Genomic DNA, 135,346 nt, shown 5'->3' with positions numbered 1-135,346 from the left:
CAAAATAACCAAAACTTACTACTTATCTTGCAGAGTCACAACAATATCACTACTACAGCTCCTCACACCCCGCTTCCTGTAAGGACTCCATCCCATTCTCTCAGTTCCTTCGCCTCCGTCGCATCTGTTCTGATGATGCCACTTTCAAAAACAGTTCCTCTGACATGTCTTCCTTCTTCCTTAACCGAGGTTTTCCACCCACGGTGGTTGACAGGGCCCTCAACCGTGTCCGGCCCATCTCCCGCACATCCGCCCTCACACCTTCTCCTCCCTCCCAGAAACATGATAGGGTCCCCCTTGTCCTCACTTATCATCCCACCAGCCTCCGCACTCAAAGGATCATCCTCCGCCATTTCCGCCAACTCCAGCATGATGCCACCACCAAACACATCTTCCCTTCACCGCCCCTGGTGGCATTCCACAGGGATCGTTCCCACTGGGACACCCTGGTCCACTCCTCCATCACCCCCTTCACCTCAACCCCCTCCCACTGCACCTTCCCATGCCCACGCAGAAGATGCAACACCTGCCCCTTTACTTCCCCTCTCCTCACCGTCCAAGGGCCCAAACACTCCTTTCAAGTGAAGCAGCATTTCACTTGCACTTCCCTCAATTTAGTCTACTGCATTCGTTGCTCCCAATGCGGTCTCCTCTACATTGGAGAGACCAAACGCAGACTGGGTGACCGCTTTGCAGAACACCTTCGGTCTGTCTGCAAACATTACCCAGACCTCCCTGTCGCTTGCCATTTCAACACTCCACCATGCTCTCATGCCCACATGTCCGTCCTTGGTCTGCTGCATTGTTCCAGTGAAGCTCAACGCAAACTGGAGGAACAGCACCTCATCTTCCGACTAGGTACTTTACAGCCTTCCGGACTGAATATTGAGTTCAACAATTTTAGATCATGAACTCTCTCCTCCATCCCCACCCCCTTTCCGATCCCCCCCTTTTTTTCCAATAATTTATATAGATTTTTCTTTTCCCACCTATTTCCATTATTTTTAAATGTATTTCCATCCATTGTTTTATCTCTACCTTTTAGCCTATTTCGATTCCTTCACCCCACCCACCCCCACTAGGGCTATCCGTACCTTGCTTGTCCTGCTTTCTACCCTTAATTAGCACATTCCTTAGATAATATCACCACCTTCAACACCTCTTTGTCCTTTTGTCTGTGACACCTTTTGGTTATCTCCACCTACCACTGGCCCTCTATCCAGCTCTACTTGTCCCACCCCCCCCTTAAACCAGTTTATATTTCACCTCTCTTCTATTTTTACTTAGTTCTGTTGAAGGGTCATTCGGACTCGAAACGTTAACTGTGTTCCTCTCCACAGATACTGCCGGACTTGCTGATTTTTACCAAATATTTTTGTTTTTGTTTTGGATTTCCAGCATTCGCCGTTCTTTGCTTTTAACATCAATACTCTGTTGACCGACTCACAGACTTGAGTCTCACTCAACTGAGACTCCCGGGCTCAGTCTTCCCACAGGCTGTCCTAGAAGTAAGGGACAAAAGGGGTCCCCTGAAGGGATGCGGAACAAACAGTCAAAATAAGGGAAAATCTCTTAAAATCCGGACACTTGGTCACCCTGCCCTGTATTGGGCTTGGACTGGTTCCTCTGGGGGTTTTATTTTGCCTTTCCCGGTGTTTACATGCTCCTGTTAAAATGTCTCATCCTGATGCTGCGACCAACATGAAGTATGGGTCAGATTGATGGACCTGCTGGGCCTTGTTCTGTCCATCAACCTTCTATCTTGGTGACTCCTGCATATTCCTGCGAGTAACCTGGGAGAATATGCAGAGAGGCATTTAAAAAAAAAATACTTCTTTTCATTTTGCTTCAATACAATTCTTTTTATAAAAGTGTTGGAGGCGGGGAAAAGGCTATTTGCCCAATGGGGAGTTTGGAAGCAATGTTCTTGAGAAGTTGCGCAACGACTCAGCGTCCCCCCAGTGCAAGCTTCACACAAATCGACCTCTTTAAATTACTGAGCCTGCGAAGAACAAATTTAAAGGGGCCGTGCACTTAAAGAAATCGCCTGCCCTCTCGTTGGAGGTGGGAGGTCATGTGATGGGACTGGTATTCCCGCCAGCAGCGGGCGGGGGGGCAGTCATCACGCGGGGAGCCCGAGGAAGGGCCCTCGTTCAAAGGCACTCAGTGCCTGATGGAGATACCTGACATCGGGAAGTGCAGTGCCAGCTGACACCTCCCCCTCTGCCCTTCCTCCTGAGCTGCCAGCCTCTGATTGGCAGGCAGCGCTGGCAGGGGTGGGATTTCTGCCACCAGGTCCTAAATCCTGGGGAAGGCCCATCGCTGGCCAGTGAAGTGCCTGATAAGCAATTAATTCCAGTGGGTCTTGCTCAACAGAGGCGATGCGGTCACCCGGGACTCCCGCCGGTTCTTCAGCCAGCAGGTGGGACCCCCATCGCCAACATCAAATCCCACCTGAAAAAAGGCTAAGACTGGAACTGAGCATGGGCTAATCAGATTTTTATTTTCACTCAAATTTCCCAAAAACAGTGGGGTCTGGTGCACTACAATCAGCTTTAATCAAGTGCACATACTATAATCTTACATTTATCTCTGTGGATACAAATGCAGAAGAGGGTGAAACATGTGTCATTGATCTTCTCAGTGTAAACAGCTGCATAACTCATGAATGACAAAATGCCTAATGGTCCATCTCATACTGAGAAAAAGCATCTTATCACATGACATGAACCCATTTATAATAGCTCCTGCACGATTCCTGCTGAGAAAAAATAATTATTTTTGTTCAGACACGATCAGATGACGCTGATCTCTCCAGAGAATAAAACATCTACGACACATTTCTTTTTTAAAAAAAGAACTTGCATTTAAAGTGTTGTCATCATCAGGAAAACGTTAGATGTGAGAGTTATGATGTGTCCTCAGCCCAACGAACTTCAGCCACTTCATCAATGACCTTCCTTCCATCATAAGGTCAGAAGTGGGGATGTTCGCTGATGATTGCACAATGTTCAGCATCATTCGTGACTCCTCAGATACTGAAGCAGTCCATGTCCAAATGCAACAAGACCTGGACAATATCCAGTCTTGGGCTGACAAGTGGTGTCATGAAGCTATTAAGGTATATAATATTTTGGAAAATATTTTTCTTTTTAAATAGAGGCTTAGTTTGCAGGTGTGAGTTAATTAGATTAAAGTCAGCTTGTCTAGGTGCTTTGATTATGTATTAGTTTGTGATGTAAACAGAGGGGTAGAATGTATTTGCATTTTTTGAATAGAGCATTCAAGAAATGGGGTGAAAACTTGATGCCTTTCTAGCAGCTACCAAGCAATACGTTTATATTATTAATAAAATTTGGTACAATGAATAGGGTTTCATTGTTAAAAGGATAAGTTCAAAGAGATTGATGAGATAATGAGGATTTGAATTCAATCAGTGGTGGTAGGTATAACTTCAGTAGTTTTTGGGTTTGACAGAGGCAATGTGAGATCAAAAGGCAGCTGTAAGCCTCCACCTGGCTCCACAGTGAAAAGAACCTCGTTCTGAATTTGTAAGGTGAAAATGCTTTGCCTGGTGTCTGGTTAAGTCTATGGGTTGCTGTTGCCTGAATGGAGATTAGTTCGGGAATTTGTTAAAAGTTAAGATAGCAGTAATTTGTAGCCATGTGTACATATATTTTAACCTGTGGTACATTAATAAAATGTTTAATTTAGTTGAATGTAAAACCTCGAGAGCTGATAGTCTAATTCCTGAATTTAGAGTCGCATCTCAAACATAACAATTAAAATTATAGGTTATGACAGTTGTTTGAAGTTTCCCTCTGGGATTTTTAAATAACTCAGCTTTACCAACTGCACCAGTCATAACAATTGGGGGCTGTGCTGGGATAAATTATATTTCTATTTCCTTGTTTGGTTAGGAGTTGGTGGATCTTAAATCTTACAGGTACAAGAGGCTCTTTGAATTCAGGAGTTGGTGAGATATATTAGAGGTGGTGAGACTGCGAGATGGCTTTGATAATTGCTAAGACCTGTCTGGGAGTAGAAGAGATAACTCTAATTGATCCCGTTTTTTCAAATATTTATTTTTTAATTTATATATATATTTTTCCCACTTATTTTTATTTTTATTATTATTTTTAAAATTTATTTCCACTCATTGTTTTATCCCCAACTTTTAAGCCTATTTCGATCTTGTTTCCCACACCGTCCCCTCCCCCCGTCCCCACCCCCTCTAGGGCCATCTGTCACTTGCTCATTCTGCTTTCTACTCTTAATGTCACCACCAGCACCTCCTTTAGCCAGTATCACCACCATCAACACCCCTTTGACCTTTTGTTTATGACATCTTTTGCAATCTCTCCTTTGCCTCCACCTATCACTGGCCCTCTATCCAGCTTCACCTGTCCCACCCCCACTTAAACAGTATATAGTTCACCACATTTTTACTTCCCTTTAGTTCTGAAGGAGAGTCATACGGACTCGAAATGTTAACCCTGTCTTTCTCTCCACAGATGCTGTCAGACCTGCTGAGTTTTTCCAGCAATTTTTGTTTTTGTTTCAGATTTCCAGCATCCGCAGTATTTTGCTCTAATTGGGGTTGGAGGGAATAGCCAACCCAAGTTAACAGAGTTGGTGGATAAGTTACAGTTGGGGTTACCTGCAGGAGCTAGGAAATCTGATATAATTAAAAGTATAGCACGGTATCTAGGGACTTCCCAGGTCCCCTGTATCTACAGCTGGAAGTGAAACCTGACACTAGTGAGTCACAGCTGGAGATAGTGAGACTTCAGTTACAAATGAAAAAGCTTGAATTAGAAGCAAAGGACAGAGAAATGGCTTTTAAAAGGGAATTGGAAATTGCGAAGATGGAGAAGGAGGAAAAAGAGAGAGAGAAAGAGGATTCCAACTGAAAATATTGGCAGTTAGAAAAGAGACTTTAGTAGGTGAGGAAGGGTTTATCTCTAGAGTAGAACACAGTGCGGATATATTTAAATTTGTACAAGTTCTTCTAAAGTTTGAGGAAAAAGATATTGAAGCATTCTTTATTTCATTTGAGAAGCTAGCTAAACAGATGAAAAGACCACAGGAAAACTGGACATTATTATTATAGTCTAAGTTGTTAGCTAGGGCACTTGAGGTATATGCTTCACTTTCAGAAGAAATGTCAGTGAATTATGATGTGGTGAAAAAAGCTATTTTGATTGCATATGAGTTGGTTCCTGAAGCGTAGAGGCAGAAATTTAGGAATATGAGCAAACAGCCTGGACAAACTTATATTGAGTTTGAAAGAGGAAAACAAAATAATTTTGACTGGTGGATACGGGCATTAAAAATAGAGACAACCTATGCAGCTCTTAGGGAAGTCATTCTTTTGGAAGAATTTAAAGATTTAATCCTTTCAGTAGTGAGAACTCATGTGGAGGAACAGAGGGTTGATTCTGTAAGACAAGCAGCAGAGATAGCTGATGATTATGAGTTAGTTCATAGAGCTAAACCTTTTTTCCATCACCCCTTCCAATTGGAAAAGGATAAAAAGTGGGAAGATGAAAGGTAGGTAGGTAGTCAGGGAAGAGGAGCAGCTGGAATTTCCCAGGAAGTTTTTTCTCAGAATAAAAAGGAAGGTGCTGAATGTGGAAGTGACATTCGAAAATTGAGGTGTTTTCATTGTAATAAAGTGGGGCACACAAAGTCAGTGTGTTGGAGACTGCAGGGAAAATCTGTAGGAATTTTAGGGGTACAGAAAAGCTCTGGAAGTAAAAGTACTGTGGGTTCTGAGGTTCAGGCACAGGAGAAACCAATGGTTTGTGCACAGGTGAAACAGGGAGAACCGGTGAAAGGTAAAGAAGTGGGATTGTGTTCACAGTTTACTCAAGAGAATCTGGGGAACAGGTTGCAGAAATATTTAAAGATTTTGCATGTGAAGGGAAAGTCTTTCCACGTATACGGGGTGGAGTAGGTAAAGATGCTAACATTTTAAGAGACACAGGGGCTAGTCAATCCTTAATGTTGTGGGATAGTGATATTTGTTGTTCAAAGGGAGTGTTGCAGGAGAAGGTAATAATAAATGGGGTTCATGGAGATGCTAAATTTATTCTGCTGTGGAAGGTAGATTCAAAGAGCAGATGGAAGACAGGTGAAGTTATAGTTGGAGTGATGGAAAAGCTGCCCATTGCAGATGTTCAATCTATTCTGGGTAACGATATAGCTGGATCACAAATGTGGGTGATGCCTATGGCAGTTGAGCAGCCTGTAGAAGTGTTTTCAACAGAAGTGCTAAAGAAGGAACATCCTGGATTGTTTCCTGATTGTGTTATAATGAGATCAAAAGCCATAGGGAAGAACAAAATAAACAAGATAAGCAGGCAGTTCAAAGGCAAGAAGAAGGTGTCAAAATCCAATTAGCTGGCACTGTATTTGGTAACATTGTTCAGGAGGAAGGAATGCAGGATAGTTCAACTCAAAAAGGTTAGTGGAGTTACAGAACAATGATTTGCAATTAACACAGTTATATCAGAAAGCTTATTCAGAAACTGAAGCAAAATGTATTCCGGTATGTTATTATCTTTGAGGGAATATATCAATGAGAAAGTGGCGGTCGGATCATGTCTCAGCAAATGAAAGCTGGAGGGAGGTGCATCAGATTGTTACCCCATAGAAATCAGATTCTGAGGATTGCTCACGGAATTCCAATGGGGGACATTTAGGAATTAGGAAAACAAAGGAAAAGATACAGAGGTATTTTTATTTTTTTGGCAGGATTGCATAGGGATGTAGTCAAATTCTGTAGAACCTGTTATATATGTCAAGTAACAGGAAAACCGCAAGTAGTGATTAAACTGGTGCCTTTAATTCCAATGTCAGCATTTGAAGAACCTTTTACCAGGGTCATGATTGATTGTGTAAGACCTCTCCCTAAGACTAAAAGTGGAAATAGGTATTTATTAACAATAATGAATGTGACTACTAGGTTTCCTGAAGCGATACCTTTAAGAAATATTACAACCAAGAAGATTGTGGAGGAGTTAATTAAATTTTTCACAAGATATGGCTTACCTAAAGAAATACAATAAGATCAGGGGTCAAATTTCATGGTCACAGCTGTTCAAGGAAGTAATGAACAGTTTGGGGATAAAACAGTTTAAGTCAACAACTTATCATCGGAGTTACAAGGAGCTTTGGAAAGATGGCATCAAACTTTAAAAACTATGATACGAGCATACTGTCATGATTAGGCACAGTATTGGGATACGGGAATTACATTTTTGTTATTTGCTATTAGAGACACTCCTAATGCATTGACTGGTTTTAGATCTTCTGAACTAGTTTATGGTCATGACGTAAGGGGACCACTGAAATTGATTCATGAGAAATTGGTGGTTCAAACTTCAGAAACTGTTCTCCTGGATTACATATCAAATTTCAGGGAAACATTGAACAGACAATATGAGTTGGCTAGGGAACATTTAAAGATATCACAGCAAGCGATAAAAGTGAAAGCAGATAAGAAGGCTAAAAGTTGCAGTTTTGTTTCTGGAGAGAAAGTATTAGTTTTGTTACCAGTACTAGGGGATTCCTTAAGTGCAAGATTTAGTGGGCCTTCCAGGATTGAAAAGAAATTGAGTGAAATAAATTATTTAATAAATACTCCAGATAGAAGAAAGAAGCAGAGGTGTGTCATGTAAATATGTTTAAAAAGTACTTTGACAGGGAAGAGGAACAAAAAGAGGTATTAGTGGTAGTGGATGATGAGAAAGAGGTAGAAGCGCAGGATTCTGAAATTGATTTTCCTCTAATCAAATTGGATAATGAGGGGGGCTTGAAAATTTAAATGAAATATTGAGTTACCTTCCAAGCGAAGTCAAAGTGATTTGGAAAAGCTATTCAGTCACACAAACCTATTTGTGGAAATAGGTTGGGAAAGACACATTTAGCTTTACATGTTGTATGTATCGGAATATCATCTTCAATAAGGCAGCAACCTTATAGATTAAATCCGGCAAAGTTATCACAAGTACAAAAGGAAATTGATTTCATGCTTCAAAATGATATCATTGAGTCTAGTTGCCGTAACTGGAGTTTGCCTATTGTACTGGTATCGAAACTGGATGGAATACAAAGAGTGTGTGTGGACTATCGAAAGGTGAATGCGGTCACAAAAGCGGATTCATATCCCAAACCACGGTTGGAGGATTGCATTGAGAAAGTGTGACAATCGAAATTTATCACAAAGATTGACTTGCTAAAAGGATATTGGCAGGTACCATTGTCGGAGAGAGCAAAGGAGATATCAGCTTTCATAATGCCAAGTGAACTATATCAGTTTAAAGTCATGCCATGTGGTATGAAAAATGCACTTGTGACATTTCAAAGACTGATAAACAAAGTATTGGGGGTTTAAGCAATTCTGCGGTTTATATTGATAATTTAATTGTTTTCAGTCAGATGTGGGAGGAGCATTTACAGCATCTGGAAGAATTATTTACTCAACTACAAGAACCTAATTTGGTGATGAACTTGGCTAAAAGTGAAATTGCAAAAGCGCAAGTTACATACAGAGGCCATATCATTGGACATGGTAAGGTGGTTCTAAGAGATGTGAAAGCCAAGGCTATCGTAAATTTTCCAGTGGCGACAACAAAACGAGGATTTTTGAGATTCCTGGCCATGGGTTGGTTTTACTGGAAATTTGTAGCAAATTTTAGCCAAGTGGTTGCTCCACTGGCTGAGCTATTAAAAAAGAACAAGAAGTTTCAATGGACACTGGAGTTTCAGAAGTCATTCAATATTTTGAAAACTGTATTAACTATGACACCAGTGTTGGCAGTACTCAATTATGCCAAGCAATTCAAGTTGGCTGTTGACGCAAGCGATATAGGCATTGGGGCCATACTGTTACAAGAAGATGACACTGGAATTGAAAAACTAATAGGGTATTTTTCAGGGAAGCTGAATGTACAACAGAGAAAATATTCAACAATCGAAAAAGAGACTTTGGTCTCAGTATTGCAGCATTTTGAAATTTATGTCACAAACAATTCATCAGAAACAATTGTTTATACAGACTAAAACCCTTTGACGTTTTTGGACAAATTTTGAGACAAAAGTGCAAGGCTTTTCAGATGGAGTCTATTATTACAACCATTTAATCTACGTATTATAGATATTGCTGGAAGAGAAAATCTGCTCGCAGATGCATTATCGAGAGTTTGAAGCTTAAAGGAAAATGGGACATTAAAAAACCTGGACACTGAACTGGAGTAATTTCTATTGATACCAAGGAATTGTGTATATGTACATTGGTATGTTAATGCATGCATCTGGTAATGTAATGGTGTAATGAGTGTAGGAGATAGTGTGAGATAGGTTATTAAAATGAAGCCACCTTTTAGAATCATGACCGTTCATTTTCTGATAAGGAGGGGGATGTCATGAAGCTATTAATGTACATAATATTTTGGAAAATATTTTTCTTTTAAAATAGAGGTTTAGTCTGCGGGTATGTCTTAATTAGATTAAAATCAGCTTGTCTGGGTGCTTTGATATGTACCAGTTTGAGATGTAAACAGAGGGGTAGAGTGTATTTGCATTTTTTTGAATAGAGCATTCAAGAAGTGTGGTGTAAAATTGACACTTTTCTAACATCTACCAAGCAATATGTTTATATTACTAATAAAATTTGGTACAATGAATGGGGTTTCATTGTTAGAAGGTAAAATTCAAAGAGACTGGTGAGACAATGAGAATTTGAATTCAATCAGTGGTGGTAGGTATAACGTCAGTAGTTTTCGGGTGTGCAGGGCAGAGGCAATGTAAGATCAAAAGGCAGCTGCAAGACTCCAGCTGACTCCACAGTGAAAAGAACCTCATTCTGAATTTGTAAGGTGAAAATGCTTTGCCTGGTGTTTGGTTAAGTCTATGGGTTGCTGTTGCCTTCATGGAGATTAGTTTGGGAATTTGTTAAAAGTTATGAAAGTAGTAATTTGTAACCATGTGTGTGTATTTAAATCTGTGGTAAATTAATAAAATGTTTCAATTAGTTTAATGTAAAACCTTAAAAACTGGTGAAACAAAAACAGAATTACCTGGAAAAACTCAGCAGGTCCGGCAGCATAGGCGGAGAAGAAATCAGTTAACGTTTCGAGCCTTCATGGCCCTTCGGCAGAACTGAAGCATAGTTAGGAGAAGGGAGAAATATAAACTGGTTTAAGGTGGGGGGGGGGTAGGAGAGAGAGAGACGTTGAGGGTGTGGTGATTGTGGAGATGTGCAGATAATCAAAAGATGTCACAGACAAAAGGGTCAAAGAGGTGTTGAAGGTGGTGATATTTGTCTAAGAAAAGTGCTAATTAAGAATGGAAGACAGGATATTCAAATTACAGCTCTAGTGGGGGTGGGGTGGAAAGACTAACAAGGTTTTAGTTAAAAACTGGTGGTCTGATTCCTGAATTTAGAGTCGCATCTCAAACATAACACTTAAAATTATAGGTTTTGACAGTTGTTTGAAGTTTCCCTCTGGGATTTTTAAATAACTCCGCTTTACCAACTACATCAGTCATAACAAGTAGCAAGTATCGTTCTTGCCATACAAGTGCCAGGCAATGACCATCTCCAAGAAGAGAGAATCTAACCATTGCTCCTTGACATTGAATGGCATTACCATCACTGAATCCCCCACTATCAACATCCTGGGGGTTACCATTGACCAGAAACTGAACTGGACTTGCCATATAAACACTGTGTCTACAAGAGCAGGTCAGAGGCTAGGAATCCTGCAGCGAGTAACTCACTCCCTGACTCCCAAAGCCTGTCCACCATTTACAAAGCAGTAAAGTCAGGAGTGTGATGGAATATTCTCCACTTGCCTGGATGAGTGCTGTTCCCACAATGCCCAAGAAGCTGGACACCAACCAGGATAAAGCAGACCATTTGATTGGCACCCCTTCCACAAATATTTACTCCCTTCGCCACCGATGCACAGTAGCAGCAGTGTGTACCATCTTCAAGGTGCACTCCAGGAATTCACCAAAGCTCCTTAGACAGCACCTTCCAAACCCACAACCACTACCACCTAGAAGGACAAGGGCAGCAGACATTTGGGAACACCACCACCACCTGGAAGTTCCCTTCCAAGCCACTCACCAATTGGAAATGTATCGCCGTTCCTTCACTGTCGCTGTGTCAAAATCCTGGAGCTCCCTCCCTAACAGCACTGTAGGTGTACCTACACCACAGGGACTGCAGCGGTTCAAGAAGGCAGCTCACCACCACCTTCTCAAGGGAACTTAGGGATGAGCAATAAACGCTGGCCCAGCCAAGTACGCCCACATCCCGTAAATTAATTTTAAGAAGTGCAAGAGAGCCAACAGCTTGCAAAACCATTGATGCACTTAGAACAAGTAACGAGGGCACTCAGTAGAGCACATACCTCCACTCTGCTGTGTTCTATTATGACCTACCTCCAGGTGAGGTTCCCTAAAGCTGTTGATCCAGGCAAGATCACTCAATGTGTCACCGCCCTGGCTGGAACAGCCCCAAATTGTTATGCCCCAGATGAGGAGGGACGAATTGGCTCCCTGTCTTTATCCAGACACCCATCTCCTTCTGTTGATCACAACAAGATTTAATCTAAAAAGGATCCCTTTCACAGATACGTTTTTCCCAGACCCAATCGTTCTGGTTATCAAGGAGCCAATTTGATCAGGTGTTCTTGAGTTAATGGAAAAAGTACGTTTATTCACTATCAAAGGTAAGAAAAGATAAAACATATCCAGCCATACAGGTTAAAAGTAAGAATCTAGCTTGAAGTAAGTGAATATAAAGGTATATAGAATAGCCTTTGACTCATGGGGAGCAGGTGATTGAGCATTGTGGCCATTGCAATTCGAGATTCCAGTCGAATTGACTCCAGTAGACAAATAGTCAGATTGCAAGTTCCAGTAGAGTTGAATTTGTGAGAGAGGGAGAGAGATCAGGTTACCTGCAAAATGGCGGTTTGCAGGAACACTGTGTGTGTGGCTGTTACTTCCAGTCAAACTTCCAGCACTTGCTCTCTCTCAGAACACCCACCAACAGACAGACTTCGAGGCAGCTTTTACGGTCACTTTTAACCCCTGCTTTGTCTATTCCAAGTGAGAAGCGAATTCACAAACCTGTTCTGGGCATTGCTCACAGGATTTCTTGATAAGATGATGCTTATCTCCCATTATGTCCCATTGTCTCTACCGGAGGGACCAGTTAGCTTCTGTATGTCTTTACAATGCTTTGTCTGGCAACAGGGTTGGGTTCCATTACCTCTTACAGAGTCACCCTGCAGCATTCCAGCCAGTGGCTTGAGTGCATTTTTAAAACTCAGCTCTTATTTTAAAAGTCCATTATTTCCATATGCAATTTGATGGTTTCTCCTTCATTATCATGACAGTTAACTCAAAGCGATTATAATTATGGAGCTCTTCATTGAGGCTTTTCCCTGTCTGGTTGATGCTCTGTAACTACAAAGCTGAAAAAGTAAAGTTTTTTATTAAGAGCCTTCATCTCACAGAAGCGGCTTCAGGCCAATCCACATCCAACAACCTGCTTTGAAGACTCTGTTCACATTTTGATAGCCGTCACAAATTCCACCAGAGCTGCCAATACAATCCACAAATTTCTAAAACAATCCACAGCATTCTTAAAATAAAAGGTCAATTTGCCATATCTCCTAATGTTAATAACGGATCATTAAAATAATTCCAGGATCCGGATCCACATCTTCACCAAAAACTAATCAATTTCTCGTTGAGCCATATCCTATTTGTAAACTGAGTTTCATTGAAATCTGCCCATTAGCTATTGGGATGACCAAAAAGTTTAAAGACAAACAGACTTGGGATAAAATATTACCTCCGCCCACATTCAGTGGCATAGGTAATCAACGGATGATTCAGCGTAGAAGTAGGTCATTCAACTCATTGTGCCTGTGCCAGCTCTATATTAAGACCATAAGACCATAAGACATAGGAGCAGAATTAGGCCATTCGGCCCATCGAGTCTGCTCCGTCATTCAATGAGATCATGGTTGATCTGATAATCCTCAACTCCATTTTCCTGCCTTCTCCCCGTAACTTTTGATTCCCTTATTGATTAAAAATCTGTCCATCTCAGCCTTGAATATACTTAACGACCCAGCCTCTACAGCTCTCTATGGTAAAGAATTCCACAGACTGACTACCCTCTGAGAGAGGAAATGCCTCCTCATCTCTGTCTTAAATGGGTGCCCCCTTACTCTGAGATTATGCCCTCTGGTCCTAGACTCTCCCACAAGGGGAAACAACCTCTCAGCATCTACCCTGTCAAGTCTATATGTTTCTTATATGTTTCAATAAGGTTGCCTCTCATTCTTTAAACTCCAATGAGCACAGGCCCAACCTACTCAACCTTTCCTCATAAGAAAATCCCTCCATACCTGTGGTCAACCTAGTGAACCTTCTCTGGACTGCCTCCAATGCCAGTAAATCTTTCCTTAGATAAGGGGACCAAAACTGTTCACAGTATTTAATCCCACTTCCCTGCTTTTTCTATGTAGTCCTGCCTTTTCCCCATGGCCTCAATCTTTTATTCCCCTTCAACTGCATATTTTTAGTGTTCCCATTGAATCTGTTTCCACTGCCCTTTCAGGCAGAGCATTTCATATCATAACAACTTGCTGGTATCATGAAGAGATATTAATGTCTATAATGTTATTGAAAATTATTTTTAAATTGGAATTGAAGTAGGGTCTATGTCTATGTGTGTGTCTTAATTGGATTAAAGCCAGCTAGTCTGGGTCTTTGATGTATAGTAATTTTGAAATTTGAAGTTTCTCATTAACTTTTGACTAGTTAATGAGAAAATGGAGGCCGGAATTGTTAATTGGCTAAAGGTAAGGAAGTTAAAAGGTAAAGTGCAATTTGCATTTGTTGAATAATCCATTCAAAGGAATGGGTAAAATCTCGCACCGAACTGGGAGATGCCAAGCAATGTGTTTATATTACTAATAAAATTGGTGGAATGAAAGCATCATTGTTAAGAGAGGTAAAATTAAACAACCTAGTGATAGAATGGAACATTTACATTCAAAGGGGGAGCTAGGTATAAACAGAAAGGAGTTTGTGCGTTTAGGTCAGAGGCATTTAAGATCTAACCAGCCTGTAAGCCTACAACTGTGTCTGCGAAGGAAACAAATTGAAAGGAACCTCATTTTGAATTCATAAGGTCAAATGTGCTTTTTGCCTGGTGTCTGTTTAAAGCCTCTGGGTTATTGTTGCCTTGGTGAAGATTTACCTGGGAGTGATTAAATTTGGGGATTCATTTAAAAGTTATTATGGTAGTAATTTGTAAACATGTGTATGTGTTTAATTTGTTGTTAAATTAATTAATGTTTAATTTAGTTTGATATAAAAAAAACCTTTTGCGGCTTGGTGGTTTTATTCCTGAATTCAGAGCTGCATCTCAAATATACCAATTGAAAATATTGAAGGGAAAGTCTTTCCATGTGTACAGGGTGGAGTAGGTAAAGATGTTAAACTTTTAAGAGACACAGGGGCTAGTCAATCCTTAATTTTGTGGGATAGTGATATTTGTTGTTCAAAGGCAGTATTGCAGGAATAGGTGATAATAAGTGGGGTTCATGGAGATGCTAAACCTACCCCCTTGTTCAAGACAAATTTAAAGAGTAAATGGAAGATGGGTGAAGTTATTGTTGGAGTTGTGGAAAAATTGCCCATTGCAGGGGTTCAATTTATTCTGGGTAATGGTATAGCTGGATCACAAATGTGGGTGATGCCTATGGTAGTTGAGCAGCCTGTAGAAGTGTCTTCAATGGAGGTGTTACAGAGAGAGCATCCTGGATTATTTCCAGATAGTATGATTACGAGATCACAGGCAAACAGGTTGAAACAAGAATAACAAGAAGGACAGGCAGTTTAAAGGCAAGAAGAAGACATTGAAATCCAATTAGCTGGCTCTGTGTTTGATAACATTGTTAAGGAGGAAAGACTACAGGACAATTCAGTTAAGTGTTTAACTCAAGGAGTTACAGAAAAATAATTTGCAATTAAAACAGCTATATCAGAAAGCTTACTCAGAAACAGAGGCAAAATGTATTCCAGAATGTTTTTACCTTAAGGCTGATACTTTAATGACAAAATGGAGGCCGGATCATGTTTCAGCAAATGAAAGCTACAGGGAGGTGCATCAGATTGTTATCCCAGTGAGGAACTGAGATGCTGAAGATTGCACCTGAAATTCCAATGGGGGGACATTTAGGAATTAGGGAAACACAGGAAAAGATACAGAGGTATTTTTTTGGCCAAGATTGCATAGGGATGTAGCCAAATTCTGTAGAACATGTCACACATGCCAGGTAACGAGGAAACCACAAGCAGCAATTAAGCCGGTGCCTTTAATCCCAATACTAGCATTGGAAGAACCTTTCACTAGGGTCATGATTGATTTTGTAGGACCCCTCCCCAAGATTAAAAGTGGAAATCAGTACTTACTGACAATAATGGATGTGCCTACCAGGCTTCTGAAGTGATATCTTTAAGAAATATTACAACTAAGAAGATTGTGGAGGAGTTAATTAAATTTTTTTTACAAGATATGGCTTACCTCAGGAAATACAATCAGATCAGGGGTCAAATTTTATGTCACAGTTGTTTAAGGAAGTAATGAACAGTTTGGGGATAAAACCGTTTAAGTCAACAGCTTATTATCCGGAATCACAAGGAGCTTTGGAAAGGTGGCATCAAACTTTAAAAACTATGATGAGAGCGTACAGTCAAGATTATCCACAGGATTGGGATAGGGGAATTCCATTCTTGTTATTTGCTATTAGAGACATTCCTAATGCATCAATTGGTTTTAGTCCCTTTGAAATAGTTTATGGTCATGAGGTAAGGGGACCACTGAAATTGATTCAAACGAAATTAATGGTTCAAAATTCAGCAATTGTTCTCCTGGATTACGTATCAAATTTCAGGGAAAGATTGAACAGAGCGTGTGAGTTGGCTAGGGAACGTTTAAAGATATCACAGCAAGAAATAAAAACTAAAGCCGGCAAGAAAGTGACAGTTCACAGTTTTGTTTCTGGAGAGAAAGTGCTAGTTCTGTAACCAGTACTATGTGATTCATTAGCTGCAAGGTTTAGTGGGCCTTATAAGATTGAGAAGAAATTGAGTGAAGTAAATTTTTTAAATAAATACTCAGATAGAAGAAAGAAGCAGAGGTGTGTCATGTAAATATGTTTAAAAAGTACTTTGACAGGGAAGAGGACCAAAAGGAGGTATTAGTGGGGGTAGATAATGAGAAAGAGGTAGAAATGCAGTGCTCTGAAATTGATTTTCCTCTAATCAAATTGGATATTGAGGGGGTGCTTGAAAATTTAAATTTAAATGAAATATTGAGTTACCTTCCAGACAAGTGTCAAAGTGATTTGGAAAAGCTATTGCAGTCACACAAACCTATTCGTGGGAATAAGTTGGGAAAGACAGATTTAGATGTACATGATGTGCCTGTACAGGTTTCATCTTCAATAAGGCAACATCCTGATAGGTTAAATCCAGCAAAGCTGTCACAAGTACAGAAATAAATTGATTTCATGCTACAAAATGATATCATTGTATCCAGTTGCAGTAACTGGAGTTTGCCTGTTGTACTGGTACTGAAACAAAATGGAACACAAAGACTGTGTGTGGTTGCTCCACTGACTGAGCTATTAAAAAAGAACAAGAAGTTTCAATGGATGCTGGGGTGTCAGAAGGCATTTGTTAGTTTGAAAACTTTATTAACTACGACACCAGTTTTGGCAGGACCCAATTATGCCAAGCACTTTAAGTTGGCCATTGACGCAAGTGATATAGGCATTGGGGCTGTACTATTACAAGAGATGACACTGGAATTGAAAAACCAATAGGGTATTTTTCACAGAAGCTGAATGTACAACAGAGAAGATATTCAACGATTGAAAAGGAGACATTGGGCTGAATCTTACCTACGTTGGGTGGGCTGGGCGGGAGCAGGCGTGGAGCCCATTACTCTCAGCATAATACGCGTTCCATAGCGCTCAGTGCTACCTGTGCGGGTGGGGAGAGGAGGGAGAGTCGGGGCCTGTGCATGCGTGCGAACGAGCGCAGCAATCTCCCTGTGGCACGGAGCTACCTCAGGGAGATTAAGTACATAATGAAACTTTTTAGGAAATAAAGTGAAAAATTATTTAGACATATCCCCTCATGAGCTGGGACATGTTTGTCAATGTAGCAAAATTTATTTACTTATTTTATCAAACCTTCAGGAAACCTCATCCCGCCCGTGGACGCCCAATGTCACCGCGCGTCATTTTACTCCTCGGTGTGTCGGGCCCGCCCACACACGCCACCAGCAATATTCTGCCCATTGGGTTTGGTGTTAGCGTTGCAGCATTTTGAAATTTACGTTGCAAACAATTCAAAACAATTGTTTATACAGACCATAACCCTTTGAAGATTTTGGACAAATTTTGAGATAAAAGTGCAAGACTTTTCAGGTGGAGTCTATTATTACAAACATTTAATCTACGGGTTATACATGTTGCTGGTAGAGAGAATCTGTTCCCAGATGCATGATCAAGAGTTTGAACCTTAAAGGGAAAATTGGGCCTTTTGAAAAACCTGGACATTGTATTTCTATTGATACCAAGGGCTTGTGTATATATATAATGTTAATGCATGTTAATGTAATAGTGTAATAAGTATAGGATAATGTGAGATGGATTATTAAAATATGAAGCTGTCCTTTAAAATTATGTTGGTTCATTTCTCGATAGGGAGGGGTGTCATGAAGAGACATTAATATCTATAATGTTATTGGAAATTATTTTAAAATTGGAATTGTAGTAGGGTCTGTTTCTATGGGCAGGATTTTACGCTTCGGCGAGTGGGGGTGGGGCCCGCTCACCAATGGGTAAAATGATGCGTGGTGATGTCAGGGGGAACTCCCGATGTCACCGCGCCCCATTTAAATCTTCAGGAAGGCGGGAGCGCAGGCAAATCAGCTGTACGCCCGCCAACCTGTCAATGGCCAAATGAGGCCTTTGACAGAGGCAATTAAATAATTAAAGGACCTGCCCGTCCAACCTTAAGGCTGGCGGGCAGGCCAGGAGCCCCGGCGGGGAATAGAAAAAACATGAAACCTCATCCACGGGCGGGATGATGTTTCATGGAGCTTTTAAAAAATGTTAATAAAGTTTTTGTGAAAATTATGGACATGTCACATGAGGGGACATGTTAGGGAAATTTTATTTTTCTATTTTTAGGTTTTTGACATTTACAGTTGATCTCCCTGAGGCAGCACTTAGCCTCAGGGAGATGAGTGTGCTCTTTCGTATGCATGCGCGATAGGGCGCACTCTCGATTTTGGGATTCCCACCCAGCCCTCACAGGGAGCGCATTGCGCTTCTGTGCGGACGTCACGTTGGGCGGGCCTTAATTGGCCCACCCATGTAAAATGGCGCCGCACCCCTGATCGGGGGCGCTGATCGGAAGCACGTCTGTGCGCACCCGCCCATCAACTTCCCCCCCGACGGTGGGAAAATTCAGCCCTATGTATATGTCTATATATGTGTCTTAATTGGGTTAAAGCCAGCTACTTATCATGGTAATAAATTGTGGACATGTGTATGTGTTTAATTTGTTGTTAAGTTATGTTATGATTCCAGCTGAGGTTACCCCTGGACACGCCTGATCCCAGCTTGATAAACCCTAACTTTTATTGTCTTTTTAAACACATGGAGAGTAGGTACTGAACAGAAGCATAGTAGTCAGCTGATGAACTTTTAACAAAAGAATAAAACATTTATCCAACAAGAAAAGATGAACTACAGGCAGGACTTTCCCCTCGTCGGCGGGGGGATGTCGAAGTGTGGGCCTGATTGGGGGCGCGCCGCCATTTTACATGGGCGGGCCAATTAAGGCCCTCCCAGCGTGACATCCGCACAGAAGCTTTATGCACTCTCTGTGCAGGCGAGGGGGGGAAATCCCTCAGCTGAGAGCACGCTCCTTCGCGCATGCGCACGAGAGAGCACATTCATCTCTCTGAGGCTAAGTGCAGCCTCAGGGAGATCGGCTCTACAATAAAAAATATTAAAAATAGAAAAAAAAAATCCCTGACATGTCCCCTCACTGTCACATGAGTTGGGACATGTCCATAACTTTTTAAAAAACATTAATTAAATTTTTAAAAACCTACATGAAATCTCATCCCGCCCGTGGATGAGGTTTCATGCTTTTTCTAATGCCAGCCAGGGCTCAAGGCCTGCCCGCCAAGCTTAAGGTTGGACTGGCAGGTCCATTAATTACTTCAATAACTCTGTCATTGGCCTCAATTGGCCATTGACAGGTCGGCGGGTGTACAGCTGATTTTACTGAGCCCCCGCCCACCTGAAAATTTAAATGGGGCGCGGTGATGTCGAGAGTTCCGTCCAACGCCACCGCACATCATTTTACACGTCGGCAAGCGGGCCCCGCCCCCCGCTCACCGATGGGAAAATCCTGCTCTATATTACAATATTTCTTCACTCCCAACTGTACCTTTACAGATATATACAGATTTGTAAGGATAACACAAGTTACAAAAGCTATCTTATACTCTAATGTTCACAGTAAGTACACAGTCCATGTAAACCTATAGAAACTTGAGGTCAGACACACCACACTCTGAAATCAAGTGACAGATGCCACCTCAAACAGATGCTATGGATCTCTCCTCAACTCCCCCCCACCACCCCCCCGCCAGACGCTTATCACACCGTGAGCCAATCAGTCTCACTGGATTCCGTCCTTCGCACGAGGGATTCCTTCTCCCAAACTGATGTTTTCACTCAGATGCCTTCCACGAGGGTTCATCTCCAGGGTTTCGAACTCTCCTTCTGATGTTCCTCTTTCCTGGGTCACCACATGCACTCAATCTGTCTTCCATCCATTCTCTCTCTCACCAAATCAACCTTAACAGTACACCACTGCTTCACATGCCCATAGCAACAAATTACAGACCTTCAGTTGTCTCTTTGAATCTTCTTGCTTCTTGCAAGCTGTTCTCACTTTAAATCAGAAGCTTGGAGCCTTTCTCTCTGCCCCTCACTTTAAAGCTAAAACTCATTCCTAACACCCCACAAATACAACTATAACTTACTTAGGCTATCTTTATTTCCTAACAATTAATAAATGTTTTATTTTAAAAAAAACCTCTTGAGGCTTGGTGGTCTTCTTCCTGAATTCAGAGCTGCATCTCAAACATGCCAAATGAAAATATAGGTTATGACAGTTGTTCAAGTTTCCCTCTGGGATTTAAACAACTCAGCCTTTACTGACTGCTGTGTCATAACACTGGGTAATGTAATTTCTCCGCATCTTCCTCTCTTGCTCTTTTGTCAGTTTCTTTGAATCTGTGGCTTCTGGTTACTGACCCTCCTACCAGTGGAAATGGATTCTCCTTATATTCCTTATCAAAACAGTAATGATTTAAAACACCGATGTAAAACCTGTAATTAACAGGAGTTTGGATGCGGTTTTGTGTAGTGTCAAGGAGTTAAAATGGAAACTGTTCTTTGACTAAGTGCCAAATGATAGACCAGAGATACTCCATGGGCTGAATTTTCCCCCTGTTGGGGGGGGAAGTTAAATGGCGGACGTGCACAGGCACGCTTCCAATCGGCGCCCCCTATTGGGGGCGCAGCGCCATTTTATTGGTGAGCTTCTGCGCTGCGTCTGGTAGATGGTACACACTGCTGCCACCGTGTGCTGGTGATAGAAGGATTGAATGTTTAAGATGGTGGATGGGGTGCCAATCAAGTGGGCTGCTTTGTCCTGCATGGTGTTGAGCTTCTTGAGTGTTGTTGGAGCTGCACTCATCCAGGCAAGCAGGGAGTATTCCATCACACTCCTGACTTGTGCCTTGTAGATGGTGGACAGGCTTTGGGGAGTCAGGAGGTGAGTTACTCGTTGCAGGATTCCTGGCCTCTCTCTGACCTGCTCTTGTAGCCACAGTATTTATATGGATAGTCTAGTTCAGTTTCTGGTCAATGGTGACCCCCACCCCCCAGGATATTGATGGTGGGGGATTCAGCATGGTAATGACATTGAATGTCAAGTGGTGTTAGTTAGATTCTCTCTTGTTGGAGGTTGTCTTTACCTGGCACATGTGTGGCAAGAATGCTACTTGCCACTTACCAGCCCAAGCCTGAATGTTGTCCAAGTCTTACTGCAGCTGATAAAGGATCCCCTTTGCTGCAGATCAGTCGTCTAAGTAAATCTTTCATTTCTATCGTGTTTTTCATGGCCTCACATCTCAGTGTACATTACAGTAAATGAAGCATTTTTTGAAGTGTAGCCAATGTTGTAATGTGGGAAATGCAGCCACCAATTTGCACACAGCAAACTCCAGCAAACAGCATTGTAACAGTGATGGGACAACCTATTCTTGTGATGTAGGTTGAGGGTAAATATTAGCCAGGGCATGGGGGAGAACTTCCCTACTCTTCTTCAAAATAGTGCCCTGCGATCTTCTACAACCACCTGAGAGGGCAGACGTCTCACCCGAAAGACAGCACCTCTGACAGTGCAGCACTCCCTCAGCAATGGCATAGGGAACCAGGCTGGATATTGTGCTCAAGTCTTCGATCATTTGTACTCACAATATTTGATAATGATTGACATTGTCAATGAAAATAAGGAATTGGGCACATGCTGTAATTGGTGGGGTGTCCCACGAGGATCTGTGTTGGGCCTCAACTATCCACCACATTTATTCATGACTTAGATAATGGGATAGGAAACCACACCTACGCAAGATTGCTGATGACACAAAGATAGGCAGCTTTGTAAGCCGTGTCGATGGAAGTAGAACATTACAAACAAATATTGATAGGTTAAGTGAATGAGCAAAAATGTGGCAAATGGATTTTATAGCAGGCAAGTGTGATGTCATCAACTTTCGACCTAAGAATGACAGAACACAGGAATGCAAGAAATAGGAGCAGGAGGTAGACCCTTTGGCCCATCGAGCCTGCTCCGCCATTCAATACGACCATGGCTGGTCTTGGGTTTCAACGCCCCATATCCCGTAATTCCCAGAGAGACCAAAAATCTGCCTATCCCGGCCTCAAATATATTCAACGATGGGGCACCCACAACCCTCTGGGGTAGAGAATTCTAAAGATTCACACTCTTCTGAGTGAAGTCATTTCTCCTCATCTCAGTCCTAAATGATCAGCCCCCTTACCCTGAGACTGTGCCCCCCACCGTGTTTTAGAATCTCCGACCAGGGGAAACAATTTTTCCTCGTCCACCCAAGCAAGCCCCTAACATGATACTTTCAAGATAGTGTAAAGAGCATTGTTTTTTTTATTTTATCTTGGACTGCGACTCCAAGGTTGGACTGTGGCTTTAAAAGCCCACAGCGGCTGCAGTTAAAAACATGTTCCCTGAAACAGGAAGAGAAAATCTGCAACATTGCTACTTCTTGGAGCAGCGTGTGACAGGCTGGATGATGGTGCCGGAAAGGACGTGGTTTAAGAGAGAATTGCCTAGCAACGGCGTTTGATTGGCTGCTGACCAGGTGACCAGGGTTTCTTGTGATAGCAGTAGCCATGAGAAGGATCCTAGCCTGCCAAGAGGAAAGACCTTAAAAACCTCTCTCTCTCTCCTGTGTTTTTAAAATTCCGCCATAGTAATTCGCTGGCTATTCCTCACATCTCCGTATCCTGTTTTTATTTTTGAGAAACCCCGGTCAAGAGAGAAGCAGAGAAATCACAAGTAGAAATATTCAACGAGTAAACTATAGACTGGAAGTGCTGAAAGATCACTTCGTGTTAGCAGTACAAGTATGCAAGGAACTTGGAAGACTTCAAGCAGAATCAATTCATGTAGCCCTGTACTCCAGATTGGTGCTATCAAACTGGTTTTAACCTCACCCTTAAAATCCTTGTACGTCTGATGTGTGTGTTTGTGTTTAGGGGTTAAAAAGGGGTAGAGTGAGTCATTGAGTTAAGAGTTAGCAGTTCATATTTCTTTCTTTTGTCATTGGTAAAAAAACAATTTGTTTAATAAACAGTCACTGACTTGTTAAAGTTTACAGCCCTGGTGCTTGTATTCTGTTAAGTTAAATTAAATTAAATTACACAGTTAGGGCAATTTGGTGACCTGATTAAACTTTCCCACATTTGTCACAGCTCGAGGAGCAGTGTTGCTTGACATTACAGCGCAGTATCCCCAGTGAGTCGCGACGATAGTGAAAAGCCAGATGCAGCGGAGGTCAAAAGGACTTGAGGGTCCAGATGCGAAGAACATTAAAATGCTGTGAAAAGGTATAAAAAAATGATCCAGAAGGCAAATAGAATGATCTGGAGGAATATATTACAAGGGGGTAGAAGTTGTGCTTTAGCTATTCAAAGCCCTGGTTAGACCACAATTCATCGAATCGGTTTGAAATGTCGCAAAATATTGTGATCTGAATTTAGCAAAAGGCAACATTGTGTGTATTTCTTCTTTGAATTAAAATTTTACCAAACATAGAAAATGGTTGCTGCCCTCTAATGGATTAAATCGGTTCTGCTTTTAACCAGAAGATCATTTAGTTCCAACTGCCCGAGAATAGGTGGCAATTCTGATGTACCACTGCTAATCTGTCAAGAAGCAGTTAGAATTTACACTGTACATCTAATGTTCATGCAACATGTTTGTTCAAGAATTTAGTATACACCAACTTCACTGTCCTTGAACCGCTGCAGTCCATGCGGTGTAGGTACACCCACAGTGCTGTTAGGGAGGGGGGGTTCCAGGATTTTGACCCAGCGACAGTGAAGGAACGGCGATATATTTCCAAGTCAGGATGGTGAGTGGCTTGGAGGGGAACTTCCAGGTGGTGGTGTTCCCATGTCTCTGCTGACCTTGTCCATCTAGGTGGTAGTGGTCATGGGTTTGGAAGGTGCAGTCGAAGGAGTCCTGGTGAGATCCTGTGGTTCATCTTGTAGACGGTACACACACTGCTGCCACTGTGCGTCGTTGGATGGTAATCTTTTGTCAAAACATATTTTAATAGAATAGTGAACTGATGCTTCAAAATTAAATTTGTAAAGTTCAATCACTGAGATCCTACTGTAGACACAATGAAGTAATGAAATTATTTGATTTCCAAATACAGTAAAAATTTACTTATGGCATTTTTCATCATCTTATCCTCTTTTTGAGCCATTTTTCCAAGGTAATAATTGATGTCCATAGACTGTTATCTTTACTAGTTGGTCTTGTGAGTTATTTAGGACCAGGACTACAGGAGAAAGAATTGGCTTACATACGAACATACGAAATAGGAGCAGGAGTAGGCCATTCGGCCCCCCGAGCCTGCTCCACCATTCCTTAAGATCATGGCTGATCTGTTTGTTTCGAATTCCACATTCCCATCTACCCCCAATAACATTTGATTTCCCTGACTAACAAGAATCAATCTAGAAAAAAAACAAAAATAACTGGAAAAACTCAGCAGGTCTGACAGCATCTGCGGAGAGGGATACAGTTGACGTTTTGAGTCCATGTGACCCTTCATCAGAACTAAGACATATAGAAATGAGGTGAAATATAAGCTGGTAGAGGGGGGTGGGACAGGTAGAGCTGGATAGAGGGCCAGTGATAGGTGGAGGCCAAGAAGAGACTGCCAAAGATCTCATAGACAAAAGGACAAAGCGGTGATGTGCTAATGGTGACATTAAGAGTAGAAAGCAGGACAAACAAGTGACAGGTAGCCCTAGTGGGGGTGGGGTGGGGGGAAGGGATCAAAATAGGCTAAAAGGTGGAAATGAAACAATGGATCGAAATAAATTTAAAAATAGGAGGGAAAGGAAAAATGTGTTTGTAAAAAAATTATAATTATTGGAAAAAGGGGGATCGGAAAGGGGGTGGGGATGGAGGAGAGAGTTCATGATCTAAAGTTGTTGAACTTAATGTTCAGTCCGGAAGGCTGTAAAGTGCCTAGTCGGAAGATGAGGTGCTGTTCCTCCAGTTTGCGTTGAGCTTCACTGGAACAATGCAGCAGGCCAAGGACAGACATGTGGGAATGAGAGCAGGGTGGAGTGTTGAAATGGCAAACGACAGGGAGGTCTGGGTAATGCCTGCGGACAGACCGAAGGTGTTCTGCAAAACGGTCACCCAGTCTGCGTTTGGTCTCTCCAATGTAGAGGAGACCGCATTGGGAGCAGCGAATGCAGTAGACTAAATTGAGAGAAGTGCAAGTGAAATGCTGCTTCACTTGAAAGGAGTGTTTGGGCCCTTGGACAGTGAGGAGGGGGGAAGTAAATGGGCAGGTGTTGCACCTTCTGTGGTTGCATGGGAATGTGCCGTGGGAGGGGGTTGAAGTGTAGGGGGTGACAGAGGAGTGGACATGGGTGTCTCAGAGGGAACAGTCCCTATGGAATGGTCCCTATGGAATGCCGACAGGTGGGGTGAAGGGAAGATGTGTTTGGTGGTGGCATCATGCTGGAGTTGGCGGAAATGGCGGAGGATGATCCTTTGAATGTGGCGGCTGGTGGGGTGATAAGTGAGGACAAGGGGGACCCTATCATGGTTCTGGGAGGGAGAGGAAGGTGTGAGGGCGGATGCGCGGGAGATGGGCCGGACACGGTTGAGGGCCCTGTCAACCACCGTGGATGGAAAACCTCGGTTAAGGAAGAAGGAGGACATGTCAGAGGAACTGTTTTTGAAAGTGGCATCATCAGAACAGATGCGACGGAGGCGAAGGAACTGAGAGAATGGGATGGAGTCCTTACAGGGAGCGGGGTGTGAGGAGCTGTAGTCGAGGTAGCTGTGGGAGTCGGTAGGCTTGTAATGGATATTGGTGGACAGTCTATCACCAGAAATTGAGACTGAGAGGTCAAGGAAGGGAAGGGAAGTGTCAGAGATGGACCATGTGAAAATGATGGAGGGGTGGAATTTGGAAGCAAAATTAATAAATTTTTCCAGATCCAGACGAGACCATGAAGCAGCACCAAAGTAATCATCGATGTACCGGAGAAAGAGTTGTGGGAGGGGGCTGGAGTAGGACTGGAACAAGGAATGTTCCACATACCCCATAAGGAGACAGGCATAACTGGGACCCACGCGGGTACCCATAGCCACACCTTTTATTTGGAGGAAGTTAGAGGAATTTAAGGAGAAATTGTTCAGTGAGAGAACAAGTTCAGCCAGACGGAGGAAAGTAGTGGGGAATGGGGATTGTTCGGGCCTCTGTTCGAGGAAGAAGCAGAGAGCCCTCAGACCATCCCGGTGGGGGATGGAGGTGTAGAGGGATTGGACGTCCATGATGAAGAGGAGGCGGTTGGGGCTAGAGAACTGGAAATTGTTGATATGATGTAGGGCGTGAGAGGAATCGCAGATGTAGGTGGGAAGAGACTGGACAAGGGGAGAGAGAATGGAGTCAAGATAGAAAGAAATGAGTTCCATGGGGCAGGAACAGGCTGACATGATCGGTCTGCCGGGACAATCCTGTTTGTGGATTTTGGGTAGGAGGTAGAAGCCGGCCGTCCGAGGTTGGGAGACTATGAGGTTGGAAGCTGTGGAGGGAAGATCTCCAGAGGAGATGAGGTCAGTGACAGTCCTGGGAACAATGGCTTGATGTTCAGTGGTGGGGTCATGGTCCAGGGGGAGGAAGGAGGAAGTGTCTGCGAGTTGACGCTCAGCCTCTGCGAGGTAGAGGTCAGTGTGCCAGACAATAACAGCACCACCCTTGTCAGCAGGTTTGATAACAGAGTCAGGGTTGGACCTGAGAGAACGGAGTGCAGCAAGTTCAGAAAGAGACAGGTTAGAGTGGGTGAGAGGAGCAGAGAAATTGAGACGACTGATGTCACGCCGACAGTTCTCAACTAAAAACCAAGAGCAGGTAAGAATCCAGAGGGAGGGGTCCAAGTGGAGGGAGAATATTGGAGGTGGGTAAAAGGATCCGTTGAACGGGGAGAGGACTCCTGCCCAAAGAAGTGAGCACGGAGACGAAGGCGGCGGAAGAAGAGTTCAGCATCATGCCGAGCCCGAAATTCATTGGTGAGGGCGTAAGGGTATGAAACTGAGTCTTTTGCTGAGCACTGAACATTCAGCATCGGAGAGGGGAAGGTCAGGGGGTATGGTGAATACATGGTCGGGGCTGGGATTGGAAGATGGGATGGGGACAGAGGGACAGGCAGGGGTGGAGGGTCTTGGATGGGTGTTGGTGGCGATGAGTTGTTGGAGCTTGTGTTCCTTTTGCATCTGAAAGAAAGAGACAAAGTTTCTTGTTGAGGCGTCGGATGAGATGAAGAATAAAATGAAACTGGGTGCAAGTCAATCTATCTGCCTCTGCCTTAAAAATATTCAGTGACTCAACCTCCACCACCTTCTGAGGCAGAGAGTTCCAAAGTCGCACAACCCTCTGAGAGAAAAAAACTCTCCTCATCTCTGTCATAAAAGGGTGACCCCTAATTTTAAAACAGTGCCCCCTAGTTCTGGACTCACCCACAAGAGGAAACATCCTTTCCACGTCCACCTTGTCAAGGCCGTTCAGGATCTTGTATACTTCAATCAAATCACCCCTCACTCTTCTAAACTCCAGTGGAAACAAGCCCAGTCTGTCCAACCTTTCCTCATAAGACAACTCACTCATTCCAGGTATCAATCTAGTAAACCTCCTTTGAACCACCTCCAATGCATTTATATCCTTCCTTAAATAAGGAGACCAAAACTGCACACAGTATTCGAGATGCGGTCTCACCAATGACTTGTGTAACTGAACATCAACATCCTTATTTTTGTGTTAAATTCCTCTTGTAATAAAGGATAGCATTCCATTAGCCTTCTTAATCACCCACTGTAACTGTATACTAACTCATGCACTAGAACACCTAGATCCCTCTGCACCTTGGAACTCTGCAGTCGTTCTCCGTTTAATACTCTGCTTTTTTATTCTTCCTACCAAAGTGAACAACTTCTCATTTTCCCACATTAAACTCCATCTACCAGATTTTTGCCCACTCACTCAACCTATCTTTAACCATCTGCAACGTCCTTATGTCCTCTTCATAACCTACTTTTCTACCGATCTTTGTATCATCTCTCTTCCTAAGATTTGACAAGAGGAATTTGCAGCTCATCCAAAGACAATCAATCTTCATAAGATTACATGGGATATAGGGCACAGAAGCAGGCCATTCGGCCCAACCAGTTCATGCAGGTGTTTATACCTAGCCAAGCAACGCAGAGACAGTGAGCAAGCTAGATGAGGTGATGGTGAGGTAGAGCTGGGTGTCTTCAGAGTACATGCGGTAGCTGACCCCGTAACTGTGATTGGTAGCAGCAAGGGACAGCGCCCACGTGTGGAAGAGGACAAGGGTAGATCTCTGCGAGATTCAAGAAATAACAATGCGGGGTTGGGTAGCGACACAATTGCTAGAAGTACTCTCTCTGTGATTGGTTAGGTATGGAATCAAGGAAGGACTAGTCTCACGGAGCCGGAGAAGGGAGTGGCGCTGTTGAAGGAGGATGGTATGGTCAACAGTGTCGAAGAATTCAGCTTATCAGCTAAAGTGACTCATTTAGAACAGGAAGCAAGAATTCACAAGAATAAAGCATTTACAGCCAATATTTTCACAATACAGCATGGCATTAGTAATCTCATTGTATCATATTGAAGGAGGCCATTCAGCCCTTTGTGCCTGTGCTGACTCTTTGAAAGAGCTATCCAATTAGTCCCACTTTCCCTGATATGTTCCCCCCATAACGCTATAAAATTTTCCTTTTCAGGTATTTTTTAAAAATTCATTTTATGGGATGTGGGTGTCGCTGGCTAGGCCAGCATTTATTGCCCATCCCTAATTGCCCTTGAGAAGGTGGTGTTGAGCCGCCTGCATGAACTGCTGCAGTCCAATATGCACCCCAGGGGATGTGAGGAAGAACTTTTTCACCCAGAGGGTGGTAGGAGTCTGGAACTCACTGTCTGAAAGGGTGGTAGAGGCAGAAACATTCATAACATTTAAGAAATTTTTGGATGTGCACTTGCTATAGGCCTAGTGCTGGAAAATGGGATTAGAATAGTTAGGTACTTGTTTGGCCGGTGCAGACTCAATGGGCCAAAGGGCCTTTTTCTGTGCTGTAGACCTCTATGATTCTACGACTCTAACTGTGCAAAGCACGGGTTAAACAGGAAAGACATTTCTATAGTGCCCTTGACAACCTCAAAACATCCCAAAGTGCTTTACAGCCAATGAAGCGGAGTCACCATTAGGGTGTAGGTTACGCCACATCTCGAGCACTGTTTACAGTTCTAGATACCGCACGTTAGAAAGAAAATATTGACCTTGGAAGGGGTGCAGTGCGGATTCACCATTGAGCCCCACTGGATTCAATTAGTAATTTTAAACCTGAGATGGATAGTTTTTTACTAGACAAGGGCATACAGGAACATGAAGCCAAGGTGTTTGGATGGAGTGAGGTAACAGATTGACCATGATATTATTGAATGGTGGAGCAGGCTCCAAGGGCTGAATGGCCTAATCCTGTTCCTAATTCCTTTTTGACAGTTACAATTGAATCGATTCCCCCTGCCCTTTCAGGCAGTAGATTCCAGATCACAACAATTCGCTGCATTAAAAAATAAATCCCCTCCTCTCCCCTCTGCTTCCTTTGCCAATTACCTCAAATCTGTGTCCTCTGTTGGTGCTATTTTTATTCCTAAGGCTCAATTAACATTCAATCCCTTATGAAATAATGCATAGGATCATTGAATGGTTACAGCACAGGAGGAGGTCATATGGTCCATGGTGTCTGTGCTGACTCTCTGCGAGACCAACTCAGGTGATCCCACTCCCCTACATTTTTCTCGTATTTTCCCTTGAGGTAATCATGCAATGCACAGCATTTTCCTGCAGATTCAAGCAAGATTTTTTTAATAAAATCTTTAACTTCAGCCAAACATCAGGAAAAGCATTATTCCCTTTTCCTAACATATCTCCAATAAAGTCAAAATACTGTGGATGCGGGAAATCTTTGATTTAATTCTAATCGCAAATGGACAATCCATCCTCTACTGGAGAAACCATGAATGGATAAGTGGGGCATTCGCCCTCACACCTTCCTCTCCTTCCCAGAAACATGATAGGGTCCCCCTTATCCTCACTTATCACCCCACCAGCCTCCGCATCCAAAGGATCATCCTCCGCCATTTCCGTCAACTCCAGCGTGATGCCACCACCAAACACATCTTCCCTTCAACCCCCCTTGCCCATTCCTCCATCACCCCCTACACCTCAACCCCCTCCCACGGCACCTTCCCATGCAACCACAGAAGGTGCAACACCTGCCCCTTTATTTACCCCCTCCTCACTGACCAAGGGCCCAAACACTCCTTTCAGGTGAAGCAGCATTTCACTTGCACTTCCCTCAACTTAGTCTACTGCATTCGCTGCTCCCAATGCGGTTTCCTCTACATTGGAGAGCCCAAACGCAGACTGGGTAACCACTTTGCGGAACACCTTCCGTCTGTCCACAAGCATGACCCAGACCTCCCTGTCGCTTGCCATTTCAACACACCACCCTGCTCTCATGCCCACATGTCTGTCCTTGGTTTGCTGCATTGTTCCAGTGAAGCTCAACGCAAACTGGAGGAACAGCACCTCATCTTCCGACCAGGCACTTTACAGCCTTCCGGACTGAATATTGAGTTCAACAACTTTAGATCATGAACTCTCTCCTCCATCCCCACCCCCTTTCCGATCCCCCCCTTTTTTCCAATAACTTATATATATTTTTCTTTTCCCACCTATTTCCATTATTTTTAAATGTATTTTCATCCATTATTTTATCTCTACCTTTTAGCCTATTTCGATCCCTTCCCCTTACCCGACCCCCACTAGGGCAATCTGTACCTTGCTCGTCCTGCTTTCTACCCTTAACGTCACCTATTAGCACATTTCTTAGCGAATATCACCACGGTCAACGTCTCTTTGTCCTTTTGCCTGTGACATCTTTTGGTTATCTCCACCTATCACTGGCCCTCTATCCAGCTCTACCTGTCCCACCCCCCCCACCCCCTCAACCAGCTTATATTTCACCTCTTTTCTATATTTCCTCAGTTCTGCTGAAGAGTCATACGGACTCGAAACGTTAACTGTGCTCCTCTCCACAGATGCTGTCAGACCTGCTGAGTTTTTCCAGCTATTTTTATTTTTATTTTTGCAATGGGTAAGTGGTCACTGTTGGAAGTGAATGAGGTTGGCTGCTGGCCGCTGTATCAGTTTGGCTGGGTGGCTACAGTCTTCAGGCGGAAGTCGTCAGGCGGTGGGGTCGTGACCTGTGACGCGTCGTGAATACGCTCTACTCGCTGTGTGGAGCTGGGTGGGCGGGGCTGCTACTCCCCGCACATGCGCATTGGATGCAGGAAGAGGCCCAGCTGGAGCACTTGTTACAGAACTTGCAGCAAAAGCATTGGAGGCGCCTCAGCTCCCCAGTGAATGGCTGGAGGCGGAAACAAACTGCTCAATGAATGAATGGCCGAGGCTGAGGACGAAAACCTTCAGAAGCAAGTGAGTAATTCACCCCGGGGGGAGAAACTGGGGACAGGGATCTGAAACAGAAAGACTTGCATTTCTGTAGCACCGCTCACATCCTCAGGATGTTCCAAAGCTCTTCACAGCCAAAGAACTTATTGAAGGGTCGCCTCTGCTGTAATGCAGGAAATGTGGCAGCCAGTTTGTACAAGTCAGCTCCCCCAAACAGCAGTGCGATGATGACTGGATAACCTGTTGAGAGATAAGTATTGGTTAGGACAACAGCGATGTCTCCCCTGCACTTCTTCAAAATACTGGATGCAGTATCTTTCTTATTCACTTGAGAGGGAAGGCAGGACCTCAGTTTTCAACATTGCATCTGAAAGACATCATCTCTAATAGTGCGGCACTCCCTCAGCACTGACCCTCGGACAGTGCGGCGCTCCTTCGGTACCGACCCTCGGACAGTGCGGCGCTCCTTCGGTACCGACCCTCGGACAGTGCGGCGCTCCTTCGGTACCGACCCTCGGACAGTGTGGCGCTCCTTCGGTACTGACCCTTGGACAGTGCGGCGCTCCTTCGGTACTGACCCTCCGACAGCGCGGCGCTCCCTCAGCGCCGACCCTCCGACAGCGCGGCGCTCCCTCGGCGCCGACCCTCCGACAGAGCGGCGCTCCCTCGGCGCCGACCCTCCGACAGCGCGGTGCTCCCTCGGCGCCGACCCTCCGACAGCGCGGCGCTCCCTCGGCGCCGACCCTCCGACAGCGCGGCGCTCCCTCTGTGCCTTATTTGGAGCATCAGCCTATATTTCTGTGCTGTAAGTGGAACTCGAATGTGTTCTGATTCAGAGGTGCAATGCTATGCACTGAGAGGCAGCAAACACCGTGTGTGTGACACATGCTGAATGAAATCCTCTCAAATCTGTGAGGCTCTGCAAGAAGACTGGGTGTGAGTTTGAATGTGATCGAAGATTTTGAACAGGGAGTACGTGAAATCAAGAAATGTAAGTGCCCAGAATTTGTTGAAACAATAACAGCCTGTGAATGACATAATCTGTTTTTCATACACAAATTATCTAGCCGTTTATGATGTGGATGAGATGTCCCATCAATTGAAAATTATCACAAGTTGCGGCATATTTGTGACGATTCACTGTTAGCCTCGTGGAGACGGCAGCTCACCCACAACCTTTCATCATGTTCCAGAATCGGAAAATTAATTGCCCATTAAACTCATCACAGAAAGTTACGTCTGGTACTTAACAGTGTACATACACTTTTAATGGTGTGATAATTGTGAACCATCGTCAATCAACCTCTCTGGCCCGGAAAACAAATGTGGAGACTCATTCCTTCAGTTAGTGAATTGTGAGAAATTTTAAAAATGTTAAATTATAAATTCTATTTTTTCCTTACTTTTCGTTTTAGTTTATTTTCTCTTAATCTAATCTTTCTTTCCCCCTCTTTATTTCTCTTTCTTACTTGACTCTTATTCGCCCGTTGTTCTCCTGTTTCTTTCTCAATCCTTAAATCTCATTGGTCGAGGGATGGACTGTTGGTGCCGTTGTTCACCGAAGCCCCAGTTGCCCTGTTGCCCCTCACTGCACCGTTACCAGCCCACACTTCCGGCAACTTTGCATGCAAAATAATTTCAGACCCTAAATGTACACGAATCTAACTGCTGCCAAATCTGGGGCAATATCCCCTTCTCTGAATATACCAGGTGTGTGTTGGTAGAAAGCTGGGTTAGAAATTTTAGCCTAAGTTGCATTATGTTTAAATAACCTTGCATTGGTTCACGACAAAATTCTTTTTTCCATCAGATCGATGAGATAGAAGCACTGTCATCGATCTACGAAGATGAATGGTGTGTCATTGACGAGGCTGCAAGAATATTTTGTATTAGGATTGTGGATGAATTAGATCACCCCAAATGGACAATTTGTTTGCAGGTACAGCGCTCGCTCAAGATGCTGCCCTCTCTGCTCTATCCTTGCTAAGCAAAGGCAAAACTCCCAACACGCACCAGACACTGGTCACATGCTGAGTTGGTAGCAGATACTGCATCATTGAATACATTTGAGGCTGGGACAGATAGATTTTTTGATCTCTCAGGGAATTAAGGAATATGGGGAGTGGGTGGGAAGGTGGAGTTGAAGCCCACGATCAGTCAGGATTGTATTGAGTAGCAGAGCAGGCTCAATGTGGTCAACTCCTGCTCCTGTTTCTTATGTTCTATGTTCTTACCCTGTTACTTTCAACAGCAACAACGTGCATTTATATAGCACCTTTTAACGTAGTTAAAATATACCCTAAGGCACTTCACAGAGGCGATTATCAAACAAACTGTGACACTGAACCACATAAGAAATGTTAAGATAATGACCAAAAGCTTGGCCAAAGAGGTTGGTTTTAAGGAGCGTCTTAAAGGAGGAGAGAGAGGCGGAGAGGTTTAGGGAGGGAATTCCAGAGCTTAGGGTCCAGGGAGCTGAAGACGCAGCCGCCAATGGTGGAGCAGTTAAAATCAGGGATGTACATGATTCCAGAATTCGAGGAGTGCAGAGACCTCGGAGATTTGTCAGGCTGGATGAGGTTACAGAGGCAGGGAGGGACAGAACTGCGGAGAGGTTTTAAAATCAAGTTGTTGCTGGACAGGGGACCAGTGTAGGTCAGTAAATACAATGGGTGAATGGGATTTGGTTCACGTTAGGGACAGGGGCAGCAGAAGTTTGGTTGACTACACATACGAACATTTGAAATAGGAGCAGGAGTAGGCCATTCAGTCCCTGGGGCCTGTCCGCCATTCAATAAGATCATGGCTGATCTGTTTGTGTTTCGAATTCCACATTCCCATCTAACCCCAATAACATTTAATTCCCTTCCCTAACAAGAATCTATCTACCTCTGTCTTAAAAATATTCAGTGACCCCGCCTCCACCACCTTCTGAGGCAGAGAGTTCCAAAGTCGCACAACCCTCTGAGAGAAAAAAATTCTCCTCATCTCTGTCCTCAAAGGGTGACCCCTAATTTTAAAACAATTCCCCCTAGTTCTGGACTCACCCACAAGAGGAAACATCCTTTCCACGCCCGCTCTGTTGAGACCGTTCAGGATCTTGTATTCTTCACCCCTCACTCTTCTAAACTCCAGTGGAAACAAGCCCAGTCTGTCCAACCTTTCCTCATAAGACAACCCGCTCATTCCAGGTACCAACCTAGTAAACCTCCCCTGAACCACCTCCAAGTGTATTCCAGATCCTAATCACTTGCTGCGTGAGAAGCTTTTCCTGGTGTTGCCATTGTTTCTCTCTCCAGTCACCCCAAACCAGTGTCTCCTGGTTCCTGATCTCCCCCTCCCCACCCAGCAATGGGAACAGCCGCTTCCCATTGACTCTGCCCAAACCCCTTACAACTCAAACATGTCGATCAAATCTCCCCTTAACCTTCTCAAACACAGATGCATTAAAGGGAAAGTTGCATCAGAACGAAACATGAGGGAGAACGAAACAGGTCATGCTGATAAGGTGGTATGAGGCTACGATTGACATGTACACCAACATCAAATAAAATCAGAAAATGCTGGAAAAACTCAGCAGGTCTGACAGCATCTGTGGAGAGAGAAACAGAGTGAATGTTTCGTGTCCGTATGACTCTCCTTCAGAGTTGGACACTGATATTGACCAGTTGGACCAAATGGTGAGTTTCTGTGCTGTAGATTTCATATAATTCTGTGTAAAACTAATCTGTATAATCAATGTTTCTGTTCTTTGCTGTCTAGGTGGTGCTTCCTCCTGAATACCCAATAACTGCTCCACCTGTCTATCAGTTAAAGTAAGCAATGAACCTTCTTTTGTGCATTTATGTAATCTTGAATATTGCTGAAAAGAGAGACATGTTGCTGAAGCTTTTCGTCTTGCACTCATCAGGAAAAGCACAAGAATACCGAATTTCAAACGGTCATAACTTATACTAAGGGAGAAAAGGGTGCTGATTGGTTTGCAAGTGAACTCAGATTGGCTTGGTGTTGTCATGGAGAAAGCGATGTGGCACTTTAGGCTCCTCACGTTCCCGGGTGATTCAAAAAAAAGGTGCAAAGTTTGAACATATTCCTTTTGTTTTCAGAGAAGGGGTCGCTATGTATGAACGTATGTCACCTCTAGCAAGTGTAAATGAGCCACGTTATGGGTTTGACTGTTTGTCTTAAATTAGCGCACTCCGGATTGTTCAGCAAGTGCTGCCCAATTGCGGAACCACCTTTATCAATTGACTTTTTGTTAGTTTCAGAAACATGTCTCTTTTTAGCAATCTTAATCCCATTTTCATCCCAACATGTTAAGTCTTTGCAATTTTTAACATCCTCTACTGAGGCCACTGACTGGCCCTGTTGACAGGGATTAAGATATGAGATGGTACCAAATTTAGGCACAGTTCCAGAAAATGCTGGAACTCCAGTGCACCTGAAAAGAGGCTGAGTTTGGTGATCCTGGGTTAGAGGGCAAGGTGCTGAGTCCCAGGAGGAGTGCGGTGACGATGTTCCTCTCTTATTTGGACCTGAGCAGAAACAATGATTACAGTTGTCTTTGCATTAAATGCTCTGTTTTACAATTAACCTTGTTTAACCGAATTAAACCTTGAACAAAATTAAAAATACCCGGAAAAACTCAGCAGGTCTGACAGCATCTGCGGAGAGGAACACAGTTAATGTTTCGAGTCCGTATGACTCTTCAACAGAACTAAGGAAAATGAGAAAACCTTGAACTGCAAGCTATTCTGGAGAAAAACCACTTGCCTTTTTAAGAAAAATGATAAGGTAAAGCAGTTGGTGAAATCAGATAATTATTGCCTGAGATCAGATGGATCCTGAGTTAAATTCTAGGACAATCTGTTTAAAGATGTGACTGTAGTGCTCCAGAAAGCAGCACTATTGGGAGACAAAAGTATTTTGGCAATTTAAGTGAACAGGCTCATTCATTTTTGCACGTGTACTATAAAGATAGCATTCCTCGTTCCTCTTATCTTCTAAAAACCACATTGAAGAGCTGAAATTTCTGTCTTTATCTTTCTCCTGGCCCCGTTTATCAGCACTCGAAGAAGGACCTTAGTAACGTGACTCAGCAGACTGATGGTGCGATGGAGTTCACATTCAGTTGCTCCCGGCTTTTTCGGGAGCGCAATGAATGTCGATTTACTTAAGCCTTCTGGGATCTGCCTCTGCCACACTCTCAGGCAGAGCGTTCCAGATCCTAACCAATCACTGCATGGGAAAGCTTTTCCTGCTGTTGTCGTTGCTTCCCATGCAAATCAGCCTAAGCCAGTGTCTCCTGGTTCCTGATTCCCCCCCCACCCCCTACAACAATGGGAACAGCCCCCGCCTCCCCCCCCCTTCCCCCATTGACTCAGCCCAGGCCACGCACAACTCCAAACATGGGCATCAGTCTTTTCAAACATTAGATACATTTAAGGGGAAGTTGGAAAAGCACATGAGGGAGAAAGAAACAGGTCATGCCGGGTCCTGATGGACTTCATCCTAGGGTCTTAAAAGAGGTGGCTAATGAGACAGTAGATGCATTGATGTTCATTTTCCAAAATTTGATAGATTCTGGAAAGGTTCCATCAGGCTGGAAAGTAGCAAATAAAACCCCGCTATTCAAGGAGGGAGGAAGGCTGAAGAGAGGAAACTATAGGCCAGTTAGCTTGACGTCTGTCATGGGGAAGGTGTTAGATTCGATTATGATGGAGGTCATAGCTCGGCACTTAGAGAAACTCAAGGTAATCGGGAAGAGTCAGCACGGTTTTGTGAAAGGGAAATAATGTTTAACCAATTCATTGAAGTTCTTTGAAGGAGTAACATGCGCGGTGGATAAAGGGGAACCTGTAGACGTGCTGCACTTGGATTTCCAGAAGGCATTTGATAAGGTGACACAGCAAATGTTATTGGGGAAAATAAAACTCATGGTGTAGGGGGTAACATATTAGCAGGGATAGAATATTGGCTGGCTGGCAGAAAACAGAGAGTATGTATAAATGGGTCTTTTTCGGATTGGCAGGATGTGACGAGTGGAGTCCCACAGGGATCTGTGCTGGGGCCTCAACTTTTTACAATTTACATCAATTACTTAAATGTAGGGAGTGAAGACCTGGTAGCTAAATTTGTAGATGATACAAAGATAATTAGGAAAGTATATTGTGAAGGGGACATGAGTAGTTTGCAGACAGGTATAGATAGGTTGAGTGAGTGGGAAAAGATCTGGCAGATGGAGTTTAATGTGGGAAAATGTGAAGTGGTTCACTTTGGCAGGAAGAATAAAAAAGCAGAGTATTACTTAAATGGAGAATGGCTGCAGAATTCTGAGGTGCAGAGGGATCTGGGTGTTCTAGTACATGAGTCACAAAAAGTTAGTATACAGGTACAGCAAATAATTAAGAAGGTTAATGGAATGCTGCCCTTTATTACGAAAGGAATTGAAGATAAAAGTAAAGATGTTATGCTTCAGTTACACAGGGCACTGGTGAGACCGCACCTCGAATACTGTGTGCAGTTTTGGTCTCCTTATTTAAAGGAAGGAGGTAAATGCATTGGAGGCGGTTCAAAGGAGGTTTACTAGATTGATATCAGGAATGAGTGAGTTGTCTTATGAGGAAAGGTTGGACTTGTTTCTACTGGAGTTTAGAAGAGTGAGGGGTGATTTGATTGAAGTATATAAGACCCTGAATGGTCTCAACAGGGCGGGCGTAGAAAAGATGTTTCCTCTTGTGGGTGAGCCCAGAACTAGGGGGGCACTGTTTTAAAATTAGGGGTCGCCCTTTGAGGACGGAGATGAGGAGAATTTTTTCCTCTGAGGGTTGTGTGACTTTGGAACTCTCTGCGGGGTCATTGAATATTTTTAAGGCAGAGGCAGATAGATTCTTGTTAGGCAAGGGAATCAAAGGTTATTAGGGGTAGGTGGGAATGTGCAATTTGGAACACCAACAGATCAGCCATGATCTTATTGAATGGCAGAGGAGGCTCGAAGGGCCGAATAGCCAACTTCTGCTCATATTTCATCTGGGCCTTCGGCTTTATTGTTTCTCATCTTTATTGGGAACAAAGTGCAACCGTAAAAGTCGAGAACAATCTAAGCGATTTTGTGAAGATCAAAAGAGTGGTCAGGTAGGGATGCATTTTCTCAGTTTGCATAGTGAAAGTATTCTTAGAGAGACCGAAGACCTTGGTGGATTATTAGTTTGAGGTTATAACTTTAATAATATAAAATATGGCGACTGTGAAGAGAAACTGCGAAAGATTTTGGACAGAGTCGTGAGTGAAAGTGAGAAGGAATAAATGGCAAGAAAACATAATGTCTGGTAGTGTTGAGAAAGAAAGTCTTACCTGAATGTAAGGTCACGGTGAAGAATGAGGGGGTCACAAGGTAGACAAATTTTGCCACCTAGGAAGTATGTTAACATCGGACAGAAAGTGCGACCAGGAAGTAAGGCGAAGGATTGGAATGACCAAAGATGCACTTCAAAATACAAAAAAAAAGTTATGATCAACTCAAAATTAGCCCTGAAAACAAAGCTGAGAATCTTGGAGTGCTACGTCACACCAATGTTGACATAGGAAGCGAGTGTTTGATGATCATTGAAGTCGTGCAAGGAAGAATTGAAGCTGCAGAGTTGTGGTTTTTGAGGTGAATAATGAAGATATTCTGGACAAGTCACATTACCAATGAAGAGGTGCTTCTAAAATCTGACACCAAAAGAACTATTCTGACCAAGGTCAGGAAAAGAGAGTTGGAATTTTTTAGGCACATAATAAGAAATACATACGACCAAGGAGCAGGAGTAGGTCATTCAGCCCTTCGAGCCTGCTCCGCCATTTAATAAGATATTGGCTGATCTGATAGCAACCTCAAATCTGCATCCCGCCTACCCCCGATAACCTATCACCCCTTTGCTTAGCAAGAACCTATCCACCTCTGCCTTAAAAACATTCAAAGACTCTGCTTCTACCGTCTTTTCAGGAAGAGAGTTCCAAAGACTCACAACCCTCTGAGAGAAAAAATTTCGTCTCATCTCTGTTTTAAATGGGCGACCCATTTCTAAACAGTGACCCCTAGTTCTAGGTTCTCCCACAAGAGGAAACGTCCTTTTCACATCCACCCTGTCAAGACCCCTCAGAATCTTATATGTTTCAATCAAGCTGCCTCTTACTTGTTATGGAACAGCTGATGGTAAATGCTGAGCTGCTCAAATCCCAAAGGGAAACTTGAAACAATTGCCACAACTGTTTCACAATTTGTATGTATTTTGAGATGTGTGCCTTGAATTCAGTAGTAATAAGACCGCCGATTCTTACATAGGTTTCTTACAAAACTAAATTAAACCTTTATTAATAGAAGAAATGATTTGAACCACATACATAGCTCTACAAATTACTACTATGATAATTTCTAAATCCCCTAGTTCATCTAACTCCCAGTGGCACTTTCATTAAGGCATCAGTAAGACACACAGATTTTAAAAGACTCAGGCAAAGAAACACGATACCCTGAACAATCCAATTCAGAGTGAGTTTTCTTAACTTCAGCTCTATATGGACAGCAACTTAAGCCTTAAAGGCTGAAGACTTTTCACACTTGTTTTAGATCTTAGAATGCCTGCCCTTACACATAGCCTTCACTCCTTTATACATATTTTCCCCCTTGAATGCAAATTCCCATTGTTTCACTGCGCCTTTGGACTTTTCCTTTCTAATAATAAAATCTATCATAGTACCAATTTTACCAGTAATCTTTGGGAAAAATAAACACACTGTTTCATAACTTCTCCTGGCTAGGCGAAACACTTCACCCCTCCTTTGAATTCAAGCTAGTCTGGTTTATTTAAAAATGCAAATGTTCCCTTTATACCTTTGTTTACCTACTTAACATTTCAAACCTAACTTATCTTCTGTTACATCTCAAAGCCTTCAGACCAGCTGCCTTTAATTCAATTATCTCACTCTCTCTCTCACACACACACACATACCTATGACTCTACTTTACAATAAATTCCAATAAGATTATAAAAATTATTCTATCTTCCTGACATACTCTTCTAAACTCCAGCGGACACAAGCCTGGCCTGTCCAACCTTTCCTCATAAGACAACCGGCCCATTCTCGGTATTAGTTACGGTGAGGTTGTATAAGACATTGGTGAGGCCAACTTTGGAGTATTGTGTGCAGTCCTGGTCGCCTAACTACAGGAAGGATATCAGTAAGATTGAGAGAGTGCAGAGAAGATTTACTAGGATGTTGCCGGGTCTTCAGGAGTTGAGTTACAGGGAAAGATTAAACAGGTTAGGACTTTAGTCCTTGGAGCCTAGAAGGATGAGGGGAGATTTGATAGAAGTTTACAAAATTGTGAGGGGTATAGACAGAGTAAATGCGAGTAGGCTCTTTCCACTTAGATTAGGAGAGATAAACACGAGAGGACATGGCTTTAGGGTTCAAGGGGAAAGGTTTAGGGGGAACATTAGGAGGAAACTTCTTCACTCAGAGAGTGGTGAGAGTGTGGAACGAGCTACCATCTGACATGGTAAATGCGGGCTCACTCTTAAGTTTTAAGAATAAATTAGATAGATACATGGATGGGAGAGGTCTGGAGGGTTATGGACTGGGTGCAGGTCAATGGGATTAGTGGAATAATATTTCGGCACAGACTAGAAGGGCCGAATGGCCTGTTTTCTGTGCTCTAGTGTTCTATGGTTCTATAGTCTGGTAAACCTTATCTGAACTGCTCCCATAAGACCATAAGACATAGGAGCAGAAATTAGGCCATTCGGCCCATCGAGTCTGCTCCGCCATTCAATCATGGCTGATAAGTTTCTCAACCCCATTCTCCCGCCTTCTACCCGTAACCTTTGACGCATTTACATCTTCCTTAAATAAGGTGACCAATACTGTACACAGTACTCCGGATGTGGTCTCACTTGTGCTCTGTATAACTAAAGCATAACCTCCCTACTTTTGTATTCCATTCCCCTCACAATAAATGCTAACATTCTATTATCATGATTTAGAAAGTCTGATGTTGATGGGAAAGATCGATGGTAAAAGAGACCGAGATAGACAAAGAATGACCTTTCGAAAGAGGGTTGCAAACTGTATGAATATACCACCCACAAAGATGATTCACGCCTTTAGAGCAAGATTAACATGGAGGTCCATAATCGCCCTCGTAGGGCATGGTACCTGAAGAGAGAGAGAGAAATGGATAGGATAGGGACAATGAGACCTCGGGACAGGAAGCAAGTGGAAGAACGTAAGAAACAGGAGCAGAAGTAGTCCATTTGGCCCATTGAACCTTCTCCATTTAATAGGAATGTGGCTGAGCTGATTGTGGCTTTAATTCCACTTTGCTTTCTAACCCCATATCCCTTGCCGCTCTGTCTAACTCAGCCTTGAATATAGTCAATGACCCAGCCTCCACTGCTCTCTGGGGAAGAGAATTCCAAACACTAGCGACCTCTGAGAGAGGAAATTCCTCCTCATCTCCGTCTTAAATGGGAGACCCCATTATATTTAAACTGTGCCCCTTGGTTCTAGATTCCACCTCAAGGGGAAACAACCTCTCAGCATCTACCCTGTCAAGTGCCCTCAGAACCTTACATGTTTCAATAAGATCATCTCCCATTCTTCTGAACTCCAGTGAGTTTAGGCCCAAAAACTGCTCAAGCCTTTCCTCATAAGACAAACCCTTCATCCTAGGAATCAGCCTAGTGAACCTTCTCTGAACTGCTTCCAATGCAAGTATATCCCTCCTTAAGTAGGGGGACTAAAACTGTGCACAAAGCACCAATGCCCTGTACGGTTTTAGGAAGGCTTCACTACTTTTGCACTCTGTCCCCCTTGGAATAGAGGCAGTGGACAGGATGACTGCTCAGGCTGCAGGCAGTGAGCAATGTCACCAGGCCCGGGTGAAAACCCGCGCTGGTTATTGGGCGCACGCCAATGAGGTCAGCGGCAGGGGAGACTGAGCATGCTCCAGCAGACACAGTGAATGCCAAGTGCGCATGTATAAGTGTTCCTGGTCGATCGGCATCAAGGCTGACAGTGAAATAGAAAAGGCTCTTTGCCAGAACTTGCAAATGGAAGGTAAGGGAGACTGTTCTAACTGGACTGAACAAAACTCAAGGCCAGAGCAGGAGAGATGAACAGGGTGAAGTAGAATCAGGAATTGCTGGGGTTAAAGAAAGAAACGCTTTACATTTCTACAGCACCTTTCATGATCTCCCGATGTCCCAAAGCGCTTTACAGCCAATGAAGTACTTTGCCAATGCAGTCACTGTTGTAATGTAGGAAACGTGGCAGCCAATTTCTGCACAGCAAGATCACACACAAGCAACGACATGTTAATGACTAAGCCATTTGTTTTAATAATGTTGGTTGAGGGATAAATATTTACCAGGACCACCAAAGGCAACACCGCTACTCCTCTTCGAAATATTGCCGCGGAGTCTCAGACGTCCGCCTGAGGGAGCAAACAGGGCTTTGGTTTATCGTGTCTCAAACAAAAGACTGACCCTCGGACAGTGCGGTGCTCCCCCAGCACTGGCCCTCCAGCTGCGCGGCGCTTCCTCGGCGCTGGCCCTCCAGCCGCACGGCGCTCCCCCAGCGCTGTCCCTCCAGCCGTGCGGTGCTCCCCCGGCGCTGGCCCTCCAGCCGTGCGGTGCTCCCCCAGCGCTGGCCCTCCAGCCGTGCGGTGCTCCCCCAGCGCTGGTCCTCCAGCCGCATGGCGCTCCCCCAGCGCTGATCCTTCAGCTGCATGGCGCTCCATCGGCACTGGCCCTCCAACCGTGCGGTGCTCCCCCAGCGCTGGCCCTCCAGCCGTGCGCCGCTTCCTCAGCGCTGGCCCTCCAGCCGTGCGCCGCTTCCTCAGCGCTGGCCCTCCAGCCGCGCGGCGTTTCCTCGGCGCTGGCCCTCCAGCCGCGCGGCGTTTCCTCGGCGCTGGCCCTCCAGCCGCGCGGCGTTTCCTCGGCGCTGGCCCTCCAGCCGCGCGACGTTTCCTCGGCGCTGGCCCTCCAGCCGCGCGACGTTTCCTCGGCGCTGGTCCTCCAGCCGCGTGGCACTCCCCCAGCGCTGCTCTGCAAGTGTCAGCCTCGCCACAAATTATGCTTTTGAAAAGTTAAAGAGATGAAAATGTTCGGTTGTTAGACTCAGTTCTTCTTAGTGGGGCACTGAAGAATATTCCAAAATACACAAGTAATGTCGCAAAAAATGCACTTTATAATTTTTGCCCACATCTTACAAACAATTCCAAAATGGAAGAGGACAAAGGAGAAGGCGAGTGGAATAAATGGGTGGGAAATAGTAGAGCCAGCACAAGCCAGAATCACACAGGGAATGCAGAGTGCCAGAGGAGGTAGATGAGACATGTACCTGGTATGCTGAGTGTATTGTAATCGACTCTTCTGATTGGGTGGGAACCCACCATTACGACCTGGGGAAATGGCCATTGTTGTGGGCAGGAACTGCTTTAGGCAATTGGTCTTCTGAACCAGTGTAAAAGCTCCGTGGGTACTCGGGTGTAAAGCAATTATGGGCGCAACTCACTAGCAGTAAAATATCCGCGATCTTCAACATTATTTTATCCGATAGCCTGAAGAGAGAGAGAGAAGTAGATAGGAAAGGGGCAATGAGACTTTGAGACAGGAAGCAAGTGGAAGAATGTAAGAAACAGGAGCAGAAGTAGTCCATTCGGCCCATCTGGATTTCACCGATGCCTGCGTGGAACTTGTGCAGGAACCTTTCTTTGAAGTCTGTCTGTCACAAGTTGCCTCTTGTACATATTCCTGGAGGGCTCATTCTGTGACATCCCACCTCCAAATGCCCCTCCCCTCCCCTCCCTCCACTCCTGCACTCCCTCTTGGCCACCCATCACCTGCATCGTCATGGTGACCTGCCATCCCATAGCCAATCAGAAAGTGAGCAGGCTCTCCATTAACCCAAACGGATGATTTTTGATTGCCTTGGTTTTTTCCACCTCCAAACTTTTTTTTTATAAATAATGAACAAAAGTGTTCCAAGTGAAATACTTGTTAGTGCCCCACTAATCTTTCTTTGCCTCCCTGTTTTTATGTGCGTGGCAGTATGGGTACAATTAATCTTTAATTCCTAGACATTTCAGGAGAATCCCGGAGATTAAGCCACCTGGAAGTTCCCCTCCAAGTCACTCACCATCCTGACTTGGGAAATATATTGGCCGTTCCTTCACTGTCGCTGGGTCAAAATCCTGGAACTCCCTCCCTAACAGCACTGTGGATGTACCTACACCACATGGACTGCAGAGGCTCAAGAAGGCAGCTCACCACCACCTTCTCAAGGGCAACTAGGGATAGCTAGTGACACCCACATCCTGTGAACAAAAAATTAAAAAGTCACATTTGAAAGATGATGACCCAACATCAAACAAACTTTATTTTAATATAAAAGCAAAATACTGCGGATGCTGGAAATCTGAAATAAATCCAGGAAGTGCTGGAAAAGCTCAGCAAGTCTGGCAGCGTCTGAGGAGAGAGAAACTGAGTTAACGTTTCGAGTCTGTATGAGCCGCCTTCAGAGCTAAAGAGAAGTAAAAATGTGATAGATTTTATATTGTTTAAGAAGGTGCGGAGCAGGTGGAATGAGATAGAAGGTGAGGGATAGGTGAGGGCTAAGGAGATTGACAAAGATGTCATGGACACGAGACAAAGGGAGTGTTAATGGTAGTGGTAAAGATTAAAGAAGGTGCTGATAGTGGCGTAAAGGTAAGACAGAAGAATGTGTTAATAGCAGAACAAGGGTCAGTAATCGTGAAAGAACAACATGAAAGCAAGTGACAAATGGGCCTATGGGGCCGGTGGGGATGGTGTTGGGGAAAAGGGCTAACGAAATGAACAAATCATTAAATAAGTAAATAAAAATTGGATTAAAAAAGGAGTAAAGAGAGAGGAGAGAGTTCATGATCTAAAGTTGTTGAATTCAATATTCAGTCCGGAAGGCTGTAAAGTGCCTAGTCGGAAGATGAGGTGCTGTTCCTCCAGTTTGCGTTGAGCTTCACTGGAACAATGCAGCAGGCCAAAGATGAACATGTGGGCATGAGAGCAGGGTGGAGTGTTGAAATGACAAGCGACAGGGAGGTCTGGCTCATGCTCGTGGACTGAGAGAAGGTGTTCCACAAAGCGGTCACCCAGTCTGCGTTTGGTCTCTCCAATGTAGAGGAGAACATATTGGGAGCAGTGGACCAAATGTAAGGAGGTGCAAGTGAAACGTGTTTGGGCCCTTGGACGGTGAGGAAGGAGGAGGTAAAGGGGTAAGTTTTGCACCTTCTGCGATTGCGCGGGAAGGTGCCTTGGGAACTTTATTTTAATTAGTTTTAGGTAAAAATTTCAGCACAGAAACATGCGATTTGTCTTTTTAATTGCTTGCTGCACTTGCAAAGAGAGTAACCTCCATTTTAAACTCTTTGTTATATTGAACCAAGGAAACAATTCTTTTATGTCGCGTTGAAGGTTTTGAATGACATTTATTTGATTTCAGTGCTCCATGGCTGAGAGGACAGGAACGCATATCACTTTCAAACAGCTTGGAGGAAATCTATCTGTAAGTTGATTTGATGATCTCAAGGCAAATATAAATTCAAATAGCGCATTTGTGTCTGCAAATAATCATGTTTTTGTAATAAAGGAACAAAGGAAGAGTCATCATTTATCTGAAACTTTTCACAACCTCATGATGTCCCAAAAGCCTTACAGCCAATGAAGTACTTCTAAAGTGTAGGCGCTGTTATAATGTAGGAAATTGCAGCAGCCAATTTGCACACAGCAAGCTCCCACAGACAGCAATATGGAAATGACCAGGCAATCTGCTTTTGTAATGTTGGTTCAGGGATAAATATTGACCAGGACACTGGGGAAACTTCCATGCCCCTTTTCGAATAGTGCCATGGGGTCTGGTGCGTCCACCTGAGAGGCTAAACAGGGCCTTGGGTTTAAAGTGTGAAGCATGAGTACCGGTATAGGCTAGGAACATCAGCCTAGATTCTGTGAACTGGTGTCTAGAATGGGGCTTGTACCCCGAGGAGAGTGTGCTACCCGCTGACCCGCTTGTTACAGTACTTGTGCTCTTTTCTTTTATAAACCAGAGCCCTCCAGCTATTGACACTGATGTCTAGTTTTACACCTTGATTCACTAATGTCCTTTAAGGAAGGAAATCTGCCGTCTTTACCTGGCCTGGCCTACATGTGACTCCAGACTCCCGGCAAGCTGGTCAACTCTTAATTGCCACCCCCCCCCCTCAAAATGACCTAGCAAGCCACTCAGTTGTGATCAAGAAGGCTCTTGATCCAGGAGCTCCCCAAGAAGACTCATCACCACCACCAGCTTAAGGGGAATTAGGGATGGGCAATAAATGCTGGCCTTGACGGTGACATCCCATCCATGAATTAAAACTGATATATATTGTATCGTGATGGCGTCTGTCCATCTCGGGGAGACGATGGACTGCACCCAGGGCGTATGTAATTCTGGATTGAATGTGGTCTGTAGAGGCCGATTTGTGAGTGGCTGTCCCTTCCGCGGTTGGCACAGATGAATAGTGTGGCTTGAGCGGTCGACTGATGTTTTTTCCCCTTCTGTTGGCCTCTCTTTTCCGCCATTTGATCATTTTTGTCCTTTGCTTTTCCCACGCCTTTCCTGACTGTTTGTTTCCAGGCGCTCCGGCCATCAGCGAGGACTTCCCATGCATCGACTCCCATCCCAGTCAATTTGAGGTTTCTCTTGAAGCCATCCTTGTATCGCAGACGTGGGTGACCAGTTAGTTCCGTGCCAATAGCAAGCTCACCATAGAACATGTCTTTAGGGATGCCGCCGTCATCCATTCGGCACACATGACCAAGCCAACTCAGTCCTGCTGACTCAGAGGCCAAACATGCTGGGGATCCCTGGGGATTCCATATGTGGCACTCTGTCTTGCCAGAAGATGCCCAATCATTCATCTGAGGCAGCGGAGGAGTAAGCTGTTCAACCGCTTTTCTTGGTTTGCATAACTAATGCTTCTCTATTGTAAAGGAGCATACTGAGAACACAAGCCACACATAGAGCTTTGTATTTTCACTTAATTTGCTGTTGGCCCACTCTTGAGAGTGAGGTTGTCAATGTTGATGGAAGTGGACTCTCCAAGTCCTGGCCCGTAACTGGCCTTCCTGATGCTGATCGTCAGTCCAATCTCCTTGCTGGCCTGGGAGAACCAGTCTACAAGCTGCTGCAAGTGAACTTCAGTATGGGATGCCAGCACAGCATCAAGAGCAAACAGCAACTCTTGCACTAGGACATTACACTCTTTGGTCTTGGTGCACAGTCTTGCCAATTTGAATAGCTTACCTCATCTGAGTCCCTAAAAGCGTATAGTTAGCAGCATGGAGAAAAATATGGCAAAGAGAGTTGGCGCCAGTACACAGCCCTGCTTTACCCTGATGCTGATTTTGCAAGTGTCTAATGCTGCTCCATTGTAATTGATGAAGCTGTGCATGTTCTTGTGGAAAGTAGAAATGATGCCCAGGAGTCCAGGTGGGCAGCCTATTTTCCACAGCAGTTTAAAGAGTCCGTCTCTGCTGACAAAGTCGAAGGCCTTGGTGAGGTCTATGAAAGCAATGCAGAATGGTCTGTGCTGTTCATGGCTCTCCTGTAACTGCTGAATTGAGAAAACCATGTCAACTGTCAGTCTGTCAAGCTCTGAAGCCGCACTGAGACTCAGGGTAGATGCTTAATGCCAGGGTCTGCAATCTGGTCAGGGAAACACACGCAAAGACCTTCCCTACAATATTTAACACGGAGATGGGGCCAGTAACTGTTGCAGTCACCGCGAGGAGTGGTTACTGTCCCTGGGTCCTCGTTTTACCCGCTCTTCGAGGTGCTGGTTACATAGATATAAGATCCTTGAGAGCTGCCGTCAGTGGCGCTTGCATCCAATCCTGTGGATCAAATGGGAGGACCGCCGGGCTAATGCGAGCATCCTCCATGAAGCTGCGTCTACCAGCATCGAAACCCTGCTCCTGCGGAACCAACTCCGATGGACAGGCCATTGCGTCCGGATGCCCGAAACCCACCTCCCTAGGCAGGTTCTCTTCTCGCAGCTCCCCATTGGCCAACAATCAAAGGGCGGCCAAAGGAAAAGCTATAAGGATACGCTCAAGGCTGCCCTAAAGCAACAGAGGCGTTAACACCACTGACTGGGAGGAGAATGCTGCCGATCACCTCGGGCATGGCATCACCGGGTCCACCGAGGTGCAAGCCACATCGAGGCTCAGCGGCTCGACAGCGAGGTGGAATGGAGGTGGCAGAGGAAGGAGAAGGAAGCCAACCTGAGGCTGCGATTTCCACTCCCCTGCACAATGACGCCATAGAGTCATAGCCATAGAGTTTTGCAGCACAGAAACAGGCCCTTTGGCCCATCGTGTCCCTGTCGTCCATCATGCACTTATCTACTCTAATCCCATTTTCTAGCACTTGGCCGGTAGCCCTGTACGCTATGCCATTCCTAGTGCTCATCTAAATACTTCTTAAATGTTGTGAAGGTTCCTGCCTCTACCACCCCATCAGGCAGTGAGTTCCAGATTCCAACCACCCTCTGGTTGAAATCTCAGTCCTAAATTCTTAAAAATTCGTTCTTAGGATGTGGGCATCGCTGGCTGGGCCAGCATTTATTGCCCATCCCTTGAGAACTGAGTGGCTTGCTAGGACTTTTTGGAGTCAACCACATTGCTGTGGGTCTGGAGTCACATGTAGGGCCAGACCAGGTAAGGACGGCAGATTTCCTTCCCTAAAGGGCATTAGTGAACCAGATGGGTTTTTACAACAATCGACAGTGGTTTCATCATTAGACTTTTAATTCCAGAATTTTTATCGAATTTAAATTCGCCATCATGGCGGGATTTGAACCCAGATTTCCAGAGCATTACCCTGGGTGTCTGGAGTACTAGTCTGGTGACAATACCACTACTCCACCACCTCCCCTTAAATGGCCTACCCTGTATCCTGAGACTGTGACCCCTTGTTCTAGACACCCCCAACCAGAGGAAATATCATCCTTGCATCCAGTCTGCCCAGACCTGTCACAGGTTTATACACAGGTTTCAATGAGATCCCCTCTTCTAAACTCCACTGAATACAGGCCTAGTGGACCCAATCCCTCCTCACGCGACAATCCTGCCAATGTGGGAATCAGTCTGGTGAACCTTCACTGCACTCCGTCTATGGCGAGCATATCCTTTCTTAGGTAAGGAGACCTAAACTGCACACAGTACTCCAGGTGTGGTCTCACCAAGGCCCTGTACAGCTGCAGTAAGACACCCTTGCTCCTGTACTCAAGTCCTCTCGCAATGAGGGTCAGCATACCATTTGGCCTCTTAACTGCTTGCCGCACCTGCGTACTTGCTTTCAGTGATTGGTGTACAAGGACACCCAGGTCCCTTTGTACATCAACATTTCCCAATCTGTCACTATTTAAATAATACTCTGCTATTCTGTTTTTCCTACCAAAGTAGATAACTTCACACTTATACACTTTATACTGCATCTGCCATGCATTTGTCTCTGGGTCCCCATTTCACCCTCACTTCTGGTTGGTTGTTGCTGTCTCTGGGTCCTCCCTTCACTCACTCTTCTAGGTGCTGCTGACTGCCGCTCAATGAGATCACCTTTCATTCTTGTAAACTCCAGAGACTATAGGCCCAATTTACCCTGCCTCTCATCATAGGACAACCACCTCTAGTGAACCTTCGCTGTATCCCCTCCAAGGCCCCACTTCATTAGACATGGAGACCAAAATTGTGCATTGTACTCCAGGGGTGGTCTCGCCAAAGCCCTGTATAATTATAGGAAACTTCCTTACTCTTGTACTCCAGTCCCCTTGCACTGAAGACCAACATGTCATTTGCCTTCCTAGTTGCTTGCTGTACCTGCAGGGAGAGTGAGACAGGCTGGATAGCGCTATGATTGAGCTGGTACAAACGTGATGGGATGAATGGCCTCCTCCTGTTCTATAATATTCTATGATTCTATAATAAAGTTTCAGTTTGTTATTTTTATGCAGGGTGTTTTGATTTGATCAATCTGTTTCAGGGAGAATTCGGGAGAATGTATTCTCTTCCTCTGGGTGGGAAAGATTCGAGATTTTCTCTTGCTGAAATCACAGTCAGCTGATGCAGGTAATCCTGAAATCCCGTTGCATGTCGCTACTGATATTCCGTGACTGTCCTTGCTTGTGTGCTTTAGACCTCGAAGAAAACCATCCTCAGTTTTAATTAATCATTGGGAAGTGGTTTTAATCATCTTTGTTTCTCAACCTCCATGAGTTATGACTATACAACGAGAGGAGGCCGTGATAAACATAAAGAAGCTGGGAATCGTGAGAAGAGAACGTAGACCTTTTGGAACTCGTAGCAGTCAGCGTGTTCCCACCCCTGCAAAACTTGTTATGCATGGTGTCAAGCTTCTTGAGTGTTGTTAGAGCTGCACTCATCCAGACAAGTGGAGAGTATTCCATCACACTCCTGACTTGTGCTTTGTAGATGGTGGACAGGCTTTAGGGAGTCAGGAGGTGAGTTAACTCACCGCAGGATTCCTAGCCTTTGACCTTCTCTTGTAGTCATAGTATTTATATGGCTAGTCCAGTTCAGTTTCTGGTCAATGGTAACCGCAGGATAGTGATAGTGGGGGAATTCAGTGATGGTAATGCCATTGAATGTCAAGGGAGGTGGTCATTGCCTGGCACTTATGTGGTGCGAATGTTACTTGTCACTTGTCAGCCCAAGCCTGGATATTGTCCAGGTCTTGCTACATTTGGACATGGGCTGCTTCAGTATCTGAGGAGTTGCGAATGGTGCTGAACATTGTGCAATCATCAGCGAACATCCCCACTCCTGACCTTATGATGGAAGGAAGGTCATTGATGAAGCAGCTGAAGATGGTTGGGCCGAGGACACTACCCTGAGGAACTCCTGCAGTGATGTCCTGGAGCTGAGATGACTGAACTCCAACAACCACAACCATTTTCCTTTGTGCTAGGTGTCACAAATCTATAGTATATTTTTCATGATATTGTAGACTTACGGGTGTGAGTGTGGTTGGTTCTGTCTGTGTGACTGATTTAATTGAATTGACAGACTGCAAGGTTGTAAATATCAAAAGAATTAGGTGGAAAGCAGACTTTTGAAATGGAGATGGACAAGCGAGGGTGAGGGTTCCGCAGATAAGGTGTGAATGAAATTTGCATTTTTAGATAAGTGAAGGGGTTGTTTGATTTTCAAAGGGATGGTAGGATGTTTAGAACTAACAAGATAAATCGGGCAAGGTTATTATGTTTTTTGTTCCCAATAGGAAAGAGGCCATATTGACAACGTGAAAGATTTTTATATTATTATAAATTCCCGAAGACATGTAGAACAATGGGGTTTTACACATTAAAAAGAGAGAAACATGTATAAAGAAAGATGGAAGGTTATGTGGGGGGTGGCCATATAACATCTTGAAAGACACACAGTGTAAAGCAGCCTTGGGAAAAAGGCTCTAACCACTTTTGCAGAGGTCTGTTGTGCTCCAGTAACTAAAGTCGTGTTAAGAGCCTTTGGCATTCCACTGTCGAGTGGTTGCTGTGGTAATCTTGTTGGATTCCTTATTTAAATTTAAAATCTATTTTGGACTGTTGCCTTGAAAGGGGTGTGTAGCTGGGAGTCAGGATAATTGGGAATTTTGGGACTTGTTGTAATATCAAGTATCAAGTAAACCCCATGTCTGTGTTTGAATTCTTTTCTTTTGTTAATAAATGTTTTAATTTAATATTTAAAATCACTAAAGGCGTAAGCGGACTCAATACTTTTGAATTCAGTGCACAAATCTTCTTGTTATAAAAACAAATTTCAAAACCGTTGTGATAACATGGCCAAGTTTCCCTTGTGGATTTGGTCCGTCTTGCACATATCACCTGCTACATCGTAACATAGGTATGACTCCAACCAGCGGAGAGTTTTCCCCCTGATTCCCATTGACCCCAGTTTTGCTATGGCTCCTTGATGCCTCACTTGATCAAATGCTGCCTTGATGTCAAGGGCAGTCACTCTCACCTCACCTTCGGAGTTCAGCTCAGATGTTTGAGATAAGGCTGTAATGAGGTCAGGAGCTGAGTGGCCCTGGCGGAACCCAAACTGGGCATCAGTGAGCAGGTTATTGCTAAACAAGTGCTGCTTGATAGCACTGTTGATGACCCCTTCCATTACTTTACTGATGATGGAGAGTAGACTGATGGGGCGGTAATTGGCTGGGTTGGATTTGTCCTGCTTTTTGTGGACAGGACATACCTGGACAATTTTCCACATAGACGGGTAGATGCCAGTGTTGTAGCTGTACTGGAACAGCTTGGCTAGGGGCGCGGCAAGTTCTGGAGCACAAGCCTTTGGTACTATTGCTGGAATATTGTCAGGGACAATAGCCTTTGCACTATTCAGTGTCTTCAACCATTTCTTGATAACACGTGGAGTGAATTGAATTGGCTGAACACTGGCATCTGTGATGCTGGGGACCACTGGAGGGGGTTGAGATGGATCATCCACTTGGCACTTTTGGCTGAAGATTGTAGCAAATACTTCAGCCCTAAATGATATATTTATAACATAAGGTATCTTGATATAAATGATATTGATACATATATGTGACATATGTATGTGTGTACATAAATTATAGGAGAAATAAGGAGAAACTGTTTCCACTGGAGGGGTTGGTAACCAGGGGACACAGATTTAAGATTATTGGTAAAAAAGAGCCAGAGGGGGAGATGAGAAATGTTTTTCACGTAGCGAGCTGTTGTGATGTGAATAGGCTGCCTCAAAAAGGAATTGGATAAATACTTGAACAAAAAGAAAAAAAGATGCAAGGCTATGGGGAAAGTGCAGGATAGCTCTTTGAATGAGTCAGCACAAGTACGATGGGCCAAACGACCTCTTTCTGTGCTGTACAATAATAGGTGTTTCAATCAATGGACTTACAGAGCTTGCTTTTCCTATCATCAGATCTGCAAAACATCGTAAAGGCAACTTAAGACATTTGGATAAAATAGCTAATGAGTGTAGGATGTTCAGAGCCCAAAATTGGAAGATTGCGCGGTGCTGAAGGAGTATGTGAACGCTTGCGCAAAAATGTTTGGATCTGAATGGAAAAAAAATCAGTGGCCCGGATTTTGTGTCTCAGATTAACTGTGAGGATATCAATGCTCAATGTTACCAAAGAATGAATTGGACAGTAACTTTCTAAAGTGTAGACTTTGTTTCATTGTCTCTGATGTCTGTTTGACAGTTCCAGAAATACAGAAAACAACAGAAGAGATTGAAGTGAATTATCAAGATGATTATTTCATTGCCTGCCAACCACCTGATCAGCAAGTTACAGTGAATGTGGCTTTTCCTGAAAGCTCAGAAGGTAAGCTATGTAGAGACCTTTGTTCTTTCCAGTGGAGTAGGGGTAGGATACATGCTGCAACAACAACAACAACAACAACTTGCATTTATTTAGCACCTTCAATGTAGCAATATATCCCAGGGTGCTTCACAAGAGTGATATTATCAAACAAAATTTGACACCGAGCCTCATAATGAGATATTGGGAAATGTTGGTCAAAAAGTTAGGTCTTAGGAGGAGAGAACTTGGTCTCTGTTCATCTGCTGCAGAAACTCCTCTCCATGCCTTTGTTACCTCTGGACTTGACTATTCCCAATCCAACTCCTGACCAGCCTCCCAACTTTTTATACATAAACTTGAGCTCATCCAAAACTCTTCTGTCTCTATGCCAATTAGTCCTGTTCACCCATCACTCTTGTGCCCGCTGACCTACATTGTTCCCCAGCCCATCAATGCCTCGATTTTAAAATCCTCATCCTTGTTTTCAAATTGCTCCATGATCTCGCTTCCTCCCTATCTTTGTAACCTCCTCCCACCCCACAACCCGCCAAGATCTCTGCGCTCCTCTGATTCAGGCCCGGTTGAGCATCCCCGATTTTAATCGCTCCACTGGTGGCCGTGCAATCGGCCAGCTGGGCCCTAAGCTCTGGAATTCCCTCCCTAAACCTCTTCCCCCTCCCCTCTCTGCTTCTCTTTCCTCCATTAAAAAGTTCCTTAAAATCCACCTCTCAGAGCAAGCTTTTGGTCACCTGCCCTAAGATCTCCTTATGTGGCTTGATGTCAAATTTTGTTTGATAATGCTCCTGTGAAGTGCCCTGTGACATTTTGCTACATTAAAGGTGCTATATTGTCACGACTCACAGGGGATAGTGTTCTGCAATATCAAGTTCCACTGCTCCCCGAGCAAATGTGAACAGTTTGATCAACCCACCTAACTGTTTAATAGAGGTTAACAGAATACAAGCACCAGGTTTGTAAACTTAATAAGTAAATAACTTTATTGAACAAATTGTCTTTAACCATTGGCAAAAGAAAGAAATATGAACTGCTAATTTCTAACTCCATAACCTAAACCCTCTACCCCTTCTTAAGTCTCCATTAACAGACTCATACAGAGACATAAGACACACAGAAACATGGCTTTTAAAGGTTGGATGAAACAGTTCAATAGCACCAATTCTGGAGTACAGGATTTGATGGGTTGATTTTGATCGATGTCTTCCAAATTCCTTTCAGTTCTTGTTGATGACACGAGGTGGTCTTCCAGCACTTTCAGTATTTAGTTCACTGGTTGAGCACTTGCCTTTCAATGTCTCTGACAGTGATTTTCCCCTTTGCCTCTTGACAGGGGTTTTCAGAGAGAGAGCAGGATACAGAGATATGAGGGGAAAAAAAAACAGCTAGCTATTATTATAGAATTAAAGGAACATTACACACACAGGAGACAGAGGTTTTAGGTCTTTTTTCGTTCAGGCTAGGAGCTATTCTGCTGCACTGCTCTCACACAAGCCCTGGTCACCTGGCCAGGAGCCAATTCAAACATTGTTGCCAGGCAGTTTCCCGTTAGACTGGACTCCTCCTCAACACCATCCTGTCTTTCGTGGAACACTCTGTTCTAGGACAGCAACATTGTATATATCCCTCACACTGTTCCAGTAGACAAGTCTTTCAAACTGCAGCCATTGTAATTTTAATCCACAGACCAACAGAAATAAAAAGATATGTTCTTTACAATATAAATGCAAGTTGTTGTTGTTGAGGATACCATCTTCTGCAAGCTAAAACCTCCCAGAATACTTAACAAATGCGAGATAATACAGCAAAGATGTAGAGTATCAATCATTTGCGTGCCTTAAAATGGCATTGAAGTCGTGAAACTAATGACCCGTTCTTACTTTTGTACTCTGAATAGGGTTCTAATTATTAACATCTTTCATGTTGATGTGGGTAGCTCCGTGAAATCCATCATAGAATTGGCTATGAATGCAAGGTTTTGCAAGATGCTATGCTTTGGGACTGTGTCTTTAATTTAGGTTAAAAAGGAGGAATGAAGGGGGTCATGCGATCTGCTTGGAATTCTGCTGACAGCAAGCCTGGGGGACTTGGTTGTTAAAGGTTAAGTGGGAGTCCAGGTTGTCTTACTGGGAGAAAGTTGCAAGGTGTTCCAGCCTGTTAGCAATGCATTTGTGCTAATGGTGGATAGGCCATTGGTTTCTAAAGTCCCAGGAAGGTGTTAGGAATGTCAGGTCTCGTCAACGATTATACCTTAAACTATCTGTTTAGTTTCAAGATAGAATGAAGTTTGGCGGGGGTCTAAAGGATAGCTAATTAACGTATCTACCTGGATACAAGGAACATTTCCCCAGCTTTAGTTAGAGGGAGGGATCTCTGGGGTAACCCACACCGTGGAAGTCAGTTCAGGGGTTAGAAGTGATCCGTCTGGAAAAGGAGAAAAGAGTTAAGAATCACTTTGGACTGGTTCCTGGAGAGTGAATTTCTTTTTCTTTATTCTTTCATGGGATGTGGGTGACACTGGCAAGGCCAGAATTTGTTGCCCATCCCTAATTGCCCTTGAACTGAGTGGCTTGCTAGGCCCATTTCAGAGGGGCAGTTAAGAGTCAACCACATCGCTGTGGGTCTGGAGTCCCATGTAGGGCAGACCGGGTAAGGAGAATCATATCTTAATTCTGCCTCAAAAAGAGGCCATTTGGCCTACCTTGCCCCTGCCGGCTCTTTGAAAGAGCATTCCAATTATTCCCACTCCCCCTGCTCTTTCCCCATGATCCTTGCAAATTCTTCCCCTTCAAGTACTTATCCAATTTCCTTTTCACAGAATCACAGGATTGTTACGGTGTAGAAGGAGGCCATTCGGCCCATCGTGTCTGCACCGGCTGTCTGAGCATTTTAACTCAGTGCCAATCTCCTGTCTGTTACCCGTAACCCTGCACATTGATTCTATTCAAAGAATCATCCAATGCCCTCTTGAATGCCTCAATTGAATCTGCCTCCACTATTGAATCTTTCATCACCCTTCCAGGAAATGCATTCCAGATCCTAACCACTAGCTTTAAAAAAAAAACTCTCCTCATCTCCCCTCTGGTACTTTTGCCAGTTACCTTCAATCTGTATCAATTGGTTAGCAACTCTCCTGCCTGTGGAAACCACTTCCCTTCTTTATCAAAACCCCCTCATCATTTTAAAGCGAGCTTTAATTCAAAGTGCATTTTAAAATGTAATATCTCATCCTTGCCATGGTTCTTAGCCAAGGGATTTTGCAATGTGACAAGGGCTCAAAACTGGATTATCCCTCAGAATTTAAAATAAGCAATTTCAGGATTATTAGGGGAAACATTCTCAAAGGGGAATGGGGCTAATTGGATAGCTTTCTCAAAGAAAGCCAGCGCAGGCACAATGGGCCAAATGGCCCCCATCTGTGCCATATGGTGCCATGATTTTCAGTAAAAATGTAGGAAATAGAACCAGGAGTCGGCCACATGGCCCCTCGAGTCCCTTCTCTAATTCAATAACCTCATGACTGATTTTCTACCTCAGTACTACCTTGCCTCACAATCCCCACATCCCTTGAAAAATCCATCGATCTCAGTCTTGTATATACTCATCGACCGAGTATGCACAGCTGCCTGGGCTAGAGAATTCCAGAGATTCACAGCTCTGAGTGAAAAAAATTTATCCTCACCTCAGTCTTAAATGATCGGCCGCTTATCCTGAAACGGCGACCACTAATCTCCATATCCAGCCTCCCAGCACCTACCCCGTCATGCCCCCTAAGGGTGACAGCAATAGCGCTATGCAGGTGAAAGAAACACCGTTTGACATGTGACTCACCATGTGATTCTCCCATCAACTTCCAGATGAACAGCTTCCACCAATAATCCACGGGGAACCAATCACCGATCGGAGGAGTACGTTTCAGGCACACCTTGCTCCTGTAGTAACGCCTAACCAGGTATGTACGGTGGAAATCTCCCAGATGTATATTCGTAAAAGGGAGAAGGAAGCTTTAGGATTTCAGAAAATCTATTTTATTTATTTAACTTCGCTAAGTTGATTTGCAAAAATCATTGCAAGCAAAATTGGACTTGTACTTGGAAAGGAAAGATTTGCAGGGTCAGTAACCAGGGGACACAGATTTAACATACGAACATGCGAATTAGGAGCAGGAGGAAGCCACTCGGCCCCTTGAGCCTGCTCCTCCCTTCAATAAGATCATGGCCGATCTGATTGTAACCTCAACCCCACATTCCTGCCGACCCCCTGATAACCTTTGTTAATAGAGAATCTGCCTTAAAAATACTCAAAGACTCTGCTTCCACCGCCTTTTGAGGAAGAGGGTTCCATAGACTCTCGGCACTCTGAGAGAAAACATTTCTCCTCATCTCTTGTCTTCAATGAGCGACCCCATATTTTTAAATAGTGACTCCTAGTTCTAGATTCTCCCACAAGAGGAAACATCTACCCTCTCAAGTCCCCTCAGGATCTTAAAGGTTTCAGTCAAGTCACCCCTCACTCTTCTAAACTCCACTGGGTACAAGCCCAGCCTGTTCAACCTTTCCTCGTAAGACAACCGGCCCATTCCAGGTATTCGTCTAGTAAAGCCCCATCCGAACTGCTTCTAATTCACCTCCATCTTTCCGTAATTAAGGAGACCAGCACTGTATACAATACTCCAGATGTGGTCTCATCAGTGTCCTGTACAACTGAAGCATAACCTCCCTACTTTTGTAATCAATTCCCCTCGCAATGAACGATAACATTCTATTAGCTTTCCTAATTACTTCACAGAATCACAGAATTTTAAAGGCACAGAAGGAGGCCATTCATGTCTGCATCAACTCTCCAAATGAACATTATGACCTAGTGCCATTGTCCTGCTTTTCCCCCGTACCCCTGCACATTGTTTCTATTCAAATAATCATTTAATATCCTCTTGAAGGCCTCGATTGAACCTGCCTCCACCACACTTCCAGGCAGCGCATTCCAGACCCAAACCACTCGCTGTGTGAAAAAGTTTTTTCTCACGTCACAGTTGCTTCTTTTGCAAATCACTTTAAATCTATGCCCTCTTGCTCTTGATCCTTTTACGAGTGGGAACAGCTTCTCCCTATCTACTCTGTCCAGCCCCCTCATGATTTTGAACATCTCTATCAAATCTCCTCTCAGCCTTCTTCTCTCCAAGGAGAACAGTCCCAGCCTCTCCAATCTATTTTTGTAACTGAAGATTCACATCCCTGGAACCATTCTTGTAAACCTCTTCTGCACTCTCTCCAATGTGTTCACATCCTTCCTACAATATGGTGCCCAAAACTGTACATAATATTCCAGCTGAGGTCTAACGAGTGTCTTATATAAATTCAGCATAACTTCCCTGCTCTTGTACTCTATGCCCCTATTAATAGATGCTATGTGCTTTATTAACTGCTCTCTCCACCTGTCTTGCCGCCATCAATGATCTATGCACATATACACCCAGGTCTTTCTGCTCCTGCACCCCCTTCAAAATTTCACTCCTTTTTTAATATTGTCTGTCCATGTTCTTCCTGCCAAAATGCATCACCTCACACTCCTCATTGAACTTTATCTGCCCACTCCACCAACTTGTCTATGTCCTCTTGAAGTTCCACACTGTCCTCCTCGCAGTTCACAACACTCCCAAGCTTCGTATCATCCACAAACTTTGAAACTGTCCCCTGCACACCAAGATTTAGATCATTAATATATATCAGGAAAAGCAAGGGTCCCAATACCGACTGCTGGGGAACTCCACTACAAACCTTCTTCCAGCCCGAAAAATATCAATGGACCATTACTCTCTGCTTCCTATTTTTCAGCCAATTTTGTATCCACATTGCTAATGTCCCTTTTATTCCATGAGCAATAACTTTTCTCACAAGTCTGTTGTGTGGCACTGTATCAAATGCCTTTTGAAAGTCCATGTACATCACATCAACAGCATTACCCTCATCGACCTTTTCTGTTACCTCTTCAAAAAAACTCCGCAAGTTAGTTAAACATGATTTCCCCTTTAGAAATCCATGCTGGCTCTTCTTTATCAACCCATATTTTTCCATGTGACTACAAAATCAATCCCGAATAATTGTTTCTAGAATCTTCCCCACCACTGAAGTTAAACTGACTGGTCTGTTTATTGCTGGGCATATCCTTACAACCTTTTTTGAACAAGGGTGAAATGTTTGCAATTCTCCAGTCCTCTGGCACCTCCCCTGAGTCTAGGGAAGTCTGAAGGATTATGACCAGTGCCCCTGCAATTTCCACTCTCACTTCCTTCAATATCCTTGGCTGCATCTCATCCGGTCCCAGTGTCTTGTCAACTTTAAATACCGACAGTCTATTCAACACTTCCCCCTTATCAATTTTGAACCCTTCTAGTGACAGAGTTTTCTCGTCTGTCACCATGGCCTGGGTAGCATCTACCTCCTTGATAAAGACGGATGCAAAGTATTCATTTAATACCTCAACCATGGCCCCTTCGTCCATGTGTAAATTCCCTTTTAGGTCCCTAATCAGCCCTACTCCTCCTTTTACCACTCTCTTACTATTTATATGCCTATAGAAGACTTTGGGATTCCCTTTTATGTTGGCTGCCTTTTCTCATAATCCCTCTAATATGCTTTTTCACCTCCCCTCTGAACCTTCAGTATTCCTCTTGGTTCTCAATTGTATTTGCTACCTGACACCTGTCATAAGTGCACTTTTTCTTCTTTATCTTCATTTCTACCTCCTTTTTCATCCAAGAAGCTCTGGATTTGTTTGTCCTACCTTTCCCCTTCAATGGAATATACCTTGACTGTGCCCGAACCAATTCTTTTTTGAAGGTAGCCCATTGTTCAGTTATGGTTTTTTCCTGCCAATCTTTCATTCCAGTCTATCTGGCCCAGCTCTGTTCTTGCCCATCAAAGTTAACTCTCCTCCAGTTAATCATCATCCTAAAACATACAATACAATGATCACTGTCTCCTCAATGTTCCCCCACTGACACTTGATCTACTTGGCCCACCTCATTTCCAAGAACCAGGTCCAACAGTGTGCCTTTTCTTGTTGGATTGGACACATACTGCCCCTCAAGCTATACATAACCATCTCTCTCTCTCTAATGGAGAGAGATGCCTCTGGTCCTTATGTGGATTATAGCTAATTACTTTACTTGTTTTATAGACAAAGACATTTTAAATCTCTTCGTAGTCTTGTCCCTCCCCATAATAAACGTTTTCATCAACTCATTATTGAACTCATCAGCGAAACACTTATTCTACTGATTAAATACTTTTCATAAGTTTGTTGAAATACTGTATCAAATGCCTAAAGTTTCCAGAGGACTGTTCTTAGACCATAGAATGATATAAGACAGAAGCAAGCCATTTATCCTATTGTCCCAGCGCTTGTGCTCTGGAAGAGCTATCTAGTTAATCCCATTCCCTTTCAAAACTCATTCGCTGTCCCTTTCAAGTATTTATCTAATTCCTTTTTGAAAGTTACTATTCAGTCTACTTCCACTGCCCCCTTCGAACACAACAACCTTCTACATTTAAGGAGAAAAAAATAAATTCTTCTCATGTCGCTTTTACATCCAATGACTTTTAATTTTCAAGTATAGCCGTCATTTATGTAGGTAAACGCATCAGCCCGTTTTAAGAATAGCAAGACCACACAAGCAGCAAATGTGATGAATGAAGAGCTTGGGGGAAAAAGAAATGGTTTGGGTTCGGTGGCAATTGAGGGATGAATATTGGCTGGCCCATCAGGAGCATTCCCAGCCAGCTTCTGTTACCACCCCTTAACCTCCAGCTGTCTGACTGGTTACTAGTGAGAATTCGAGCATTTCCTTATTTCTCGGGCTGCAATGCAGAATTGTTATCACCTCAGCCTCAAAAGCATTAGCCTTAGATGGATTTTCGGAGGCAGTGTGGACCTGGCAGGAAGCCACCAGGGACACGCGCTCCAGGTAGCAGCAAGCTTTCCTCTTTCACATACCTGTAACCTTCAGGGAAATCTAAGGCCCAGCATCTCCTTTTATTGAGGTTTTTATCCTCAGTCTCGCAGGAGGCACAGGAGTTTGTATAGTTGTTTAAAGTTCGTTATTATGTTGCTGCGTGTGGAATATTAGTGCATTGTGTTCTATCTGAAAGTAGCAAGTTAAGGTACTATTTACAGAATCATTGAATCTTACAGTACAGAAGGAGACCATCCAGGCCATCGTGCCTGTGCTGGCTCATTGAAAGAGCTATTCAATTAGCCACACTAACCCCACCCCCACGCCACTGCTTCTTCCCCATAGTCCCTCCAATTTTTGTTACAGACAAGGATGGGGTGGCCCGTTCAAACAGCACTAATTTTTCCCCTCAGCACCCGTCTGTAAGGTTTTTGGATTTGTTTCCTTTTGACTAAGGGCTGGCGTATTTCCCCAACCCCCCTTGGGTTTTGATCCAATTCCTACTCATAACCCCACAGCAAACTCGAAGCAGGATGAACTCAGAAGGTTAGTTTATTGCACACGTTCCAAAACCGTCAAAAAGGAGGTGGGGCGGGGGGGGGGGGGGGGAGAGGGGCAGCATCCCCCTCCCCACTCGCATAGTAAAGAGAGGGATGGAGAAGCTTTAAAAGTACAGAGACCACCGAGAAAAATAAATATTGATTCACATGAGCTCCAGAGTCCAGAATCAAAGTCCCAGTAGGAATGGAGGTCAGTGAGCTGAAAACCAATGGTGTAAGGTTTGCTTTTCTGGTGGGGTTGACTTCACAAGAGGAAATAGGCAGGCAGGAGATGAATCAGTTTGCAGGTGATGGTAGGGGCCAGTTGTCCAGCCTGGCCAGAGCTCCCTCTGTGTGGTCTGCCAGTCTGATGTTAAAGCAACAGGCTGGCTTGCAGCTCAGGAAGGCAATATTAACGCGTTCAACAAGCCAGAGGCTTAGGTCATGTGATCTTACCTCTCCACAAGGCCTTCAGTAAAGGATGTTTACCCAGTGTCGGGAATTTGGATTGGCCTTCAGGCCTGCTAACGTCTCCGCCATTATGGGTTAAAAGGAATGTTGAGAGGTCATTGCCTTAGTGGACTCGCTGGCCTGAATCGTCCCATACATGCACCAAGTGTGTGGCAGGGGTGAAAAAAGACTTTGATCCGCTGGCCGCAATGGCGGGTATTCGTGCTGCATTGGCCCCTTCCTGGCATGTCCTGTCTTATTAATAATGCATTCATGGGAAACACGCGATCGCTAGCGGGCAGGCTCCACACTGTGACCTCAGTGCTTCCTCACTTCAGGAAGCCATGTTTAAAACGTAACAGAGCGCAAGCAGCATCATGTCTACTGACCAGGACTGCTCCAGGCAACAGATGGCCCTGAAAACCAGGAAGACGCCAGTCCCCAAATTTAGTGATGCCTCTCTGGGGCGCCTGCTGGATTCAGTGGAAGGTCACCGGGATGTCCCCTACCCCATCCTGGCTGCATGAGATCCAGCAGAGTGACCAATCCGGCCTGAGAGGCGGTGACAGTGACGGTCAGCACCGCCGGAGCACAGGGGAGGTCAGCCATCCAGTGCAGGAAGAGGATGAATGATCTCATCCATTCCGCCAGGGTAAGTCAACCACCTCATCACTCTCAACTCACACACTCACAAACCCATCACACACCCACAGGGATCTCACACCTCAAGGGACAACACCACTAACTCTCACACACACCCTCACATCTCCATCAGGCTCATACCCCCTGGAGCTCACATCCTCATCCTGTCCATGTCTCCGCTCACCACACAAACATTCCCCTCAGTGCCATGTGTCCTGCTCACACTCTCTCCATCTGTTTTCATGCAGGAGAAGCTGGCTCACATCAGCAGGGAGAGGTCCCAGACCGGGGGGTGGAGTGGCCACATTAGGCCCCTCACTCACTTTGAGGATTGTGCCATCGCGCTGACTGGTGAGGACGGGGACCGTGCCTGTGGTGACGGTGAGGTCGGCGGTGAACATCCACGTGAGGATCCTGCACCACATCATCCCTCTCTCAACGCAAATGTGAGTGTCTCTCTCCTGCTTTTGACTCTGCTGCCATGCACTCATTATCTCTACTTTGGTTCACAGGGAGCTCTGCCAAGTGACCGACACCCTCAGCCAGCCAGTCCCTCAGCTCCATCCACATCCTCACCTCCAGCCAAGAGGACACCTCCTCCAGTGAAGAGCTGGAAATAAGCAGCCTGGAAGACCCGTCACAGCGCTTACCCACACCCTCCACCAGCGCAGAGACACACACCTCGGTGGGATCTAGATCTAGAGCAGGCTCGGGTTCACAATCTGGTGGTCACCACACGGACACGTGTCCGCAGCAGGAGGAGGCAGGTTCAGCTGACCCCACTGGCACTCGGAGGACTGCTGGGGAAGAGGCATCTGTGAAGCCCGAGTCAGATGATGAGCCTCCAACTCATTGTGGAGAGTCAGCAGAAGGCGGGGAAACATCACGCTGAGCTGTTTGAAGCCCTCAAAAAAGTGACACGCGAGTTGGAGGAGTTCGTCCGGCTGCTCTCTGATGAAGTGGTGCCCACATGTGCACCGCATTGAGGTCTCCATGGGAAGGATGGTGAGACCGTGAGACCGAGAAGGATCATTGAGACTGTGGTCCAGTAGAATGCAGAGATGCACATAGACCTGCACTCCATCATGGTAACCATGGGTGAGTTCCTGCAGTGGCAAATGAGCCACCTTGATGTCCCTCCAGGTGCTCAGGCCGGGGCCCTTGGGCACCCGAAGGGAGGAGGAGCAGCAGCTGACACCCAGGGTCATCCACTCAGGAACCTCAGACGCTGTCCGCTCCCTCTGAGTCCTCTTTGTCTGTGACCCCCTTAACCTCATCCTCAATCACCGCGGAGGGAGCAGCTGGCCCACAGGAGGACAGCCAAAGCAAGCTGGGGCCCTGAAGGCTTCTGCTCTCCAGATGATACGTCGAAGTCATCAGAGGCAACAGGGCCAACCATTGCACAGGCCGTCTCCACCCTTGCTGCGGATGTCAGGGCAGCGCCTAGAAAGGTTAAGAAATTCTGAATCTGGAGGGAGAAGTCTGTGTGTGAGGCAGGGCCTTTCGGAGCCTCGTGCGAGCACTCTCTCCCACACACGGGGATCCTTCCTCCATCACACTCACCTCAATGTCCTGAGCGTTTTCAGTGCTGTCTGCTGGGGTTCACTTTCCGTTGTCCATCTGAGCCGACCTGTATCTCCGCCCACCCACTGACCTCACTCCCAGCAGCACCTGTACCCGTCCAACACGAGGCTCCGCTCACTTTCGATTTGACAAACGTGGGAATGTGAGCGGTGAGGAGGGTGCAAAGAGGTTTCAAGGTGATTTAGACAGGTTGAGTGAGTGGGCCAATACATGGCAGATGCAGTATAACGTGGATAAGCGTGAAGTTATTTGCTTTGATAGGAAAAACAGAATGGCAGAGTATTATTTAAATGGTGATGGATTGGGAAAAGTTGATATACAAAGGGGCCTGGGTGTCCTTGCCTTGTACACCAATCATTGAAAGCGACCATGTAGGTGCAGCAAGCAGCTAAGAAGGCAAATGGTATGTTGGCCTTCATTGCAAGAGGACTTGAGTACAGGAGCAAGGAATTCTCACTGCAGGTGTATAGGACTTTGGTGAGACCAGACCTGGAGTATTATGTGCAGTTTTGGTCTGCTTACCTAAGAAAGGATATACTTGCCATAGAGGGAGTGCAGCAGCCTGATTCCTGGGATGGCAGGATTGTCGTATGAGGAGAGATTGGGCTGATTAGGACTGTATTCACTGGAGTTTAGAAGAATGAGAGGGGATCTCATTGAAACGTATAAAATTCTGACAGGGCTGGACAGACTGGTAGCAGGGATGATGTTTCCTCTGACTGGGGGGTGGGGTCTAGAACAAGGTGTCTCAATCTCAGGATATGGGGTGGCCCATTTAGGACTGGGATGAGGAGAAACCTCTTCACTCAGAGGGTGGTGAACCTGTGGCATTCTCTACCACAGAAGCTGTGGAGGTCAAGTCACTGAATATACTTGAGAGGGAACAAGATAGATTTCTAGACTCTAATGGCGTCAAGGGGTATGGGAAGAGAGCGGGAATATGGCGTTGAGATAGAGGATCAGCCATGATCATATTGAATGACGGAGCAGGCTCGAAGAGCAGAATGACCTACTCCCGCTCCTATTTTCTATGTTTTCTGTGCTTCATCTCAGCTCTGGTCCTTTTGCCAATTCTCTTAAATCAGTGTCCCTCTGGTTACCAACCCTCCTGCTCATGGAAATGGTTTCCCTTTATTTGCACGATGATTTTGAACTCCTCTAATAAATCTCCTCTTAACCTTCTCTGCTATAAGGAGAACAATCCCAGCTTCTCTAGTCTCTGCACATTAACTGAAGTCCCTCATCCCTGGGACCATGCTGGTAAATCTCCTCTGTTTTCTCTCCAAGGCCTGGACATCCTTCCCAAAGTATGGGGCCCAGAATTGGACACAATCCTCCAGCTGAGGATGAACTGGTGATTTATAAAAGGTTTAGCATAACCTCCTTGCTTTTGTATCCATTTACATTTACAATAACAACGTGCATTTACGTAGGCACTATAAGGCAGTAAAATATCCCAAGGCACTTCACATGCTGGTGCATTATATTAAACAAAACTTGATACCAAACCACATGAACTATTAGGACAGATGACCAAGGTATGGTCAAAGAGGTAGGTTCTTAAGGAGTGTGTTAAAGGAAGAAAAAGAGGCGGAAAGGTTTCGCAAGGGAATTCCAGAGCTTAGGCCCCAGGCAGCTGAAGGTGTGGCCGTCATCAGGGGCGCTTGCAAGGCCTGAACTGGAGCAGAGATCTTGGAGAGTTGAGGGGCTGGAGGAGATTACAGAGATAGGGAGGGGTGAGACCGTGGAGGGGCTTGAAAACGAGGATGAGAATTTTGAAATTGAAATGTTGCTGGACCAGGAGCCAGCCTAGGTCGGTGAGCAAGGGTGAGAGGCCAATGTGACTTGGTGCGAGTTAAGGTGCAGGCAGCAGGATTTTGGATGAGCCCTAGTATACGCAGCATAAGGGAGGGCAAGCAGGGGAACATTGGAATAGTCGGGCCTAGAGGTAACAAAGATGGGGTGAGGGTTTCAGCGGCCAATGAGCTGAGGTGGAGGCGGCGTCAGTCGATGTTATGGAGGTGGTAATAGGCGGACTCACTGATGGCGCGGATATATGGTCAGAAGCTCATCTCAGGGTCAAATGTATCGTGAAGGTTGCAAACAGCCAGGTTCAGCCTCAGAACTTGCCAGGGAGCGGGATGGAGTCAGTAGCTAGCGAACAGAGTTTATAGCGGGGAGTGGAAACAAGGCATTGTCTCTCCCAAGATTTAATTGGGGGAAATTTCTGTAGAGCCATAGAACCATAGAAAAGTTACGGTGCAGACAGAGGCCATTCAGCCCATCGTGTCTGCGCCAGCCAAAAAGAGAGAAAAGAAACTAGCCGCTCATTTTAATCCCACTTTCCAGCGCCTGGTCCATAGCCTTGCAGGTTACAGCGCTTCAGATGCAGATCCAGGTACCTTTTAAATGAGTTGAGCGTTTCAGCCTCAAACACCAACTTAGGTAGTGAATTCCAGACGCCCACCATCCTCTGGGTGAAAAAGTTTTTCCTCATGTCCCCTCTAATCCTTCTGCCAATCACCTTAAATCTGTGCCCCGCTGGTAATGGACCCCTCAGCTAGAGGAAACAGGTCTTTCCTGTCTACCCTGTCTAGGCCCCTCATAATTTTGTATACCTCAATGAGGTCACCCCTCAGCCTCCTCTGTTCTAAGGAAAACAACCCTATCCTATCCAATCTTTCCTCATAGCTGCGGTTTTACAGCCCTGGCAACATTCTTGTAAATCTCCTCTGTCTCTCTCCAGAGCAATTATATCCTTCCTGTAATGTGGTGACCAGAACTGTACACAAAATTCCAGCTGTGGCCTAACCAGCATTTTATACAGTTCCATCATTACATCCCTGCTTTTGTATTCAATACCTCACCCAATAAAGGAAAGCATTCCATATGCTTTCTTCACCACCTTATCCACCTGTCCTGCCACCTTCAGGAAACTCTGGACATGCCTTCCAAGGTCTATTGTTTCCTCAACCCCTCAATAACTTGCCGTTTATTGAGCATTTCCTTGCTTTGTTTGCCCTCTCCAAGTGCATTACTTCACACTTTTCCGGATTGAATTCCATTTGTCACTTCTTCGCCCACTCAACCAAACCATTGATATCATTCTGGAGTTGACAGCAACCCTCTTCACTATCAACTACATGACCGACTTTTGTGTCATCTGCAAATTTCCCAATCATGCCTCCCACATTTAAGTCTAAATTATTAATATACATACAACAAACAGCAAGGGCCCCAACACTGATCCCTGTGGAACACCACTGGAAACTCTTTTCCATTCGCAAAAACATCATCGACCATTATTACCCTTTGTCCCAGATCCCAAATTTGGATCCAACCTGCCGCCTTCCCCTGTATCCCACGGGATCTCAGTTTCCTGACCAGTCTGCCATGAGGGACCTTGTCAAATGCCTTACCGAAATCTTCTGCCTGTTGGGCGGGCCGGGCGGGAGTGGGCGCGCCGCCATTTTGCGTGGGCCAGCCAATTATAGCCTGCCCAGTGTGACGCATGCCCAGTAGCGCTCAGCGCTACCTGTGCGGGAGGAGGGAGAGCCAAATCTCCCTGTGGCACGGAGCTGCCCCCGGGGAGATCGAGCTCACATTGAAATTGTTGAAAAAAAGGCAGATTAAAATTATTTGGACATGCCCCCCTCATGTGACAGTGTCACATGGGCTGGGACATGTTTGTGAAAGGTGTGAAAAGTATTTATTAATTTAACGAAACCTTCATGAAACCTCATCCCGCCCGCGGATGAGGTTTCATGAAAAATGCGAAGGCCGCCTGGGCTCTTCGCCTGCCCCACCCCCACCCCCCACCTCCTCTCCCCCCGCCCCCCCACCCCCGCCAACCTTAAGGTTGGATGGGCAGCCCTGTCAATTATTTAAATTGCTCTCCTAATGGCCTTATCAGGCCTTTGACAGTTCGGTGGGCGCGCAGCTGCCTCTGGCACCCGCCCGCCGAACGGAAGATCGGGATGATGCGCGGTGACGTCAGGACGCACGCCCGACATCACCGCGCGTCATTTTACGCGTCGGTCCCGCACGCTGAAGAGAAAATTCTGCCCCATGTAGATAACATCCACCACATTTCCCTCATCAATCTTCCTTGTTACTTCCTCAAAAAATTCTATTGAGTTAGTAAGACACGATCTTCCCCGAACAAAACCATACTGGCTGTCCCTGATCAACCCCTGCCTTTCTAAGTGACGGCTTATCCTGCCTCAGAATTGTTTCCAATAATTTGCCCACCACCGAAGTCAGACTGACCAGCCTATAATTTTCTAGCCTGTTTCTCGCACCCTTTTTAAATAATGGTACAACGTTCGCAAACCTCCAATCCTCTGATGCCTCACCTGTATCCAGTGAGGATTAGAAAATGATCCCCAGAGCATCCACTCCTCCCTGGCTTCCTTCACAGCCTGGGATACAATCCATCCAGCCTGGTGATTTATCCACCTTCAAGGATGCCAGTCCCTCCAGTACTTCCCCTCTCACTATGCTTATTGTATCTAATCTTTCACACTCTTCCTCTTTAACCAAAATATCTGCATCATTCCTCTCCTTAGTGAAGACAGAGACAAATTACCCATTGAGAACCCTGCCCACATCTTCTGCATCAGCCCACAAGTTACCCTGTACATCTCTGATCGGCCCGACCCTTTTCCTTAGCTATTCTTTTGCTCTTAAGGCGCTGGTAAAATATCTTAGGATTTTCTTTGATTTTACCTGCCAATTATTTTCATATCCTCTCTTTTCTTTCCTAATTTCCATTTTTACTTCACCCCTGTACTTTCTATACTCCTCTAGGCTTTCTACAGCATTAAGTCTTTTGTGACTGTCATAAGCTTTCTTTTTCTGCTTTACCTTGGCCTGTATGCTTCTGAATAACCAGGGAGCTCTAGATTTGGCAGTACCACCTGGGGACGGGAAATACAGGACTGAAGGTGTTGTATCTGAATGCACGCAGTATACGAAATAAGGTAAATGAGCTTGTGGCGCAGATTGAAATTGGCAGGTATGATGTGGTGGGCATCACGGAGACATGGCTGCAAGGAGATCAGGACTGGGAGCTAAATATCCAAGGATATACATCCTATCGAAAAGATAGGCAGGTTGGCAGAGGGGGTGGGGTTGCTTTGTTAGTAAGAAATGAAATTAAATCGATAGCAAGAAACGACGTAGGGTCAGATGATGTAGAATCTGTGTGGGTAGAGTTGAGGAACCGCAAAGGTAAAAAAACCATAATGGGAGTTATGTACAGACCTCCGAACAGTAGTTAGGATGTGGGGCACAAGATACACCAGGAGATAGAAAAAACGTGTAGGAAAGGCAAGGTTACAGTGATCATGGGGGATTTCAATATGCAGGTAGACTGGGAAAATCAGGTTGGTAGTGGATCCCAAGAAAAGGAATTTGTGGAATGTCCAAGAGATGGCTTTTTGGAGCAGCTTGTGTTGGAGCCCACTAGGGAACAGGCAATTCTAGATTTAGTGATGTGAAATGATGCAGATTTGATAAGGGAGCTTAAGGTGAAGGAACCCTTAGGAGGAAGTGACCATAATATGATAGAATTTACCCTGCAATTTGAGAGGAAAAAGCTGGAATCAGATGTAACGGTATTACAGTTGAATAAAGGCAACTACAGAGGCATGAGGGAGGAGCTGGCCAGAATTGACTGGGAGATGAGCCTAGCAGGAAAGACAGTGGAACAGCAATGGCAGGAGTTTCTGGGAATAATTTGGGAGACACAGCAAAAATTCATCCCTAGGAAGAAGAATTATACTAAAGGGAGGACGAGGCAATGATGGCTGACAAGGGAAGTCAGGGACAGCATAGAAGCTAAAGAGAAAGCATACAATGCGGCGAAGAGCAGTGGGAAACCAGGGGATTGGGAAGCCTACAAAGACCAACAGAGGACAACTAAAAAAGAAATAAGGAGGGAGAAGATTAAATATGAGGGTAAACTAGCCAGTAATATAAAAGAAGATTGCAAGAATTTTTTTAGATATATAAAGGGTAAGAGAGAGGCAAATGTGGGCATTGGGCCGCTGGAAAATCACGCTGGAGAAGTAGTAGTGGGGAACAAAGAAATGGCGGAGGAACTGAATAGGTACTTTGCGTCAGTCTTCACAGTGGAAGACACGAGTAACATCCCCAAAGTTTAAGAGAGTCGGGGGGCAGAGGTGAGTATGGTGGCCATTACCAAGGAGAAGGTGCTAGGAAAACTGAAAGGTCTGAAGGTGGATAAATCACCTGGACCAGATGGATTACACCCCAGAGTTCTGAAGGAGATAGCTGAAGAGATAGTGGAGGCGTTAGTGATGACCTTTCAGGAATCACTGGAGTCAGGGAGGGTCCCAGAAGGACTGGAAAATCGCTAATGTAACCCGCCTGTTTAAGAAGGGAGTGAGGCAAAAGACGGGCAATTACAGGCCGATTAGCCTGACCTCGGTCGTTGGTAAGATTTTAGAGTCCATTATTAAGGATGAGATTTCAGAATACTTGGAAGTGCATGGTAAAATAGGGCAAAGTCAGCATGGTTTCATCAAGGGGAGGTCATGCCTGACAAATCTGTTGGAATTCTTTGAGGAGGTAATGAGTAGGTTAGACAAAGGAGAGCCAATGGATGTTATCTACTTGGACTTCCAGAAGGCTTTTGATAAGGTGCCGCACAGGAGGCTGCTCAGTAAGATAAGAGCCCATGGTGTTAGAGGCAAGGTACTAGCATGGATTGAAGATTGGCTATCTGGCAGGAGGCAGAGAGTGGGGTTAAGGGGGTCCTTCTCCGGATGGTGGCCAGTGACAAGTGGAGTTCCGCAGGGGTCAGTGTTGGGACCACAACTTTTCACTTTATACATTAATGATCTAGATGAAGGAACTGAGGGCATTCTGGCTAAGTTTGCAGATGATACAAAGATAGGTGGAGGGACAGGTAGTATTGAGGAGGCGGGGGGGCTGCAGAAGGATTTGGACAGGTTAGGAGAATGGGCAAAGAAGTGGCAGATGGAATACAACGTGGGGAAGTGTGAGGTCATGCACTTTGGTAGGAAGAATAGAGGCATAGACTATTTTCTAAATGGGGAGAGAATTCAGAAATCTGGAGTGCAAAGGGACTTGGGAGTCCTAATCCAGGATTCTCTTAAGGTTAACTTGCAGGTTGGGTCGGTAGTTAGGAAGGCAAATGCAATGTTGAGGTTGATTGAGGCGTTGGAATGTTGGAACGATAGCCTGGATTGCCATCTAGGATCTGAGGGAAATTTCAGAAGACCTGATTGCCACAACAGTTCTACCGTTTCCTAGTAACCTCAGTAATTGACAAGGAGTCTAGGATACCTGATTTTTGAAAGTAGCGAGTGTGATTTTTTTCCCCCCCAAATGGCTTTGTTTTGTTCTATATGCCTTTTGTGTTTTTTGACCCTTTTAACCACATGCTGGATGAATTTGGAGATAATGTTTGTTGGGGTGGGTGATTTCATTTTCCAAAGGGCCCGATGTGTCTGAGTCAGAAAGTCATGGGTTCACATTGCTCTCCAGAGACTCGAAAACAAATATCTAGGGAATGCTGCATTGTCAGAGGTGCCATCTTTCAGTCTGCCCTGTCGGTTGGATGTAAAAGATCCCATGGCACTAATTGGAAGAGCAGGGGAGTTCCCCATGGTGCCCTGGCCAATATTCATCCCCCAATCAACACCCCAAAAACAGATCATCAGGTCGTTATCACATTGCTGTCTGTGGGATCTTGCTGTGTGCAAATTTGTTGCCGCGTTTCCTACGTTACAGCAGTGAATACACTTTAAAAGCACTTCATGGCTGTGAAGGTGACAGGCGCTTTGGAAATGTAAGCTTTTCTCTTTCTTGCACTTTCAATCAACTGTCACAATACCGGTGGTGGTTAATTAGCAAAAGAACCAGGATGTGGGGGGGTGGGGAGGAGATGAGGAGAATTCTCTACATGCAGTAAGTTGTTGTGATCTCTTCCTCAAAAGGCGGTGGAAGCAGAGTCTTTGAACGTTTTTAAGGCAGAGGTCGATAGATTCTTGATTGACAAGGAGGGAGGTGAAAGGTTATCGGGGGGTAAGCAGTAATGTAGGATTCAGACCAGCCATGATCTTATTGAACGGTGGAGCATGTTCGAGGGGCCGAGTGGTCTACTCCTCCGAATTTATATGTTCATAATCTAGAAGGCGGTGAAAGCAGACTCAATAGGAACTTTCAGAAAGGAATTGGATAAATAATAAAAAGGGCAAACATTTGCAGGGCTATGGAGAGTGGGGATAGCGGAGTGGGACTGGTTGGGTCGCTGTTTCAAAGGGCCAGCACAGGCAGGATGGGCCGAATGACCTCCTTCCACCCTATGTCATTCTAGGATCTGAGAAATTGCCCCTGTGCTAACTTTGAGCATTTGTTATTTCAACAAACTCATTCAAAGCATTTCACCAGTAGACGAAATGTCTCCGCTGATGAGTTTAATAATGAGTTAAGAGTTGATGAAAAAAAGTATTTATAATGATGAGGAAGGTCTTTGTTTATAAAACACATCTCCAAAGAGGATTTAATTGAAATTTTATGAGCTCTTTAAGAACTTTTTGATTTGAAAAGAGATTTTAATTTCTCCTCGCTTAGTGCAGCCCATACTACATTAACTTGGCATTTGCATCCTTGCCTCTGCATTAATTCATAATGATGGTAAGAGATCAAATTAGGCTTTTGAAATCAAAGGAGAAAAGACTTGATTAAAGCTGATTTGATGCTTCATGAATACTTTGATGTCCATTTAGAATTGGAACTTATGTATAATTTATGAAGTCGTAGCAAAATGCGCCACAAAATGAGGGTGAATACCAGCCAATTATGGGCCTAATGAAAAGTCTCCTTATCTCTGAGCATTAAGATTTGACCAGACAACATACATCATTAAATATTCAGGTTAATTTATTTGCATTAATTGTAGATTTATAGAAATACAAAAACAAATTTCTTTTGTGAATTTGCTTATTTATACATGGACTGAGCGAATTGTTAATGGCTTTTATATAGAATTACAGAGGGTTTGCGGGAAGACACAAGAGGTAGTATTGGGACCAGCAAGCCATTCAACTTTCCAACAGCAATCCATTTAGTTCCATTCCTGCAGTCTTTCCTCACATCTCTGCAATGTTTTCTCCTTCAAGTATTTATCCAATTCCCTTTTTGAAAGTTACCAGAACTACCAAACGAGACGGCGCATTCCAAAAAAAATGCAAAAAAAAAATGGGGAAGGAATTGGGATCTGTGGCCCTGAAGGATTTACTGGATTCGGGGAAGGTTCCATTAGATTGGAAAATAGCGAACGTAACTCCTTTATTCGAAAAGGGAGGGAGACAGAAAGCAGGAAACTGCAGGCCAGCTAGCTTAACATCTGTCGTAGGGAAAATGTTAGAAGCTATTGTTAAAAAAGTTATAGCAGTGCACTTAGAAAAGTTCAAGGCAATCAGGCAGAGTCAGCATGGCTTCGTGAGAGGGAAATCATGTTTAACCAATTTATTGGTGTTCTTTGAAGAAGTAACATGTGCTGTGGATGAAGGGGAACTGGTGGATGTGCTGTACTTAGATTTCCAGAAGGCATTTGATTACGTGCCACATCAATGGTTATCGTGGAAAGTAAAAGTTCCTCATGTAGGGGATAACATATTAGCATGGATAGAGGATTGGCTGGCTAACAGAAACAGAGGGTGGGCATTAATAAGTTCTTTTTCTGGCTGGCATGATGTAACGGGTTGTGTGCCACAGTGCTGGGACTTCAACTTTTTACAGTTTATATAAATGACTTGGATGAAGGGACCGAAGGAATGGTGGCTAAATTTGCTGATGACACAAAGATAGGTAGGAAAGTAAATTGTGAAGAGGACATTAGGAGTCTACAAAGGTACATTGGTGGGTTAAGTGAGTGGGCAGATGGTGTATAATGTGGGAAAATGTTAAATTGTCCATTTTTGCAGGAAGAATAAAAAAGAAGCTATTATCTAAATGGTGAGAATTTGCAGAGCACTGAGATTCAGAGGGACCTGGGTGTTCTAGTGCATGAATCATGAAAGGTTAGTATTCAGGTACAGCAAGTAATTAGGAAAGCTAATTAGGAAAACAATAGAATGCTATTGTTTATTGCAAGGGTAATTGAATACAAACATAGGGAGGCTATGCTTCAGTTGTACAGGGCATTGGTGAGACCACATCTGGAGCACTGTGTACATTACTGGTCACCTTATTTAAGGAAGGACGTAAATGAAATTCGGAGCAGTTCAGAGAAGGAATCGGCGGGTTGTCTTATGAGGAAAGGTTGGACAGGCTAGGCTTGTATCCGCTGGAGCTTAGAAGAGTAAGAGGTGACTTAACTGGAAACGTATAAGATTGTGAGGGGTCTTGACAGGGTGGATGTGGAGAGGATGTTCCCTGTTGTGTGGGAGAATATGGAACTAGGGGTCATTGTTTAAAAATAAGAGATTGCCCGGAACTCTTCACTGGAGAGTGGTGGGGGCAGGGCCATTCAATATTTTTAAGGTAGAGGTAGATAGATTCTTGATATGCGAGGGGGTGAAAGGTGATCCGGGGTAGGCAGAAATGTGGGGTTGAGGTTACAATCTGATCAGCCATGATCTTATATTATACCACACTGTAGTAAACACTTTATATAAAGTTTAAGGTATGTCAGCGGAGCTCGGCCAAGTGGAATGTGCATCCTGTGGAATGTGGGAAGCCGTGCAGGCACCAAGTGTCCTCGATGACTACATCTGCAGGAAGTGTCACCAGCTGCAGAAACCTGAGCTCCAGGTGGCAGAATTCGAGTGGCAGCTGGAGTCGCTGTGGTGTGTCTGCAAAGCTGAGGGTTACATGGATAGCACGTTTAGAGAGGTGGTCACACCGCAGCTAAGAAGTACACAGGCAGAGAGGGAATGGGTGACCACCAGAGTATCTAAGAGTAACAGGCAGGTAATGCAGGAATCCCCTGAGGCTGTTTCGCTCTATAATTGTTCTTCCATTTTGGATACTGGTGAGCGAGATGGCTCCTCGGAGGACTGTAGCAAGAGCCAAGTTTGTGGCACCACAGGTGGCTCTGCTGCACAGAAAGGGAGGAAGAAGAGTGGAAATGCTATAGTGGTCGGGGATTCCATAGTTAGGGGATTTCTGTGGCCAAATCCAGGATGCTATGTTGCCTCCCTGGCGCCAAGGATGCCACAGAGCGGCTGCAGGACATTCTTTTGGGGGAGGGTGAACAGCCAGAGGTCATGGTCCACCTTGGGACCCATGACATAGGTAGGAAAAGAGATGAGGCCCTGAAAGCAGATCTTAAGGAGTTAGGAAGGGAACTAAAAACCAGGACCTCAAGAGCAGTAAACTCAGGATTACTCCCAGTGCCGTGTGCTAGTGAGCATCAGAATAGGAGGATTGAGCAGTTCAACACATGGCTGGAGAAATGGAGCAGGAGGGAAGGCTTTAGAATCCTGAGGTATTGGGACCAGCTCCGGGGCAGATGGGATCTGTACAAGAAGGATGGGTTACACCTTAACAGGACTGGGACTAATGTCCTCACGGGGAGGTTTGCTGGTGCTGTCAGGTAGGGTTTAAGCCAGAGTGGCAGAGGGTGGGAACCTGAGGGGAAATTCAGAGTGCAGAGCAAAGAAACTGGCAATGGGAAGTAGAGGAGTATTAACTGATAAGGGGGGGGTATATCAGAGAGTGGTATCAAAGTAAATAGAATACTTGGCGAGTTTGATAGAATTATAATAGGCAATAGTAAGTCATTAGATGGGGTCGGAGTAAGTGAGAAAGTGTAAAAGCCTAAATCAGGGTTAATGTGCATGTATGTGAATGCACGGAGCGTGGTTAATAAGATTGGTGAACTACAGGCACACGTTGACAAATGGAATTATGACATTATTGCTATAACAGAGACCTGGCTCAAAGAAGGGCAGGACTGGGTGTTAAACATTCCTAGGTACAAGGTGTTTAGGAGAGACAGAAAGGAAGAAAAGTGTTGGGGGAGAGTATTGATTAAAGATGACATTACAGTACTGGAGAGAGAGGGTGTTCCAGAGGGACATTCCAGGGAATCACAAGGTCTTCTTCAGGCATATAAATAATAAAAGGATGGTAAAAGAAGGCTAGGGTCAATTAGGGATAAAAGAAAGGGGACTTGCACGTGGAGGCAGGAGTAATAGCAGAGGTATTAAACGAGTACTTTGCATCTGTCTTTGCAAAGGAAGAAGATGCGACCTTGGCTGAGGTGAGAGAGGAGGCAACTGATACACTAGAAGAATTGAGAAGGAGGTGGTTTTAGAAAGGCTATCTTTACTTAAAATTGATAAGGTACCAGAATCAGATGAGATACATCCATTGGTACTGAGGGAAGTGAGTGTGGAAATTGCAGAGGCACTAGTGATAATCTTCCAGTCTTCCTTAGACACAGGGGAGGTGCCAGAGGACTGGAGAATTGCGAACATCACGCCCTTGTTCAAAAAGGGGTGCAAGGATAAAGCCATCGACTACAGACCGATCAGTTTGACTTTAGTGGTAGGGAAACTTCTGGAAACTATAGGTCGGGGCAAAATCAGTAGTCACTTAGACAAGTGCAGGATAATTAAGGAAAGCGAAGCGTGGATTCGTTAAGGGAAAATCATGTTTAACTAACTTGCTGGAGTTTTTTGGAGGATGTGACAGAGAAGGTTGATAAGGGCAAAGCTGTTGATGTGGTGTATATGGATTTGCCACACAACAGACTTGTGAGCAAAATTCTAGCTCATGGAATAAAAGGGAGAGTAGGCACTTGGATAAGAAATTGGTTGAGTGACAGGAAACAACACAGTGATAAATGGTTGTTTTTCAAATTGGAGGAAGGTTTGTAATGGAGTTCCCCAGGGGCCAGTGTTGGGACCCTTGCTCTTCCTGATGCATATAAATGACCTAGGCTGTAGTGTTCAGGGCATGATTTCAAAATTTGCATATGATACAAAGTTTGGAAACATCAGTTATGATGAGGATAGCCTTGAAATTCAAAAGGACGTAGACATGTTGGTGGATTGAGCAGACAAGTGGCAGATGAAGTTCAATGCAGAAAAGTGTGAGGTGATTCATTTTGGCAAGAAGAATATGGTGAGACAGTATAAAATAGAGAGAAACTCTATAGCTTTAAATCAGGAAAGGGAAGGGAGGGAGGAACTCAGGAAAATCACAATCACCAGAGAAGTGGTATTGAGCAAATTGTTGGAGCTGCGGGTTGACAAAGCCCCAGGTCCAGTTGGACTTCATCCTAGGGTCTTAAAAGTAGTGGCTAGCTGAAATAGTTGATGTGTTGGTTTTAGTATTCCAAAATTCCCTAAATGTGGGGAAGGTTCCATTAGATTGGAAAATAGCAGATGTAATTCCTTTATTCAAAAAGGGAGAGAGAGACAGAAAGCAGGAAACTACAGGCCAGTTAGCTTAACATCTGTCATAGGGAAAATGTTAAATTCTATTATTAAAGACACTGTAGCAGGGCACTTAGAAAAGTTTAAGGCAATCAGGCAGTGTCAACATAGTTTTGTAAAAAGGAAATCATGTTTAACCAATTTATTGGAGTTCTTTGAAAGAGTCACATGTGCTGTGGATGAAGGGGAACCGGTGGATGTACTGTACTTAGATTTCCAGAAGGCATTTGATAAAGTGCCACATCAAAGGTTATGGTGGAAAATAAAAGCTCTGGTGTTGGGGGTAATATATTAGCATGGATAGAAAATTGGCTAGCTAACAGGAAGCAGAGGGCAGCCATAAATGGGTCTTTTTCTGGTTGGTGGGATGTAAGTAGTGGTGAGCCACAGGGATCAGTGCTGGGGCCTCACCTATTTACAATTTATATCAATGACCTGATTGAAGAGATAGATGGTATGGTTGCTAAATTTGCTGATGACACAAAGTAAGTTGTGAAGAGGACGTAAGGAAGCTACAAAATGACATAGGTTAAGTGAGTGGTCAAAGATCAGGCAAATGGAGTATAATGTGGGCAAATGTGAAATTGTCCATGTTGGCAGGTAGCATAAAAAAAAGCATGTTATCTAAATGGTGAAAGATTGCAGAGCTCTGAGATTCAGAGGGATCTGGTTGTCCTAGTGCATGAATCACAAAAGGTTAGTGTGCAGGTACAGCAGGTAATTAGGAAAGCTAATAGAATGTTATTATTTAATGTGAGGGGAATTGATTACAAAAGTAGGGAGGTTATGCTTCAGTTGTACAGGGCACTGGTGAGACCACATCAAGGGTATTGTGTACAGTACTGGTCTCCTTATTTAAGGAAGGATGTAAATGCGTTAGAAGCAGTTCAGAGAAGGTTTACTGGACTAATACCAGGAATGGGCGGGTTGTCTTATGAGGAAAGGCTGGACAGTCTTTTTCTTGCATGCATTGGAGTTTAGAAGAGTAAGAGGCGACTTGATTTAAACATATACGATCCTGAGGGGTCTCGACAGGGTGGTTGTGGAGAGGATGTTTCCTCTTGTGGGAGAATCTAGAACTAGGGGGTCACTGTTTAAAAATAAGGGGTTGCTCATTTAGGACAGGTGAGGAAATGTTTTTTCTCTGAGAGTCATGTGTCTATGGAACTCTTTTCCCCAGAAGGCGGTGGAAGCAGAGCCTTTGAATATTTTTAAGGCAGTGGTAGATAGATTCATGGTAAGCAAGAGGGTGAAAGGTTATCGGGGGGTAGGCGGGAGGTTACAATTAGATCAGCCATGATCTTAATGAACGGCGAAGCAGGGCTCGAGGGGCTGAGCGGCCTTCTCTGGCTCCCAATTCGTACGTTCTTAATTTGGCACAGCAAGCTCCCACAAACAGCAATGTAAAAGTCACCAAATAATCTATTTTTTTCTTTATTCTTTCTTTCATGGGATGAGGGTGTCGTTGGCAAAGCCAGCGTTTGTTGCCCATCCCTAATTGCCCTTGAACTGACATTTCAGAGGGTAATGAAGAGTCAACTACACTGCTATGGGTCTGGAGCCACATATGGGATCACGTGTAATCATGGCAGATTTCCATCCCTAAAGGACCTTAGTGAGTAGTTTCATAGTCACGATTACTCAGACTAGCTTTCAATTCCAGGTTTTTTTATAAATTAATTGAATTTAAATTCCACCAGCTGCCATGGTGGGGTTTTGAACCCCTGGATTACTAGTCCAGTGACATTAACACTGCTCCACCATCTCCCCCAAATTGATGTTAGCTGAGGGAAAGATTTTGGTCCCAGGGTGCTGGGAAGAGCTTTCTTGCTCTTCAAAATAGTGGCCAAGGAATCTTTTCCGTTCACTGCACAAGGCTGATGGAGCCTTGGTTTAACATCTCATAGGAAAGACGGCATTGCCAACAGTGTGGCACTCCCTCAGCACTGGAAGTGGGAATGTCAACCTGGATATTTATGTTCAATACTTCTGACCCGGAGGCGAGATTGCTACCCGCTAAGCCATTGAAATGGACTTGGGTAAACAGTTGTGCAAATGCTCGACGAGAGATTCAGGTGCTGTTGCTCCATTATACAGCAACACAAGACGGAGCAAAATTAATAGAATGGGAGCAATCTGCTTCAGCAGCTGTCCATAGTACTGCAAAGGTTCACTGAATAAATAGGCCCAGATGGCTCACAATGAGAAAACCGAGCCGCTATTTACTAATCTGGGAAGGTTGTTCCTTTCCTGCCATCACTGGTGCTTTGGGGAATTACAGTAAAATATTCTGTACAGTTGCTGCCTCTTTTCCCACTCCAGAGGCTCAGACACACAAGCTAGGCTGGCACTCCAATGACAATATTGTACCATCAAGGATGCAATCCTTTTGCTGAGATATTAAACCAATCCTCCTCAGGTAGCCGTAAAAAAACCCCATGTGGGCCAATGGTAAGCCCCCCAGGATGTTGATAGTGGGGGGGATACAGCGATGGTAGTTCCATTGAATGTCAAGGGGAGATTGTTGGACTCATTCTTTTTGGAGATGGGCATTGCCTGGCACTTGGTGTGGCATGAACGTTACTTCCCACTTATCAGCCCAAGCTTGAATGTTGTCCAGGTCTTGCTGCATGCCCACTCCTGACCTTATGATGGAGGGAAGGTCATCGATGAAGCAGCTGAAGATGGTTGGAATGTAAGAAACACATGCAACCAATGTTTGCAGAGCAGGATTCCACAACAGCAATGTGAGAATGACCACTAAATCTGTCTTAGTGCCATTGGTTGATGAATGAATATTGACCAGAACACTGCGGAGAAGGCCCCTGCTCTTCTTAGAAATACTGGCCTGGAGATTTTTTTCATCCTCCTGAGAGGGCAGACATGACCTGGGCTAAACGCCTCATCTAAAGACAGCACCTCCGACAAAGCAGCCTTGATTTTTCTGTGCTCAAGTGTCAGAGGTGAGCGTGCTATCAACTGAGACATGGTTGACACAAGAAAAGTGCTTTGGGTCTGGACCGTCCAAATTTGAAAGCTCCAAATAAATATAAATTGTCCTATTATAATGGGAATGAACTCTTGGCCATATAGTATAAACAGACGTTAATTTCTTTTTGTCAAAGTCCATTCATCTTTCTAAAATTGTGCACCTGTTCTACTGCAGCACAAATGTCTCATTCCGTTGGAAAAATATTCAACTTCCCTACCTCCCTGCTGCAAGTTGGCAACTGCCCCTCTTTCTTCAGACGGCGCTTGTATTAACCACTGGTCCTTGACTGAGAAAATACTTAGGCAAACTCCTCCCACCACTGTTTACAATGTAAATTATTCATTTCAGTTTGGATGTGGCTCTGGTGGTGACTGACATGTTAATGACCCAAATGTGTGTGGGCAAAATTGCTTCACTTTTTAATGAGGCCATCAAGTGTGACACATCAAGCATGAAAGGAAATGAGGGCCTGTGAATCGCTGAACAACAAATGCTCTTCCGCAAGAGATTAGTCAGGAAATTGGATACCAACCCTCCGCAGGATATGAAAGGGTCCTCTCGCTCTCAGTGCACAAAAGCACAATTACACAATTCTTTAGGGGCATTTTAGTAATGGCCATGCTGCCAAAATTAAACATACTTGGAGTTCTCTATTTTTGCAAAAACTGTCATATCTTACTCATTACAAGCCTGTCAGATGTCAGTCACATCTGATTTCCCCTTGAGCCAAGTTTTACTAACTCTTAAATCAGGCTTCCTCATCTGCTGCAGTATCGAAACAGCTCTGAGCGAGGTTACAAATGGCATCCTATGTGACTGTGACAAAGATAAACTCCTTTACCTTTTTAACCAAAGAGAGCGCTGCACTGTTAGAGGTGTCTTCCTCCAGATGAAACATTAAGCCAAGGTCCTCTCTGAACCTCTCTGGGTCAAAACCCTGGAACTCCCTCCCTAACAGCACTTAAGGGTGTGCCTACACCACACGGGCTGCAGCGGTTCAAGAAGGCAGCTCACCACCACCACCTTCTCAAAGCCAAACAGGGATGGGCCACAAATGCTGGCCCAGTGAGCCAGGCCCACATTCCACGAATGAAAAAAATAAACATTAAAATTCTATTTCAAAGAAGAGCAAGAGAGTTCTCCCCGGTGTCCTCGCCAATATTTACCCCATGATCAACAGCATGAAAAGCGACACCTTATCCAGTATTATCGCATTGCTCTTTGTGGGATCTTGCTGCATGCAACTTGGCTGCCTCACGTCCTCCATTGCAACAGTGACTCTATTTCAGAAATAACCAGTCAGCTGTAAAGAGTTCTGGAAGATCCTGAGATCGTGAAAGGCGCTATATAAACGCCAATATTTTGTTTGATTTGATCACCAGAGCGATGGCGGCTTTGGAAGGAGCTTTACTCAGGTCACCGTTGTTATCACTGCTAAGAGTGATTTATTTCAAACGGGCAATTGCCAACAAGCTCCCACAAATGGAAACTGAGTTTTGTGACCAATTCATTCATTTTGATAGTGGTAGTCAAGGGATGAATGACCTTCAGAGCTTTTTGGGGCAGTTCCCATTGAACTACATTAGCTTCTGATCAAGGATAATAATGCTTGAATTAAAATTCTCATCCTTCCCCCCTCCCCGCACCATCTCTGTAACCTCCTCAAGCCCCACGATCCTCCGAGAGGACTAAGGGGAGACAATGGCCTCGTGGATTAGTAATCCACAGGTCCAGGCTAATGCTCTGGGGACATGGGTTCGAATCCCACCAGGGCAGCTGGTGGAATCTTAAAAATTAAACTAATAAATCTGGAATACAAAGCTAGCCATTGTTAATTGTTAATTGAGCCCCAGCATTTACTGCTTTTTGTAGGAGAGGGTTCCATTCTTCCACCAGCCTTTGCATGAAGAAGTGTTTCCCTACACCTGCCTTTGCCCTCGACTCCCCCACCAACACAAGTTGGTGGTAGAGGCACCTGGGGATCTGCACCTAAAGTGCTGTAAGCTGCAGGGCTATGGGCCGGGTAGCAGGAAGATGGGATCAGAAAGGGCACCTGGGTGTCCTCGGGCTGGCATGGACAAGATGGGCCGAATGGCCTCCTTCTGTGCTGTAATTTTTCTATGGTTCTAACTGAAAGTTTCTCCCCATCTACCCTATCCGTTCCTTTGAAAATCCTGAAAAACTCCATTCAATCACCTCTTTAACAATCTACAATCCAGGGAATATCAACAGTGATTGCGCCTCATTACCTAACTCTTGGAACGCTGGTTAACGTTCTCTTGAACCTGCGCTCCACTCCTTCCAAGGTTAATACATCCTTTTGAAGATGTGGTGCCCAGAACTATACACAGTATTCTAGATGTGGTGTAACCGGGGATTTGTATAACTGTGGTAAAAGGTGGTGGCACAGTGGTATTGTCACTGGACTAGTAATCTAGGGACCCAGGGTAATGCCCTGGGCACCCAGGTTTGAATCCAACCACGGCAAATGGTGAAATTTAAATTTGAATAAAAGTCTGATGATGACAATTGCTGATCGTCTTAAGTTTCCATTTGGTTCACGAACGTCCTTAGGAAGGAAATCTGCCGTCCTTACCTGGTCTGACTCCAGACCCACAGCAATGTGACTGACTCTTAAATGCCCTCTAAACAAGGGCGCTTAGGGATGGGCAATAAGTGCTGGCCTAGCCAGCGATGCCCACATCCCATGAATGAATAAAAAAAAAATTCTACTGCCTTTTTGACTGATGATCCATAATCCAAGACCAAGAGTAGCACAGTGTGTGAGCACCTGTATATTACAGAATCCCATCATTGTCACAGCACAGAAGGAGGCCATTCGAACCGCTGGCCCTCCGAATGGACAATCCACCTAGCGCCACTCCCCGGCTCTCTCTCTCTCTCTCTCTCCGCAGCCCTACGCATCTTCTCTTTTTAGATAATAACCCAAATCCCTTTTGAAAGCCTCGATTGAACCTGCCTCCACCACACCCTCGGGCAGCGTATTTCAGACCCTAACCACTCGCAGCGTTAACGAGTTTCTCCTCGTGTCGCCATTGCTAATGTATGGATGTTGTGTATATATAAATGCTAATAAGTTTATTTTCAATAATCTTTATGTTAGTGGTTTATTCTAATTACCTGTGAAGCACAGAAAGGTTTACCCGTTGGTTTTGTTGTAAAAAAAAACGTTGGTGTTAAATGTAGGGGCAAACCTCTTTAGTCATACCAGTTATAATCTAAAAAGAAATAACTTGCATTTCTAGCGCTCCTTTCGTGACCTCTGGATGTTCCAAACGCTGATTAGCCACTTAAGTACTTTGTGAAGCAAAAAAACAAAAAATGCTGGAAATACTCAGCGGGTCTGACTGGATCTGTGGAGAGAGGAACAGGGTTAACGTTTCAGGCCGATGATCTTTAATCAGAACAGGAAGAGGTTGGAGAACTTAACAGACTATAGGCAAATACTGAGCCAAGGAAAAGGAGGGAAGGTCGTCTGTTGGGGTAGAGATCAGGGGTGGCTCTGTGGGTGACACTCCTGTCCTTGGACTTAGAAGGTTGTTGGTTCAAGTCCTCCAGTGCAGAGACTTGAGCCCGTAATCCAGGCTGACGCTCCCTCCCAGTGTTGTACTGAGGAGCCGCTGCCCAATCAGCGATGCTGCTTTTCGGATGAGACATAAAACTGAGGCTCAATCTGCCCTCACGTGGACTCAGAAGATCCCACTTCACCGTTTCGAAGAAAAGCAGGGCAGTCTCCCCCATGTCTGGATCGATATTTATCCCTCAATCAGCATCGGTTTTTTTGTTCCCCTGTATTGATCTATGGGATGTGGGCATCGCTGGCAAGGTCAGCAATTGTTGCCCATGCCTAATTGCCCTTGAACTGAATGGCTGAGTAGAGGGGCAGTTAAAAGTCAACCACATTGCTGTGGGTCTGGAGTCACATGTAGGATTGCCTTCCCTAAAAGACGTTGGTGAACCAGCTTGGTTTTTGCAACAGTTGATGATCGTTGTCATGGTTTACAATTTAAATTCCACCATCTGCCATGGTGGGATTTGAACCCATGGCCCCAGAGCATTAGTTTGGATTATTAGTCCAGTGACATTGCCACTACGCCACCATCACCCCCTATCACATTGCTGTTTGTGGAGCATTGCTGTGAGCAAGTGGCTGGCGCGTTTCCTACATTACAACAGTGAGCGCATTTGGGACATCCTGTGGTTGTGAAAGGTGCTATGTAAATGCAAGATCTTTCTTTTTAACATATTCTCATCCGAATCCACTGGCAGCCCCAGAAAGGCAAACACCCCACTATGAAAATGTATCCACAATTTTGCATTGGTTGCATTTTAGTTCTGTGGATGATTTGTGTAACTTGCCATTAACAGGCTGCGGAAATCGAAGATTTATACCTTTGTCTACTCTGTTTACTCTTTAGGTGAAACTGCTTCTTCAGGAACTTTATCAGAACAAAAAGATTGCAAATGCCACGCACAACATCTACGCTTACAGGTACAAGAAAGCCCAATTGTTGGAATAACCTTATAATCGTATCACAATTAAGTGGTGGCCTCAATAGGATAATAACTGAGTTGAGATTTTTAAAAATTATTTATTCATTCATGGGATGTGGGTGTCGCTGGCTGGGCTAGCATTTATTGTCCATCCCTAATTGCCCCTTGAGAAGGTGGTGGTGAGCTGCCTCCTTGAACCGCTGCAGTCCATGTGGTGTAGGTACACCCACAGTGCTGTTAGGGGAGAGAGTTCCAGGATTTTGACCCAGCGACAGTGAAGGAATGGCGATATATTTCCAAGTCGGGATCGTGAGTGGCTTGGAGGGGAACTTCCAGGTAGTGGTGTTCCCATCTATCTCCTGTCCTTGTCCTTCTAGATGGTAGCTGTCATGGGTTTGGAAGGTACTGTTGAAGGAGCCTTGGTGAGTTCCTGCAGTGCATCAAGTAGATGGTACACACTGCTGCTACTGGTGGTGGAGGGGGTGCCAATCAAGTGGGTTGCTTTGACCTGGATGGTGTCGAGCTTCTTGAGTGTTGTTGGAGCTGCACTCATCCAGGCAAGTGGAGAGTATTCCATCACACTCCTGACTTGTCCCTTGTAGATGGTGGACAGGCTTTGGGGAGTCAGGAGGTGAGTTACTGCCCACAGAATTCCAAGCCTCTGACCTACTCTTGTGGCCACAGTATTTATATATTTTTTTTACTCTTTTACGGGATGTGGGCAGGCTGACTAGGCCAGCATTTATTGCCCATCTCTAATTGCCCTTAAGAAGGTGGTGGTGAGCTGTCTTCTTGAACTGCTGCAGTCCATGTGGTGTAGGTACACCCACAGTGCTGTTAGGGAGGGAGTTCCAGGATTTTGATCCAGCCACAGTGAAGTAACAGCGATATATTTCCCAGTCAGGATGGTGTGGTCCATTTCAATTTCTGGCCAATGGTAACAGGGGAGGTGATGACATAGAGGTATTGTCGCTGGACTAGTAATCCAGAGATCCAGGGTAATGCTCTGGGGACCCAGGTTCAAATCTCGCCACAGGAGATGGTGGAATTTGAATTCAATAAACTCTGGAATTAAAAATCTTGTGAAACTGTTGTCAATTGTTGTTAAAACCCATCTGGTTCACTAATGTCCTTTAGGGAAGGAAATTTGACTCCAGACCCACAGCAATGTGGTTGGTTCTTAAATTCCCAAGGCAATTAGGGATGGGCATTAAATGCTAGCCTAGCCAGTGATATCCGCACCCCATGAATAAATTTTTTAAAATCCCAGAATGTTGATAGTGGGGGATTCGGCGATGGTAATGCCATTGAATGCCAAGGAGAGCTGTTCAGATTCTCTCCTGTTGGATAGTCATTGCCTGGCACTTGTGTGGCATGAATGTAATTTTCCACTTATCAGGCAGTCTGAATATTGCCCAAGTCTTGCATATGGACATGGACTGCTTCAATATCTGAGGTGGTGAACATTGTGCAGTCACTGGTGAACATCCCCACTTCTAACCTTTTGATGGAAGGAAGGTCATTAGTGAAGCAATTGAAGATGGTTGGGCCCAGGACACTATCCTGAGGAACTCCTGCAGTGATGTCCTGGAGCTGTGACGATTGACCTTCAACAACCACAACCATCTTCCTTTGTGCTGGGTATGACTCCAACCAGTGCAGGGTTTCCCCCCTGATTCCCATTGACTCCAGTTTTTCTAGGGCTCCTTGATGCCACATTCGGTCAAATGCTGCCTTGATGTCAAGGACAGTCACCTTCACCCCCCCATTTGAGTTCAGCTGTTTTGTCCATATTTGAACCAAGGCTGTAATGAGGACAGGAGCTGAGTGACCCTGGCGGAACCCAAACTGAGCATCAGTGAGAGGGTTATTGCTGAGTAAGCGCTGCTTGATAGCACTGTCGACGACCCCTTCCATCACTTTACTGATGATTGAGTGTAGACTGATGGCCGGATTGGATTTGCCCTGCTTTTTGTGGACATAAAAACAGCAGCACTGCCCCTTCGAGAGTGCAGCACTCCCTCAGTACTGATGCTCTGACAGTGCAGCACTCCCTCAGTACTGATGCTCTGACAGCGCAGTGCTCCTCAGTGCTGACGCTCTGACAGTGCAGTGCTCCCTCAGTACTGACGTTTCGACAGTGCAGTGCTCCTCAGTACTGACACTCTGACAGTGCAGCACTCCCTCAGTACTGACGCTCTGACAGTGCAGTGCTCCTCAGTACTGACACTCTGACAGTGCAGCACCCCCTCTGTACTGACGCTCTGACAGTGCAGTGCTCCTCAGTACTGACACTCTGACAGTGCAGCACCCCCTCAATACTGACGCTCTGACAGTGCTGCACTCCCTCAGTACTGTGCTGGGAGTGTCAACCTAAATTATGTGCACAAGTGGCTGGAGTGGGACTTGAAGCCCTGATTTTCTGACTCTGAGGCGAGAGTGCAAGACACTTAACCATAGCAGACATCAAGATATCAGGCGCATGTTGGACAAGACACCCGGTATCCGGCAGACTCACTCTGCGTCGTTTCGAATAGATCAGACCAGAACACTGGATTTAAACTCCAGTTTAGCGTTGGTATGAAGTGGTTTTCCCTTTGTGTCAATGGTAAACTTTTTTGGAGTATTCATGCACCATAAAATTCTCTCTCTACCTTCTGATGACTGTGTGAACTTATTTTTAACCTTATTAATGCTACAATTAAATTGTCCCTCACACCAAGTTTCTTGCTGGGGATGGTGGCAATCTCCTCGCAGACCCTTTTGTTGGTGTGGAAGGCATTGCCAAGGCGGGTGTAGTATTTCTCAATGATCACTCACAGTTGACAATGAAAGTGAACCACCTGGGTTCGGAACTGAGAGTCTGTGTAGAGTTCCGTCACTGAGGTCTATGCAAGGTACACTCTGCCAAGCTGAGCTTCCGCAAATGACAAACAACGCTCGAACAATTGTTAATTTCAAAACAGATTGATGGAGAAGCGGCATACACTCACACACAGAGACCTGTTCTCTGCAAACAAAAGGAATATGTTCAAGCCTCACCCCCCTTTTTTTGAATTACCCGGGAGCTTGGGGAGCCTATACTTCCCTGTTGCTTTCTCCATGGCAATGCCTCGGCCAATCAAAGTTGACTTGCCAACCAATCCGCACCCTTTTCTTCTGGAGTATGAATTGTTGTGATTGTTTGAAATTTGGCATTCTTGTGTTTGTCCTGGTGAGTGCAAGACGAAAAGCTTCTACAAATGCCTATCTTTGCAGTAATAATCAAATTCTGTCGTACAAGGCAATTGTCGGCCAGAGGCATTAAGGGAAATGGGGTAAAGTCAAGGAGCCCTAACAAAAGTGGTGTTAACGAGAAAGAAAAATTCCAAGAGGACGGCCCACCATCCGTGGTTAACTAAAAAAAGTTAAAGACAGTATCAAACTTAAAGAAAAAGCGTATAATTGCGCAAAGACAGGTGGCAGGTCAGAAGATCGGAAAGAATGTAAAGAACAGCAAAGATTGACGACTAAGGGGGGGAAAAGTTAGAGTATGAGAGAAAGCTAGTTAGTAATGTAAAGATGGAGAGTAAGAGTTTCTATAGATATTTAAATAAGAAAAGAGTTACCAAAGTAATCATTGGTCCTATAGAGAGTGCATCTAGGGAATTGATAATGGAAAGCAGGGAGATGGCGGATGAATTAAACAGATATTTTTCATCAGTCTTCACTGTAAAGGACACAAGTAACATCCCAGAAATAGCTGTAAATAGGAAATGGAAGGGAGGGAGGAACTCGGGAAAATTACAATCACCAGGGAAGTGGTATCGAGCAAATATTGGGTCCGAGGGCTGACAAATCCCTAGGTCTAGGTTCACTTCACCCTAAGGCCTTGAATGAAGTGGCTAGTGAGAGAGTTGATACATTTTCCAAAATTCCATAGATTCGGGGAAGGTTCCATTAGATTGGAAAATAGCAAATATAACACCTTTATTCAAAAAGGGAGGGAGTGAGACACAGGAGACTATAGGCCAGTTAGCTTAACATCTGTCATAGGGAAAATGTTAGAAGCTATTATTAAAGATGCTATAGCGGGGCATTTAGAACAATTCAAGACAATCGGGCAGAGTCAGCATGGTTTTGTAAAAGGGAAATCATGTTTAACAATTTATTGGAGTTCTTTGAAGGAGTCACATGTGCTGTGGGTGAAGGGGAACCGGTGGTTGTACTTAGATTTCCAGAAGGCATTTGATAAAGTGCCACATCAAAGGTTATTGCAGAAAATGAAATCTCATGGTGTAGGGGTTACACATGGATAGAAGATTGGTTAGCTAACAGGAAGCAGAGAGTTGGCATAAATGTGTCCTTTTGTGGCTGGCAGGATGTGATGAGTGGTGTGCCACAGGGATCAGTGCTGGGGCCTCAACTTTTTACAATTTATATCAATGACTTGGATGAAGGGACTGAAGGAATGGTGGCTAAATTTACTGACAACACAAAGATAGGCAGGAAAGTGAATTGTGAAGAGGACGTAAGGAGGCTACTAAGTGACATAGATAAGTTAAGTGAGTGGGAAAAGATCTGGCAAATGGAGTATAATATGGGCAAATGTGAAATAGCTGACTTTTGCAGGAAGAATTAAAATAAGCATGTTATCTAAATGGTGAGAGATTGAGAAGGTCTGAGATTCAGAGGGATCTGGGTATCCTAGTGCATGAATCACAAAAGGTTAGTATACAGGTACAGCAGGTAGTTAGGAAAGCTAATAGAATGTTATCATTCATTGTGAGGGGAATTGAATACAAAAATAGGGAGGTTATGCTTCAGTTGTACAGGGCATTGGTGAGACCACATCAGGAGTATTGTGTACAGTATTGGTCTCCTTATTTAAAGAAAGATATAAATGTGTTAGAAGCAGTTCAGAGAAGGTTTACTAGACTAATCCCAGGAATGGGCGGGTTGTCTTATGAGGAGAGGCTGGACAGGTTAGGCTTGTATCCACTGGAATTTAGAAGAGTAGGAGGTGACAATTGAAAACGCTAAGATTCTGAGGGGTCTTGACAGGGTGGATGTGGAGAGGATGTTTCCACTTGTGGGAGAATCTAGAACTAGGGGTCACTGTTTAAAAATAAGGGGTCGCTCATTTAAGACAGAGATGAGAAGAATTTTTTTCTCTCAGAGGTTCTGAGTCTTTGGAACTCTTCTTCTGGAAGACCCTGGAAGCAAAGTCTTTGAATATTTCTAAGGCAGAGCTAGATAGATTCTTGATTAACAAGGGGGTGAAAGGTTATCGGGGGTGGGCAGGAATGTGGAGTTGAGGTTACATTCAGATTAACCATGACCTTATTGAATGGCAGAGCAGGCTTGAGGGGCTGAGTTGCCTACTCCTGCTCCTAATTCGTATGTTCCTATATATGTTCGTATGTAATGGGAATCAGGTGTAAAACACTCCACTGGCTCGAGCCATACCTAGCACAAAGGAAGATGGTTGTGGTTGTTGGATGTTAATCATCTCAGTCCTAGGACATCACTGCAGAAGTTCCTCAGGGTAATGTCCTCGGCCCGACCATCTTCAACTGCTTCATCAATGACCTTCCATCCATTATAAGGTCAGAAATGGAGATGTTCGCTGATGATTGCACAATGTTCAGCACCATTCGCAACTCCTCAGACACTGAAGCAAGACCTGTTCAACATTCAGGCTTGGACTGATAAGTGACAAATAACATTCATGCCACACAAGTGCCAGGCAATGACCATCTCTAACATGAGAGAATCTAACCATCTCCCCTTGATATTCAATGGCATTACCATCACTGAATCCCTCACTATCAACGTCCTGGAGGTTACCATTGACTTGAAACTGAACTGGACCAGCCATATAAATAATGTGGCTACAAGAGCAGGTCAGAAGCTGGGAATTCTGCAGCAAGTAATTCACCTCCTGACTCCTCAAAGCCTGTCCACCATCTACAAGTCAGGAACGTGATAGAATACTCTCCACTTGCCTGGATGAGTGCAGCTCCAACAACACTCAAGAAGCTTGACACCATCCAGGACAAAGCAGTCCACTTGATTGGCACCCCATCCATCACCTTAAACATTCACTCCAACCACCACCAATGCACTAATGCACTATGGCAGCAATGTGTACCATCTACAATATGTACTGCTGCAACTTGCCAAAACTCCTTCAACAATCCCTTCCAAACCTGTGACCTCTACCACCTGGAAGGACAAGGGCAGCAGACACATGGGAACACCACCACCTGGAAGCTCCCCTCCGAGCCACTCACCATCCTGACTTGGAAATATATCACCGTTCCTTCACTGTCGCTGGGTCAAAATCCTGGAACTCCCTTCCTAACAGCACTGTGGGTGTACGCACACCACAGGGACTGCAGCGGTTCAAGAAGGCAGCTCACCGCCACCTTCTCAAGGGCAATTAGGGATGGGCAATAAATCCTGGCCTAGCCAGCAACGCCCACATCCTCTGAATGAATTAAAAAAATAATGAGGTAGGTGTCGTGGATCTCGTAGACATGATTTTGTTGAACAACACAACATGGTTGAGGGGCTAAATGGCCTCCTTCTGTTCCTCAGTCGGGATGATGTGTGACCCGGAGGGGATCCTGGAGGCGATGATGTTCCCCCTGTCTGCTGCCCTTGTTCCTTGAGAGTGGCGTTGATTTAAAGCCAGTGTAAACCAGGGTTAAAGGGGTGCAGACTAATGATCTTAATGTGTTGTACTCCTGCCTGATTAAACGCACAGCGCCTAACTGCTAAGAAAACTTCCAAGAGGATCAGTTCTAACATCTGTGTGAAGAATGAGAGGCGATCTCCTTGAAACATATAAGATTCTGAAGGGTTTTGACAGGGTGGATGCTGAGAGATTGTTTCTGCTGGTCGGGGAATCTAAAACACGGGGGCACAGTCTCAGGATAAAGAGCCGATCATTTCGGATTGAGATGAAGAGAAATTACTTCACTCAAAGGGTTGTGAATCTTTGGAATTCTCTACCCCAGAGGGTTGTGGATGCTCCATCATTGAATACATTTAAGGCTGGGGTAGACAGGTTTTTGGTGTCTCAGTGAATTAAGGGATATGGGGAGTGGGCGGGAAAATGGAGTTGAAGCCCAAGATCAGCCATGATTGTATTGAATGGGGGAGCAGGCTCGATGGGCCGAGTGGTCAGCTCCTGCTTCAGTACTTGTGTTCTTGAAGTTGCTAGTGTTAAAGATTATGGACAGGCTCTCCCTCAACCGCCCGCTGCCGCAATCTTCCGGTCCTGCCGCAAGCCAATGGGCTTCTGCCTGGGGCACTGCCTCACCCGCGACAGGCCCCACCCACGACAGGCCTCACCCACGACAGGCCCCACTCGCGACGGGCCCCACCCACAACAGGCCCCACCCGCGACAGGCCCCGCCCGCGACAGGCCCCGCCCACGGCAGGGCTGGAAAATCCTGGCCTATGGTTTTTAAAATTGAATTTACGATATTTGCTGTTGCTAATTCTGCGCTTTAAGTGACAGCAGAGTAGAAGCTAACATTTCTCATTCTAGTTGTGTCTTGAGTGATCTATATAAAGGATGACTAGAGTGTGAGGATTAATTGTTTAGGATATACTGCGAGGACAAACAGACCTTCCTGCAAGACTGTGAAGATGATGGAGAAACAGCAGCTGGTGGACGTCTTCTACATCTGCTGCAGGTAACAGAATACTTCAGAACATTTCAGAGCAATCCTTCATCACCGTGGACAAAATGTAGTCCATGTCCAAATACAGCAAGACCTGGACAATGTCAGGCTTGGGCTGACAAGTGCCACACAAGTGCCAGGCAATGACCATCTCCAACAAGACAGAATCTAACCATCGCCCCCTGATATTCAATGTCATTACCATCACTGAATCCCCCACTATCAACATCCTGGGGGTTACCATTGACCAGAAGCTGAACTGGACTAGCCACATAAATACCGTGGCTACAAGAGCAGGTCAGAGGCTAGGAATCCTGTGATGAGTAACTCACCTCCTGACTCCCCAAAGCTTGTCCACCACCTACAAGGCACAAGTCAGGAGTGTGATGGAATATTCCCCACTTGCCTGGGTGAGTGCAGCTCCCACAACACTCAAGAAACTCGACACTATCCAGGACCAAGCAGCCCGCTTGATTGGCACCACATCCACAAACATTCATTCATTACACCATCGACGGAGAGTAGCAGCAGTGTGTACCATCTACAAGATGCACTGCAGGAATTCACCAAGGCACCTTAGACAGCACCTTCCAAACCCACGGCCACTACCATCTAGAAGGAAAAGGGCAGCAGAGAGATGGGAACACCACCACCTGGAAGTTCTCCTCCAAGTCACTCACCGTCCTGACTTGGAAATATATCGGCCGTTCCTTCACTGTCGCTGGGTCAAAATCCTGGAACTCCCTCCCTAACAGCACTGTGGGTGTACCTACACCACATGGACTGCAGCGGCTCAAGAAGGCAGCTCACCACCACCTTCTCAAGGGGCAATTAGGGATGGGAAATAAATGCTGGCCTAGCCAGCGAAGCCCACGTCCCATGAATGAATTTTTAAAAATTACCATGTTGTTTTATCACCCAGTAATCAAATTATGTTGTCTTGACGTCATGTCAATTTTCACTCTCTGTGCAGATGGATTAGGAGAATCTTACATCACAGGACAGCACTGTGGCTGTTCCTACACCACATGGACTGCAGCAGTTCAAGAAGGTGGTGGTCAAGGGTAATTCTGGATGGGCAACAAATGCTGGCCTAGCCAGGAATGCCCACATCCTGTGAAAGAATTTTTAAAAAGCCCAATCGGCTCATGGCATCAGCACAGTCTCGTTGAAAGCGCTATCCAATCAGTCCCTCCATCCCACCACCACTAACCCCTGCCCTCACATCGGCTCTTTTCCCATTGTCCTGCAAGTTTATTCTTTTCAAGTATTTATCCAATTCCCCTTTTGAAAATTACTATTGAATCTGATTCCACTACCCTTTCAGGCAGTGCGTTCCAGATCACAACAGCTGCACAAGAAAAATTCTACTCATCTCCCACTCTGGTTCTTTGTCAATTCTCTTAAAACTGTGTCCCTCTGGTCACCGACCCTCCTGCCAGTGGGAACAGTTTCTCCTTATTTGATCCATCAAAACCCTTCATTATTTTGCACACTTCTGTCCCTGAGTCTTTGCTGCAATCTCAGCTTCTCCAGTTTATCTGCATCACCGAAGTCCCTCACCGCTGATATCATTCTAATAAATCCCCTCTGCACTCTCTTCAAGGACATTCCTAAAGTGTGGTGCCCGGAACTGGACACACGACTCCAGCTGTGGCCCAGTTAGTGATTTATAAAGGTCTATTGAAGTAAGATTTTCAGAAATTGTGCTTACCTTTCGTTCACATCTCTACCAGCAACAGGATTTTTAATAAAGATTGAAGCAGCCCTTTTCTTACATACTATTTTGCTTCCGCAGATATTAGATGCTCGCAATGTGTTGGTAGTAGTTTCCCGGTGGTACGGAGGTATCTTACTTGGCCCTGATCGCTTTAAACACATCAATAACTGCGCAAGAAATATACTTGTTGATGAAGGCTACACCGAGTTGGCGGTAAGATCAAACACATAATACAACGTAGCTCAGACTGAGGTGGTGAGTACAGGTGACACCAGGACTGACAGAAGATATAACCACCAGGAACCATTGAACAGACTGGGGCTCTTTTCTCTAGAAATGACAAGACTGAGGGAGTGATCTGATAGAGGATTTTCAAATTATGAAAGGTTGCAAGACTGTAGATGTAGAGAAGATGGCAGGGCACATTGAGAACACTTTTAAAAAGGCTTATGGCATCTTGGGCTTTATAGATAGAGGCATAAAGTACAAGAGCAAGGAAGTGATGATGAACCTTAATAAAACGCTGGTTCAGCCTCAACTTAAGAGTGTTATGTCCAATTTGGACACCACACTTTAGGAAGGATTTAGGGAGGGTGATTTAAGAGAATGGCTCCTGGAGTGAGGAACTTCTGTTACGAGCATAGACTTGCAAAAATGGGGTTGTCCTCCTTAGAGGAGGGAATGTTGAGAGATTTGATAGAGATGTTCAAAACCATGAGGGGCCCTGGACAGAGTAGATAGGAAGAAACTGAACCCATTAGTGGAAGGATCGAGAACCAGAGGGCACAGATTCAAGGTGATTGGCAAATGTGGTGACATGAGGAAAAGCTTTTTCATGCAGCGAGTTGGTTAGGATCTGGAATACACTGTGGAAGAGTGTGGTGGATGCAGATTCAACTGGAGTTTTCAAAAAGGAATTGGATAAGCACCTGAAGAGAGCGAATTTGCAGGGTTACAGGGAAAGGGTGGGGGAGTGGCTGAGTTGCTCTTGCAGAGAGACAGCACAAGACATTTGGGCCGAATGGCCTCCTTCTGTGCTGTAACCATTCCGTGATTCTATGTTTCCACGTGTGACGGAGTCAAAAACCGTAAGATAGTCACGAATAAATCCAGCGAGCAATTCAGGTGAAAGTTCTTTATCCAGAGAGTGGTGCATGAAACTGTGGAACTCACTGCCAAAGGTGAATAGTATAAATGTGTTTAAGGGAAAGGTAGATAAACACACAAGGGAAAAGTGAATAGAAGGATATGTTGATGGGATGAGATGAAGAAGAGGCTTATGTGGAGCTTAAGCACCAGCATAGACCAGTTGGGCCAAATGGTCTGATTCTGTGCTGGAAATTCTATGCAGCCAACCTGGTTTATGCCTCCACCACCTTCTGAGGCAGAGAGTTCCAAAGTCGCACAACCCTCTGAGAGAAAAAAATTTCTCCTGATCTCTGTCCTAAAAGGGTGACCCCTAATTTTAAAACGGTGCCCCACTAATCCTGGACTCACCCACAAGAGGAAACACCCTTTCGACATCCACCTTGTCAAAGCCATTCAGGATCTTGTAAACTTCAATCAAATCACCCCTCACTCTTCTAAACTCCAGTGGAAACAAGCCCAGTCTGTCCAACCTTTCCTCATAAGACAACTCGCTCATTCCAGGTATCAATCTAGTAAACCTCCTCTGAACCGCCTCCAATGCATTTACATCCATAACAACTTTACTTTTATGTTCAATCCCTCTTGTAATAAAGGATAGCATTCCATTAGTCTTCTTAAGTACTTGTTGTCCCTGCATACTAACTTTTTGTGACTCATGTATTAGAACACCTAGATCCCTCTGCACCTCAGAATTATGCAGCTGTTCTCTATTTAAGTAATACTCTGCTTTTTTGTTCTTCCTGCCAAAGTGAACAACTTCACATTTTCCCACATTAAACTCCATTTTCCAGACCTTTGCCCACTCACTCAACCTATCTATATCCATCTGCAAATTCCTCATGTCCCCTTCACAACATACTTTCCTACCTATCTTTGTGTCATCTGCAAATTTAGCTACCATGTCTTCACTCCCCTCATCTAAATCATTGATGTAAATCGTAAAACGTTGAGGCCCCAGCACAGACCCCTGTGGGACTCCACTCGTCACATCCTGCCAATCAGAAAATGACCCATTTATGCCAACCCTCTGCTTTCTGCCAGCCAGCCAATCTTCTATCCATGCTAATATGTTACCCCCTACACCATGCACTTTTATTTTCCATAATTATCTTTGACGTGGCACCTTATCAAATGCCTTCTGGAAATCCAAGGGCAGCACGTCTACAGGTTCCCCTTTATCCACTGCGCATGTTACTCCTTCAAAAAACTCCAATAAATTGGTTAAACATTATTTTCCTTTCACAAAACCATGCTGACTCTTCCCGATTACCCTGAGCTCCTCTAAGTGTCCAGCTATAACCTGCTTAATGATCAATTCTAACAAATTCCCCATGACAGACATCAAGCTAACTGGCCTATAGTTTCCTGTTTTCTGCCTCCCCCCCCCACTTCTTGAATGGAGGGTTTATATTTGCTACTTTCCAATCTGCTGGAACCTTTCCAGAATCTAGCAAATTTTGGAAAATTAACCAGCACATCGACTACCTCATCAGCCACCTCTTTTAAGACCCTAGGATGTAGTCCATTGGGACCCTGAGACTTGCCACCATCTTCAAAGACAAACTAGGGAAAATCCAGGAACTGCAGGTCAAGATTCATGTGGACCTGGAAGCAACCCCTCGCTTTATGAAGGCGAGACTGGTACCATGTGTCCTGCGAGAAAAAGTCGACATTGAACTGTACAGACTAGAGGAACTAAGCGTTATACAACCTGTTCAGTTCTCAGAATCGGCAGCATCCATAGTCCTTGTCCTTAAACCTCACCAAAGTGTCTGAATTTGTGGAGACTACACTTTTAAAAAAATTCATTCATGGGATGTAGGCTTCGCTGGCTGGACCAGCATTTATTGCCCATCCCTAGTTTCCCTTGAGAAGGTGGTGGTGAGCTGCCTTCTTGAACCACTGCAGCCCATGTAGTGTAGGTACACCCACAGTGCTGTTAGGGAAGGAGTTCCAGGATTTTGACCCAGTGACAGTGAAGGAACGGCCGATATATTTCCAAGTCAGGATGGTGAGTGACTTGGAGGGGAACTTCCAGGTGGTGGTGTTCCCATCTATTTACTGCCCTTGCCCTTCTAGATGGTAGTGGTTGTGGATTTGGAAGATGCTGTCGAAGGAACCTTGGTGAATTCCTGCAGTGCATCTTGTAGATGGTACACACACTGCTGCTACTGTGCGTCAGTGGTGGGGGGAGCGAATGTTTGTGGATGTGGTGCCAATCAAGTGGGCTGCTTTGCTCTGGACGGTGTCAAGCTTCTTGAGTGTTGTGGGAGCTGCATCCAGGCAAGTGGGGAGCATTCCATCACACTCCTGACTTGTGCCTTGTAGATGGTGGACAGGCTTTGGGGAGTCAGGAGGTGAGCTACTGGTTGCACAATTCCTAGCCTCTGACCTGCTCTTGTAGCCACAGTATTTATATGGCTAGTCCAGTTCAGTTTCTGATGGTTAATAAAGTACCTAAGCTAGACAGGCACCCAATTCCAAAAATTGAAGACCTGTATGCTAAGCTAACAGGAAGGACAACATGCACAAAGCTTGACATGAGTCATGCTTATCAACAATAGAGTTGGATAATGCCTCTCGGGAATTTGCCATAATTAATACCCACAAAGGATTGTACCAAAATACATGGTTGCCTTTCGGTGTCTCCTCCGCTTGTGCCATCTTTCAGAGAACAATGGGAAGCTTATTGCAGGGACTGACCCTGGTTGTAGCCTACTTAAATGATGCATTGGTGACAGGATTCACTGAAGAAGAGCATTTGGCAAACTTAGAAGAAGTCTTAAAACATTGCTTGCTTGCTGGAGCGCGTCTCAAAAAAGAAAAGTGCACATTCAAAGCGAGGGAGGTAATCTATTTGGGTTACCGGGTAGATTCACAGGGTCTCCACCCAGCTGAGAAGAAAGTGAGAGCCATAAGAGAGGCACCTGCTCCAAAGAATGCCTCAGAGCTCAAATTGGTCCTAGAAATGATCAACTATTACGGGCGGTTCTTACCCAACTTGTTTACAGTGCTGGCTCCCACCCCCCCACCGGCACTCTGTACTCAACACTGGTCTTGGGAGGTGCCCCAGAAAGAAGGTTTCATAAAGGTGAAACAATTATTGCACTCGTCCAATCTATTGGTGCATTATGACCAGACGAAAGAATTGGTGCTGACGTGTGACACATCTCCCTACGGAGTGGGAGCAGTGCTCTCTCATCGGATGGATGACAGCACGGAACGGCCAATAGGTTAGTATCAGGGACGCTCACCACAGCAGAAAAGGGATATTCTTGGATAGAAAAAGAAGGGCCTGTCCATCATCTTTGGTGTCAAGAAATTTCTCCAGTACGTACACGGCTGCCATTTCACAATCATTTCAGGCCATAAACCATTGCTAGGTTTGTTTAGTGAGAAAAAGGCTATACCACCCATTGCCTCAACAAGAATACAATGATTAGCTTTCATTCTGGCAGGATACGAATACACTTTCATACATAGGCCTGGCAATCAAATCACAAACACCGATGCCCTTAGTCGTTTGCCTTTACAAGAAAATGATGAGCATGTCCCAGTTCCACAGGAACTTGTTTTACTATTAAATTTCTTAGATCCTCTGCTGTTATGTGCTCAACAGATCAGAGACTGGACAAGTTGGGACCCAGTCCTATCTCAGGTACGAGAACAAGTGCTACTTGGTTGGTCGTACATGAGCCCGTATCTGACGAAATGAAACTGCACTTCAACAGAAGACATGATATAACCGCCCAGGATGACATCTTATTGTGGGGATCTTGAGTAATAGTTCACCCAAAGGGAAGGGAGCCACTTTTAATTGAACTACACAGTGCTCATCCAGGAATTTCCCGAATGAAGACCATAGCACGCAGCTATCTATGGTGGCCTGGGATGGATGGCGAAATAGAGAGTTTGGTAAAGCACTGGGTACAAAGTTAGCAACTGCAAAAGTTGCCAGTGACAGCTCTGTTACACCCATGGGAGTGGCCAGGTAGACCCTGGGTGCGGTTACACATTCACTGCATTGGACCTTTCCTGGGAACAATGTTTCTGCCCATTGTCGATGCCCACTCAAAATGGTTGGATGTATATGAGGTGAGGTCACCAACGTTGGGCACTACAATTGAGAAACTACATCAGAGCTTTGCCATTCATGGACTTCCAGAAGTAGTCGTTTCCGATAACAGCACGGTATTTACGAGTGCTGAGTTTCAACAGTTTATCAGCCTCAACAGTATCACACATGTGAAAACTGCACCGTACCCGCCCTTCCCCAAAGGGACTGGCTGAAAGGGCGGCTTAAACATTCAAGGCAGGCATGAAAAAGATAACTGGTGATTCCTTAGCAACCAAGCTAGCACGCTTTGTTTTTCATTACAGGACTACCCCTCACACAACAACAGGTGTCACACCTGTGGAGTTATTGTTGAAACACCATCTCAGGACGAGATTGAGCTTAATAACGCCGCATTCAGAGGGGAAGATGGAAAGGAGTCAGGGAAGCCAGAAAACTAGACATGACTGGCATAGCCACAAGAGGAAATTTACAGTGGGAGAGACGGTATACGTGAAGAACTTCGGGGAAGGACCAAAGTGGTTACCGGGTGAAATAAGTGTGGTGACTGGACCTCTATCTCACCATGTGGAGGTGGAAGGCCGGATCATCTGTAAACATGTGGACCATTTAAGGAAGAGAGAGACAAATGACCAAGATTTGGTTCCACCAGTGATCATGACCGGGTCTGCATTTCCTGTTGAGGATACTCAACCCAGGACTGACATGTCTGATGTTCCTGTAAGAGTTGAGGATACAGAACTGCAAGTGCCCACCGAAGCACCTGATGTTCAGGCAACTCCGGAAAAGGAGATTCCTGACAAAGAATCTGAAGTTGTGGAGCTGCGACATTCCACACGCACCAGGAAACCCCCTGAAAGACTGAACTTGTAAATTCCTCACCCAGTGTAAATATTATGTTGTCTTGAGAAATATGTACCTGTAAATATAATATGTATAGCTGAGTTAAAGGGGTAGGAGTATGGTAATTATGGTTTTATTTAGTGTGCAATGTACCTTTAAGAATAATACTTGTTAAGGAAGATCATATGATCTGTAGTAACCAATAGGAGAGTAGCGTGGGCTGCCTCAGCAGTTGGTGTGGAGATAGAGTTGGAGTTGAAAGCACATGTGTAGTTGCTGCTGAGTATGTTGTAAATAAACTTAAAGTTTCATCGAAGAAGAGTCTGTGGATCAACGCTATCACTAATAGTCACAACTCAGCTACCCTACAGCAGGGCCCAGCCAGCTGAGCTCATAGCTGATAATGGCAGAATGATTAAAACCAGGAACGCTCAAGAGGCCGGAATTAGCAGTTTGGAATACGGGATGGGGGCGGGAGTGGTAGCAAGGTTGGAACTATAATAACATTGCTGCAGTTGAGTAAAACGACCTTGACTTTGTAGCGGACCTGAGAGCGTTTGATGATGACACTGCTGGCCAGAAATGGAATTGTCGCAAAGCAAACTGACGTAAGGTCAGAAACGGGCCATCAGTGTAAGTCAACCAAAAAGGATAAAGATTTCTCTGAATGTGCGTATTCTCGGTAGTCTGAATGCTGTTGTGATCTTCAAGTTGATTTTAACGTCCAGACTTGTAACGGTAAAATAGAACGGAGAGTTTTATTCACCTTAATATATGTTGTAACTGAAATCAAATGTTTATTTCAATTATGGACGTACGAATTAGGAGCAGGAGTAGGCCATTCGGCCCTTCGAGCCTGCTCTGCCATTCATTAAGTTCATGGCTGATCTGATTGTGGCCTGAACTCCACATTCCCACCTACCCTACCGATAACCTCTGATTCCCTTGTTAGTCAAGATCCTGTCTCCCTCTGCTTTAAAAATATTCAATGACCCTGCCCCAACCACTCTCCAAATAAGAGTTCCAAAGACTCACGACCCTCTGAGAGAAAGATTTCCTTGCATCTCCGTCTTAAATAGGAGATCTCTTATTTTTAAACAGTGTCCTCTAGTTCTCATCTCTCCTGGATGGGAAAACAGCCTCTCAGCTTCCTCCCTGTCAAGTCCCTCCTGGATCTTATAAATAAGATCCACTCTCATTCTTCTAAACTCCATTGGATACAGGCCCAACCTGTTCAACCTTTCTTCATAAGGTAATCCCCCCCAGCCCAGGTATCAGCCGAGTGAACCTCCTCTGAACTGCTAACGCATTTATATCCTTTCTTAAATAAGGAGACCAAAACTGCATACAGTATTCCAGATGTGGCCTCACCAAGGCTCTGTACAACTTTTATATTCCATTCCTCTTGCAATAAACGACAACATTCCATTTGCCTTCCTAATCACTTGCCGTCCCTGCACGTTAACTTTTTGCGATTCATGTACCAGGACACCCAGATCCCTCTGTCCCGCAGAGTTCTGCGATCTCTTGCCATTTAAATAATACACGGCTTTCCTATTCTTCCTGCCAAAGTGAACAAGTTCCCATTTACCCACGTTTTACTCCAGTTACTCATAGTCCATTTAAGTGACTAACTGCATTTTAAAAGGCTTTGCATGTTATTCTTATTGTTTAATAGGCAATTACACTGTGAATTCTAATTTCTTTATGAAGCATGTGCTCCATCTGTAGTTATTCAGTGAGCGATGTGAAGTAGGCACTGCGTTTGTACATTTTTGTGTTTATTTGTAGCGTATGTTTGCAATTGAACTTTGCTGATGTCTCAGTAACGTAGCACGGTCCCCCAGTATAAACGGGTCGAGTCACCTTGTAGGTGTCGGCTTTACTGAACTTTTAGTCATTTGCTCAGTTAAAACCCACCTTGGCTCTGTAACCTTTAATAATCTTACCCGACAAAAATCTATCGATCTCAGTCCCTGAAATCTTCAAACTGACTCTCAGCCTCGACAGTTTACTGGGGGAGAGAGTTCCAGATTTCCACTCCCCTTTGTGTGAAGAAGTGCTTCTTGGACATCGCCTTTGAACACCTGGCTCTAATTTTAGGTTGTTCCCTCCTGCTCCGGACTCCAGCCCTCACCTCCGGCCCCCGCCACCACCACCACCACCAGAGGAAATAGTTTCTATCTCCCTTATCAAATCATTTAATCATCTTAAACACCTCAATTAGTTCACCTCTTAATTTTCTAAACTCATGGGTATACAAGATTAGCCTGCATAACCCGCCCTTATAATTGAACCTCGGTATCATTCTGGTAAATTTGCGCTGCATATCCTCTAAGGCCAGTGTATCCTTTCTGGGGTGCGATGTCCAGTTACTCCAGATGTTGTCTGACCCGAACTTTTATACAAACTGCGGCAAAACTTCCACCCCTTTGTATCGCAGGCCCCCTGAATAAAAAGCTAACCTATCATCACACCATTTTACATTTTTTTTTGGATTTCCCCCCTACGCTTTTTTAATGATTTCTGTACATAGACTCCTAAATCGCTCTGCTCCTCCATAGCTCCTACCTCCTTGCCGATGAGAAAATAACCGCAATCAGTTTTTCTTGGGACCACACTTCCCTGCATTGAACTGCACCTGCCACAGTTCAGCCCATTCACTTTACCCATTAATGTTCCCTTTGCCACTTGCTGCTCCCACTCTCACCACGCACTCAGCCCCCCCTAGCTTTGGTGCCTTGAACTGCATCTTTCAAGCAGCTTAATGCTTGATCCAATCGAGATGTTTTTTTTTAAATATTTCAGTGCGAGGGGCAAAGGACATCGATAAAGAGAAGAAAACAGAAGAACAAGAAAGGAAAGTGACCGAAGGAAAGGACACGGATATTTTAGAGTTAACGAGCGTATGCGCGAGTATTTAAATAAGTCGGTCAGCCCCAATCATTTCACATCTACAGACAAGTGAAAATAGAACAACAAGAATAAACAAAGCTGAATCCACTCAAATCCTCTGCCTTTTTTTTTAATCATATTTCAGTAAAGCAGCTTTGCCTCCTTGTGGTTGCCACTGGCTACATGGTCCCAGAGGATAATTCAAACCAAGACATTTATTTGCTTTAGCTTTTCCTGGAGCCCTGGGGGTGCGGTGTGGGGCTGGATGGGGAGGGGGGGAGGTGTAATTGAAGTCTTGAGTAAAAAGCCCTTTGCCCGTGAGCATTAATGTTTAAAGGAGACGGTTTAAATTCATGCAAAATTCATGGTGTGTGTAATATTCAAATACATGTAGATGAATATTTTGAAATGGCTGGTGAACATCGAGCTGTCTGTCGGTTCTGAACAAAGGCTGGTGTGATATTTGTGTGAAGGCATTGCTCACCCCAAGCAGTTGTAAAAAGGAATCGAGCCTCAACGATGCAGATCTCTGCGAAAAAGGACAGTTTCTACAGCAATGCATGGATTACACGCAGTCCTGATGCTGAGTAATTTGGCCAGTCACAGGATCGTACAGCACAGAAGGAGGCCATCCAGCCCATCACGCCTGTGCTGACCCTTTGAAGTTAACCCCATTCCTGCTGTCTTCCCCTATTGCCCTGCAAGTTTTTCCTTTTCAAGTATTTATTCAACTCCCTCTTGAAAGTCACTATAGTGGAGGGGAACTTGCAGGTGCTGGTGTTCCTACGCATCTGCTGCCCTTGTCCTTCCAGCGGAGAGATTGGGGGTTTGGAAGGTGCTGTCAAAGGTGGCTTGATGAGTGGCTGCAGTGCATCTTGTAAAGAGGAGAAACTGCTGCTCTGTGCACGCAGGGAATGGATGTTGAAAGCTGGTGATGGGGCCCCAGTCAAGCGGGGCTGCTTTGTCCTGGACGGTGTCAAGCTCCTTGAGTGTTGTGGGAGCTGCACTCATCCAGGCAAGTGGGGAGTATTCCATCACACTCCTGACTTGTGCCTTGTAGATGGTGGACAGGATTTAGGGAGTTAGGAGGTGAGTTACTCCCCAGCCTCTGACCTGCTCTTGTGGCCACAATATTTATATGGCTAGTCCGGTTCAGTTTCTGGTCGATGGTGACCCCCAGGATGTTGTTAGCACATGAATAAAAGAAAAATTCAGGATAGGGAAAGGGTCGCAAAATATCACACAATCTAAATTCACAGGTAATGACAGTGAAATGGCAGAAATATTGCAGAGTAATTTTTCCTCACTATTTACCAGGGAGTCTAACATGGTGAATATGATATTAGAACAGATCAAATAAGATCTAAAGACGTTTAAGATAGAAAGGAGGGAGATCATTGATAAGTTCGTCAAACCTACAGGATAAAACCCCTGGTCCAGATGGATTACATCCACACATATTAAAAGAAAGGACAACAGACTCACTATATAAAATTTCAATAGAAAAGGGGAATAATGCCAGAGGCCTACTGGGTAGCCACTGTGATTCCTATATTCTAAAAGGTGATGGAATAAGTCCAGGGAACAATAGGCTAGTTAGCTGAAAGTCGTTGGCAGGCAAGGCCATGGGATCTTTTCTCTCTAAGACTTAATAGAAAAATGTCAGGCAACTGAAAATATAATTAAAGGTAGTCAGCGTGGATTTCAAAAGGGAAAGTCGTGCTTGGTCAACCTTATTGAATGCTTTGAAGAAGTAAAGTTAAAAAGTAGACTGGGGTAAAGCAACTGATGTAATGTATTCGAATTTTCAAAAGACCTTCATTAAGGTATGACCTAGAAGGTTCATGATGGAGCATGTGGAGACTGGGTCATATTGTAAACTGGGTAACAAGCTGTGTACAAAACAGTAAAAGAACAGAGGTTAAATTACTCACACTGATAAACAGTGGGAAATGGTATTCCACATGAACTGTTGCTGGCACCACTTTCGTTCATGCGGTGATTTTATTAGGCAATCAGAAGCACTATTCAAAATTGGCAGATGACTCCATATTGGGGTGGGGAGTGGAGTGGAGTGAGGGGGGGGGATGTAATTCCCAGTGGTGAATCAAGGAAAAAGTTGCAAGGCTAGGGGGGGAGAGAGCAGGAGAGTGGGACTAATTGGATAGCCCTTTGAAAGTGACGGCACAGGCACGATGGGCTGAATGAGCTCCTTCTGTGCAGAATCATTCCATGCCCAACGCACACTTAACAGAACGAAGCACTTTGTGACGATTTATATCCACGGCTGGCATTTGTTTCACTTTTAGAAGGCACCTCGGTATGAGTGAAGCTTTTTTTTTAACCGAGCGTGTTTAAAAGGCTCCTGACTGGGTAAAAGCCTGGGTAATTATGTGCGTATAAAAAGGGTGGAAGTTGCCTTTTCCCCAATTGTACTTTGTTCCCCGGGACATTCAACCTTAAATAAAGCATCCCAAAATGAGTGGGTTCCCATGGTGGCTAACATAAGACATAATGAGTGGATGTAAAATAATTAAAAAAAAACTTGTCCTTGGGATGTAGGCGTGGCTGGTAAAGCCAACATTTATCACCCATCCCTGGTTGCCATGGAGATGTACCCAGAAGTTGGGACTGTCCTTGGAGAAGATAAGGTGGAGAGGAGGTTTGATTGATGTGTTCAAAATCACGAGTAGATAGGGAGAAATCGTTCCCATTGGTGGAAGGATTGAGAACCAGAGAGCACAGATTTAAGGCAAATAGGCAAAAGGAACAATGGAGACATGAGAAACCTTTACACGCAACGAGTGGTTAGGATCTGGAAAGCACTGCCTGAGAATGCGGCGGAGGCAGATTCAATCGAGGCATTCGAGAGGGAGTTTTATTAGTATCTGAAAAGGAAGAATGTGCAGAGCTCCAGGGGGAACGCAGGGGGGGTGGTGGTACCAGGTAAATTGCCCCTTTATAGGGCCAGCATAGACACAACTGGCTGAATGACCTCCTGTGCCGTAATAATTCTCTAATTCCATGCAGTTGCTGGTGAGTGGCTTGCTAGGCCATTTCAGAGGGCAATTAAGAGTCAACCCCATTGCTGTGGGTTTGGAGTCACACGTAGGCCGGACCAAACAAGGACAACAGATTTCTTCCCCTGAAAGGCATTAGTTTAATGAAGCAGCTGGACTTTTACAACGGAACTGTAGCTTCATGATCGCTATTGAAGAGACTACATTTTTATCCCCAATTTATTAATTAATTGAATTTAAATTCCCCCCCGCCCAGCTGCTGTGGTGGGATTTGAACCCATGTCTCTAGAGCATTCATCCAGGTTTCTGGATTACAAATGTAATAATAGCATCGCTATGTTGCCATCCCCCCCCACCTTTGCCGATTGCTTGTCTTCGGATGAGAAAATCGCCTGCTTATTATGGCATTTTTCAAATTATTCCTTATTCCTGTAATTATTCTTTACGTTGAAAATCCATCTAATTGTCTTTCTCTTAGTGATTCTCTCTTTCTACTGACAAGTGCGATTTGGAACCTCTTCGCTGGAGCTGTCACAAGTGAAAGAAATAATTTGCCTTCTTTAAAAAGGAAAAGAAACTGGGAGTCAAACGACGAATAATAAGATAAAGTATTTCTCCTGTGGGTGTACCTACACCACAGGGACCGCAGCGGTTCAAGGTGGCCCCTCACCACCACCTTCTCGAGGGGCAACTTAGGCCAGAAATGCTCACCTTATCAGCAACATTCACATCCTGTGAACAAATTTAAAAAAAGAGTCCCTAAGCACATTATTACTATCGACTATGTTCACATTATAAATAAAACAGGTAATAATCGACATAAAGAAAAACAAAAAATGCTGGAATTACTCAGCTGGTTTGGTAGCATCCGTGGAGAGAGAAACGTTTCAGGTCTGTGATCTCCCATCAGAACTCCAGATTTGCAGTGGAGTGTTTTGCTCTTCTAAGAATTGACATCTCTACCCTGTAGAGGGTGGTCTTATGGCGCAAGGGGTAGCGTCCATGTCCCTGAGCCAGAAGCTCTGGGTCCAAGTCCCGCTTCAGGACTTGACGACCAGGGAATTGGTGTGTTTGCGTTGCAGCCAAACAGGTTGAGTATCGGCCTGTAAATCCTTGGAACACACACCAATGGCAGGTGGTGAGACCAGAAAAGAATCGCAGTCCACCCATGTGATGGAGTTTCTGCTGACACTATCCATAACTCCAGACTACAATATGCATGTGAAGGTGCATGTTGCCAAAGCAACTCAGACCCTCTGAGTGAACTGTAACACACCAACCTTCTGTACACATTTTTCAACTCAGGAAAATGGACCAGCGAAAGAAAATAATGGCCCAGATATTACTTGAATGGTCCATCTCATGACATTCCAGAAAAAAAACCCCATCTGGTTCACTAATGTCCTTTAGGGAAGGAAATCTGCCGTACTTACCTGGTCTGGCCTACAAGTGACTCCAAACCCACAGCAATGCGGTTGACTATTTAAAAAATGCCCTCTGAACAAGGGCAATTGGGGTTGGGCAATAATAGCCACCGACACCCACATCCCATGAACGAAAAAAAAGTCCTCTGTTAGTTGGGCATTCTCTCTCACCCTTCAGCTACAATACCATAAGACCGAGATAGATAGGTTCTTGATTGGTAAGGGGATCAAAGATTACGGGGAGAAGGCGGGAGAATGGGGTTAAGAAACTTATCAGCCATGATTGAATGGCGGAGCAGTTTTGATGGGCCGAATGGCCTAATTTCTGCTCCTATGTCTTATGGTCTTAACAGTGCGCCAAGGGATAGCAGGGCATCCGCGGCCTGAGTGAATGACAGAATCATCCGGCTAACTCCTTAACCAACGAGATTCAAGGATTGAGGAATAAACAGGAATAAGGGAGATGGAAATTGGATGAATTAAAGTCAAATCAGAAAGCAATGAAGAGAGAGAAAGATTAGATGAAAAGAGAAAAGATAGAATGGAAAATTTAAGAGAATTCAAAAATTTAAAATGTATTTTTAAAAAAAGGAATCTCCAACAACAATTTACTACCTGCAGGAAAGACACTGAACAGTTTAAATTGTTCTCTTCCTGGGCTGGAGAGATTCGATTGGCATGGCATTAACAATTATCACTGTTAAGACAGTACCTGCAGTCCTAATCGCCAGCCCTAACTTTCTGGGTGAGTGTAATGGACAAGTACTGTGCAAATCCAGCAAATTCTTAACAACTGGTTGTATTTCTCCATTCCCTGAACCCTCGGCCGATTTAGCAACGGCCTGTGCTGTTAACGCGCTGTTAACTTACCAGGAAGATTTGGCATGTTGTGATTATTGGTGCAAACAATCTGACAGAAGATTACCGTGGCAAAAATTATTGCTTGTGTCGATCTTATAGTTCGCGGGTCCACGATTTAGTTTTGCAGTAGTTAAGAAATAAGTTAATGCTTTGGACGTTCAAAGTCCAAACCCTCAGGAGATTAAAGATCTACACGCAGTTCAAATAATGAGGCATAAACAATAGTTTTATCTTCCCCAGCAAGGTCCTGCCAATAAATGTACAAATTCCCTCTGTGTTCAATTATACAGCGTAATAATAACACAACTCATTTTGAGCACTCCTTTCTGAAAACAAATCAATGAAAAGCTATCGACAAATGAGATACATTTGGAGCGGCAGAAGTCCGGGGATTTCGGGATAGAAAGCTATCGCTGTCAATTCTTTCCGGCAGCAGAACCCGAAAGGAAACTTCATTTTGTATGTTGAGATGATGCTCCTGGTTCCCGGACGGAGCTTAAATCTGGAATCAACTGGGGCTGAAACACAAAGGAAAGGAAAATAATGAGGAACCAGCAACATTAATTCCAGAGAACAAAAACGCTCGACAAACCCCTGAATTCTTTAGCAGAGCTTTAAAATTGAAGAAAGGCATGGAATTTTATGCAATGCCTCCCGGAACCTCAGGATGACACCCCCCCCCCCCCCCCACCCCACCCCCACCCCGAGGTGCCTTCACGGCAATGGCAAAACTTTTTGGGGTCTGAGTTTCCCGGGTGGCGGGTTCTCACCTCCTGACACCCGGAAAGCCGATGGGGAACACGTCCCCGCCGACGCCGACTGCCCCGGCTACAATGAGCACCGATCGGCGGCAGGTGGGACTTCCGCCCACACCCCCCACCCCCAAACGCGGGAGGAAGTCCTGCCTTGGAGAGCTACCGGTCAATCCGATTGGCCGGCAGCTCTGCGGCCACAGCGCTGCGGCGGACAGAAGAGGAACTTGCCCCCAACCCGCCGGAGGCTAAATCCCAGGGACCTGAGGACAAGGTAAGTGTAAGGGGGTCCCCGGGTGGGGAGGGCAGGGAAGGCCTGGGGGGGGTTCGCGAGGGGAGCAATCAGGGTCTCGGGGGGGGGGGGGGGGGGAGAGGCTGGAGGTGGGGAGGACGGGGGGGTGGGTTGGGTGGTGAGGGAGGTCCGGAGGTCACTGGGCCTTAAGGGGAGGGTGTCCCCAGTCAGACGGGGACTTCTGAGGTGCCCTCCCACCCCCTCAAACACCGGAGATCGAACTTGCTTTATTTTTGGATTCCCCCGATGGACGTACAATGGTCCCGCCGGTCTAAAAATTGAGGCTGGGCGAGAAACCGGCCCTCAAGTGGCCAGTGGTTGGCCACTTGAGGGCCTCAACTGAGGCAAGGGTGGGCTTGCCATCCGAGGCCTTGCCCAGCCCCAGTGTAAAATCGCTGCGAGGTGGGGACAGGCGGGAACCCAGAGGGAATCCCATCCCTTGGCAATTTCACGCCTCCTCCCCCCACCCTCCCCCACCCAACCCCCGCCTAAAAGCCTACCGGGTGGGGGCAGTGTCAAATTCAGGCCTTGAAGTATTATAATGTAGGAAACATTTGCATTCATGCACAGCAAGATCCCACAAACAGCAATGAGATAATGATCGATATTTGGTGAAGTTGGTTGAGGGACGATCAATAGCCCAGGACACTGGGGAGAACTCCCCCCACCCCCACCCCCTTGCTCTTCTTCCTGATGGTGGCCATGGGATTATTTACATTAGCCTGCCAGGGCAGATGGGGCCTCAGTTTCTCACATCTCATTTCAAAGACTGCACCTCCGACTGTGTAGCCCACCCGAAGCACTGGACTAAGTGATAAGAGGAAATTTGTAGAGACATTTAAAATCACGAAGTGTTTTGACAGTGTAGGGAGTAACCGTTTCCCATGGCAGGAGAGCTAGTTGTAGCATAAGGGTCTGGTATAGAAAGGGTTCACGTTGGACTGGGCACAGTACCGCCCACACCATGATGTCAAGGAACACATGACCCGAGTCATAAGGCAGTCTTGTACTGGACGGAGACCTGTGTAGGGGCAAGCATGGAGGCAGCCCCGAGCTTAGACCGTATACTATATAAGTGCATACAGTCACAAGTAGTTAATAAACTCTTACTGTTAAACGATACAAAACCCAGGCCCTCCTCGTGAGACCTACCGAACTACACACAACATTTTACAACACGGTTGGCAGCTATTGGAACAACTCAGAATCTCACAGAAGCTGGAGAAGAATTTTAAAACCTGGAAGATTGAAAAAGCAGCGCTCTGACCTGACGAAAAGCACAAGAGGCGACGGCGCAGAGGGTGGGGGTGGGTCACCAGAGAAAAACTCCAAAGCAGGACTGGAAGCAGAAGGCAGAAATAAAACTCCATACTGCGGCAGCAAACTCCACTGAATCCCATGGAATGCCCAAAGGAGACATAGTTCTTGGCCAGAATGAGTTTTAAAAAAGCTTTTCAGTCAGGATTGCCGTTTCGAAATGCACCACTAGCCTGAGTCCCGAGTCGTCACCTGACCACGTGGCAGCTGAGCTCACTCCGATCAAAAAAAAATAATTAAACCAATAACCAGCAGTTTAAAAAAGCCCAGCAAAAGCCAGGAACTCATGGTTTCACACCTGAAAATACTTAGATACTTCCGGGAAGAATCAGAAAGGTCGATCCAGGGAGCCATTGCTGAAAGTTTTAAAACAGAACTTTGCCAACGCCATTACAGCGGGAGCCCACCATAAACCCACCAGCACGGAAACCTGGTTGAGAAGAGAAGCACACGGCTGCACCATCTTGTATTTCCTAACATCGTTTAAAGCTATGAACACTTTTAATTTTAAATGACCATGGATCGAAAGTCTACCTTACCAGACCAGTTTGGACTCATCCAAGGCCCAAAATTGGGGACCTTGGAGAAAGAGATTCCTTAGAAACACTATTGCTTCAGGACTAGACAAAAAGACAGAAGCTGAGCAGGTTAACACGCTGCTTTATTCAGTAGGTCCATTAGCCAACGATATAATAGCTACACAAGAAATCAATGAATTGTCAGCAGAATTTGATGAAGCTTTAAAATCATTTGACATATATTTTAATCTGAGCAGTAACAAGACCCTTGAAAGAACAAGGTTTAACAGACAGGCGAACCTGTTGACTCCATTATTAATGAGCTGTACAGAATGAATGAAGCCTCTGACTCTGGTGCCTGAAATCAGAGCTAATCAGGGACAGAATTGTTGTTGGAGTGGCAGACGATGCACTATCGTGTATTTAGAAGGTGAGTGACCATGCCAGTGTTGTGGAGCCAAGCAAGGCCACAGGCATGATCAATGTCCAGCGGTCTCAGCGACAGTCTTTCCGTGAGCTGCTTCGTGGCGGAGCCACGTCCATGCGAATCCACCCAGCACGCGATGCCCGTGTTCCTCCAGGGCCTGGTATCTGTCGGGCTCCAGCACCTTCTTCTCCTCAAATGTCCACGATCTGAGCAAGGCCCTAACGCTAAGTCCTGACTTCTGCACGTCAATGCTTGTTCTGGACGGGCGTCTTTTCCCACCAGTGTGGGGGCGGTAAATTTTAACGTGGGGGCAGAATTCTGGCGAGCAGGGCTTATAATGATAGGCAGATGACTTAACGTGATGTTCCCGATGTGCGGGAGGGGGAATCGCGTCCCGCCATTGACGGGTGGAGCGGGCGATGTGTGAACTGGTTTCACGACGGCGTGAAACTGGGTTTTGACCTTCCCGCCACATTGTCCACTCACGCCCCCCCGACGCCAACAGGGACAGGAATTTCCGCTGGAGGACACGGATTTAAAATCACTGGCAAAAGAACAGGAGGGGAGATGTGGAGTTTTTAGTTAACGTGCCGAGTTAGGAGGATTCACTGTAACTTTCGAAATTGAATAAATGCCTGAAAAGGAAAATTCGCAGGGCTGTGGGGTGAGAGCAGAGGGAGTGGGACTAATTGGATCGCTCTTTCAAAGAGCTGACATGGGCAGAATGGGCTCAATTGCGATTCCTTCAGTCTGTATTCCTCTGCACCAGCTGTCAGGAGAGGGAATATTATTAAACTTTGAATATTGCAGATTATGTATTTCAATGAATCCATTTTCAAAATACTTCTCATCAGCAATGATCAATACCTTTGTTTCCTGGGCTCTTAAGAACAAGTATTGAGCAAAGCATATCACAATGAGGCCATAGATTCAAAATAATTGGCAAATGGAGTAAAAGTGATGTGCGGAAAAATGTTTTCACCCAGAGGTTTGTGTCTGGCTTCCTGTTTCTTTTATTAATAATGCAGAGAGGCCATCAACATTGTAGCTGAGCTTTTTTTCAATGCATTCACGGAATATGGACTTTGCTGGCTGGGCCGTCATTTATTGCCCATCCCTAATTGCCCTCGAGAGGGTGGTGATGAGCTGCCCTCTTGAACTGCTGCAGTCCATGTGGTGTAGGTACACCCACAGTGCTGTTAGGAAGGGAGTTCCAGGATTTTGACCCAGCGACAAATTTCCAAGTCAGGGTGGTGAGTGACTTGGAGGGAAACTTCCAGGTGGTGGTGTTCCCATGTGTCTGCTGCCCTTGTCCTTCTAGATGGCAGTGGTCATGGGTTTGGAAGGTGCTGTCGAAGGGGTCTTGGTGAGTTGCTGCAGTGCATCTTGTAGATGGTACACACACTGCTGCTACTGTGCGTCGGTGGTGGAGGGAGTGAATGTTTGTGGATGGGGTGCCAATCAAGAGGGCTGTTTTGTCCTGGATGGTGTCAAGCTTCTTGAGTGTTGTGGGAGCTGCACTCATCCAGGCTACATCTCCCATCCTGTTCTTTTGCCAGTTATCTTAAATCCGTATCCTCTGCTTACCGACGTTGTAAGATGGTGAACGGAATTTTCCGTCCACTTTGGCGTCGGGGGTCACGGCGGGCGTGAGTGGACAAAATGGCAGGAAGGCAGAAAACCGGTTTCATGCCATCGTGACCACATACTGGGAAGGTCACGTTAATGCATCTGCCTATCATTATAAACCCTGCTGGCCAGAATTCTGCCCCCACAGCAAATTTACTGCCCGCGTTGGCGGGGAGCATTCCATCACACTCCTGACTCGTGCCTTGTAGATGGTGGTCAGGCTTTAGGGAGTTAGGAGGTAAATTACTCATCTCAGGATCCCTAGCCTCTGCTCTTGTAGCCACAGTATTTATATGGCTAGTCCAGTTCAGCTTCTGGTCAATGGCAACCCCCCCGCAGGATGCTGATAGTGGGGGATTCAGTGATGGTAATACCATTGAATGTCAAAGGGCGATGGTTAGATTCTCTCTTATTGGAGATGGTCATTGCCTGACATTTGTGTGGCGTGAATATTACTTGCCACTCGCAGCCCAAGCCTGGATATTGTCCAGGTCTTGCTGCATTTGGACATGGACTGCTTCAGTATCTGAGAGAGTCACGAATGGCACTGAACATTGTGCAATCATCAGCGAACATCCCCACTTCTGACAGTATGATGGAAGGAAGGTCATTGATGAAGCAGCTGAAGATGGTTGGGCCGAGGACACTACCCTGAGGAACTCCTGCAGTGATATCCTGGAGCTGAGCTGACTGACCTCCAACAGCCACAACCATCTTCCTTTGTGCTAGTTATGACTCCAACCAGCAGAGAGTTTTCCACCTGATTCCCATTGACTCCAGTTTTGCTAGGGTTCCTTGATGCCACAATCGGTCAAATGCTGCCTTGATGTCAAGGGCAGTCACTCATCTCACCTCAGGAGTTCAGCTCTTTTGTCCATGTTTGAACCAAGGCAGTAACGAGGTCAGGAGCTGAGTGACCCTGGTGGAACCCAAAGTGGGTGTCAGTGAGCAGGTTATTGCTAAGCAAGTGCCATTTGATAGCACTGTTGGTGAATCCTTCCATAACTTTACTGATGATCGAGAGTAGACTGATGGGGTGGTAATTGGCCGGATTTGGATTTGTCCTGCTTTTTGTGTACAGGACATAGCCGGGCAATTTTCCACTTAGCGGGGTAGATGCCAGTGTTGTAGCTGTACTGGAACAGCTTGGCTAGGGGCACGGCAAGTTCTGGAGCACAAGTCTTCAGTACTATTGCCGGAATATTGTCAGTCCTAACATGAAGACATTTCTTCAGTGTCTGAACTCTATCAAGATAGGGTCCAACATGTGTAATCTGACCTTCAACCCCCAGGTCAGGTGACCCCATATATAGTACGGAGTACCGTATAATATCTAATACTGGAGTCCACAACCACAATCAGCTATTATCATGACATTTCCCTTAAAAAAAAATTTATACAACTCAAGTATACAAAGTCTTTTATCTATTATTTCTCTCTCTGTTTTAATCAGTCTGTTTTGTCTTTTACTCATCTCTGTATCTCTGGTTTTTTCACAATTCTTCCACTGGATGTTCTGATCGGTAATAGGGGTGATTTTGAAGGACAAGGGGCCTTCTCCAGCTCTATGCCATTATCATCCCTTGGATAGTTTTCCGAACTCTCAGGCTTTGTCTGGTTATCTGTTGCTTCACTGGTGGGATCTCAGCTACACTTTCTGGTTCAGAGCAGGGTTGCATTTCATTTGTTTTCCGTAAGAATTTCTAGTTTCTCCTGTACTGCTGTCCATTTGGAGTCTGCACGAAGTAAGACCTTGGTTCTCCTGTGATTCATGTGACAACAGCAGGATTCCAGATCCCTTCATGCTGAATCCTCACTGTCTGTCCCATGTTCAGGTCAGGCAGAGGCCAGGCACCTCGATTAAAGTACTGTTTCTGCTGTCTCAGTTTGAGCAGGTCCTGCATGCTGTAGCCCAGTAACAGTTGGGGCGCAGTTGGAAGCTTAATTCTTAGTCTTCTCCCCATCAGGAGCTGTGCTGGAGATGATCCAATGCCCTCTAATGAAGTATTCCTGAAATCCAGCACAACCAGGTAGGGGTCGCTTCTGTCCACCTTTGCCTACTCCAACAGGTGTTTTAAGATCTGCACGGTATGTTCCACCATTCCGTTGGATTGTGGATATTTGGAACTTGATGTGGTGTGGCAAAACTTCCAGTCCTGTGAATTTGTGAAACTCTATGCCTGAGAATTGTGGACCGTTATCTGGGAACAGCATTTCAGGTATGCTGTGGTGAGCAAAAACTGATTTTAAATCATTTATTTCAGTGATGTTCTTACTATCATTTCTCAGCAGCAGAGTCTAATCTACTGCTAGTGGGTACTCACTGTTGTCAAATCTGAACAAGTCCACTCCAGTTTTCTGCCAGGGCCTCTCAGGAACACTGTGTGGTTGAAGTGGGTCTTTTTATTGCGATTTACTGTACTTTGGCACACTGCACACACATTCACCATTTCCCCGATTTGTGCTCCCATTCCAGGTCAATACGCTACATCTCGAGCTCTTCTCCTGCATGTTTCTATGCCGAGGTGACTTTCATGTATGTGCTGCAGCATTTCTTTCCTCAGTGTTGCAGGAATTATGATCTTTTTTTCCCCTTGAAAAGTATTCCTTCTGCTACATGAAGTTGCTCACAAAAGTTCCAGTTCTCTTGTACAGCAGAAGGGGCTCCGCTCCGACGTGTGGACCAGTCAGTTTTCACAATATGCTGCAGTTTTCTCAGGGTGGCGTCGTTCTTGGTCACTTCCCTGATCTCATCCAGTTTGGTTACAGCCAGAGGTAAGTTCTTTGTCAGCATGTGAACCTGTGCTTCTGTTTCTTTATCCTCTTCCTCCATGATGGGTGGGTATGCACGTGACAAAGTATCTGCGATGTACATTTCCTTGCCCAGTTTGTATTTAACTCTGACCTGGTACTTCTATAGATGCATCAGAAATCTTTGGATTCTTGGTGGTGCACAGTTCAGGGGCTTTTTAAGTACAGTTTCCAAAGGCTTATGATCAGACTCTACCTCTACGTCTTTGCCATAGACAAACTGGTGGAAGCGTTCTAGGCCAAACACAATTGCTCGCATTTCCTTCTCTATTTGGGCATACCGCTGCTGTGCTTCAGTCACTGTCTTTGAAGATTATGCCACTGGTGCCTCATTTTGCAAGAGGACTGCTCCCAGGCCAGTCTTTGAAGTGTCCACTGAGATCTTGGCCAGCTGACTGATATCGTAATACTGGTGCTTAGGTCAGTGTTCTCTTCAGGCTGGTCAAAGCTTCTTAGTGACTTTGTTCCCAGTGCCATTCCACATCATTTTGTGGAAGTTCTCTGGGAGATGCTGTCAGGTCTGACATGTTCGGAATGAATTTCCCAGGATAGGTCATCATTCCCAAAAACCTCTCCAAGTCTTTCATGCATTCTGGGGGTGGCATATTCATGACTGCTTCGACTTTACTTGGGTCCAGCTTCAGCCCCTCACTTGTTAGCACATGCCCCAAGTACTTGATTTCATGAAGACCTATTTTGCACTTTTTCCTCTTTAACTTGAGGTTCCTTTCTCTAGCTCTGGCCGGCACCTGCTTCAGTCTGTGGTCGTGTTCTTCTCGTGAGGCTCCCCAGACCAGCACATCATCGATATAGGTTCCCACGCCCTCTAACCCTTTAAACAGCTGCTTCACTGTTCTGTGGAACACCTCTGGAGTTGAATTAATACCAAAAGGTAAGTGTGAAAACCTGTATCGCCTGTATTGTATGTTGAAGGTACAGAGATAGGAGCTGCATTCATCCAGCTTGACCTGTCAGAAGCCTGAACTCGCATCGAAGGCTGTATAGTATTTAACGTCAGCTAGCTTACACGTGAGCTCTTCTACTGTGGGCAGCTGGTAATGCTCTCTTTGGACTGCCTGGTTTAGATCTCTGGGATCCAGGCAGATTCCCATCTGATTTTTCTACAATTACAATTGGATTAACCCATTTTGTTGATTCTCCAATTTTCTTAATGATGTGAAGTTTCTCCATTCTGTTCAACTCTACTTTCAGTCAGTCTCTCATTTTCCTGAGTGGGTGTATTTTGGGTGTCACAGTTTCGCGAATCTTGATGGTGTGTTCTCTTTTTAGGCAGCCAATCCCCTGGAATACATCTTTATACTCACTCAGGATGTCATCAATGGTGACAGTCATTATTCTCCTGATTGGCTTCAGATTTTGCACAAGCTTTGATTCCAAGAGTGGGTTTTGCATCATTTTTCACCACAATGAATGGAAATGCTTGAGACTGTTTTTTGTAGTTCACTTTAAATGTGCACTTGCCTTTTACAGCAACTTTTTCACCTGTGTAAGTGGACAGCTTCACTTTTGTTTTAGTTAGCTGTTTTTCTTTGCTTATCTTACGATACAGGCTTATGGGAATCACATTTGTTTGTGCACCGTTGTCAAGCTTGAAACTCCAAACTGAGCTCTGTCAGTGTTCTTTTTACCTTCAGGCTGCTTATCTGTCCTTTCCCGGGGGCTGTTCCTGTTTAACTGCATCGAACTGCTGGTCCGTGTGCAGCTTATCATCTTCTGTCATCTGTTTCATCTGGCATTTCTTTGTCTCTGCCACTGTGCAGATATTTATTGCTTTCTCCAGCGTGAGGTCAACTTCTCTCAAAAGCCGTTCTCTCACAGAGTCATTTGCGATGCCGCAAATTATTCTATCTCGGACGAGTGATTCTTCGAGCTCCCAACATTCACACGGTTTAGCTCGTTTTCTCAGCTCCGTTACATACTGACTAATCTTGTCACTGCCTTGTGCGCTGGTAAAAAAAAATCGATATTTTTCATGCGTGATGTTTTTCTTAGGGCTGCAGTAGGCTTCAAATTTTTCCATCAGTCCTTTCAAGTCATTTCATTTCTCACCACTTTCAAACGTGAATGTGTTATAGACTCCTGGGGCTTCTTCCCCAGCTGCATGAAGAAAGATGGAAGACTGTAACCGGAGGGTCTTTTTTTTTTAATCACTGCCCATCGCTGTGAGGTGCAGCTCGAATCGCTGCTGGAACCTCCTCCAGTTTTCGGTGAGATTAGCCTCCAAACTGAGCTCTGTCGGTGGTTTCAGAACTTGCACTGATGCGTTTAGTGTACTTCTGACACCATGTCTTGTTTCTGTTTTTAATGACGCACACAGGCCTTTGGCATTGTAGCTGAGCTAACTTTATTGATAGCACATTTTCCCTAACCTGAACACACATCTGCTGTATCCGAATTCTATCAAGACAGGCTCCAACATGTGGTATCTGATCTTCAACCCCACCCCCCCAGGTCAAGCGACCCTGTATATAGTACGGAGTATCTAATACTGAAATCGACAATCAGCTTATTATCATGGCGGTTGGAGTCTGGCACAAACTTCCTGGAGAGGGTGGTGGAGGCAGGTTCGATCGAGGTGTTCAAAAGGGGATTGGATTGCTCCCTGAAAAGAGAGAATGTGCAAGGTTGCAGGGATAAGGCAGGGGAGTGGGACCGGACAGAACGCTCTTTCAGAGAGCCAGTGCAGGTGTGATGGGCAGAGTGGCCTCCTTCTGCACTGTCAAGGTTCTGTGATTCTGCAACCCTGTGATTCTATGACCTGTCCCCCCGAGAGCAGACAAAGCATGGGCAAAATATCTGCCTCATTTATTCTGCTCAGAGGTTTGTAATTACCTCCAGTCTATTAAAACATTAGCCCACAAAAGAACATCAAGTGTTCTTATCCTTAGCATTCACTGTAATGTGCTACACATCCGCTGTTAATTCACTGTAACTATCATTAGGAATTAAGAGTTCTGAGAAATTATTTAGAAACCCGCTTTTTTATTTCACAGTTCAATTTTACTGCAAGCTGTTAATTAACCGGGAGTTTCACAAAGGAAGCTTTGCTCTTTTGTTAATTGATTATTAATTATAAAATAGGTTTTAATGATAATCAGGGAATCTAGGGAAATACAGCAGTGTAATGCAGGTAAAGGTACAGAGGTCATTAATTTTACAGTCAACGCTGAGAACTCCATAAAACTTTAATGTAGATTTGGATCATTCCTCGATGATCCAAACCTTCACGGAAAATGGTACTGGTCAGTGCGGGGGTATATGGACAGCACGGGGATATATGGACGGTGCAGGAGTATACAGTCAGTTCAGGGGTATAGGGTCAGTGCAGGGGTATAGGGTCAATGCCGGAGTATAGGGTCAATGCCGGGGTATAGGGTCAATGCCGGGGTATAGGGTCAATGCAGGGGTATAGGGTCAGTGCAAAGTTATGGTCACTGCGGGCATATAGTGTCAGTGCAGGGGCATAGGGTCAATGCAGGGGTATAGGGTCAGTGCAGGGGTATAGGGTCAGTGCAAAGCTATGGTCACTGCGGGCATATAGTGTCAGTGCAGGGGTATGGGCTCATTGCAGGGGTATGGAGCCAGTGCAGGGGTATAGAGTCACTGTGGGGGGTATATGGTCAATGTAGGGGTATATGTCTGTGCAGTTGAATTTGATGAATCCACTCCATGTTGGTGAAGGACACAGTGTCAGCTGCAACTGTCTGAGCAAAACTCTCCCCTCGGAGTCAGCCATATATGGGTTGAATTTCCACTCCGGGATAATCCAGGTTAACACCCCCCGTGCAGTACTGAAGGTGTGTTGCACTGTCTGAGGTGCTGTCTTTTGGATGACCTTTAAACAGGCTGTCCTTTCAAGTGAACGGAAAAGACCCCCATGGCATTATTTCAAATGTCACACTCAGTACAAGTGTGAGGATATTGGATATTCCGGACTGTAAGATCACATTTAATTTGTGACTATGGACATTTAAACTGTGACAGCATTCAATTCTGTGGCCAATAGTTAGTTAAACATGGGCCTGAATAAGGGAACTTCCAGCCACCTGTGAAATTTACACATCCCATTGTTTAAGGATGAACCAGTGTTTGAGGAATATGAAATCTCCAGGCTGTTGATCTCCAAGTGCCGGACGGAACAAAGGAGAATATTGGAGCTCGAGTTGGGGGCAGAGATAAGAGTGAATGACCATTCTCAACTGCTATTGTATCATGGTGTGCTGGACAGCAGAAGTGTTAACCCTGCAGTCATGTGACTGAAACTGACTTTCAGGGGCTGCGGTATAATACATCCTGAACAAAGCAAACCTGCGTGTGTGAGAGAAAGATCTGGGGCAGAATTTTACCCTTGGCGTGTGGGCTCGGTGGGGTCAGTCGGGAAGCTGACCGCTGCCCGTGATCAGCATCGCGCCACGATTTTACACAGGTGGGCCTATGCAGCCTTTCAATGAGCGCAAAGGGGTGGGTGGGGGGGCTTAACTTCCGCCAGGTCCAATGGTCACCCCAGCGGCTGATTCAAATGCGGCCCGGGCAACCCCTGGAAAGCCGCCGCCGAAGGAGCCGTGTGCATGGATGCCGCAGCGGGCGGACACGGCAGGCGGGAGGGCAGGTCGGTGGGGCAGTCGGCCCTGGTCGAGCACCTTGGTGCCCTCCTGGAGGAGGTGGCCGCCAGGAGAGAAACACTTGTCCCCAGGGACAGGGGGGAGGAGGCCCCCTCCCCAACCTGAACCTCACCAAAAAGGCCTGGCAGGAGGTGGCATCCAGGGTCAGCAGCTACGGCATAGTGAGGAGCACATGGATCCAGTGCCGGAAGCGCTTCAATGATCTCCTGCGATCGGGAAGGGTGAGTACCGAGTTGGCATGGGTCACTTAGCAGAACAGGTAATAGCTGCCCATGCCCATCCCCCCACCCCAACTGGACCTCAGTGGTGTTAGAGTGTGAATGGCAAATGTCAATGAGGCAGGAGCTGGCCAAGGGGGTGAGCCCTGGCTGCTTGGACTGAGTGCCTTGCAGCTCCAGGGTCATGAATCGGCTGAGCCCTGCGAGGTGTTCCTCAGGTGGGGTTGGCCAGGCTGCAATGGCGCTGCAGGCAGAGAGTGGACCAATCAATGCTCCTCTATCCTTTCAGGAGAAGACATCCCACAACAATATTGAGAGGTCGCGGACTGGTGGGGGACCCCCACACCTCCTAATCCTCACACGTTATAAGCAGGAAGCCCTGGATCTCGAAAGGCACCATGCACCTCGGTCAAGCGGCTGCAGTGAGGTTGGGGTTCCAGACGAAGATAAGAGTGCAGTGCACTGAGGTCCGAATGTCGGCTATTACAATCATCCTAGTGTGGTCTCTATATTGATGTGAGCCACAGACCTGGAGTGCCCATTGGTAATGGAAAGACGAGGGCACCATGATGCATATCTCTGTCTCACCAGGGTGCCTGGCATGCACAGTGACAGTATCATGACTTAAACTAATGACACGTCCTTCTTCTCCTTTTCAGGCTCACCAACAGCCCCTCATTGTGAGGAACCTGAAGGCCCACTCCTGACCCCAGAGGACCACCATGCCAATCACACAATAACATCATACCCTCTCAGCCAGGCAGGCACCAGCGCAGATACCAGCACCCCGGTGGGCATAAGATTGGCGTCTGGTATCTCGGTGCACATTGGGAGGGCACTTCACACTTGCTCGAGGTGCAGCTGGAGGCAGAGAGTGCCCAGGGCACCGGCAGTCGGAGGGCTGCTGGTGACCAGGAACATGCTCAGTCGGTGGCTGATGATGAGCCTCTGGAGTCGTCCCTGAGGCAGCAGATGCTGGAAGTCCAGCAGGGTGTGCGGGAGGATCTGGCGGAGTTACAGGAGGGAATGTGTGCCATGGTCTCCATTGTGGAGGAGTCCATGCGGAGCATGAGCAATGCAATGACCCTCATGGCCGAGCACACTGCCCCCTCCATGGAGAGAGTGGTGACTGTCATGCAGAGGCTCCTCCAGGAGCTGAATCAGGGCTTCCTGGGGATGTGCTCGGACCTGCAGCCCTCACACAGGGAATGGCCTCAGGTGGTCAGAGTCAGTGTGGGAGATGGATTGGGCACCCAGTATCCCAGCTCGGTGCCCGTCCATCAATGGTGAGCAGGGAGGTCCACAGTGACCTCACATTGGCGCACGAGCTGCCTGTCCTCTCTGCGGGCTCCTCTCAGGGCACTCTGGATGATGGCAGCAGCTCCACCCCCCCTCTGCCAGTGACCGTGGCATCTGATGAGGCTGCTGTGACTGGGGAGATGCCAGCTGTGGCACTGGCCACTCCCTCCCAGGCGGGGCCAGCACAGGCTCCACGGGCCAGAGGACGACCACCAAGGTCATCGAGGCCAACAGGACAGCAGAGTCAGCAGCTGTCTCCAATACCGGTGCCAGCGAGGGGGGAGCACCAACAAGCGAAAACTTAAAGCACCTTAAGCACAACATGGGCTTATCACTGGTGATATTTGTTTCCCCCATTTCTGTTATTTTGTTAATGGTGTGATGTAAAACACCGGTGAATGTTAACTTCTGCAATGATTGTCCGTCAGAAGTAAATGAGATTTTTTTTTTGCAACTGGCCTCTGGATGTTTCATTAATTCTGCAGGTGCAGGGTAAGCCATGATGTTATGATGGATGTGTTTCTCCTTAAACTTTATTAAAATGGCACATAGTGTATGTTGTTGACCAAGGAACTGGTCCTGTCAGGGATCGAGTATGGAGCCTGCAGCCCTGGCATGTGGTGGTGGTTCTTATTTGGTAGGCTAGCTGAAGGAACGTTGGATCAAAGTGTCCCGGGTGTCCCTGCCCCTCTGGAGGGTCTCAGGTCAGCGTCTATCCCCTCAGCGTTCTCCTGACCGTGCTCGTCCTCAGACTCACTACTGGACTCATCGTCTGCTGCCAGAGCAGCTGCGTCAACATCTTCCTCAACCGCGTCCTCTCTTTCCAGCGCCAGATTGTGGAGAGTGCAGCATGCAACCACTATCAGTGACACCTACTCTGGGGGGTATTGCAGTACACCCCCTGAACGGTCCAGGCATCGGAAGCACATCTTGAGAAGACTGATGGTTCCCTCCACCACAGCCCTTGTGGAGATGTGGCTCCTATTGTACCGCTGCTCAGCCTCTGTTCTTGGATGGCGGAGAGGTGTCATGAGCCACCTTCTGAGGGGATAGCTCTTGTCACCCAGCAGCCATCCATCCAGCCGGGCTGGAGCACTGAAGAGCCCCGGCACCTGGGAGTGTCTGAGGATGTAGGCGCTGTGGGAGCTGCCTGGGTACCTGGCACAGACTCGTAGAATCAGCATCCTGTGGTCACACACTATCTGCACATTCATGGAGTGGAAGCCCTTCCTGTTGATGAAGGCACCGGTCTCACCCACTGGAGCCTTGATGGCCACATGTGTACAGTCTATAGCACCCTGGACACGGGGGAAGCCAGCAATGGCCACGAAGCCTCTGGCTCGCTGTGTCTGGCTGGCCTCGTTCATATGGTAAAGAATAAAGGTCAGTACCCACCTGAACAGAGCGTCTGTCACCAGCTTGACACAACTGTGGACAGCTGATTGGGAGACTCCACACAGATCCCCCTGAGCCCTGGAAAGAGCCGGAGGAATAGAAGTTGAGGGTCACTGTGACCTTCAGAGCCACTGGCATGGGGTGTCCACCCACACAGTCGGAGCTGATCTCAGGGCCGATCATCTGACAGATGGAGGTGACGGTCTCCCTTGAGAGACGGAGCCTCCTTCGGCATTGCACTTCGGACATATTGAGGTAGCTGCATCGCTGCCTGTAAACCCTGGCAGCAGGATAGTGGCGTCTTCTGCGGCCCCTTCCACCTTGGACTTCCTGCTGGCCCTGCACCCCTTGTGCCTGCGCCTCTCCTCCCACAGGTCCCTCCCCTGGAAGATGCATAGGGACCTCTGTCTACATCGCGCGCCCGCTTAGCGAAATATCGTGAGAGTGCACGTCGACGTTGGGGCACTCGTCCGACGCCAACGCGCTTTATTTCATGCACGGGCGTGACAGGTGTGCACCCGCACGCCAAGGGTAAAATTCTGCCCCAATGCACCAGGAAACACCTGAGGCAGCTGAACCATCATAGCTGAAAGTCTCCTAATGCAGCCACATTATTGTACTTGTTCCAGCATCCAAGTCCACTTAAGAAGTAACTTCCTAGCTATTCGTCTACAAGAGGTTTTACAGTTTCATGAGAATCCTTTGTTTCTAGGAGGCCTTCACCCTCAACTGAAGTATCAGTTCAACCAAGAAGACACCAGGCCTGCATCGATATGAAGACTGAGTTATAAATTCCACTTTTATAATTACGTCTTTAACTTCATCTGTACCTAATCTTTGTGTGTATGATCGTGTGAGTGAGATGAGTGATTGAGACATAGAAACAAAGAAACTAGGAGCAGGAGTAGGCCATTCGGCCCTTCGAGCCTGCTCCGCCATTCATTATGATCATGGCTGATCATCCAACTCAATAGCCTGCTCCCGCTTTCTCCCCATATCCTTTGATCCCTTTCACCCAGAGAGCCATATCTAACTCCTCCTTGAAAACATACAATGTTTTGGCCTCAACTACTTCCTGTGGTAGCGAATTCCACAGGCTCACCACTCTCTGGGTGAAGAAATTTCTCCTCACCTCAGTCCTATATGGTCTACCCCATGTCCTCAGACTGTGACCCCTGATTCTGGACTCCCCCACCATCGGGGACATCCTTCAAACATCCAGGGCAAGTGTGCGATAATAAATAACCTTTATTTTTACAACCATCAAAATACTTGCTGCTGAAATTTATTTTAAACTAAGGAAAATCATTCTGAGGGCGAGGACATGCACACAAACATCCTGATTACAGACTGGAAAGCATACAAATCCTGTCTGTAACACAGAGAAGATCGGGGTGGGGTTATACCCTGTGTTCTGGCCAATATTTATCACACAGCCCATCAACATTAAAAAACAGATTATCTGGATTTTTAAAAATTCTTTCATGGGACCCGGGCATCCCTGGCTAGGTTATTTCAGGGGGTACTTAAGAGTCAGCCACGTTGCTGTGGGCCTGGAGTCACATGTAGGCCAGACCAGGTAAGGATGGCAGATTTCCCTCCCTAAAGGACATTAGTCAATCAGATTTACAGCAATCGATGATAGTTTCATGGTCACCATTACTGAGATTAGCTTTATATTCCTGATTTTATCAATTGAATTTAAATTCCACCAGCTGCTGTGGTGGGATTTGAACCCAGGTCCCCAAAGCATGAGCCTGGGCCTCTGGATAGTAATAGACTGGTGATGTACTAGGCCTGGTATTGAGTAACCAGATAGGGTTAATTGACAAGCACCCCTAGGTAGCAGCGATCATAATAGGATTGAATTTTATGTTCATTTTGAGGGAGAAACGAGTGTATCCAAGACTAGTATTTTAAACTTAAAGAAGAGCAGTTGTGAGGGAATGAGAGCAGAGCTAGCTAGAGTGAACTGGCAAATGAGGTTTAACGATACACAGAATATATACATTCCAATGAGAAAGAAAAATCCCAAGGGGAGGCTCCAACATCCGTGGTTAACTAAAAAAGTGAAAGGCAGTATCAAACTTAATGAAAAAGCGTATAATTACGCAAAGATGGGTGGCAGGTCAGAAGATTGGAAAGAATATAAAGAACAGCAAAGAATGACAGAAGGTTTAATAAGGAGGGAAAAATTAGAGTGTGAAAGAAAGCTAGTTAGTAATATAAAGAAGGGTAGTTATAGTTTCCATAGATATTTAGATAAGAAAAGAGTTAACAAAGTGAGTGTTGGTCCTATAGACAGTGCGTCTGGGGAATTGATAATGGAAAGTAGGGAGAAGGCGGATGAATTAAACAGATATTTTGCTTCAGTCTTCACTGTAAAGGACACAAGTAATATCCCAGAAATAGCTATAAATCAGGAAATGGAAGGGAGGGAGGAACTCGGGAAAATTACAATCACCAGGGAAGTGGTATTGAGCAAATATTGGGTCTGTGGGCTGACAAATCCCCAGGTCCAGATGGACTTCACCCTAAGGCCTTGAATGAAGTGGCTAGTGAGAGAGTTGATAAATTGGTTTTAATTTTCCAAAATTCCCTAGATTCGGGGAAGGTTCCATTAGATTGGAAACTAGCAAATATAACTCCTTTATTCAAAAAGGGAGGGAGACAGAAAGCAGGAAACTATAGGCCAGTTAGCCTAACATCTGTCATGGGGAAAATGTTAGAAGCTATTATTAAAGATGCTATAACAGGGCACTTAGAAAAATTCAAGGCAATCAGGCAGAGTCAACATGGTTTTGTAAAAGGGAAATCATGTTTAACAAATTTATTGGAGTTCTTTGAAGGAGTCACATGTGCTGTGGGTAAAGGGGAACCGGTGGATGTACTTAGATTTCCAGAAGGCATTTGATAAAGTGCCACATCAAAGGTTATTGCAGAAAATGAAATCTCATGGTGTAGGGGTTACACATGGATAGAAGCTGGCTAACAGGAAGTAGGGAGTTGGCATAAGAGTGTCTTTTTCTGGTTGGTAGGATGTGATGAGTGGTGTGCCACAGGGATCAGTGCTGGGCCCTCAACTTTTTACAATTTATATGAATGACTTGGATGAATGGTGGCTAAATTTACTGACAACATAAAGATAGGCAGGAAAGTAAATTGTGAAGAGGATGTAAGAAGGCTACAAAGTGACATAGATAGGTTAAGTGAATGGGAAAAGATCTGGCAAATGGAGTATAATGTGAGCAAATGTGAAACTGCTCATTTTGCAGGAAGAATAAAAAAGAAGCTTATTATCTAAATGGTGAGAGATTGCAGAGCTCTGAGATTCAGAGGGATCTGGGTGTCCTACTGCATGAATCACAAAAGGTTAGTATGCAGGTACAGCAGGTAATTAGGAAAGATAATGGAATGTTATCATTTATTATGAGGGGAATTGAATATAAAAGTAGGGAGGTTATGCTTCAGTTGTACAGGGCATTGGTGAGACCACATCTGGAGTATTGTGTACAGTACTGGTCTCCTTATTTAAAGAAAGATGTAAATGCGTTAGAAGCAGTTCAGGGAAGGTTTACTAGACTAATCCCAGGAATGGGTGGGTTGTCTTCTGAGGAAAGACTGGACAGGTTAGGCTTGTATCCACTGGAATTTATAAATGTTAAGAGGTGACTTAATTGAAACCTTTAAGTTCCTGAGGGGTCTTGACAGGGTGGATGTGGAGAGGATGTTTCCTCTTGTGGGAGAATCTAGAACTAGGGGGTCACTGTTTAAAAATAAGGGGTCGCTCATTTAAGACAGAGATGAGGAGAAATGTTTTCTCTCAGAGGGTTGTGAGTCTTTGGAACTCTCTTCCTCAAAAGGCTGTGGAAGCAGAGGCTTTGAATATTTTTAAGGCAGAGCTAGATAGATTCTTGATTGACAAGGGGGTGAAAGGTTATTGGGGGTAGGCAGGAATGTGGGGTTGAGGTTACAATCTTACTGAATGGTGGAGCAGGCTCGAGGGGCCGAGTGGCCTACTCCTGCTCCTAATTCGTATGTTCATATGTATGTTCGTATGTAAGTACGTGTTAGAAGCCAATGTAGGTTAGAGAGCACAGGGGCGATGGCGAATGGGACTTGGTGTGAGTTAGGGCGTGGGCAGCAGAGTTTTGGATGAGCTCAGGTTTAGGCAGTATAGAACCTGTGAGGCTGGCTAGGCGTGCGCTTGAATAGTTAATTCTAGAGGTAACAAAGGCACAAGTGAGGGTTTCAGCAGCCGAAGAGCTGACAGAGGGGCAAAGTCGGGAGATGTTCTGAAGGTGGAAATAAGCAGTCTTAGGCGGTGGTGCCAATATGTGCCTGAGAAACACATTTTAAATACGACACCAAGGTTGTGAACAATCCAGTTCAGCCCCAGTTGCCAGGGAACGTGAATCTATTGAAGTTGGTTATCCTCAATGCAAAGTGTCATTGGTTTTGACTAGGTAACTTTGATAGTGCTTTTTTAAAAATTCATTCACAGGATGTGGGCTTCGCTGGCTGGGCCGGCATTGATTGCCCATCCCTAAATGCCCTTGAGAAGGTGGTGGTGAACAACCTTCTGAACCACTGCAGTCCCTATCACTGTACAGGTAAATTGATGGGAGCAGATGGGAGGAGAAATTAAACACTTCCAAGTCCCCCCAGTCTATGGAAAGGTTGACATCCTTATTGCCTTACCATCCAAATGAAGGAAGAATGGATAATTACACTTACATATCCACTTATATAAGAACATAAGAAATAGGAACAGGAGTAGGCCATTCAGCCTCTCAAGCCTGTTCTGCCATTCAGTATGATCCTGGCTAATCTTCTGCCTCAACACCATATTCCCGCGCTATCTCCATGTTACGTAGGATTACATAGACTATGGGATGAGCGGTGGTGGGTGCCAGTTCGCTCTAGGGCATGGTTTAGAAGAACGGCAACAGTGTGGGTTCGATACCCGTTCCAGCTGAGGTAGACTTGGGACCTGCCTCCTTGCCCTGCCCTGAAAGTGGAAGGCAATGGCAAACCACCACAGGCAGAAAAACAGCTCAAATTGAAGGGTCAGCAAACAATGAGCCAAGGGCCTGCTTTCAGGCAGAGCACAGACAGCAGAGAATTAACAGCACAGAAACAGGGCATTCAGCCCAACCAGCCCATGCTGGTGTTTGCGCTGCACTAGAGCCTCCTCCTATCTTTCCTCACCTAAATCCATCAACCCAGGCCTCCATTCCCTTCCAACCTGTCGTAGCAAGTTCCACATTTCCACCATTCTCTGAGTAAAGAGGTTTCTTCAGAATGCCCCATTGGATTTCCTCCTATCTTATATTGATGGCCTCTAGTTATACTCCTTCTCCTCTCCCCCTCCCTGCCACCCCCACAATGAAAACATTCTCCCTGTCGAGTCTATGAAAACCTTTCATAATTTTAGAAATTTCTAGTCGGTCAGCCCTCAACCTCCCTCTTTTCATGTGAAAAGATGCCCAGGCTGTTCATCCTCTCCTGACAGGTATATCCCCGCGTTCCTGGTGTCGTCCTTGCAAATCCTTTTTTTGTGCTCTTGGTTCCACTAAAGTACAAAATTCCTATCTACCCCAGCCCTGAAAATGCTCAATTCTGGAGCATCCTCAGGTCTCTGGGCCAGAGAACCTGATTATAAACACGTTCACACATACAAACACATGCACGCACATGCATTTACATGCATACACACATGATTGCCTTAATAAACAATATGCTTGGCTTTGTAATTACCTTAATCTTTGTTGCTGTTCATCATGAAGGTTCAACAAATATGGCGAAATTTGCTTAATCAATTTATAGACTACCGTGAATCATATTGAAAGCTCATAAACTGTAACTGTAAACTGATTTTAACTTGATGAGGTAAAATTGTTTAAAATCCAATCCTGTACAAATATGCAAAGACAGAAATATGGATTAAATGTGAATTATTGAGTATCAATTACATGGCATTTGAAAATCTGATTCATACCAGTATGCAAGACCTTAATATTAAATTAATTAACCATTGTTTTGCTCTTCCATTTAATTTTATATGAATTCAGGTTTTTAAAATTCGATTTTAAATTCCTACCTTAGAAAAAAGGACTAGAGGAGCCCTGACTGACTATTCCCTGCCTTCCCCAACTGCTTTTCATTTATTTCTGATATTTAAATTGTGCACAGACTCTCTCACCTGTGGGACCCTGGACTTGAAACAAGTGCAGACAGATTTAATGAAGGTTTGCTCTCTCTGACATCTCTTAAAGGTACTGAGTGAAATCCGTTTCCACAAACTCATTGCAACTCCCAGTAGGCCCAAGTCTACTGTGCAAAAACTGTCTTTAAGTTGACATTAATTCCACACTGATTTGGCAATCTCTCAGATGAGACACAAACACAGACCATGTCATAAGCAGAACAATTACACCAGTAGCTGTAGCGAGGGTTCTCTGGAGATTATACTTTCGGTATGTTGTCTGGTTAGCGCAGATCGAGCAATTCATTAGTTATATCTAAGTTGAGACTTCGCTATCCTACAACTGCTTCAATTATGTATCGCAGGGAAATTGTGCCATTTTTTTGTAAGCACCGTCTCTCTTTGATAAATCACCTTTAGTCTTGCCGGGAAATGACATTTTATCGAAGCTTTTTTGTCTTGCACTCACCAGGACAATCGCAAGGAAATACCGACGTACGGCATCGGTATTCTTGTGATGGTCCTGGATGAGTGAAACGATGGAAAGCTGTGACAAAACCTATTTTTTTCAGCAACACCCAGGTTCTGTGCTATCAAATCACCTTCAGTATTGAATACATGAAAAGAGCTGGGAAACCTTGACCGTTCTGGCAGAGTCTCATGGCAAATTGAGTAGCAGATAGGCGCAAAGGAACAGGAGGAAGCCGCTCAGCCCCTTCAATCCTGCCCTGCTATCCAATTAGATCGTGACTGATCTGTATCTCAACTCATTCTGCCTGTCTTTCTTTCATATCCCTTAATACCTTTGCCCATCGAAAATCTATCCACGTCAGTTCTGAAGGTTTCCATTGACGCCCTCCAGCCTGAATAGCTTTTTTCTGGGGAGAGCATTCCAGATTTCCCCTCCCTTTTACATGAAGGAGTGCCTCCTCACGTTACCCCTGCTCAGCCTGGCTCCAATTATTTTTTTTTTAATCATTCAGGGGATGGGAGCACCACCAGCAAGGTCAACATTTATTGCCCATCCCTATTTGCCCTACAGGAGGCGGCAGTGAGCTGCCTCCTTGAATACAACTGAGTGGCTTGCTGGGCCATTTCAGAGGGTGGTTAAGGGTCGACCACATTGCTGTGGGGGTCTGGAGTCACAGGTAGGCCAGACCGGGTAAGGATGGCAGATTTCCTCCCCTAAAGGGCATTAGTGGACCAGATGGGTTTTTACAACAACCTAGTGGGGTCGTGGTCACCATCACTGAGTCAAGCTTTTTATTTCAGGTTTATTTAATTGAATTTGAACGACCAACTGCCTTGTTTGACGTGAGCTCACGTCTCTTGATTGTTAGTCTGGGCCCTTTAGACCGGCCCAGCAATATAACCACTTACTGCTACTTACACACCGTTCTGGACTCCTCCACCAGAAGAAACAGCTTCTCTCTCTAAGTGGTCGTTTGGTAGGACAGAACCTGAGTGTCGCTGACAAACGAGACACGTCTAAGCTTTTCGTCTTGCACTCATCAGGCCACTCGCAAAAATAAGGGGAAAACAACAATTTACACTGTACGTGAGGAAAGTGCTGATTGGCTGGCAAATGATGCTGCCATGGAAAATGCACCAGTGATGGTGACTAACAGTTAACTGCCAAGCATTGTTTGAAATTTAAACCAGGCAGCTTGACCCTGATTGGCCAAGGCATTGCCCTAAGGAATGAGTCAGCGAATGGCTATCGCTTATTTTGTTTAGCTGAAACAGGCGCAATGAGTATACATGTCCTTTCTGTCCGCAAAGAACAGGACCCTGTGTATGGAAACTACTGGTCCCTGGGATGGCGGGATTGTCCTCTGAGGAGAGATTGAGGAGACTTGGCCTGTACTCTCTAGCGTTTCGAAGGCTGAGAAGTGATCTCGTTGAAACATACAAAATTCTTACAGGGCTCGACAGGATAGGTGTGGGTAGGATGGTTCCCCTGGCTGGTGAGCTTAGAACCAGGGGCCACAGTCACCTCACTCAGGACTGAGATGAAGAGTAATTTCTTCACTCAGAGGGTGGCGAATCTTTGGAATTCTCTATCCCAGAGGGCTCGGTCATTAATTATGTTCATGACAGAAATCAATGGATTTCTAGATATTAAAGATATCCAAGGATATGAGGATAGTGCAGGAAAATGGGGCCGAAGTAACAGCTATGACCTAGTTGATTGGCGGGCTCAAGGGGCTGAATGGCCTACTCCTGCTCCTATCTCCTGTGTTCCAAGGTTGAAGTGAATTCCGTACAATGGATGCCTAAATCTGTTTGTAATGTCACCATTTTTTGAAAGTCCTCTGTCCTCGCTTTCTGAGTAACAGCAGAACAACCTGAGCCAACAGGGGTTGGGGACTTGATAGCGATGATTCCTGGACAACTCCGGGAGTTGGTGGTTGGCCCAGTAAATGGAACCCCTGCTGCGTTGGTATTCCAGTGCCCAGAGAGGGCCGGCTCACTAACTGTGATTGGACAGATTCCATGAGAGGTCATCACACGGCCTCCTGCCCTCTCCCAATGGCCTAACCCCTGCACTCCCTCTATTGGCTGCTCACCGTGCCCATCTTCACATTTTTGCTGCCTTCCCACGGCCAATCAGGCTCTTTATTACCTGATTGGACGGTTTTTAATTCCCAGTCAAACAGCCATTCGCCCCCTCCCCACTCCCCACAGTGCAATATTCTTAAAACTGGGAAACAAAGTGTTCAGAGGAGCACGGGGTTGGGGGGAGGTGGTGGTGGTGTGGGGGAGGGTTGCAGTGGGGGTGGAGACGTGAGGGGAGGGCTCGATTTCCACTGAATACATTAAGTGTTAAAGCGAAGAGGTGGTTTTAAACCAGATGCCACCTTCACAGACTCACAGAGTAGTTACAGCACAGAAGGAGGCCATTTGGCCCGTCATGTTTGTGCCAGCCCTCTGCAAGGGTAATTCACCCAGTGCCACAACCCTCACCTTCTCCCCGTGGCCCTGTGCTTTCTTCCTTTTCAGATAATAATCCAATTCCCTCTCGAATGCTTTGATTGAACCTGCTACACCCACACTCTCGGGCAGTGCGCTCCAGATCGTAACCATTTGCTACGTGACTTGGTGGTAATAGTAGAGTGGAGGATATGCTGGGCCATGAGGTTACAGATTGTGTTCGAGAACAATTCTGCTGCTGCTGATGGCCCACAGCACCTCATGGATGCCCAGTCTTGAGTTGCTAGATCTGTTCAAAATCTATCCCGTTTAGCACGGTGGTAGTGCCACACAACACGATGGAGGGTATCCTCATTGTGAATACAGGACTTCGTCTCCACAACGACTGTGCGGTGGTCACTCCTACCGATACTGTCATGGACAGATGCATCTGCGGCAGGCAAGTTGGTGAGGAGGAGGTCAAGTATGTTTCTCCCTCTTGTTGGTTCCCTCACCACCTGCCGCAGACCCAGTCTAGCAGCTATGTCCTTTAGGACTCGGTCAGCTGCTTCTCCATCACCAACCGCACCCACGCCCCAACCCTGGGCTCCTTTGAACACTTCGTTCCCATTTATAAAAATATTGCACTGTGGGGAGGAGAGCCACTCTAGGTGATGGACATTGAAGTCCCCCACCCAGAGTACATTCTGCGCCCTTGCCACACTCAGTGCTTCCTCCAAGTGGTGTTCAACATGGAGGAGCACTGATTCATCAGCTGAGGGAGGGCGGTACGTGGTAATCAGCAGGAGGTTTCCTTGCCCATGTTTGACCTGATGCTATGAGACTTCATGGGGTCTGGAGTTGATGTTGAGGATTCCCAGGGCAACTCCCTCCTGACTGTATCCCACTGTGCTGTCACCTCTGCTGGGTCTGTCCTGCCGGTGGGTCAGGACATACCCAGGGATGGTGATGGTAGAGCCTGGGACATTATCTGTAAGGTATGATTCCGTGAGGATGACTATGTCAGGCTGTTGCTTGACTAGTCTGTGAGACAGCTCTCCCAATTTTGGCACTAGACCCTAGATGTTAGTCAGGAGGACTTTGCACGTTGACAGGACTCAGTTTGCTGTCGCCA

The 135,346-nt window shown here is 45.3% G+C and overlaps 1 protein-coding gene across 2 annotated transcripts; it reads left to right on the top strand.

Moving 5' to 3' along the window:
• Nucleotides 1-31,419: 31,419 nt before the first annotated feature.
• Nucleotides 31,420-104,592, top strand: impact (impact RWD domain protein). 2 transcript variants are annotated; one of them, XM_078541164.1, is made up of 11 exons: nucleotides 31,420-31,583; nucleotides 33,370-33,498; nucleotides 35,322-35,374; nucleotides 46,086-46,148; nucleotides 50,667-50,752; nucleotides 53,892-54,014; nucleotides 57,866-57,960; nucleotides 86,051-86,124; nucleotides 93,724-93,814; nucleotides 95,601-95,735; nucleotides 104,398-104,592. In XM_078541164.1, exons 1-11 carry the CDS (start codon nucleotides 31,548-31,550, stop codon nucleotides 104,455-104,457), a joined length of 945 nt encoding a protein of 314 aa, XP_078397290.1. In that variant the 5' UTR covers nucleotides 31,420-31,547; the 3' UTR covers nucleotides 104,458-104,592. The 2 variants fall into 2 exon arrangements, with proteins under 2 accessions (XP_078397290.1, XP_078397291.1); XM_078541165.1 differs by lacking the exon at nucleotides 95,601-95,735.
• The last annotated feature ends 30,754 nt before the right edge of the window (nucleotides 104,593-135,346 follow it).

This window comes from Cetorhinus maximus, chromosome 4 (genome assembly GCF_964194155.1).
Source record: "Cetorhinus maximus chromosome 4, sCetMax3.hap1.1, whole genome shotgun sequence".
Taxonomy (NCBI): Eukaryota; Metazoa; Chordata; class Chondrichthyes; order Lamniformes; family Cetorhinidae; genus Cetorhinus; species Cetorhinus maximus.
Note: the sequence above shows the minus strand (reverse complement) of the source record. Positions and strands in the feature narration are given on the sequence as shown.

Coding starts and splice junctions, on each gene's coding strand:
- impact (XM_078541164.1), top strand. CDS start 31,548: ATGGCCGAGGCTGAGGACGAAAACCTTCAGAAGCAA. Junction 46,149..50,666: donor AGCTTGGAGGAAATCTATCT/GTAAGTTGATTT, acceptor AATCTGTTTCAG/GGAGAATTCGGGAGAATGTA. Junction 86,125..93,723: donor CACAACATCTACGCTTACAG/GTACAAGAAAGC, acceptor TTAATTGTTTAG/GATATACTGCGAGGACAAAC.